Genomic DNA, 114,245 nt, shown 5'->3' on the forward strand with positions numbered 1-114,245 from the left:
TTATTCTCTAGCTGAGCTATGTTCTGAATAGTACAATTGTTACATTTAGTTTCTTGTTTGAACAACTTGCAAAGCCGGTAGTCATAGGATTTTGTTACTGGAATTACATTGTATTTTTTAAATAATTCATGTGTGTGGTAGTGCATTGGTACGTTTTCGACAGCTCTTAAAAACTTTTTTTGGAGAATGAGCACTCTGTCTATATTAGATTTAGTAGTCGATGCCCATACCAAGTGACAATAATTAAGTCTAGGGGAGAAAAGACCATTATAAATCAGCATCAGAATGTGGCGAGGGAATGCATGGCGATTTCGCGAAACAATGCCTACTATTTGTGATAGTTTTTTTGTAATATAATCTATGTGGGCATCCCATGACATTGTGTTTTGAAAAATGACACCCAGAGTTTTAAAACTAGACACAATCTCTACAGGAGTTGACCGTAGTGTAATTGTGTTTTGTGTGTCTATGTATTTGTTCCTAGTATGATACAAAACTGCTTTAGTTTTATCAGCATTAATCTTCAAGCTATTTTTTGGGGTCCATTCATCAAGCTTAGCAAGCGCTACATTTGCTGCAGCTATTAGGTGATCACTTGATTCTCCTGTGAAAAACACGCTTGTATCATCCGCATAATTCACAAAAGTAGCGGATGGAGCGATACCGTAAACATCGTTCACGTACAAATTGAACAAAAAGGGGCCCAGGATGCTGCCTTGCGGCACACCCTGGGAAACATGAAGTGCATCTGATAAAGAATCACCAATGGCTACAATTTGGGTACGATGTTTAAGGTAGGATTCCATAAGAACACCGGCCTTTCCGCGAATGCCATAATGTTCTAACTTCCTAATAAGTATTGCGTGGCTGATAGTGTCGAATGCTTTCGAGAAGTCAACGTAAAGGCCCAAGACTAGCTTACCTTTCTCCAAACCACTTAAAATGTGTTCTTTCTGCGTCAAGAGGGCAAGTTCAGTGCTAAATCCTTTGCGGAAACCGAACTGGCTACTAGCTAGCAATTCGTGCTTTTCTTGAAATGCTGTCAATCGGTTTAAAATAGCTTTTTCAAAGACTTTGGAAAAGACCGGGAGAATCGATATGGGCCGATAATTTCCCATATCATTTTTGTCACCTTTCTTATATAGCACGCTTACTCGAGCGACCTGCATTTTGGGCGGAAATATGGCCTGCTGAAAGCATAAATTAAGTACATGCATTAAGCGTGGAGCAAGATAATGTGCAACGTGTTTGATTGGTTTTACCTGAATTCCATCTACGTCTTTGGCACTGCTATTTCTTAAATTTAGAATTATGCTTGCAGTTTACGTTTCACTTACTGGAGTCAGAAACACCGAGTTATCATTACGCGGAAAGTTTGCTAGTTCATTGGAGCAAATGGCGGTGTTACCTTGAACAAAATGTTGGTTGAATGCGTTCGCGAGGGTTTCTCCTGTTAACTCAGCATCATGTCTTTTTATCTTACACACTTTTTCAGTTCCTATCTTGTAATTTAGCATCGAGTTCAGTCTACGCCAAACTGCATCCATTTGTCCTGCTGCAGGCATAAATACATTGTCTAAATATTCACGTCTGGCTTTTTTTATATCTTTATCTAGACGATTACGGAAAGCTTTAAATTCTAGTAGTATTTTTTTGTCTTTGCTTTTGACAAATTGGTGGTAAAAGTTATTCTTTTTTCTAATCCTCGCGGAAAGTTCTGCGTTAACCCATGGTTTTCGGATTTTTCTACCGTTCTTCCTTGCTACTAAAGGGAAACTCTCCTCATAGATTGGTTTCAGTATTTTCATGAATGTGTCATAAGCAACGTTCGCATCTTCGCTACCAAAAACTTCATCCCACGAAGTGCGTGAAACTTTGCTATAAAACTTGGAAAGGTTGCAGTGTGTCATATGTTGAACGAAATATGTATGTCGTGCTTTATTTTTGCTGAACTTACTTTTGGCGCACAAAAATATAGGCAAGTGATCACTGAGATCTGACGTAAGTACACCCGCTTTGATTCTACATGCATCAATATTTGTAAGGAACACATCAATTAATGAGGATGAACTTTCTGTCACTCTCGTCGGCATATCAATAGTGTTCCTAATACCATGCGTGTTCAACAAAACAGAAAAGTTAGTTTGCAAAGAAGCATTCATAATATTTATGTTAATATCACCACCAAATATAATACTATAACGATTAATATCAACAAAGGAGAACAGCGTTTCTAAGTAGTCAAAGAAAGGCGCCATCTTTCCATGTGGAGGACGGTAACAAACTACCAACAAATTGTTGTGAACAAGAATAGATACAATTTCATAATCATCTGTAACGATGGAAAAATTTTCAAGCAGTTCATAGTCGTACATTTTGTTTATCAAAATGCAAATTCCGCCACCCCTTCCAGAGGAGCGATTTAAGTAACAAGATTCATACCCAGCAAGTCTAAAAACGTCGGTGCTGTCCGTTGACCATGTCTCAGTTAGCAATACACAATCTAGTGACTCATTTAGCTCATCAAGAAGTAAATCCAGACCTAATTTTTTATATTTGATTGATCTTATGTTCAGATGAAAGCATTTGAATGACTGCAAAAACGGTTTCCCTATGTGTTTCTGGAAGTCGTGCGGCAAAACGTAGGACGCCATATCCATGGGTCATCCGCCTTTAGGCAAGCTTCTCCAGGCCGCCAACGCTCGATACCAATTCGGCATTCAGTCCATCAGCCTTTCGTACCAGAATTCGGCCATTGCTATGCCACACGTATTTGTATTTCTTAACTTTTGCCCAGTTCTTAGCTTCGAACAACAGTGCACGGGTTCTTTTCGTTAGGTTTTCTAGCACGAAGATATTTCCGTCTGCTTCTTGCAGTTTCTTTCTGTTTTGCCACCACGCGTCCCTGTCAGCTTGCCTTGCGAAACGACAAATTATGCCTGGGATCTTATCTTTTTTTGCTGGCAGACGGTGAACTGCCACTACATCATTCTCTGAGAGTGCAGGAAGTTTAATTTGGGCAGTCAGTGCATTTATCTTATCCAACAGGTTTTCTTTATCAGTTTCTTGGATGCCATGAAATTCTAGGTTGAGGCGGCGGCTCCTCCATTCAAGGTCATCAATGTCATCTTTCAGTTGAGCGACATCATCATTCTGTGTTTCGACCTTTTCCACCCTCTTCCTTAGTTCTTTCACCTCGCGCTCGTTCCGCTCTGTGCGTGAAAGCAAATCATCGTACTGGTCGCTTAACAGCTGCAATGAGTCTTCGATACCGTCAATCGTTTCTTTAAGAGGCAGCAGCTGGTCAAGCTTATCACTAATTGCCATCATCCAGATCCTCAGATCCACGCTATCATCACTGGCGAGTTTTGCATCCTGCGTAGCCGGCGTGCGTGCTTTCGAGCGCCTACAGAAGATGCAGCGCCAGGCTTTACGGTATTCATCTCCCTTTGTTTTGAGCGTAGCATCGGTAATTCCGGCGCATTTCCCAGTGTGGTATCTGTGACCACACTCACTGCAGTCAATAGTGCCATCTGACGAAGTGCAATCTACAGAACACACAGAGCACTGCAAATGTGGGGGCATTGTCACAAAACGTCACACCTTGGCAGCAGCAGCAGCGATTGAAATGATACCTAAAACATTGATATGTGGACCTGACTTCCACTAACCTGCAAGATCACAATGAAGATGTGGCTTGAGATGCTGCTCGCTCGTCGGTGCCGCTGCTGCCAATGCGATCGGCCAGTCCAGTCTCGCTGTATTTGTAGCCTTCCGTCGATGTCAGCGCTCGGTGTCGGTCTTAGCGGCGTAGGAAGGCAGCTTCCAGGGTGATAGGCGTCGTTCTTGATCACCAGCGATGCGCATGTGCCCGAACAGTCAATGCAGCTCTGTATCTGCAAGATCACAATGAAGATGTGGCTTGAGATGCTGCTCGCTCGTCGGTGCCGCTGCTGCCAATGCATGAGGGTGCATATGCTGGGCGCGGCTGTAACAGGGCAGGGTTAACTGGAGAGAAACGGGAGAGGCGTTTGTCGGCATGTTGGCGCAATCAGGCTGGTAATGATGATGTTCACTAGTTTGCAGAATGCACCACATGCCCTTCTGTTTGTCGTCCGCTGTGCAGGACGACGCCTACGTAACGGGTGACCTGGCGACCGTCCACGGCATCGGCCACGTGGACATACATGAGCGATACGAGTGGGACACTGCGAAGACTGACTGCATCTTTAATGGCAGCTGTTTGTTCACGCACGAGTACTTCGCTTACGGGCTGAGCGTCGGCCGTCGCAGTCAGTGGGGCCTGGTACTCTGGCGCCAGAGACTGGACGCTGGTGAGACGCTGGACCTGTCCGCGAGGCTTCATTGGGCGGACTACGCGGAACTGTTCAACCGAACAAGAGCTGCCCTTGTCGAAGAAGTGTCGACGAATGAACACGCCGCCACAGATGCCAGTTCACCGAGGAGCACCCTGTTTGAGCTAGAGCAAAGCTCCCGCCAATTTCAAAATACGTCCTAGCGGGAAAGCATGCGGTTTAGAGCGTTTGTCCCGAGCGGGACTACTGAGATTATATTTTTATTATGTTATTTTTTACCTTAGGGCATAAACGGAGTTTGGGTGTAGAAAGAAAAAAAAAGGGTGCTTGTTATATGAAGGAGAAAAGGTGGGCCGATGTAATGAAGGCCAGAAGGGAGCGGTGATGTGGGCCCTGCTACTGCGTTGTTTGTTATTTGTTGTTTTATTAAGTAACAATACGAAAAGAAAGGTAAAGATGTTGCTGCCGTCATAGTTGCTGTCTAATAATTAAGCATGGGAGATTCAGATGCCGCAAAAAAAGGGACAAGGATTGAGTGGGTGGGTAAAAAACTTGGTTGGCTCTCGACGGTGTTCGAAGTCGAGTGCAGTGGGCGGATCCCTTAATCAGTACAGTGACCAGGAAGCTGATAACGACAAGTACAGAGAGGAGCGATACCGAGAAAGGACAGGTGAGTTTTATGCACAGCGTTTACAATGCGCAAAAAAATTGTTTACGATTCTCCGAAATTTGACCTCAGCCCTGCTGGTGTCTCAGGATATGTTGCCTCATTGTTTTGTTTTCCTGCGTCGTCCGCACTCATGGCGACGTTGTTTGTTCCATAGCAGCATTAGTTGAAGAACGCGATGATGTGCAATGCACAGCGCGAGAGTGTGTGCACTAGAGCTTAGTGCTCTAGTGCAGTGGCCAGGGAAGCTGACTTGTTCGAGGCGCCTCGAATTCGATGTCCAGTCGCGCCAGTGTTTATTTTTATTTATTTATGGTTTGGCTCGGTTACACCGACGGCGGCAACGCGGCTCCATCCACGGAACGGGCGTTTAGGAGCTGTGCTGTAAATGTAAAGTTTGCGCTGCTCGCACGTGAGTGTACAGGCACTGTGCGATATATAACAGCGCGCGAGCGAACACTGCTGATATTTATAAAAAAAGAATCCTATTTTCATCACGCCGGCAGTACTCTGCTAAAGCGGCTGAAGTAGCGCACACGTATCGTTCATTTCACTGCGGGCCCTACCTGGAGATTTGCAAGTGGAATTTGATGCCAGCTTGCTTGATGATTGCAGAAAGGCGCAGTATAGTTCTGTCACGGTATACGCGGATTCGTGCCCATTCCGACTTTTGTCGTTTTCTGAACCATCGTTTTTAGCCACACCCGATTGGCCTTGACGACGGTCAGTTCGGCTGCAACTGTGAGCGGCAGGATGGCGTCACTGTGTTTTAGTTGTCGCAGCGCAACGCCCAGCAGTACTATTTTTCATTGCAGACGAAGCACGATAAAAGAAAAAATCAGCCAAATTTATAGTTGCGCATAAGATGCTACCGTAATGAGGCAGTGAAATGCAGCGTCGTTCACCCACTGGTGACGAACAAATAAAAGCAATATTTCAGATAGTCTTCTATGCACCGTAATTCCCGTCGTCTACCTAAAATGAAAATAATGTACGCAGCTGAGTAACTGGAAAAAGAAGTCAACGAAAGGAAGTCAATGATCTTGAACGGCTACCCTAAAAGGGCGATAAAATCCAAGGAATAATCTTTAGACACGCCAGGCAAGCTGTCAGAGAGGAGTGGCTCGAGAAAAGTCAAATTGAGGAACGAAAACATTGGTTTACTGCTTCATTGGGGTTTAACGTCCCAAAGCAACTCGGGCTATGAGGGACGCCGTAGTGAAGGGCTCCGGAAATTTCGACCACCTGGGGTTCCTTAACGTGCACTGCCATCGCACAGTACACGGGCCTCTAGAATTTCACCTTCATCGAAATTCGGCCGCCGCGGCCGGGATCGAACCCGCGTCTTTCGGGTCAGCAGCCGAGCGCCGTAACCACTGAGCCACCGCGGCGGGCGGAACGAGAAGAGCAGCATTGTTATTCCGAAAAATATGAACGAAAAGTGTAACATTGCTATTCTGAAAAATATGAACGAAAAGAGCAACATTGGCGTTCTGGAAAATATGACTGGTCATAACCGACAGCTGTTGCGACTGGCAAAGGACTGGGCAAAACGAAATGCATATCGGTATGTCTGGCACAGGAATGGAAAGGTCTTAATGCGCAAAGCAGATTAGAGCATTGCACGGGCCTCAATCTGAGGCCCAAGCCCGGCCCGGGCCCGAGACCTGAAGCCCGAGCCCGGCCCAGGCCCGCGGCTTCAAGCCCGGGCCCGGCCCAGGCCCGCTAAATTATTGCTCTAGCGAGCTCGGCCCGGCCCGTGAATCCCGGAGTGGAGCCCAGCCCGGGCCCGGCCCGGCCCGTTTCACAGTAACGCTTGAGGTATACTGCTCACTCTGAGCAAGCAGACTGCTACTAGACCGATATGAAACTGGCCGACAAAGGTTCTGAAACCACAGTTTAGCTTGCAGAAAGTTGGTTCTTTTTAACCCAGAAGGAAGTGATTATGAGTAGTGCTCGCCAGGCCCGTCTTTTGGACAGTGATCTCGTGTAGGTGCGCAAGGATAAACTCGGAAGTTCCGACAGCCAAATAAAAAGGGCTGCATACGCGCTTAATAGACTACTTTGCATTCCTCCATGATTTTAATCAGTTATATTCTGCCGCCCGCGAAGTACAAAAATTAAAGCAAGCTGCCTAGCAAGCAGTGGGATGACAATTTTGTAGTGAACGCGATCTCACAGGTTGAACTCATAGCCGAACTGGTCGCCTGTCAGCAGAAACAAAAAGCTAAAAGGTTTGAGTATTTCACGGTGTGTGTGTTGAAGTCTATAAGCGTCCTAAACTAATATGTTCTTCCCGAATGCGTTTCTAATAGTGTATAGGTATGTTTTGGGATGACGATAGATCAATGGCCAATGAGGATCGGTTTAATTGTACTCTTACTGGTGGAGCAGAAGATAACGCGCGAACCGCGTGATAACTTACAAGGCAAAACACTTGTCATGACAACCAGGCTGAAAAAGCGAGGAGGCATAGAGGTGGTTATGAGATGAGATTTACAAACTCTCGCGAGCTTTTGTGGCTATTTCATTTACGAGACGTTCCGGTGCTGATGAAAAAGAAAACGAAACGCTCTTTAGTTTGTGAATTTTCTCACACGAGAAAAATAAAGCTATAAAATAAAAGCCATGTTTTTGGGGCTCAAGGGCCCAAGGGAAGTCAGGCTGTGAGAGACACCGAAGCAGAGGGCTCCAGATCATTTCGACCACCTGGGTTTCTTCAACAAGCAAAGATACTACAAAGCATATGGCTTGCCTCCTGAATGGAAATGCGGCCGCCGAGGCTAGGAGCAAACCCTGGTTCACCGATTCAGTAATCAAGCGCCTTGACCACTAAGCCACCACGGCGTGGAAATAAGGATATAAATAAGTCAATGAATAAAGCTTAGTTTTTTTCTCAGCGCGTACTACAACCCATAGCTCATCCGTGTCGCTGCTCCAATGCCGCAGTGGTGTACTTCACTCTGCAATAGTGAATGAATAGTCGGGCACCAGCCGTTTCTGTACGGACCCAGGCCCGGCTCGGGTCCGCAGCTTTAAGCCCGAGCCCGGCCCAGGCCCGCAACTTCAGGCCCGGGCCCGGCCCAGGCCCGGTAAAACCAATCATGTCCCGGCCCGGCCCGCGGGCCGGGCCGGGCTCGGGCTTTTGGGTTGGCCCGAGCCCGTGCAGTCCACTAAAGCAGATGGCCAGTCTAATCGTAGTGAGCAGTATGTGTGACCTTCCGTCATAGCTTGTGCCGGTGCGCCCAACAAATGGGTTTAATGTGTATTTTCGGAGTCTCAGATGTCTGGTGATAGTATTCTTCTTTCAAAGGATGTAAACGGAGTTGCAATGAACTACCACCAAAATTTGCTTAAGTGCCTTCATTTAAACATTCGTCTACATTGCAACAAAGAGGCAGAATTGGATTTTTTGATCTCTAACTTTTCTTTCTTGTTTGACGATATGTTAGCAGAAACAGTGTAAACACGATCAGGATAACTTTCGGTTTTAATCTTATCAATCATTCTGTTTAAATCGAATAAATCGCTGTGGTGGTGGTGTCATGCTATTGAGGAACTGTGAACTGCTTCCTTCTTTTTGTTTGTAATGTGATGATTTTGCAATATTATCAGCTCGTGTGAATAAAAAAATGTGTTTTCTGTCTGTTGTCGGTTCCCCGATGTAAATGCTGCAAGCTTTTTCTCATTTTTACTGGCAATTTCTCGATTTTGCTTCTGCAAATAATTACTCTGTCACGTGAGCTGGAGACTTTATAGTTATATTGGCTAACACTAACGAACAAAGAAACATAAAAATGCATATTATATCACTCGGCTGTGATATCGTGATCGACCTGACTGACCAGTGCGTCGCTTTGGGACGTTAAATCTTAATAAACCAAACATTTACCGACCCGAAGTAGGAAAGACAATCAAACACTGCTCGACTTTTTTGCGACAAATTTTTATGACGCAGACATCAGAGCCGGAGTTATATCATGCGGTTTTAGCGATCATCTTCCTGTATTTGTTATGATAAAGAAAGAGAATTCAGAAGGATGCAAAAGCCGACCACCCATTTTTTTCCTGCCTATTGCTGCGTTAAATTTAGACAGCTTCAGGACTGAACTACTGAAGTCCGATTTTACATTGATTACGGAAATAAAAACGCCATTGAAGGGTACGAAATGTTTCAGGCAGTTGCTGCAGTTTTACAAACGACATTCCCCAATGCAAACTTTTACGCTAGGTAAAAAAATCCGCAAGCCTTGGATAACTCCCGAACTGCGCCAAAAAATCAACTTTAAAAATACGTTTTGCCATCACTTTATTAAGAGAAAAGATCCTGATATGTTAAAGCAATATAATGCATATCGAAATAAATTAAACAAGGAGGCTAAATAAGCAGATCTAGTTACTTTCACTCTGTATCCCAGAGTTGCCTAAATAAAAGTGATTTTAAAAGGAAATTTTTAATACTGTTTTTAAACGCACAAAAATTTCACCTAGAATCAAGAAACAGGCGATAAATAACTGTCAAGGGTCTGGTTGTGCCATTGCCGATTCTTTTACCGAGAATTTACTTCACTATTTTCATCGTGGTGTACTTGAATATTTTTACAATTTTACGCGCAATAGAAACCATTCATCTGCTTTTCTTCACCCAGTAATATAGGATGAAGTTGCATCAGTTCTTTCTTGTTTGAATAACAGTTTAAGCTTCGATGCTGAAGGAATTCAGCTTCATCTAGTGAGACTTGTGTTGGAAGTCTAATGCCCTATTTAGCTCATATTTTTACCCTTGCCTCACCAGCGCATGTTTGCCAAAAAAAATGCAAATTGCTAAAATAACTATACTTTTCAAAAAGGGTGGTGATAATAATATGATTAATTACTGATCTATCTCAATCTTACCCATATTTTCAAAGGGCTGGCAGAAGCTTATTCATTATGAGCTTTGCTGGTTCTTTGATTTATAGAAGTAAATTTGAGGTTCCCAATATGGATTTAGAAATAAAAAAACGACCGTCTTAGCCCTGTTGGAACAGAAAAAGTATATTTTTTCCGAATTGGAAAAAGAAGTTTGTACTTGGTATTTATGTCGACTTTTCTAAAGCGTTTAGGTTTGGTTTCGTTTGGTTTATGGGGTTTAACGTCCCAAAGCGACTAAGGCTATGAGAGACGCCGTAGTGGAGGGCTCCGGAAATTTCGACCACCTGGGGTTCTTTAACGTGCACTGACATGCACAGTACACGGGCCTCTAGAATTTCTCCTCCAAAGAAATTCTAGTCGCCGCGGCCGGGATCGAACCCGCGTCTTCTGGGTCAGCAGCCGAGCACCATAACCGCTGAGCCACCGCGGCGGCGGTTCTAAAGCGTTTAGTTGTATTCATCACTTGACTTTGCTGAAGAAACTGGAAATATACGGAATCCGAGGACATATTCTTGAACTTATAAAATCACATCTCCGTTTTCTATAGCAGTTCGTCTAAATCGAATAATACCGTTCCGATTTAAGCCCATAGTTAAAATGTTCGTTAGTTTAGCATTCTTGGTGCGCTTCTTTTTAACATCTACATCAATGGCCTCCCTATCCTCAGTGCCTACCCTAAATATGTTTTGTGTGCCGACGATGCCAGTATGTTTTTTATCTGCACCGGATTGCCGTATATTACACAATGACTCGACCTCTCGCCTTATCAAGTTTAAAAAGTGGTCAATAGTAAAACATTTAAATATAAATGTTAACAAGACCACACCTTTAATATTCAGACCAAAAGAAAGGTATTTAAATGGTCGTCTACGTTTAGATTACGGTGGAGCGCCATTAGAAATGACGAATCATCTTAAAATTTTGGGTTTTACTTTCTCCCAGGACATGCTGTGGGATAGTCACATTGATTCTGTTTCAACCAAGTTACCCCGAGCAGTTGACGTTATATCGCGTTACAGATCATATCTCCCGTGTAAAATAAAATTATTTCCTCCTTTACCCTGATCTTAATTGCTGTTTTCTGGTCTGGGGCACTACCACACTTGCAAACTTGCAAAATATTTTCATACTTCAAAAAACGCTTATCAGAATACTTTCCAATGTATCCTACAACGACCATTAGCAAAGTGTTTTCCCCAGAGCAAACATAATATCAGTATTAAATCTTTACAATTATAAAGTAACACTTGCATTCCAGCGCGAACTAAAAGATCATCTTCAGTCTCTGCATAAGGTGTCATTACTGTCATTACCCGTCATAAAGTGGAATGGATTGTACCAACCCCTAGAACAAACTATGCAATGGAAAAATTATCCTTTACACTTCGAACATTATTAAACAGCTGCTATAAATCCGAGACTGACCTGCTTAAAATATCGAACCAAGAAATACGACAGTTTCACCAGCTACGTTCTTATAAACGCCACCTGTGTTCTGCAATTATTGCACTGCTTAACGCCCACTGTATTTATTGTAGTGATTTTTTTAGGGTTTTCTTTTTATTTACTTTACTGTATTTACAGAAAGATTTTATTTGTGCCTTAAGTAATTGCGAAGATATTATATATACATGTTTGCATGTGTATTTCCAGTTTGCTCTTGTCGCCCTGTAGAAGGAGCTGTGGGCTGTTGTCAAGCTCCCGTTTCCGAGCAGCTTTTACCCACAGCTTCCTTTATCATCTCGTTAGAATTAAAGAATATTGTTATTAGTATATAGCTTTGCAGCGAGAGATGATGGCCACTTCACCGGCCTGTCGCCGATGGTAAATGGGTGACAGCTAACTTGTAGCTTTAGGTGCAAAGGAGCACAAAGGATTTGTGGCGTGTGCTCACTCACTGGTCGCCACACTATGCACGCTAGCTGGCGTGGTCAACCAGTAATCCATACTATATGGTCAGCTGCGTACGGTATTTTCATTTTAGGTACACGACCGGCCATTACGGGGCATAGAAGGGTATCTTAAATTTTTTTATTTTACTTATTCAAGTCAACTGGGTGGACGAAGCAGCATTTCAATACCTCTTTACAGTGGCATCTGGTGCGCAAGTAAAAATTTCGCTGAATTTTTTTTGATGTTTTGCGTTTCTCGGGAAGTAGGAAAAGTACTGCTTGGAGTTTCGCTGCGGCAACTTTACTCACTGATCTCTAACAGCCAACAGTAGTTCCGATCTCACAACCGCCAAGAACACTACCAACGAATGAACACACAGATCTCGCCAAGCAGCGACCACTATATCTGCACCACCCACTTTTCTTTCTCCTCGGTCACCCTCTCCCCAAAAATGAAGCTCAAAATCACAGACTGTGATAAGTACCGCCGTCCCCAAAACTCAGCCCCCGAACACATAGAAGATCTTGAAGACTGGGCGGCTACGCTCACACAAGTTGTCTCCTCGGCGACGACCTGCGTCCAGGACAATCCGGATACAGACATTGCCGACAGCCGACTCGTACACATGTGTGAAGCCCATGCCAGCCTCCTGAAACGGTGGTTGGCCAATAACCCCAATCATCCCCTCAAGCTCAGAACTGCAGCCCTCGTAACAGAGATCGAAGCTCATGCGGGACAGCTAGCTCGCCAACAGTGGGGGCAGCTCTGCGACCGTATGAGCAGAAATCTCGGTATAAAAGACACCTGCAGATTCCTTCGATGCCTCCTGGACCACGAATACACTAAGAGTAACCAGTGGCACACACGCCTCCTTCACAAGCTGGACAACGACAACGATTGCCTACTTCAAACCTCTCAGTACCGGTACCTTGCCACCACCGCCAAGACCACACTCCTCGCCTTCAAAGGGAACCCGAATCCCGACCTGGACGCCTAGGTCTCCGTGTGGAAAGTACAAGCAGTAATGCTCAAACTTCATACTACCTCTGAGCCAGGGGCGGACAACATAACCAACAAGATGCTGCGGAACCTAGATGAGCATTATATCCATGTTGTTGTAGACCTGTTCAACCAACACTGACAGGCAGGCACACTCCCTGCACAGTGGACTCATGCAAAAGTCACATTTATTCCCGAACAAGGCAAACCTCTCCAATTTCAGAATCTCAGACCCATCCCTCTAACCTCCTGCCTCGGATAACTCTTTGAACATGCAGTACTCAACAGATTACAAATCCATATGCAAACACATGACCTCTCCCCCCCCCCCCCCCAAGGTAAGCTTCCGAAGCCACCTCTCAAACGAGGACGTTATGCTCCAACTTTTCGAAGACCTCTTTCGCCCTAGTCAACACAAATGCACCAGACCCTTGCTAGCTCTGGATCTCACTAAAGCGCTCATGGCGTGATACTTTTAATGCAACTGCCTCAACACGGACATCATCTCTAAAAAACACCAGCGCCACCCACCAAATTATACGCCTGATCTGAAGAATAGCCAGCAGGCATTGAGGTATGAGCGAACATCATCTCCGGTGCCTAGTGCGGGCCTTCGTGATCACCCGAATGGTTTACTCCCTCCCCTACTTCGACCTCCGCGAACGGAAGAACAAAAAGTACATTCCCTCATCCGCTAGGCTTATCAGACCACTCTGAATCTTCCCCGAAATACCTTCAACGCCCGGCCCCTTCTCATCGGGGTACACAACAGGCTGTGCAGCGTGGTGTGTCCACAAGAACTTGTCGCAGCACATCGCATGGCTCAACTCGAACGGCTCACTGCCACAGCCAACACATTCTAGCTTCGCTGGTCTTCCGGCCCACAAGCTGTTTGGTTTCAACGGGGTTTAACGTCCCAAAGCTACTGAGGCTATGAGGGACGCCGTAGTGAAGGGCTCCGGAAATTTCGACCACCTGGGGTTCTTTAACGTGCACTGACATCGCACAGTACACGGGCCTCTAGAATTTCGCCTGCATCAAAATTCAGTCGCCGCAGCCGAGATCGAACCCGCATCTTTCGGGCCAGCAGCCGAGTGCCGTAACCACGGTGCCACCGCGGAGGGGCTAAGATATTTCCTCCTTTCCAGGAGTGACACAAGCTGCCTCTCTGACACCGGCCCCCTACCATCATCATCATCATCAGCCTGCCTACACTGCTGGGCGAAGGCCTCTCCCATGTATCTGCACTTAACCCTGTCCTTTGCCAGTTGCGGCCACTCTATCCCCGCAAACATCTTAATCTCATCCGCCCACCTAACTTTCTGCCGTCCCCTGCTACGCTTGCCTTCTCTTGAAATCCACTGCGTTACCCTTGAAGACCAGCGGTAATCTTGCCTTCGCATTACATGCCCTGCCCAAGCCCACTCCTTCCTCTTGATTTCAGCTAGGATGTCATTAACCAGCGTTTGTTCCCTCACCCACTCTATCCTCTTCCGATCTCTTAACGTTACACCTATCATTTTTCTTTCCATAGCTAGCTGCGTTGTCCTTAACTTAAGCTGGACGCTCTTAACCTCAACGTTTCTGACCCATAGGTGTGTACCGGTAAGATACAGCTCTTGTATACTTTTCTCTTGAGGGACATTGGTAAACTGCCATTCATGATCTGAGAGAACCTGCCGTATGCGCTCCACCCCATTTTTATTCTCCTAGTTATTTCCCTCTCATGATCCGGATCAGCGGTCACTACCTGCCCTAAGTAGAGGTATTCTCCTACTACTTCCAGCACCTCGCCACCAATTGCGAACTGCTGTTCTCTTGCTAGACTGTTGAATATGACTTTGGTTTTCTGCATGTTAATTTTTAGCCCCACCGTTCTGTTTGGCCTAACTCATTGATCATGCTTTGCAGTTCACGTCCTGAGTGACTTAGCAAGGCACTGTGACCAGCGAATTACAAATTACTCAGGTATTCTCCACTAACTCGTATACACAGCTCTTCCCATTTCAGGCCCCGGAATACCTCCTGTAAGCAGGCGGTGATTAGCATTGGCGAGATTGTGTCTCCCTGCCTGACATCATTCGGTATTGGAATTTTATTCCTGAGTTTATGGAGAACTATAGTAGCTGTGCAATCGCTATAAATATCTTCCAATATTTTCACATAACACCCTGATTCCGCAATGCACGCATGATAGCTGAGGTTTCCACTGAGTCAAATGCTTTCTCGTAATCAATGAAGGCTATATATAGAGGTTTGTTATATTCTGCGCATTTCTCTATAACCTGATTGACAGTGTGAATGTGGTCTATTGTCGAGTACCTTCTACGAAAGCCAGCTTGATCATTTGGTTGACTGAAGTATGAGGTTGTCCTGACTCTATTAGGGATTACCTTAGTAAATACCTTGTAGGCAACGGACAGTAAGCTGGTCGGTCTGTAATTCATCAAGTCCTTGACGTCTCCTTTCTTATGAATTAAGATAATGGTAGCGTTCTTCCAAGCTTCTGGTACTCTTGAGGTCACAAGGCCCTCTACCATCCATCCTTAAAGACAGGCTCATTATGCACCAGCTCCCTAAAACATGCACCCTGTCCACCACCACCAAAGCACTGCACAAGCACCTCCAAGACAGCGATGCGGCATACGCATACGCCGCAGAGTACACTGGCCGCGATGCGTATGAGTGCATACACTCAGCATTGTCTTTAACTGCGCCACGTAGCCTCAAGCACCGTTAGGGCCGCAACATTCCTAGAGGCAGTGGAGACGTCCTTGGCACTAGCCATCTCCTTCCACTGCCACACTAATCCTCAGTGGCTGCAAAACGGCTATTGGAAACTACGCCCCGCGGACTGCTCCGCACAGTCACATGCAGAATTCTCATTCTTCCTTAGGCTAGCCCCTATCAAACCAACCAGTTTGAGTAGGGGCCAACGCAGGTATTCCCCGCAATGAAGCTGCCTACTCCTTCGCTTAAGCGTCAGTCAACCGAGCAGGCCACACCACCGATCCGAGCTGCTCCCGAAACTATCTGCTCACATAAAAGGAAATCAGCCTCTCCTATAGGGAACAAAGGCTCTAGTATCCCCCTCCCCCAACACTCAATTCCCTCACCGGACTAGAACAGGCTGCCTGGAGGCAGCTCCATGCCGGCACATTCATTTCCCAGCCTTCCTTGCGCTCGTCCAACCGGGCCTGCACTCTCCGGAGTGCACCCTATGCGGCTCCCCCATAGCCAATTTCTATCACATCCTTGGAGTTAACTCCGACCCCCCTCCCTATCTTTAGTAACTCAAGGACCTAGAAAATTGGGTCGTCGCGATGTGCAGCTCCAAGCCGGCCGTACAGAAGCGCCTAGTGGATAGGGCCATGCAAGTCGCCGAAAGCCACAGGCTACCGGCCGCTCTTCGCGACCTCGAGCCAAGCCAAATATAGGATGTAGTCTAGCGCAATTTGAACGTTACAAAGTTCGCTCCGGCTAAAACGGGCAAAGAAATTTTTTCCGCCGTGATGGCCACCCTGTCCGCAATAAACATGACGGTGCAAGATAGAGAAAGCCATCGGCTGCTCAAGCTCATGTATTTGTTGTAGCTTTTTTGCTAAAATAAACCATGCTAGAGCAGTTTGATCGGGCTAGGTTCAACCTGATGTTATCACCTTTAAATTGCGTTAGAATGTATTACCAATAAGTGTTTTTACCACCACCGCACCATCACCACCACCAGCAAGCCAGCGAGCGTGCAGTGGGTAGCGAGTGATAGCACGTCATAAATTCTTTCCGTGCGTTTTGCACCTCAACCTGAATGTAAAACACCACCTCATGCACGCTCGCTGCCGTGCTGAACCGTCAAGTGCCCGCCGCGGTCAATCGATGGTTAGCGCGCTCGGCTGCTGTGTTGGAGTACGCTCGGTCGGATCCGACTGCAGCGGCCGCGTTTCGATGGAGGCTAAACGTAAAAGCTGCCCGTGTGCTGTGCGATGTGAATGCACGGTAAATATCCCCAAGTGGTCGAAATTATTCCGGGGACCTCCACTACGGCACCTCTTTCTCTCTTTCTTCTTTCACTCCCACCTTCCTCCCTTTCCTTACGCCGCGGTTCAGGTGTCCACCGAGGTGTGAGACATATACTGCGCCATTTCCTTTCCACAAAAAAAAAAAAACAATTTCCAATTTTCCGCGCCTTACGCATGAGCAGCGGCGTAGCTCCTCCCACTTTTCTCTCCTTCCTGGCGCCAGGTGCGCTTGTTCCAAGGTCGCTTCCAGGAACCAGCTCCTCGGCAGATATGGGCTACGCTCCTGGTGCCAGCAGCATGGAAAGCACCTTGTTACTCTCATGGCCATCAGGTGTTTTGGCTATTACAGCTCTAGCTGCAAAAATGTTCAGCGTCTCTTCAATGTGTGTGAGAGACTTTAATGAATACAGTAGAGATGAAGTCATTCTTGCCCGGCTCTACGCATAGTTCCGTGTTGCATTCTGCGCACATAAGAAAGACTGTCTGCTATGACAACAAATGCCCGCTATGCAGTGAACACCCAACGCTTTACCACGTTACATGGGCCTGTCAGAAAATGCAGGCAGCGCCGATAAACAACACACCAACACCGGAGCAGTGGGAGGCTGCGCTGTCCAGCTCGAAGCCTGTCGAGCAGCTCAAGCTGATCGACAGGGCTCACAAGACTGCAAAGGTCACTGGGGCCCTGGACTGAGGGCTGCACCTACGCTGCGAGAAAGAACCCTTATACAATAATGTTTTTCATTCATTCATTCTCAGCTTGACGCGCCGAGCCGTGTTAAGCCCCCTTGGCACCTTCACTGGGTGGGACATCATTGGACGTCGTCGCGTCCGCTTCCTGGATGTTGTGGCTACGTCAGGCTCGGAGTCTGAGCTGGTGGAATGTCGTTCCCCGTTCGAAGGCGAGCTATTTTCCAGCGATTCAGACTGGGTAATCGTACACCTTAACCGCACCGTGAATTAAGGAAAGAAAGAGGGAGTGTTTGAGGTGTCCACCGAGTAGCGAGGCAATTAATGCTCCATTTCCTTTCCACAAGACCACTTACTATTATTTTTACCATTACGTAATTCGAGTGGGTACAGCCAAGACTGTCACCACCAGAAGAGAAGACCGTGCGTGCGGCCATCACGCAACTTTACCAGGCACCTGAGGAACTAGGAGGAGACCAAAAAAACAAAGCGGAGAGCGATAACAGATCTTGAGCGCGGGCAACAACAAATCGTGGAGAGCGTCAATCAAGATAAAACAGCTTTCCATCGTCTTTATGCGATCAGACAACGCATGCGTAAAAACTGTAACCACTGAAGCGCGTGATCATCAACAACGCAAAGTACTGAAGGAGAAAATCAGTTCTCTTTCTCTGAGACAGAAGGCAGCAGGCACTTTGATAGCACTTTAAGTCCCAGGATATGGCAGCACGAGCCAGTGAGCATGTATTTTAAGTACAGCGCGTTTTTCGAACACGAGGCCGCTACCGTGCATGTACGGCAAAAACACTGCAGGAGTTAAATTCGCCGCAGGTGGTGGTGGTGGTGACAACTTATAATTGATGAAATAGAGTTTGGGAGCCAGAGTGGCCCCGCTACATGGTCGGCGTCCCTAGTCCGGGACACCTCATGACGAGGCCCCGTCTCTCGCCCGTTTCACAGAGCCCTTTGGGACTCAAGCGAGGAGCAGTTGAGGTGGGTAGTCTCCCATGCCTCTCTGGAAGGGGTAGGGGAAGGGGGGAGGTGGTGATTTTGAGTACACGCCCACACCATGTGGAAGATATCACAGGTCTCCCCACAGTGCGGGCATCGCCCATCCGTGTTAGGATCGTAATGTGTTGTGATTGCAGGACAGAGTAGAGTACATGTCTGCAGGCGCCCTAAAGTTCGCTCCTCCGTCTTACTCAGCCCCTTTGCAGGGGGCCGGGAAAAGGTGGTGGTTGTCGCTATAATGCGCTATTATATCTTTGAATCGCAGCAGCGGCCGGTTAGTCTCCGAGCCAGAAGAGCTGGGGTGAGGAGCCCGGTGAATAAGCGCTTGGGCAGCCGCGTCAGCGGCCTCATTACCTCGTAAGCCCTAGTGGCCAGGAGCCCAAATGATTCTTTTCGGTGTTTCATCAGTGGCAGTTCGTCTTAGAATGCGAGCAGCTAAGGGGGAGATCTGCCCTGCCAAGTAATGATCACATGCTTTTCGGGAGTCCGTAATGATGATTCTCGAATTGGCGTGGGCGGCAGCACGCGCTATCGCTACTTCCTCGGATCGCATTGAATTCGGGGATCGAAAGGAGAGTCCATCAACGTGCATTTTCTGGTGAACGACAGTGGTCGTGTAAAATCCCGTAGGCGATGGGTCTGCTACGTCTACATAATATACACCGGGTCGGGAGCCGTGTTGTCTCTCAAGAGCCCGAGCCCGCGCTAGTCGTCTGTTTTCGTGCATGTCGGTGTCCATGTTACGGGGGAGCGGGGAGACCCAGAGCATATGGCGCCACAGTACTGGGATACGCTCCGCCTCCTCTGGAGTGCAGTCGTGTTAGATGTGTAAGCGGTTTAGCAGGCGGCGCCCAGGGGCCGTCTGCACGAGCCGCGTGTATTGGTTCACGAGGTGGGCCTCCCGCAGCTCCTGGTAGGAGTTTAGCACCCCCTATCCCTTGAGTTTGGCATTAGAGGTAGCCACCGGGACATCCAGGGGTCGCTTAGTTGCCTTGCTGATGATGGCGTCTATTCGCGCCTCGTCTTGCTTAGTAGTGCGGAGATATGGCACGGCGTAGAGGATCCGGCTAGTCACGAAGGCATAGACGTGCCGAAACGCGTCACTGCCCCGCAGACCGCCCCGCTTGTTGGAAACACGGCGGATCATGTCCCCAACCTTTTCGCCTATTCTCTTGAGTTTCACAATATTGGAGTCCGGTCTGAGTCTGTAATGAATGAAAAGACCCAGAATACGGAGCTCCTCCACCTCTCTAACAGGACCTCCTGATAGAGAGATGTGAATTGCTGTCCTATCCTTTGGGTTCGCTCTGACATGCAGAACCTCTGGCTTCGCCGCTGGAGATGTCTGGAAAAAACCTTTAAATGGTTACGCCTTAGCCCTCAGCAATGCTGAGTTGCGTGATGCTGTAGGCTCAGAAATAACACTAGCGCTAGTTTACGGTGGTGACACATCACTCTGGCAATAGCATAGCTCGAGCCACGAACATACTTTCTGTGTGGAAGTAATGCCGTGCGCTTTTATTTAGGGATTAGTTGCAGTCAGAGAAGGCGTTGCAGGAATCCTACAGGAGGCGGACATTTAGACGATACCGTAAAAAAAGAGAAGAGGGAACATGGCTAAAGGGGCCAATATTTACGCAATGTTTACGCTATCTCTCAGAGAATTTCCAAGTGTCAACAAAAAGCGTACATGTATTGGCTTTTATGAGCGTGACTCAAGAAGTGCTGAAAAGAAACGGCGGCGCAACAAGGACACTAACAAGAGAGGGGACACCACATGCGCACACTACCAACTGTTTATTGCATGGAAAGGTTGCATATTTAAACATACCGCTCAATCATGACACTCATCGCATTATCGCTCCTAACCCAACACGTGGAAAAAAAAGCAGCAACATCAGGATAACAGACAAGAAACTTTTCACGTTTGCATAACAAACTAAAAGATTGTGATAACAGAACTTAGAGGAGGCCATCTCGTAGCAAAAGCAGTGTCAAAAAATCGTAGCAAAAGCAGAGTCAGACATGAGAAGGAAAAGCAGTCAAAAAGAAATTACAATCGTAGCAAAGGCAGAGTCGAACGCATTAAGCAAAAGCAGTCAGAACCCTAAAAAATAACAAAACGGAAAAGACAAAAACAGTAACAAAATTAACAACCCGCCTAAACAAACAACAGACGGCCGCTAGAAATGCAGGGCTGAAAAGATGCATAGTACATGACATCACAAAAAACTGTCAAGAAAGGAGACTTCATTTGTAGGGAGGGACACAGAAGTCGCTGACACAAGTGTTTCCCTTCTTATGGATCATAAAGGTCTCAAGAATTTAACGTGCCACCTGATCGCGACACCTACCCAGAATCCTTATTCCGTTAAGCACTGGCTCACACTTGCAATCTTTACACTGTAGAGGCAAATTCGACCCGCCTCCGTTTTCTAACGATTTTCATGCTCCCGTGTCCTGTCGTTAATGCAGCGACCCGTCTGGCCTATCTAGACCCTCCCGCACGTCAGTAGGATTTCATACACCACTACGACGGCACAGTAAACTAAATGCTTGCCGTGCCTCTTTTCGCACATGGCTTTCTTCTTTTCGCTGATCCGCGAGCATAACCCGCTCAGCTTTCTTGGCGCAGAGAAAACGACAGGAGCGTCGTACCGGCCAGCAACCTTCCTCAAGCTGTGCGCCACACGGTGTATATAAGGGACCACTTGTGGTCGCCTTGATCCCGGCTTAGCATGGGATTTTTTCTTCTTGCCTTTCATTTTTTGAAGGAGGGTCTCCGCTACGCTGCAAACAACAGAACAAGGGAAGCCAGCCATTCGAAGCCTTTCGATCCGATTGTTGAAGCTAGCTTCAGCCATGTGAGCACAGGACTTAACCAATGCGGACTCCTTTTAACTGTCTTAGAGTGCGCCGATCTGTACGGAAGCAGTTCCTTTTTTTGCTCGTGGGGAATACATCCAACACACTCGTCCTTCTAAAAACTTGATATTTAAAAACTGCAAGCTGTTGTTGTCTGGAAGTTCGTGAGTAAAAGCAAACCCTTTTCCCTATTGTCTGAAAACGGATAAGATTCTTTCCACTGTGCTGGGGAGCGTCAATGCAGAGTTAGTACTTTTTAGTATTACCAAGAAGTCGTCCACGTATCTAAAAATTCGCAGGACTGGGCCACTGTCAAGGGAAGAAGCTAAAGCATGGTCAATAGTTGATAAAAAGGCATTACACAATGCAGGGGCGACACAGGAACCGATGCAGATGCCTCTTCTCTGCAAGTACATTTCTGTTTCAAAGCACACAAAGGTAGACCTTAGGTAAAATTCAAGTAGTGATAAAAAATTCTCAACACTTGGTCCAGCTGAGTTCTGAAATGCGATGGCTCCATTAGATTCAATGCACTCCCGTACGGATTTGAAAAGGTCACTATGAGGAAGTGAATAGAATAAATCTTCCACATCAACAGAAAACAGGTATCCAATAGAAGACTGGTCTTTTAAAATAGCTGTCACCTCTGCAGAATTCTTGGTATCAAAGGGATCGTCTACTTCCAGTCCTTTCAAATGCTGCCAAGAATCCCGCTCACTAACAATTGATCTGAAAGGCATGCTTGGCTTATGGGTTTTCACCGTAAAAAACACATCAAGTGACCCTTTCTTGCGGTCGCTGATACCCTTGGCCAGCCCGGTGAGCTGTAACTGGTTGCACAACGAGATAGTTTTCGTTTTCACTCTACAGACACTCTTCTTCACCCGAAGAAAATTCTTCAGTATGGCCTGTGTCGCCTTTTCTTTGAATACGCCCGCCGGAACCACCGCAAAACCGCCTTCTTTATCTGCTTGAAGAAGTCTTAGGTCGTTATCCTTGAAGAACGAAACGACGTGTCGCGTGCCCTCCTTTGGGTACAGGTCCTTTTTCCGGGCTGTCCTCAGTATTCCGTCAACACCATCCAAAAGGCACCTTTCCCGGTCCTCACAGGCTTTATCAGCCAACTTCCTGTTCAGGGACAGTAGCTCGAAGGCTGGTATTCTTGGAGGACAACTGTACTTCGGCCCTTTCGTTAGGGTAGCGGCAACTTCTTCTGGAACGGAGGCATTCCCAAGGACGACCAGGCTCCTAGGCTTCACCGTCTTCTTCTCAGGCTTCCGCGGGAGAACAGTGAGATAACGTTGCCACAAAAACTCTGTGGATTGCGCTGCGAGAAGTCTTAGAGCAGCCAGTTCCTTTTCAGCGAGCCAGTCAGGGTTAAGGTTGAAGCACAAAACGCGAAACCAGTCATAAAACAATCGAACTTGTCTCCACAGTTCAGATTTTTGAATGCGGCAAAGCCGTTTGACGTGTCCAATGGAAGGCTTAATCACACCAAAAAAGGAATTCACTTCTGGGGGAACAAGTCCCTTGCGGAGACAAAAAGAGATGAATCTTGCACGGCAGGTTGAAGCAGCGATGTGAGCCTCGAGCGCATATACTTGAGCATAGGAAGGACTTGAACACATAAAAGGACCCACTGTAAAAGAAAGGTACTTCAGAAGAACCGAAAGGCTTCGAATGGCTGGCTTCCCGTGTTCTGTTGTTTGCAGCGTAGCGGAGACCCTCCTTCAAAAAATGGAAGGCAAGAAGAAAAAATCCCATGCTAAGCCGTGATCAAGGCGACCACAAGGGTCCCTTATATACACCGTGTGGCGCACAGCTTGAAGAAGGTTGCTAGGCGGTACGACGTTGCTGTCGTTTTCTCTGCGCCAAGATCTGCGCCAAGTCTAGATCTCCACTTAAATCTAGACTCTGCCTTCCAAACCGATATAATTTATTTAGATTTCGTCAAGGCATTCGATCGCGTCCCTCACCAGCGTCTCTTTTCCAAACTCTCAGCTCTGTCACTTGACACGCTTGTCTTATCCTGGATCCACTGTTTCTTAACCGGCCGTTTGCAATTCACCGTCATCGCCAGTCATGCATCTCAAACTACTAGAGTAATCTCCGGGGTTCCCCAGGGATCGGTTCTTGCTCCATTACTCTTTTTAATCTTCATCAACGATTTGCCATCTGGTATTTTATCATCTGTCCGTCTCTTTGCGGACGACTGCGTCATTTATCGCCGCATCAACAATAGCAGTGATCTGGAATTATTACAGGATGACCTAAGCCGAATTCAGAAGCGGTGTTCCGACTGGCTAATGCAGCTCAACGTTTCTAAATGCAAGTTCATGCACATCTCACGTCAACGTTCGATTCTTCATTTTTCGTACTCCCTGAACTCCATAGCGCTGTCTCAAACTAATTCATACCGGTACCTCGGCATCGAGATAACAACCAACCTAACCTGGGCTAATCACATCACGAAACTATGTGCTAGTGCCTCCAGATCACTCGGATTCATCAGGCGATCACTTTCCATGTCCACCGCAGCCACCAGACAGCTAGCATATGAAACGTACATCCGAACTAAACTAGAATACGCCTCAACAATATGGAATCCTCACCAAGCCTACTTAATAGATTCACTCGAAGCCATCCAGAATCGGGCAGCACGCTTCATCACCTCACAGTATAAATCTCAGCTCAGCATCACAGCGTTGAAATCATCGGCGTGGAACCGGCGCGACGATGGAAGTGCCACTCACGCATTTTTTGCTGCTTGTGCAGGTTATCACCGATGTGGCTACGAAACAGCATGCTACCCAGCTTTGCATGAACGGAATGTGCACGGCATCGACAGTCTACAGTAAAGCGTCCCAAGGCAATGACACTGAGCGCGCGACGTGCGCGGCAGCTGATTTTGACCAGTGCAGCCTTCCGACCTACGAACATTGGGACCAAGACGAAGAAAACCGCCTACAGAAGGAGGACATCCCCAGTGCTTTACCGGGGCGTGGAACCGGCGCGACGATGGAAGTGCCACTCACGCATTTTTTGCTGCTTGTGCAGGTTATCACCGATGTGGCTACGAAACAGCATGCTACCCAGCTTTGCATGAACGGAATGTGCACGGCATCGACAGTCTACAGTAAAGCGTCCCAAGGCAATGACACTGAGCGCGCGACGTGCGCGGCAGCTGATTTTGACCAGTGCAGCCTTCCGACCTACGAACATTGGGACCAAGACGAAGAAAACCGCCTACAAAAGGAGGACATCCCCAGTGCTTTACCGGGGCGTGAAACCGGCGTGACGATGGAAGTGCCACTCACGCATTTTTTGCTGCTTGTGCAGGTTATCACCGATGTGGCTACGAAACAGCATGCTACCCAGCTTTGCATGAACGGAATGTGCACGGCATCGACAGTCTACAGTAAAGCGTCCCAAAGCAATGACACTGAGCGCGCGACGTGCGCGGCAGCTGATTTTGACCAGTGCAGCCTTCCGACCTACGAAAATTGGGACCAAGACGAAGAAAACCGCCTACAGAAGGAGGACATCCCCAGTGCTTTACCGGGGCGTGGAACCGGCGCGACGATGGAAGTGCCACTCACGCATTTTTTGCTGCTTGTGCAGGTTATCACCGATGTGGCTACGAAACAGCATGCTACCCAGCTTTGCATGAACGGAATGTGCACGGCATCGACAGTCTACAGTAAAGCGTCCCAAGGCAATGACACTGAGCGCGCGACGTGCGCGGCAGCTGATTTTGACCAGTGCAGCCTTCCGACCTACGAACATTGGGACCAAGACGAAGAAAACCGCTTACAAAAGGAGGACATCCCCAGTGCTTTACCGGGGCGTGGAACCGGCGCGACGATGGAAGTGCCACTCACGCATTTTTTGTTGCTTGTGCAGGTTATCACCGATGTGGCTACGAAACAGCATGCTACCCAGCTTTGCATGAACGGAATGTGCACGGCATCGACAGTCTACAGTAAAGCGTCCCAAGGCAATGACACTGAGCGCGCGACGTGCGCGGCAGCTGATTTTGACCAGTGCAGCCTTCCGACCTACGAACATTGGGACCAAGACGAAGAAAACCGCCTACAGAAGGAGGACATCCCCAGTGCTTTACCGGGGCGTGGAACCGGCGCGACGATGGAAGTGCCACTCACGCATTTTTTGCTGCTTGTGCAGGTTAGTGAACTACCGTACTGCTCGCAGTTCACAGTGTTTTTGCTGCCGGTTCCACCCCAAGCCCTCTACAAGTGTATTAGATCTCACCCAAATCCTACGCGCCGTGCTCGATTTAGATTCTTATTGTTGCGGCGTTTCTCTTTTTATTTTTTCTTGCTCATTGTATGTGGAGATGTTGAGCTAAATCCAGGGCCAAACTCAGATGTTACGTTGCAGATGATTCTGGATGGCCAAAATGAAATTAAAACAAAACTTGAAATTATCGAGACCAATCAGATAGAACAAAGCTCAGTGTTACAAGCTCTAACCGACAGGATTAATTCTTTGGAATCACGGGTTGCTTCGATTGCCAAAGTTGAGACGGAAATGCAAGCATGTAAAACGACCAGTGAAGCCAACCAAAAAACCTTGAAATTCTTGTTATCGGAAGTTGACGAGCTTGAAAACCGCGGCAGGCGTAACAACCTAGTTTTTTACGGCATAGAAGATAAGAACCCGCACGAAACTTGGTCCGATTCAGAAGACGCTATAAAGAAAGTGTGCGAAACAAATCTCGGTTTTTCGCTCTCAACAGTGGGAAGGGTTCACAGGATTGGAAAATTCAAGCAGGGGAAAAATCGGCCGATTATAGCTCATTTTTCTTCGTTTAAGGAAAAAGAGAGGGTTATGCAAAACGCAAAAAGCTTCAAAGGCACAGGAATGAGCGTGTCCGAGGATTATTCGGAGACATTAAGACGCAAAAGACGGCATCTTTGGGAATTCGCAAAAGGCAGAGCAGACAGCACTGATAAGGTCAAACTCAAGCTAGACATGCTGCTTATCAATGACACCAAATACATCTACGATGACGCCACTAACGAAGTTGTACCCTTTGAATGACCACATGACAGTACACACGCGAGGCTTTCGTGTCTGGTGGTGAATTGTCGTAGCGTCAAAAATAAGATTGATGAATTCAGTAGCCTTCTCCATACTGTCAAGCCATCGGTAGTTATTGGAACTGAATCATGGTTGGCGAGCGATATCGGCGATGGTGAGGTATTTCCAGAATCATATGCATGCTACCGGAAAGATCGCAATAGCCATGGAGGGGGTGTGTTCATCCTGGTCAACAAAAAAATTCAGTCATCCCAGATCAACATCGATTGCGGATCATGTGAAGCAGTATGGTGTCAGTTGAGGCTCCATAATGGTAAAACCTTATCTATCTGTTCATTTTACCGGCCACCCGGAAGTGCATTTCATCCCCTTATAACACTGACTTCTTTGACTGAATTAATTACAACTGATTTTTTAGTTATTGGCGGTGACTTCAACTTGCCTAACGTCAACTGGCACCAGCAAGCTAGCATTCCAGCAACCGGGGGGGCTCAATGAGGCTCTGGTAAATTTAATGAACCTATTTTCCTTAAACCAAAATGTTCTCAAACCAACTCGAGGGGAGCATATCTTAGATCTATTATTCACAAACGAACCTGAACTAGTTGAGTCAACAATAGTAGTGCCGGGAATTAGCGATCATGAGGCTGTCATATGTGAATTAAATTTAGAAATCGTGAAGGAATATTCTAAAAGTCGTCGTGTCTACAATTATGAAAGGGCCAACATAACGGAAATTAATTTAGCACAAGATAGTTATTATGTTGTGTTTGAAACTATCGCTGAAACTAACGACGTTGCAGAGCTCTGGTCATGCTTTAAAAGAAAAGTTTTCGAGCTCCGTGACCGCTTTGTTCCTTCCTGGATATTAACTCCAAAAAGAAAGAGAAGCAAACCATGGTTCAATGTGTCATTAAAAAGGTTGTTAAAACGAAAGCAGAGAGCTTATAGAGCAGTGAGACAGAATCAATCTACTAATGGATTCCATAAGCTTAAATTACTAACAAATGAGGTAAAATCTGCACTGAAACAGGCGAAGAAAACGTTCTTTGATTCATTTCATATTAAGATCAGCCAAAATCCTAAAGAACTTTGGAAATATATAAAAAGAAACAAAAAGGATAACTTATCTATTCCACCTCTTCTGGAAGCTGGAACAGAAGTCAGTGATGCTGCAGATAAAGCTGAGTGTTTCAATGCATATTTTGCCTCAGTGTTTTCCAAGAAAGCGATAACCACCAGCGGTTCAGCCTCGCCCGTCACGATTACAGCCTCATCCTCAGAAAATCCTTTTTTTAGCTTGAATGGCATCAAGATGCTACTGGACAGGTTGAGCACTGCTAAGGCTCCCGGCCCGGATGGTTTGCCAAATGCGCTTCTTCGGGGGTGCTCAAGTTCAATAGCTCCATTCTTGAAAATAATATTTGAAAAATCACTGGCAGATAGTTCCCTTCCGGACGATTGGAAAGTCGGTTCAGTAGTTCCGATATACAAATCTGGCCCTCGAAATAAAGTGTCAAACTACCGTCCTATCTCACTTACCTCAGTTCCCTGCAAACTTATCGAACATATTCTGTATTCAAGTATTATAAAACATCTTGAAACCCATGGCTTGTTAAACCCCTACCAGCACGGTTTTAGGAAAGGATTGTCGTGCGTCACACAGCTGACCGAATTCGCCCATGACATTGCCAAAGCCTTAGATGCCAGCACCACTGTCGACTGTATCTTTTTAGACTTTCGTAAAGCTTTTGACACCGTTCCACATGATTTGCTTATACAGAAATTGTACTCTTATAATATTGATTGTCGCATAATTGCCTGGGTAAGTGAATATCTGCACGCGAGACGTCAATTTGTAATGGTTCATGGAGCTGAATCTGATGTTGCTACTGTAACATCAGGCGTCCCTCAGGGTTCCGTCTTGGGACCTCTTCTTTTCTTACTGTACATCAATGATATCACTGAAAATATAGCGTCACACATGAGGATGTTTGCAGACGATTGTGTTCTGTATAAAATTATAACATGTAATGCTGACCGTGATGTCCTTCAAAACGACCTTGACACTGTTCATAAGTGGTGCGAAAAATGGAAAATGAATCTAAACTTGGACAAAACAGTGTGCATGGCGTTTTCGAGGAAACGCACAAAGCCAGTACCCACATATACCATAAATAATGCAAATCTGAAAATAGTTGAAGAATTTAAGTATTTAGGTGTATATTTCACGTCATCGCTCTGCTGGCATCGGCACGTTGGTTATATAGTTGGAAAGGCCTGCAAATCCTTAGGATTTCTCCGCCGAAACACTCGTTCCTTCCCGCAAGCTACCAAAGAACTCCTTTACAAAACTTATGTGCGGTCAGTGTTGGAGTATGCTAGCACAGTGTGGGATCCTCCTACCACAGGTGACAAAGAAAAACTTGAGAAAGTTCAGTCCTTGGCGGCTCGATACGTACTTGGTAAGTCATGTGAACGCAACTTCAGTGCAACAATAGCAAAAAAAGTCCTTGTTTGGGAATCGCTAGAACAGCGGAGAACTAAGCAGAGGCTCAAACTCTTCCATAACATATACTACTCCCACATTGGCATTCCACGCGAAACATACATCTTCATACCACATTACGTATCCGCACGCCTTGACCATGATCAAAAAGTACGTGAATACAAGTGCAGGACGGCAGCATACAGCGACTCTTTTTTTCCGAAAACCATTCGTCAATGGAACCGTTTGCCGGCCGTTGTTACTTCCATCTCATCAAATGCATCCTTTTATACCGCTTTGAACAGCGTCACGTCATTTCATAGCTAGACGGTGCGTCGTTATTTGTGCGCTGCTTCTTCGTTTCGTGCGTTCCACTGTGTATACCTGTGTCTTCCTGTCAATGCGCAGTATACCTGCGTGAAATATACGTTTGAAGTTTTTGTTTTTTTTATGTCTACTGCGTTGGTGCTTTCTCCTAAAATGCACGTTTATTGGGTGAACAACACAGTTGACTTTCTTGTACCCAAATTCTGTACATAGATGCGCATTGCGTCAATTTTGTTCTTTGCTTACTTTGCGAATGCTTGGGCTGCTGTTTCTCTTTTTTTGTATTTACCTGCATTTATGTGCTGTGTTGCTGTATCAACCCCCCCGCTGTAATGCCAAATGGCGCTGTGGGTAAAAGATAAATAAAAAATAAAAAAAAATCTCTCGGCATCAAGTCCTTAGCCTTTCGCAGGAAAACTTCAATTCTTTGTCTTTTTCACAAACTGTACTTTAACTTTCCAGCACTTCGAGAAAACCTTCTACGAGCTCCGCTACGATCATCTCGTAGTTTATTTAACTCCTTAAGCATACAGCGTTTGCACGGCTCCACCAATTATTTCAATAAATCTTTCCTTCCCAGTGCGATAGAAAGCTGGAATAACCTCCCCGAACACATTGTCATTGAGACTAACCCTTCCAGATTCAGACAGCTCCTAATCGACCATCTCAACGACAAATAATTTTTTCCTGCACCCTATGCCAGCTTCCAAGCCATGCAAACTGACCAGCCTGTTCTACTTCCAAAGTTGTAATTTGTTCCTGTGTATATTTCTGCTACACTCTGTCATGACGTGATTATTTGAATTTGTTACTTCTCTCTTTTTTTCGTCTTGTTCTACTTTTTTTTTTCGATTGTATATTTTATATTTTCTATATTTTTCTGTATTTCCATATTCCTTCTATATTTATATATTCATGTATGACTGTTGAACACCCCTGTACCACCTCCCCCCCCTTATGTAATGTCCCTAACGGGACCCTTAAGGGTTAATAAATGATGATGATGATGATGAAGAAAGCTGAGCGTGTTATGCTCGCGGATCAGCGAAAAGAAGAAAGCCATGTGCGAAAAGAGGCACGGCAAGCATTTCGTTTCCTGTGCCGTCGGAGTGGTACATGAAATCCCACTGACGTGCGGGAGGGTCTACATAGGCCAGACGGGTCGCTGCATTAACGACAGGACACGGGAACATGAAAAATCGTTAGAAAACGGAGGCGGGTCGAATTTGCCTCTACATTGTAAAGATTGCAAGTGTGAGCCAGTGCTTAACGGAGTAAGGATTCTGGGCAGGAGTCGCGATCAGGTGGCACGTGAAATTCTTGAGGACTTTAAGATCAATAAGAAGGGAAGCACTTGTGTCAGCGACTCCTCTGTGTCCCTCCGTAGAAATGAAGTGTCCTTTCTTGACAGTTTTTTGTGACGTCATGTACTATGCATCTTTTCAGCCCTGCATTTCTAGCGGCCGTCTGTTGTTTGTTTAGGCGGGTTGTTAATTTTGTTACTGTTTTTGCCTTTTCCGTTTTGTTGTTTTTTCGGGTTCTGACTGCTTTTGCTTAATGCGTTTGACTATGCCTTTGCTACGATTGTAATTTCTCTTTGACTGCTTTTCCTTCTCATGTTTGACTCTGCTTTTGCTACGATTTTTTGACACTGCTTTTGCTACGAGATGGCCTCCTCTAAGTTCTGTTATCACAATCTTTTAGTTTTTTCTGCAAAGGTTAAAAGTTTCTTGTCTGTTATCCTGATGTTGCTGCTTTTTTTTCCACGTGTTGGGTTTGGAGCGATAATGCGATGAGTGTCATGATTGAGCTGTATGTTTATATATGCAACCTTTCCATGCAATAAACAGCAGTTGGTAGTGTGCGCATGTGGTGTCCCCTTTCTTGTTAGTGTCCTTGTCCTTGTTGCGCCGCCGTTTCTTTTCATCATGCACCAACTCGCCCCTCAGGCCATTCTTCAAGAAGTGCTGTTTACAACGACCCATAACCCAGGGTGGCGTGGTGTTCTCTAAAATTACCACTTCGAGCCCGCCAGCGAGCTACTCCCCATCCGAACAAGCGCAACATTCCGGCAACGGGAAACTCCATCGCGTGACATCAATACAGAAAATATCCATAGTCTACAATAGTCTCAATTGCGCATATTTAAAACATCACAGACGCTTCGCAGCTGAGGACTGTAATTCATTGTCGCTAGCTGCACGCACTTCGCAATACCTTTGCAAAACTCGCAAAAGCGCAGTGGTGCATCTGAAATGTGTGCCGAGATTTGTCCGCACGATAAGGAAAGCATTCGGGTTTTGCAGAGGGTTTTTATAGACTCTGCTCACAAAGCAATTCGTTTGCTACCTATTCTGAGTCTGAATGGCATACCACATACTAAATGCACATATTTCTGCGTTCTCTGTTTTGTGGCCTGTGTTCCGTGTAGTCTGTATTTCTGAAATTTACAAGTAACTCCTGCAGCACTAGACTTACAACACATTCTTTGTTAAAAAAAGATTCTGTAAGTGTCGACTTTGGAATATTTCCTGGGTTCCGGTGCCGCGCAATTCTTCACCGGGTTAAAAAAAAAGCACCGCGTGCCTATGGATTTGCATAACCAGGTCTGGAGTGCATCCTGATCTCGGTGACCAGAACAGACAACGCACTCCCTCCCCAGAACAGGATTTGGCTACCCTGGTGTAGTACTTGGCCAGAACATCCTGCATTTGGCAGGTTCTCCCAGATAATCAATGGCGGCTTACTTATATCCCCTGGAGAAAAGTATACAACAGCTATATCTTACTGGTACTCACCTATGGGACAGAAACGTGGAAGCTAACGAAAAAGGTTCAGCTTAAGTTAAGGACAACGCAACGAGCTATGGAAAGAAAAATGACATGTGTAACGTTAAAAGACCGGAAGCCGGTAGCGTGGGTGAGAGAACAAACGCGGGTCAATAACATCCTAGTCGAAATCAAGAGGAAGAAGTGGGCTTGGGCAGGGCATGTAATGCGCAGGCAAGACTGGTCCTGTATGGTAACGGAACAGATTCCAAGAGAAGGCAAGCGTAGTAGAGGGCGGCACAAAATTAGATGGGCGGATGAGGACTAAGGAAGTTTTCAGTGATAGGGCGGGCGTAGCTGGGACAAGACAGAATTACTTAAAGATATGGGAGAGGCCTTTGTCCTGCAGAGGGCTTCATGATGATGAATAAATATTGGAAAATGAAGGTTAATTAATCACGCTTCTTGTGTTGTCTTTGTTGCGCCTCGTTCAAATTGTGTGCCCTGAGCTGTACACACGTTTGAGTGGTGAGTGAAGTTTCGGTAAATTTGTCAGCCGCCGGATAGCACGATTGCCAATATCACTTGATTACTTGCGCGAGTCAGTTCTTGCGTTAAAAACGTTTTGTGAACTGCGCTAGTCGTACCTCCAGCAATAGAAACTTCCACCTCGGTTTCAATGCAACGAAACAGTGAGAGAAAGGCAGGGAATGTAGGAAACTAAAAACGAAGTAGCCTGAATTGCCTTGGCCGCCTCGTCGAGTGTGCTGCCTGCAATCGTGCTTCGACTGCATGCTGACTTGAGGAACAGTGCGCGCGACAAAAGCAGTAGGATCAATCAAGATAGCAGTTATGGTACATATCGCGCACGCAGGACTTGGTTCTTTTGTTTGTCTCGAAGGAAGACCACAACACCAAGTAGGGAGGAGCGCACTTGTAGAATGATGATAAGATTGGGATTATCTCTCAACAACTTCACTGGAACTCGCGGGAGAGATAGAAATAATGACAGGGGGCGTAAGCGCTTGGTGCATTGGATCAACAAACAGGCGCTACGGTGCGGGTGCGTCGACAACCGAGGGGGCGCACGTGTGCGGAGAGGTGCGCTGGAGAATAGATACCAGAGGGCAAAAAGAGGCTTCGGAGCAGACACTTAGGGGACGAGTGCAATCTTTCGTCTGGCTACGTCACACCTAAAGGGGGCACAAGCCTGATGCAGCTCTGGATGCGATAATAGAACTATCGGGCGATGCTCTAGAGATAGGAGTGTGGATTCCAGGCCGGACTCGGGTGTCGCCAAATACATTTGAACGCTTTTGTCATCGCCTCGCCTAAAGGACGCAGAGCACGGCAAGTACGTCGTCGAATCGACAACCCTCATTCCTCGGCCGGACTCCTGAGTTAACTTTGCAGCAAAGGTCCCGTGAGCCACATCTCCTTGCCTTTCTGGATTGCACGCTAGTTACGTACATGGCCTCTCGAAAAGCTATAAGCGCGCATTCGGCGCCATTTTGACACCCCCTACAACCTCGCAAATTACGGCGGTGGATGGCAAACTGGTTCATCCGCCCAGTTTGTTTAAGGCTGCGTCAGTTGAGGGTTAACTGAAGTTTTAGCTGGCAGAGTTGAAGACTGAGCGTTTTCCCAGGGTTAGGTTAAGATTTAAATATTTGAATAGGTTTTGTTTGGTTTATGGGGGTTTAACGTCGCGAAGCCACTGAAGAGATTTGTGCAGATTATAATCATGGCAAGTTTTATGGATTGGCTAGGTTTTCAATGAATTTTACAAAAAAATTAAGTGTTATGTGGGCGTAATTATGATAGTTTTTAGTAGGTATGGTTTGGTTTGAGACTGGAATAGGTTTGAAACAGTCATTTTGAACGGACTTCAGAAACTAATGACTGTTTGCTCAGTATCTAAATGTGCCTATGTTTGAGTAAAAAAGGAGCGACCTGCGCGCTTAGTGCGCTCCCTTTTACAAGATGAAGTGTCTAGAGAGTGCTTACCCCCTTTTTACTCCCTTCTTTTTAGAACGTCACATTAGGCTTAGGACAGCAGCGGATCCAAGAGGGGCGTGGTTGGGAGATTGGCCCCGCCTCTAAACCAATTCAAACTCCTTCCCCGCACCCGGCCCCTTGCTATTTGGTGCGTTGCTAGCACGATGAGGAAACAAGCCCCATCGTCTAACCGAAGAGGCCGCCGGACAGCTGGGAAAAAGGTCTCCGCCAGCCCCCTGTCGCGACGTCACACACCTTGACATTAGTGAAGTTTTCCCGCGCGTGTTTCTGAGCCGACGGGGTGCATTCAGAGACCTCTGTTTCCCTCGCATTTCTTGCTCGCAACAGCACAGGCGACTGCCGCGAGCCAACCCTCGAAGGGCAAGCAAGCGTGTGAATTTTAATCGTGCAGCGGGAGCCATCCAAACTTACTCGTACACGCACTGCTGTTTCTCATGAGGTAACTGAATAATCTGACAGCAAAAATTAATCTATCTTGACTGCAGACAATACCATCAGGCCACTGGGCCTGATGGTATTGTTCTGAGGAATATTTCAGCAACGTCAAAATTAATTTTACAGTACGTTTTACGGAAACTTATCTATTAAAGGATATAACGTTTATCGATATATAACTTACAGATAAAAATAATGCTGCGCGAACTATAAGAATAAACTGAATAAGTAGTGAAGATGGCGAGTAAACATAGTTTCACATTTTGATATTCTCTTTAGGTATCGTACATAGTTTCATATGAATATTCAGATGCATTAAATATGTTGCACAATACTGGCGGGATGCATATTTGTCTATATGACTTTCTTGACGAAAGTCAACCGACTAAATACTAGCTGGAATATTAACAAATGCTAACTAATTAATAAAAGAACCGCGCTTCAGAACAAAGCATAAAGGTTGGGTTGTTGACATGTAAACTCTGGCCCCAGTGTGGGTCCCTGGATACGCCCCTTGTTTTGGGTAAGGTTACGTTTCAAGTACTGGCGTTCAGGTAGAGAATGGCATGGCTTCGATGGGGTGCGCTTTTGTCCATCTGTGTTGTGAGATATTTTGCGCTGGGCTTTTATCCACAATTCCACGCAGACATTCCACGTTGTGAACGTCGCAAAAGATACCACGGTCGATAGGAAACTGGCCCAATGCGATGTTCCGGTGGGTGCCGAAATGTCGCAGTGCCGAAATATTATACTTGTTTCTTATTTTGCTTCAGTTTCCTACAAAACAACGGGAAGGCGAAATTTGTTCAAGCAGGAAGGAAACACCTTGCTTTCGTCAATAATCGCGATACCATGTGGCAGCAACAGTCACAATTATTTAGTTGTTTATTTATTTATTTACCAATGCTGCTAATCCCAATAGAGATTGCGGCAGGAGGGCTTACTAAGGTTAACAGAACGCGGTCAAGCATAATCGGAACATTCAACTGATCTGCATGTCAAGAAAAACAACAAACGGTAAAACGAAAATACAACAGAGCTCTGACAGAAACAATCAAATAGCACATAAAATAAGGCTCATGGCGGTAGTATTGTACAAATAATAACAAAATGTGAAACAATGCTAGCTGTTATAATATGCAGACAATAAGTAAACAGTAAATATTATAAGCATACACTGCAAAGGTTTAACCATAGTGTAGGTTTTTAGTTTATGTAACGCTGCATAGTTTGACTAAAAAGCTTAAACATAAAAAAACACAAATAACCGTGGGTATAGTAATAGCAGAACATAAGCAACCAGGAATGACTAGCTAATAACACGACATACTCTCAACTGCAATATTAAATTAAAGAAATATGAAGGGTTGCAAGTAGAGCACATGGTACGTAAGTATGCACAGCATGTAGATTAAGGCGCTGCAAGAAAAGGATTTCCATTTTCAATCCAAATGCTGTTGTATAAGGACTCCTAACAATGGAGAAGTGAGTATCTCGGCTGTAGATTCCAATCAGATATTAATGGGAAACATTATATGGTTCATCATCATCATCATCAGCCTGACTACGCCCATTTCAGGGCAAAGGCCTCTCCCATGTCTCTCCAATATGCTCATCAGTCAGAAAATCTGGCGTTCCGTCTTCGAGAAACGGACCCAAAACTGACGTGACCTCATGACGTGATCGGCAGCGCATACATCATCCGTAAAGAAATAAAAACAATTTCTGAAATAAAGCTTCATCCGAAGTGGGTTTTGAACCCAAGCCGTCGCGAACACATCAGCTTTGCTGACCAGGTCATTAGAGCACTACGCCGTCACCGCAGCACACCCTGCGCGCTAAACTGCCAATTTCTCGAGCTGGGTTTGGGTATGATCGTCTTCATAAACTTCCATTCCGGTGCCGCGAGCAGACCAGCTTCGCTGGCCACTTCATTAGAGTTGAACACCATCGCCGGCGCCGAGCACCCCGTGTGCATGCCTTCTCATTCGCAGCATTGTAAGCATGTCTTAAGTGCCCTCCATGATTTTTGATTTCGTAAAAAATGAATATTTCTACAATTTCATGCTCAGCAAAACTGATATGATGATCATATCTAAATAGGTTTTAGGCGCAAAAAAACAGACGAGACACATAGGAAGGTAACAGGATGAAGCGCCAACTTACAACTGATTTTATTGCATGCATGAAACGTACAGCCTTTGTCAAAAGTTTGGAGCCCAGGGGGTTTGCTTCTGAGCCACACTGTGTGGTTCGTAATGCATCTCCAGCGCTCCAAATTTCCTGAAGGTAAGATGATTTCTGGTCCTGCCTCCTCCAATGGGTAGGGCTGCCACGAATGCTTCTGGAGTCCCAATACAAGGCTTAGAAGCAAACCCCCTGGGCTCTAAACTTTTGACAAAGACTGTACTTATAAAGCTTGTCGTCACATGGGCAGGAGGGTCACCTAAAGCTCAAGAACGACATGATAAGGCGCGCTCCAGGAATTTCTTTTCACAGTTAAACAATACAACTGATGTGTCGCTTGCGCACACGTCGCCTTTCTTTTTGATAAAAAACGCTTCTATCAATTCCCTAGCAGTAGTGTCATTGTTTTTGCCCAGAATGCGCACATCAGTGAAGCATGGCTCACAATTGCGAGACCTTCCAATTGCGGGACCTGTCACCTTCCTATGTGTCTCGCTGTTTTTGCGCCTAAAACCTATTAAGGCGGAAGCCTTTAATGCCTCATCGTTGTAAGCAGGGGTTGTCGACAGAAATGTCACGCTTTTCAATTGGTCGAAATGGTCGTGACGTCACAGTGCGCGAATTTCAAAGGGGGCCAATTGTACTTCGGCTAGTAACCACGCAACAAATTCAAGGGACCGTATAGTGATGCTGCAACGAGTTCATTGCTTAATTTACCAATTAGCCTAATTAAGCTTTCTAGTCAGACCACATACACAAATAAAACCGAGAAGGAATTCGGTCGAGTTCGGGAATGGAACCCCGGTCTCTGGAGTGCGAGATGAACACGGTAACCACTCCGCCATGCCAGCGCGATGCTTTCGAATGAACAAAGGCGCGTCTAGTGAATACGGTGTCTTCGTTCACTCCCATCTTCCTCCCTTGCCGTTACGGCGAAGTTCAGGTGTCCACCGAGATATGCGAGACAGATACATTTCCTTTCCTCAAAAACTAATTTACCGACCAGCAAGACGTAGAGCACAACGGGCGATGGCGTTCTGAGGACTCCCTGGCAGCGTTGCAAGAGGCTACCGCGTTCCACACTCAGAGCCGAAGCTTAACATGGTAACCACATATCAGTGACACTAGCAGTTATAGTATACTAGCAGCAATACCGCGCTTAAGGCTTTCGCTTCTACGCGCTTTAGGTCAACAAAGCGACCCCTGAATTTTTTAAATATGAACCAAAACCAACTAGCCCAGCAGCAAGTGCTCTTGATATGATGATACGGCTGTGCTTATGTCGAGAAGGTCCGATTGCGGCCCTTTTGAAAACATTATTAAAGTTGTACATGTTTTTTCTCAAAATATAAAGAAAGATATGGTATTTTTTGGTATGTTAGGGTTTAACGTTCCGAAGCAACTCAGGCTATGAGGGACGCCTTAGTGAAGGGCTCCGGAAATTTGAACCACCCGGGGTTCTTTAACGTGCACTGACATCGCACAACACACGGGCCTCTAGAATTTCGCCTTCCTCGATATTCGGCCGCCGCGGCCGGGATCGAACCCGCGTCTTTCGGGTCAGCAGCCGAGCGCTGTAACCACTGAGCCACCGTGGCGGGGCTATAAGGAAAGAAGAAAATTGTTAGCGGTTTTTGAAAAAAGGAAATGGAGCAGTAACTATCTCTCGCCTTGGTAGAAGCCTCAACCACTCCGTAAGGGAAGGTATAAAAGTGGAACTGAAAGAAGAAAGAGGTGCCGTAGCCAGAAGGAAGAAGAACAACGTTCCAGGGTGCGCTTTCCAGCCTGAGGACATCATCATCATCATCCAGCTTGCGAGACCGCCGATCTACCTCGTCTTTGGTTCTCGCCGCCTGCCTGCCCGCCTGCCTTCCCCATTTTCTGGTGGTGCCAGGCGTTTCTTTTTGGTGAGGCCGATCCACGTTCGGGGGTTTTTGGTCAGGCTTTTGGGTAGCTCTGCAGATTTGGGCAACGTGCGCTTGCCGCCGCGCTGTTTGTAGGCATGTCTTTCATCGGCCCGGATGGGAGCTCGGCAGCTTGGTTCTCCAGCATCTTCAATATGTTCCTGCTTTCATTGATTTGTTTTACCCAGCCAGCTTATGTGGTACCAGAATTTTCTTGACCCCCCTTAGTTGCATCGCGAACTTCAGCAACCCAGTGATCAGAGCATTGCTTTATTTTAGCCTGGAACGAAGACCTGAACTTGCTGTTTCTTGTGTTTATAAGATTCTCATTTTTGGCCTATTTCCTCTTCAGATAACTGCGCCCTCTTTTTGCTTCTCTGTGTTTCCTTGAAGCCACCAGTCGTTGTTCGATGGCCTCCTTAATTTTCGTATTCGGCCACCAGCTTCGTGACTTCCTCTTTCCCCTCAGGTGGTTGACTCTTTCTAATTATTTCATTTTTGCACTCATGAATGGTTCCAACTGAATATAATCCACTTTTCCATGAGGCGTTTCTCTATTGCTTCCTCTATGTTGGCTGCTATTAGCAGTATTTGTTCGTCGCTTAATTTCACGTTCTCTTTTCACTACATTTCTCTTTCGATCAGGGCTTCTAACCGTAGACTAATACATTTATGATCACTTTCCAGGCTGTACAACCCCTCGTCGTTTATTTCCATTATTTCCAGCTTGCTATAGATCCCCTGCGACATTAGGCAGCAGTCAGTGGTCGCCTGCCTGTTACGGAATTTCCGCGTGATTTGTCCCTCTGACATAGTTTCTCTGAATAGTTGAGTGGCGCCACTCACAGAAGTCCAGCACAAACTTCCTGTTACAATCTGTGTATCCATCCGGATCCTCGATGTGACCATTCATGTCAGCTAGCAAAATAATATCCGCACCGTCTCCGAACGGTTTTATATAGTCATTAAGACACTAAATTAAAGTAAACTAGTTTTCTTGCCTGCATTTATCCCTTGTACCTAACTAAACTTCCCCCTAGCCATGTTCTTTTACCGGCAGTTGTTCCTAATACCCGGACATGTTCCTTGCCAGTTGATTTCATTCTTTGCCAATTTGTTCCTTGATGTATCAGCATACCTACCCCTCCTCCCTTCTACTCCGTTGTTGTTGTCTTGGCCTTCCCAGACGTAGTCATCAATAAACAGTGGACCCCGGGTCCCCCAAAATTCGCAGGTGCATAATTATTCCGAACCACTATTAAGCTATAAGAATTAACTCGAACATTTGAGGCCAACGAGGAAAGCATACGCCGAACCGCACAAAATCTGAACAGGGAGCAAGGGGCCATCTTAACGAAATTGCAATCGAATACTTATGTAAATCCGTTTAAATTCAGTTATATGTTTCCAGATTCGTACAATTGGCATGGCGCCTTCTGCGGTGAAGTAGCTGACTTATACCATATGATACTGGCATGCCAGAAAAACTGAGCTATACCAAGAATCAAAAACCCAACAGCTCAGGACTAGAAGGCGGAGGTGTCTAGATCACATTGGGAAGACAAGCTTTCGCTGGTGAACCCTGCAAGAACAGTGGCAACAGCCAATGGGCTCCTGGAATGAGGACCCACCCAACCATTCTATGCTTTAAACGTTTCTCTCTATCTTTCTCTCTCTGAGATGTGTCTCGCGCGTGCACACCTACTTCTTCGTTCTTTACTGATGTTTTTTTCTAGCCATTTTGCTCTCTTTCTACACCCTTGAATGATTATGTAGCTGTTCTTTGTGTTAAATTTCAGTAGTTTTCTTCGTGGACCTCTTATAACTATTTTGTTAGGTTCAGCTGCCATTCAATAAGGCATGTTGACGGGCTAGTTGGTTTTGCATCTTGAAACTTCCGAAAAAAACCCACCTAGGCGCAAATAACTTCACAAGGACACAAAAATAGATGAGGAGACAACGGACAGGGGCCCCTGTCCGTTGTCTCCTCGTCTATTTTTGTGCCCTTGTGAAATTATTTGCGCCTAGGTGTGCTTTTTCCCAAGTTTCAGCTGCCATTGTTACACTTCCTACTTCGCTTCTACTTACCACTACGCTCTGAGCCGCCGTGGACCCGCTAAGAAAGCTACCTCCCGGCCTTCCAGGCACAAGCCGATCTCTGCTCCTACCCTTCCACTAAAGAGGATGCCATGCCGTGTAAAGCCTCTGCCAAAGCCTGCTTTGGGCAACTGCCTGTTTAAGTCTGAAACTTCAAAGCCATTCTCCAGGCTTAACTTCCTTATCTCCCGATTAAGAGTCACCACGTCCTTGGCAACCTCTCCACTCCGTCCTTTAGGTTTCTAAGGAGAATTTAGGTCAGTGACCTAAATTCTGCTCTTTAGCATGCAGTTCACATAACTGGTCTGAATCTAAGCAAACATTACTTTCAAAATAATAAACGAGAGAACTAATCTATTTGGCGCAGTCACGTAGCTCTCGCAGTCGTCAGTGCGACTTGTACCGGTCATCACGCGTAATCCGAAGAGCACCAAACATGCGTCCGCATCGCAGGGCTGTCAACTAGCGTAAGCAGCGACTTGAGCGCCACTTCGAAGACTACGCGGAACTGCGCGGAACCAGTGAGAGCATTTTCGGGATCTGGGCGATCCGGCAATCGCCGCGAGCGGTTGCAGCCGCACGCTGTTGTTACCTTTCGCGGCAGGTGCACGGAAGATCCGTCGTGCCTAACCGCAGGCCATCTGGCACTAGGCTACGAAGCGAGTGCTCAAAATGCTCAAGGATAGCTTTGACCTTAGCATGCGGCGCAGACGGGTAAACCTGGCTGCCATTGTCGGCACATACGAACGTTGGCCGCCTATATTTCCGAAGCCCTTCTTCCGTAGCCTTCTACTTCGGAAGAATACCTCGTTGATGCTATGCAGCTAGCTGGCCTGCTCTGCGGATTCATTGCAGGAATAGCATATGAGATGTCTCGCTTTGTCGTCTCTCGCTTTGTTCCCTCGAGCACGAACCTCTCCACGGTTAGGGAGCGGAGTCGCTGCCTCCGCGCAGTGGGAGTGCGTGGCGGAAGACCCCCCCCCCCCCTCCCCCCATAATTCCACAATGGCAGCACGACAATTGGCCAGCTCTTGTTACGAGGGACGACAGTCAGTTTGGGTTCTTGAAATGCCCGCCCGAACGTGGAAGAATAGCAGCATGAATGAAATAATTGCCGTGAGTGCTACGCTTTTGTTGAGCATTTCTTCGAGATACCTTTGGAAGGTGCCGCCACGAGGTCCGCACGTGCAGCGCGAGACCGAGCAGGCCACGGAGAACAGCTAGCGAGAAGCGAGTGAGTGCGGAAGCCTGAAGGGTTGCCCGATTTTTCTTGTATACCGGGTGTTTTTTTTTTTAGACGGTCCAAAATTAAAAAAAAAGGTAAATTGCTTTATCACTGAGGCTATACTAGAGGCTATATCACTGAGGCTATCACTTATTTTATCACTGAGGCTATACTAGAGGCTACGGCGGGCGCCAGGCAAGAGGAAAACTGCTTTAACTAGTTGCACTGATCAACTGAATGTGGTAAGAAACTTTATGATATTTATTTTTGAGGGGGTATGTTGTATTCGCGGAATTGGAGATCGTCCTCCAAACAGTCCAACTGAGAAAAAACAATGTTAATAAAAAAATTTTCACGCACGTTACGAGACGCGAAAAAGTCACCCTGGTAGGCATCCTCACACCGCAACTCAGTGGCGGTGAGCGCCTCTGACGTAGTTCGCTCCGCCCTCCGCTTTGCGTCACGCGTCCGGGACGGGCGGCCTGCGCTATCGCTGCTTATCTCGCTTCGCTCCGCGGCCTCCAGGAATGCCGCGTTGGAACAAAAACGCACTTGCACAAAGCGCAGGGCGGAGCGAACTACGTCACAGGCGCTCTCATACGCTGTGTTACAGTGTGAAGCTGCCTACCAGGGTGACTTTTGCTCGCTTCGTAACACGCGCAAAAATTTTTTTCATGAAAAATTTTTTTCTTGGCTAGACTGTTTGGAAGACGATCTCCAATTCTGCTAATACAACATATCCCCTAAAATAAAAATTATAAAAGTTAATTAACGTATTCAGTTAATCAGCGAACTAATTAAAGTAGTTTTCCTCTTACCTGGTGACCGCCGTAGCTCTCAGTATAGCCCCAGGGTTAAAATAAATCTAAAGGAATTTACCTTTAAAAATTTAGGACTTTCTAAAAAAAGAAAAAATGGCTGAGGCTTAGCTAAGGTTAAGCCTAGTCGGATGCGAAGCATATTGGTGGTTAGGCTTGGTAATACATGGCTTTCCTTGGTTGAATACTTGGTCATTTTAATACAACCACTAGAAGCCTTCGTCGTGGGGGAAGACAACGGCATGGCTACAGCGGAACGCCGACTAACCCCGAGACGCGCGTTGGGTGGGCGCCTGGATTGCCACGGGAGCCGCGTCCGCCTGCCCGGTGGAGCGAGCGTTTCACCTACACCGAGTGTGAACGCGCGTTCGAAATGCGCGGGAATGCCGCTCGAGGACATTCCGGCGTCTGTGCGACGGCATCGTTCTCCCTCTCCCAGCGCGTGACGGCGATCTGTCGTGACGTCACTGTGCCACGTGGTCTGCACGGCGTGCAACCACAGCGACGGCGCGAGGTGGACCCCCGTCTTCCTCTGTCATGACGTCATGTGTCACGTGGTGTGACGTCACTGTACCACGTGGTCTGCACGGCGTGCAACCACACTGGCCGGGGGACACATCCCTCTGGCCGGGGGGACACATGCCATAAAACTAAGACGCCGACCAGAAAATGAAATTTTATGTTAAATACAAGGGGGGTACTGCGCATATAAAGACATGGACAAGAAGATAACACAACAAGCGCAGACTCGCGACTAACTTTATTTGAAAACACGACACTCCTTTTATAGTTTCAAACTGTCACAACACACACATGTGGAAACCAAAGACCTGTCTTCATTCTGAAACTGTATCAGAATTATAAATACTATAGTTTGAAACTATAAAAGGAGTGCCGTGTTTTCAAATAAAGTGGTGACTCCGGCCTAAGACATGACCGACCCCAGCAACCTACCGCCCTCAGGCGACCTTCCGCCTGACGCTACCTTGCGCCCACGGGACGTCGCAGCTCTCCAGCTCCGCCTACCAATATTCTGGCCCAAGTGTCCGCAGATCTGGTTCGCCCAAGTGGAAGCCGTCTTCCATCTGCACCACGTCACCTCGGAGGCATCTCGGTTTCGTCATTTACTTACCAACCTGCCTTCTGTCGTGGCTCAAGAGGTAGCGGACATCATCGCTGCACCCTTGGGCGATACCTCGTACTAGCGACTAAAGCAGGGCATCCTGGACCGCACCACGGCGTCAGAGAGTGCGCGCCTCCAGCAGCTGCTCACCTACGAAGAGCTTGGAGACCGCCGCCCCTCCCAGTTACTCAATAGCATGCGGCAGCTCCTGGGCGAAACTAATGCAGACCGGAACGGCGCACTGTTGCGGCAGCTCTTCCTACAACGCTTGCCGCAGTCCACCCGCCTCGTCTTGGCTGCTGCGGGCGACTTGACCCTTGACCGCCTCGCCCAGCTCGCTGATCGAGTCCACGACGCGGCTTCTCCTTCCGTCGCCGCCCTCTCTTCTCCACCGGAGACCGCCGTCATTTCACGGTTAGAGGCCCGGATCGATCAGCTGGCCGCTTCTATCGATGCCCTTCGGACGTCCTCTCATGCCCCGCACGGTTTATCCTCAACACCTCGCAGCCGTTCGTCTTCCCCGAGTGGTCCGCACTCGTCCAGCCCTCGCCGTCCGCATCTCTGCTGGTATCGCCGAACTTTCCAGCACAACGCTCGCCGCTGCACTCCACCATGCAACTGGTCGGGAAACGCGCAGCGAGATCACTGACGGCGGCGTGTGACCTCGCTCTTCAACCTGGCCGCCTTTTCATCGTCATGGATCGCATTTCTGGCCTGCGCTTCCTCATCGACACTGGTGCCGAAGTCAGCGTACTGCCGGCCTCCACAGCAGACCGTGCTTCCAAGTCACATGGACCAACTCTTCGTGCGGCCAACTCAACCTCCATCGCAACGTATGGTCTCCGATCCCTCACTCTGGACATTGGCCTACGGCGCACGTTTCGATGGGTCTTCATCGTCGCCGATGTACATCAACCCATCCTCGGTTCCGACTTCCTGACGCATTTTGATCTGGACGTCAGCATGCGTCACCATCGTCTCATCGACAGCAAGACGCGCCTTTCCATCACTGGCGTTATATCAGCTGTCGCTTCCACTGGAATCCGAACTCTGCTCCCGTCATGCCCGTATGCTCAAGTCCTCGCTGACTTTCCCGAGGTCACGAAGCCTTGTAATTTACATCAGCCACCCAAGCACGGTATCACCCACCACATTGTCACGCGTGGTCCACCTGTCGCAGCTCGCCCGCGCCGCCTCTTCGGTGAGCGTCTGGCTATTGCAAAACGGGAATTCGACCACATGCTCCAGTTGGCTATTATTCGCCCTTCATCCAGTAGTTGGGCCTCACCACTCCATCTGGTGCCCAAGAAAGATCCGGGTGACTGGCGTCCGTGCGGCGACTACCGGGCTCTCAACGCTCACACGGTCCACGACAGCTATCCCCTTCCACACATCCAAGACTTCACTGGACATCTGGATGGCTGCAAGATCTTTAGTAAAGTGGACCTTGTCAAGGCGTACCACCAAATCCCTGTTGAGCCGGCCGATATTCCGAAGACGGCCATCACTACACCCTTCGGACTGTTTGAGTACGTGCGCATGCCTTTTGGGCTACGCAACGCCGCCCAAACTTTCCAAAGATTCATCGCTGAAGTGACGCGTGGTCTCCCGGCGGTATTCGCCTACATCGATGACATCCTCGTCGCGAGTCGTACTCCACAGGACCACGAGCGTCACCTCCGGGAACTCTTTCAACGCCTCCAAGAGTTTGGCTTGGTCGTCAATGCCCAGAAATGTGTCTTCGGCTCTTCTGAGCTCGAGTTCTTGGGCCACCACATCTCGGCGCTGGTAATTCGTCCATTGCCTTCTCACGTCCAGGCCGTTAAGGACTTCCCAGCACCAAGTACCCTATGCAAGCTCCATGAGTTCCTGGGCCTAGTGAATTTTTCACGGCGCTTTATCCCACACTGCGCCGACCTTCTTCGCCCCTTGACTGACCTTCTCCGCACCACGAAGTCCTCATCCTCTGCGATTTCCAGGTCTCCCGAAGCTCAGGCCGCTTTCACGGCTGCCAAACAAGCCCTCGCCGATTCAGTCATCCTCATCCACCCTAGGACTTCCGCGCCCACTCGCATCATGGTGGATGCTTCCAGCGTGGCCATTGGCGCGGTTCTCCAGCAGAAGATTGACTCCGAGTGGCACCCACTGGGTTTCTTCTCTCGGAATCTCCAGCCTGCTGAGACTCGCTACAGCGTATTTGGCCGTGAGCTGCTTGCTATCTACTCCACCATCCAGCACTATCGCCACTTCTTGGAGGGCCAGCCGTTTTACGTTCTCACGGACCATAAGCCTCTGGTGTATGTGTTCCGTACGAACTCTTCGAAGTACGTCGCCCGTGAACTTCGTCAGCTGGCCTACATATCGGAGTTCACAACCGATATTCGACATATCAAAGGCACCGACAACGAGGCAGCTGATGCACTTTCACGCATTTCCACCATCGGCGTGTCTCCACCTGCTGTGGACTGGCCGTCCCTGGCCCGGGCACAGCTTGAAGACCCTGAGCTGCAGGCCCTGCGTGACCACCCCCGAGCACTCCGTCTGCAGCTCGTGCCTCATCCGTTTGTGTCCGGATAACTCTGGTGCGACATATCATCGGCATCTACCGCGACCGTTCATCCCGGAGGCCTTTCGTCGTGCCATTTTCCATTCCCTTCACGACATCTGCCATCCTAGCATTCGGGGCACGCAGCGCCTCGTTACCCAGCGGTACGTCTGGCCGAACATTAACACCGACGTTCGCCAGTGGGCCCGCTCGTGCCTTGCTTGCCAGTCCACCAAAGTGACACGCCATACCAAGACTCCCCCTCAGTCTTTCCTGCCGCCTGGATCACGCTTTGACCATATTCATCTCCACCTAGTTGGACCGCTTCCCCCTTCTCAGGGCTACAAGTATATTCTGATGATGGTCGACCGCTTCACCCGTTGGCCCGAAGCCGTGCCCAATCCGGACATTACTGCGGAAACAGTTGCCAGAGCCTTCGTTTCGACGTGGGTTTCCCGCTTCGGCTGCCCCGGCATTGTTACCACGGATCGCGGCCGCCAGTTCGAATGCGCTCTCTTCACTGCGCTCACCCGGCTACTCGGCACTAAACACTGCCGCACCACATCATACCATCCCTGTGCCAACGGCATGGTCGAGCGGTTCCATCGCCAGCTCAAGGCTGCCCTTACTGCGCGCCTGGATCGCGAGCACTGGGTAGATCACCTCCCTATGGTGCTCCTAGGCCTACGCGCCGTCCTGCGTCGTGACCTTGGCTGTTCAGCGGCCGAACTCGTCTTCGGTACCTCCCTGCGGCTTCCCGAAGACTTGTTCGTACCTTCGGCTCCCTCGTCCCAACCCCTGCAATACCTTCACCGCCTACAGGACTGTCTCCAGCACCTGCGCCCAGTGCCGCCTCGCTCAACTGCCCATCAAGTCTTTGTGCACCCGGACCTTGCTTCCTCGACGCACGTTTTCCTCAGGCGAGACGCTGTAAAGGCGCCTCTTACCCCCTCATACGACGGCCCGTACCGCGTCCTCACCAGGACGACAAAGTCAGCGACAATTCTGCTCGATGGTCGTCAAGAGGTCGTCTCCCTTGACCGACTCAAACCAGCGTACCTCGAGACACCTCCCCAGGAGCTCCCCTCAGATGTTGCCGGCCCACCTGCAGACCTGCTTGCCGCTGTGGCTCCTACATCTCTGCCCCGTCGGCGCGTACATTTCGCCGTTCCGTCTAGGCGGGGGGCCCTATAGCGCCAGGCGACGCTATAAGGCGCCGGCGCTAAGATCGGCGTTACAGCGCGCGCTAGAAAAAAATAAAGATGGACAGCGCGTGCTCGGGGCGCACGCCCGGCACGGGCAGTTCGGAACTAGAAGCCTGCCACGCTGGTCGTCTCTCTCTGGTGCTCCGCTGCGACCCCGAAAATCCTCAACACCTTCTTTGTTAAAAGGAGGGTGATGTCGTACAGAGTGAGGACACGAGACGGAGACTGCGGAGGCAAGGCTGGGGTCACAAGGCGGGTAGCAGGATCTGCACGCCTTTGCGAGCTCAGCAGGTCTCGTGGGACCCACTCAATTCGGATTGGCTGCGGGATGCGTGCCGCGAGACGATGGATATCCTGGCAAAAGCCTGGGTTGCGGCTGACGCCTCGTAGTAGGCGTATGACGAGAGGGGCGTCGGTGCGGATGACCATGCCAGCCGTAGGTAGCAGGGGAACGGCGGCCACAGAGCAAAGTGCCTCTTGAACGGCAAGCATCTCCACACAAAATGTGGTTGGAGATTCTGGGCAGCGAAACCTGGACGTTTTATTCAGGGCAGGCTTGGAAGGGCAGTAAATTGCAGTAGCGGTTTTGCGGGCCTGGATGCTTGCGTCAACATATAAAACGATGGAGCCCAGCGGCAGATGGGCGTCTTGTTGTGTAAGACTTTCTTTACTTCCTCTTTCGTTGCTGGCGGGATGTCCCATTTCTGCTCGCTACCGTCTCGCATGTGCATCTGCCGTCTGTGTGCTGCCTGCACACGTCGGCAGCGCGGTAGGCGGAGCTTGAATTGCACAGGCGACGCAAACCACGTGACCGGGTGGGCCATGAGTGCGTTCCTCGACTGATATTCAAAACGTCTCAAATGACTGTGTTTACTTAATCACTGGCTGTGCGCAGTAGTTTCGCTTTCAACGCTGCCCCTGTATCGCGCTTGCCAGGGTTCTGGTTCCAGTTTGAACGCTTCACCCAACCGGCACACACGCACGCACCAATGGACCTTTTAGCCTCTCGGGGCGCGCATGGCCAGCGGTCAGTCGCAATGTCTATGCCACCTTGTTTGTTGTTTTTTGTGGTCCTCACTACATTTGAGTTTCATGGGAGCTGAGAGACACTCTTCGGTCTCCGCGCTGGCGGGAAAGGCATGTTTTGTTCGTTTTATCTGCGACAGTCCCATAGCCCCAAGCACATATTGTGACCGTAGCTCGACTCTTGTTCATAATAAGCGGGCGTTCGTGATAACTATGGCTGTTGTATGAGGGCTCGACTGCTCTGCTGAAGCAAAAATTGAAATGTTTTCAATGTTTCAACACAAAACACAGTTCAACGAAACACTGCACATGTCATTTGCACTTCAGGGTAAGCAATTTTCTTTTTGTACAGCGATAGCTACATTACCAGCTGTCTCGCCGTTTCGCTGTGGACCTTCAGCGCCACTTGTGCTCATGCGCGTGGACCCGAGTGACGTCACAGCCGCGCAGCTGGTGCGCCGCGCGTCGCGCTGTTCGCCTTCCACCGATGTAGGAGGCCCCCTACACCCCACCGCTGCCGCGCAGGTTCAAGGGGCGGGGGCCGGGGCCTCCGCGACTAAAGACAGGCGAAGTTGCAGTGTTTCTTCGCGGCTTCCGTCGCCAGGCGGATGACTTGTTGCTGTTTGGCGAGGGATCCCTGTCCTGACGCCTGGGGAGTCAGGACATTGCCAGGTTATATGATCAAGAGTGCCGCTATTTCAGCAGATATTACATTTATCATCAGGTCTATCTTCTATTCGCGTGAGGAACAGCCAGAGTGGATTTGAGAAATTCCCAGCTTGAAGGCGTCGCCAAGCGACAGCCTCTCTGTTGCTTAAAGTTCGGTCCGGTGGTGGCAGAGACCATCTTCCAACTCTATAGTGCTCGAAGATTTCAGTGTAGGTTTGCGTGCACTCGTCCAGTCCCCGACAGTCGGGCAGCTTTATGGTTACCCGGAAGTAGAGAGCTGGGGCTAGCTCGTGTGCCGCCTCATTGCCTGGGACTAATTCGTGTGCGGCGGTCCAGGTTATTGTAATTTTAGGGTTGCATTCACAACTTGCTAAAATTTTGTTTGCCTCTTTGGAGGCCTTTCCTTTGCCAAAACTCCAGACAGCCTTTTTGCTCCCTCTAATTATGATGTTTGCTTTCGTTCCAACGCGAGCGAGCGCTGTTGCAACTTCCTCAGCCCTATCTATGTTTCGGCTCGTAATGGATGCGGCGGCGACTTGTTCGTCATGGCCGTGGACCACCGTGGAGACTGCCGCCCCAGACTTTACACTGGCCGCGTCTACATAGGCGTCTTCCTCAGGTTTCTTATTTTTCATGCGCTTCGTAAGCGCTTCGTCCCTTTTCTGTCTCCATTCCTTGCTATAGGTCGAATGCATGTTTTTGGGAAGAGCGGGTACGAGTATGTTTTCGCGACATTTTAGGGGAACATCTGTTTTGTCCCTCGCGCCCCTGTCTGACCGCAGCCCCACCCAACCCAGGATAGTTCTGCTCATATAACTTTGGCTCAATCTGTCTAGCTGCGCCATATGCACTGCTTCCGCCAATTCAGTCAAATTATTATGCACCCCCATTTCGAGGAGGCGGTCCGTTGAGGTCGTAATGGGAATCCCCAACGCCCTCTTTACTCATCGCCTGAAAAGTGCGTGTATTCTGTGTTCTTAATCTGTCCTAATGTTCAGATATGGAGTGGCATAGCATATGCGTCTGATAATGTATGCCTGCATCAGTTTCACGAGGCTGCGCTCTTTCAGGCCCCGACCCTTGAGCGCGACTATTCTCAATATCCCAGCGACCTGTGCGGGGAAGCTGTCCACTTTGTCATGAGTTTCGTGTCTGTCCCTTCGAACGGATGTCTGGCCTTCGCTTGTCTTATTCCTGCTCGGGTTTTCGAATTATCTGAATTTAGCAGATGTCTTAGTAGCTTCCAGGTTTGTGAGACACTCATGCTACCCTCCATGCTAGAAAAATTGAACTTGCCGCAACTTTCCCAACGACGACAAATAGCCAGACTAAAGTTCATGTATCTAATAAGTAAAGGCCAATTCAATTTCAACACAGAACGGTACCTTCAAACACGATCATCACGTCCAGTACGCGGTAGCCATCCTAGGCAGTTCCTTCCTCTACAGGTAAGAACAGATACGTTTAAGTTTTCGTTTTTTCCAAGAACAATTGAACTTTGGAATTCCATACCATACGACATAATAGAAATCAATTCCCTTGAGCAATTTGAACACTCTATCCTCCACCACTTCGCTGCTGATACATTAACAGTATAGCAGTCAGACAGATACCCCTTCCTCCCCTTTATTGTTATTTTTATTTACGAAGTGCGCTGTAACCTGAAATGTAGCACCTTTGATAGCCCTGTAACCCCAATTTTTGATGTTACCTTTCTACCATTGTGTTCTTGTACGGCGAGCTGACTGGAAGTGTATCCATGAAGAAAATTGTGTATATAGAAAACTGGCGCTGGCTTGAATTGTGCACTTATGTCGTATTTACTGCACTGTGTTTGTGTTGTATATATAAAAAAAAGTCATTGAATTCCCACCCTGTATCGGCCCAAAAAGGGCTAACAGTATCAATAAATAAATAAATAAATAAATAAATTTCATCACATCTCCTCCACCAGTTCTGTTCACAAAGCTTGATTGCGTAGTCCTCAATCTCTTTGTTATGTCTAGCTATCCTACGTTGACGATTTCCATTCCATCTTTGCGAGCGCAGTCATTTTTCCATGCCACGCTTTGCTTCCCACATATGGAGGATTTGTGGTCGGCTATCGCTCTCCGTACATTAGTTGCTGTAATGACTTTTTAATCCAGTCGCCTTTCTTGAAAAAGGAAGTGGCCTCGGTGTCGAGATTTCTTTCCTCGGCCTGGGTGTCCGATATGTAAACGCGAGGACATTGAAGCCAACATTCACCACTTACTGTGGAACTGCCTTGCTCTGAAGCCTACAAGGATTCGGCACTTGAAGGTAGCGCGTTGTTCATCGCGCAACCCTGCAACGTATATTGCCTGGACGCAGGGACCATACCATCGCTAACTACAGGACTTCATAAAACCAGCTAACATATTCCCATTACTTTAGTCATCACTGTCACCTTCATCACACTTTCGCCCATTCATGCCCTGAGGCAACAAATCCCCTTTAAAAAAGAGGTTGAAACCTAGTCCGGTTCTCTCTAATTGTCTCTAACCCTTGCAGGTACAACATGAACAATTATGGTGTCAGAGGAATCCTTGCCTAAGCCCCCGTGTTTCTCTGTGCTCTCTGATAGATTTTTTTCCATTTTATAACCACTTTGTTACATTTGTAGGTACTTTTTAAAAAATTAATTGCTCCATTTTCAACATCCATTGTGCCCAGTACGTCCCACAGATACCCTAGAACAACGCTGATGTAGACTCTTTTGATATCCAGAAATGCTAGCCATAGGTGCCTGTGTTGCCGGTTGGTTGGTTGGTCAGTTTATGGGGCTTAGCGGCCCAAAGTAACTCAGGCCTGTGGTCCTTTTCAGCACTCTCTATACACTGCGTCAATGAAAACAGATTGTCCTCCACCCTCCTTTGTTTCCAGAACCCATTTTGTAGCTCCCCTAGCACCCCCTCGTCCTCCACCTATGCCTGCTGTCTGTCCTTTATAACCTGCACCATCATCATCATCATCAGCCTAACTACACCCACTGCAGGGCAAAGGCCTCTCCCATGTCTCTCCAACCAACCCTGTCCTAGTCAGCGATGGCGTAGAGGTAGAGCATCCGCCTCGTGTGCCAGAGGATCGGGGTTCGAATCCCGGTGCCACGCTATTTTCCACCGGATTAAAAAAAAACTCCGCGTGTCGATGGAATTGCATAACCAGGCTTGGAGTGCGGCCTGATTTCGATGACCAGAACCGACAACGCACTTCCTCACCAGAACAAGATTTGGCCACCCTGGTGTAGTACTTGGCCCCAACCTTCTATAAACAACCCAATTAACGTCCACCACCACCCTGTAAACCACGGACATCCCTATTAAGGGATGGTTGTTGTTTATGTCAGCTCTGTTCCCCTTTCTCATATAGATCTCCATTCTGTTTATTCGCCATACATCGGGGGCTTCCCCATCCATCATCCCTTTCCTCGCTACCGCTGTTATTGTTTGCTTGGATTTTGGTCCTAGCATCTTTACTAACATAATCGGAATACGATCTGGCCCTGTCGACGTACTACTGGCAACCTTCTTCTCTGCCCTTTCCCACTCTCTTTGTCCAATTGAAACAATTGCGGTTACCGGTCTACCGTCTTTCGCTAAATTATGTGGAATATTTCTTTGCTTTTAAAATTTGTCTGTCATCCTTGTTCCTATATGTTCCATTGCTTCATCCCCTTCTAGCCGAATACCCGGACCTGTAGCTATAAACCTTTGCTCCAACCTTTGTTACTCACAGAGTTGAGATGTTTCCAAAATTTCTGAGCTGCTTTTCTATCCATTTTATTTACATTTGACATCCATTGGGCTCCTTTCTTCTAAATTTCTTAGTGATCAAATAGGATGCTTCCCCTCTACAATTTATCAAGGCATCCAAGTTTCTGTCTACTTCAGCTTCCAGACCCCCCCCCCCCCCCCTTTTTCTTCGAATATCCGTATTCTCTGGACGCTTCCTGACGTTTCTCTATGGCACTCTTTTTCTCCTCATCCCACCAAATACTAGGTTTCCATCTTATTTTGAATTTTGGCCTAATTCACACCATAGCTACCTCTAGCTCACGTAATCGAGTTAATTCGGTACAAGTCCATTCTGTTCCGTTATCCTCAATTTTTTTATCACTTTGTTTGGCTGTTGCTTCCAATTACTTTTCTGAGTAAAATATCCCATCTGATCGTTCATCTTGCCTCGGCCCTGCATTAGTTTCTTTTCTGAAACGTCCATTACGCCGTATCCAAGTCGTCGACTCATTACCCTAATGACACGGTTAGCCTCAGCGACCATCTTTCCATTCCGATAGACTGCCTCTGGACTTCTGTCATTGTGCATATGGTAACGTGCATCCTCTCAGATGCCTCTATTAGCCTACGCGTCCCCATTTCTAACTGCCTCTCGAGGTTGTGGCTCCTCCCCTCCAGCACATATAGTTGAGACCAGCATGGATAACGAGAAGGTGATCGTTATCTATGTTGTCCCCTACCAACTCCTGGTCTTTGGCCACTGCATCTACCATGCACTTCTTCCCTGACTCGGCCTCCACCAGCAACCTGCCTGGCGTGTTCACTCTGGTTAAAACGCCTTCTTCATCCCTCTATACGTTCCATTCACCCACTACCAGAACCCTTCTGCACTCTAATCGTTCGGTTCCTGCCTGCGACTGTTTCCCTTCGGATCGCGTTAGCTGGCTCTCCTACCGCCGTACTCTACTGCCTGTTCTTTCCTTTCCGTCTTTTCCACTCAAAGCCTACTGGGCTGCCGTGCTGTAGGGTCGACGAGCCTGCGGGGTACTGTTACCTCGTACCTGAGGGAGAGCGGGCTTTAGGTGTACCAACCTGTCCTCGTCCCCCACCTGACGCTTCCCCGAAACTGGGTGCCCTACCAACCGCGACTTGAGTGCTTCCACCTGCTCTTCTAGCTGGGCCCGCTTTTCACGCACTTCTTTCAGCTTGCCCACAATTCACTCTAACAGGTCGGCTTTAGCCCCCTCGCTCTTAAGGGACTCGGCGACCTTAGTTTCTAGCTTAATACTTTCCTGTCGCTCCTCCTTCAGGTGCCCTGCAAGTTCCTTAATGGTAGCTCTCATTTCCCTTCCACCGCCCGAACGACCTCCTCAAATCGTTTACATAGCCTGCACATAGCATATTGCCACAATCCTGGGCACTCTCGTGGCGCCGTCTTCCGGCCGAACTGCCTTGACCGCTATTCTGGCTAGCCTTAGCCATGGTGGCGGGCAGTGTCTTCTTCTTCGTCGTCTCTTCTGTATGGTGCCCTCGGGAGTCCGCTGCTGCCTGGTGCTTCACAGCAAAGCGTGTCCTGGCCGTCCCGACTGTCTAGCCGTGACATATTTGGGGGAGGTGCTGGGTAACGTCCCATGTACACTGACTCCGAAGACGCCTTTAAAGCCGGTTCTCAGGGCGTAGATACAACCCCCGTCCACAAAGCGAGCCACCGCCTGCTAGGCCTACAGCCAGAGTTCAGCGGCCTGACAAAACCAAGGAAGATGACATCAACCAGTGGTAGCCAGACCACTCAACGTTTTGGAGCTGACGCTCCGTTCGTGCTCCACGCGCCCCGGTCACCGCCGACGTTCCACGGAGAGAGGTTTGAAGACGTTGAAGATTGGTTGGCCAGTTTCGACCGTGTGGCAGCCTTCAACCAGTGGGACGGTGAGCGGAAGTTGAGGAACGTCTACTTCGCGCTAGAGGACTCTGCAAAGATCTGGTTCGAGAACCACGAGACCTCTTTTGCCACCTGGGAGGTTTTTCGGCGTGAATTGCTAGCGACATTCGGCAACAGTGAAAGAAAAGAGAAGGCTGAAGTCGCTCTGCACTCCCGGTCGCAGCAGCCAAATGAAAGCGTCACCATGTTCGTTGAGGACATGATGCGTCTGTTCAATCGACCCTGCTATGGCCGAGGCCAAGAAAGTGCGGCACCTAATGCGGGGTGTCAAGGAACAGCTCTTTGCTGGACTTGTCCGCGACTCTCCAAGGACAGTGGCCGATTTAACAAGGGAGGCAATGAGCATGGAGCGCTCCTTGCAGGAACGCGGCGCGCAGTACGGCCGGCAGGCTAGTATGGCAACCGCCCAAATCTGCACACCTACAACGCTGCCCGCAGAGGACCTTCGAGAGCTCGTCAGAAGCATTGTTCGCGAAGAACTAGCGAAACTCCGCGTCGAAGCCTCACAGCCTAGCGTTGCTGCACTGTCTGACGTGGTGCGGGATGAAATACGGCGAGTGGTGCAGCCAGCACCAGTGGTTCCGGAGCCGCAGCCCTACATCATGACCTACAGCGAAGCACTTCGACGGCCTGCGGCAGTGGCGCAAGCTTTTTCACCTGTGCCGGCTGTGCAGTACCCACGTCCAGCTGTGCCCACCACCGTGCCGCAGGAATTCCGGCCCGCCATGCGTAAAGCGGACGTATGGCGTACGCCGAGGAACCGGCCACTCTGCTACCACTGCAGTGAGCCCGGTCATATCCTGCGCCACTGTCCCTACCGTCGAATGGGTTTAAGGGGTTTTGCTTCGGACGCTCCTCGCCCACGCTATGGCGAACGACCTCAGGAGATTGAACCGTACCTGACTTCCAACCTGCAGGCTCCGACCGTGCCGCAACGTCAGTCTCGATCCCCATCGCCACGGAGATTCTCTTCTCCCAGCCGTCCATCAACCTCTGGCGTATTCAGAGGCACGTCCCCACGGCGGGAAAACTGAAGACGGCGTTCTCCGGGGGTAGGGCCGCCGCAGCTGGGAAGAGACAAGAGCCTCCACTCGACGATTTGCAGCGACGACGAGACCAACGACCACCTGACCCGACGAGCCCACCGACGAAGAGCCAGCGATTGGCTTCAACGGAAATACCAGTAACCGCCGATAATTTAGAAATAACCGCACTAGTGGATACCGGCGCTGATTTCTCTGTGATAAGCAGCCGGCTAGCCACGACCCTCAGGAAGGTTTTGACACCTTGGACTGGGCCGCAGATCCGCACAGCCGGCGGCCATGTTGTGACGCCGACCGGCGTCTGCACCGTGCGAATTCAGATCCGCGGCGTCACTTTCCCCGGCTGCTTTGCTGTACTTCCTGAGTGCTCTAAAGACCTCATACTCGGTTTGGATTTCCTCCGGGAATACGGGGCTGTCATCGACTTTAAGGAGCTCATCGTCTCATTTGCCGCACACCGCACTGTTGCCAACAAACCCCAGCAACGCAGGACTAAGTTGCGGGTCTGCGATGATGGCGTGGTGATTCCGTCGAGAACCAGCATGTTAGTAACTGTGGAGTGCGATGACAGCGCCGGCACCCATGATATCGCTGAAGCCAACATGTCGCTGCTCCTGGGTCGGCAAGTGTGTGTAGCTCGCTGGCTTATAGAATTGAACAAAAAGCGAGCCGAGCTTTTGATCACAAATTTCGGTTGTGAACCCCAACGTTTAGCGGCCAACACAACGATTGCTTATTTTGAAGAACTCGGGGAATGCGCCGGAGAGTACTCGCTGACGGGGGCTACGAAATCAGTAGAGTCCACGAATGCTCCTGTTAAACTCGACGTGAACCCGAATCTCCGGCCTAGTGAAAAACGCAACCTGCAGACTGCCCTTGACTTTTTCCAGGACTGTTTTGCGTCAACCTCCAGAGTTAGGCAAACTCCGATAACAAAACACCGAATTATAGTCGACGAAAGCCAGAGACCATTACGCCAGTCGCCGTACCGTGTATCTTCAAAGGAACGAGACGCAATTCGAAAGCAAGTTCAAGAAATGCTACAGGACGACCTGATCCAGCCATCGAAGAGCCCGTGGGCGGCGCCTGTGGTCCTAGTTGCAAAGAAAGATGGGACCTTACGGTTTTGTGTTGATTATCGACGCCTGAACAAATTAACTAAGAACGACGTTTATCCTTTGCCGCGCATTGATGACTCGCTCGACCGCCTGCGCCATGCCAAATACTTTTCATCACTCGATTTACGCAGCGGCTACTGGCAAATAGAGGTGGACGAACGTGACCGGGAGAAGACCGCATTTATTACTCCAGACGGTTTATACGAATTCAGGGTGCTCCCTTTCGGTCTCTGCTCGGCTCCGGCAACTTTCCAACGGATGATGGACACTGTGCTTTCAGACCTCAAATGGCAGTCCTGCCTCGTGTACCTGGATGATGTTGTCATCTTCTCCGACACTTTTGAAGAACACCTCAGCCGCTTACGCGCTGTTACGCGCTAGCCTCCTCTACCTCGGTTAAACTCCCGAAGTCCGTGTCGTCCAAATAACACTAACGCTTGCACTCCTCGCACTGCACTATCTCCTCATCCACCCGGGGTTTCCTAGCTTGCCGACCCTTCGTCCGGCCGACTACGCAACTAAAACCCCGCTAAAATTCCGAAACAAAGCCCTACGGCACACACTATTGAGCTACCGCCACTAGCCTTCCTACCCCTTATACGGTATAAAACTGGCGCCCTACAGCATGTACATAAAACAAATGCCAACAGCATTTAGCTTCGGACGAAATCGCTGGAGCTCCGCAAAGTGTCCTACTCCGGCGGGGTCACGACAAAAAAGCCTTAGAACACTTAGCGCCACCTGTCGCTGATCGGCGAAACCACGCGCTGTGCAATCGCTAGATGTTGCAGGCGATTGCGGGGTCCTTTTCGTACTCTAGGTGGTTCGGTTCATCCCCATGCCTCCCAACAAAGGCGCGTCAGGCCGAACAACACCTTCCTGGCACGCTGGCTTTGGGTGCCGGCCGCATGGCAATGACTGCTGCCCGGTGACCTTGCTACTCACCGATGACCCTGGCATCCCGCCTTTACGAGCTGTACTGCAGTCGTCCCCGCAACGCTCGTGGACACTTCGATGGCATCCGTGGATGTGTTCAACCATAAGCCAAAATTTAAGGATGGGGGGTATGCGGAAAACCTGTTTCCCCCTTCATTTCAAACCGGCCGATCATCTCCATCATCGTCACCATCATCGTGCGTCCCGACAGCACCGGCTGGGCGAGGAGGAAATCTCCCTTCTGGGCATGCTTCTGGGGGAAGCGGCAGCAGCAACAGGAGCGCCGCCTCGAAGGCTACGCGGAATTCCGCGGAACTAGTGAGAGTCTCTTCGGGATCCAGCCAGCGTCATGAGCGGTAGCAGCCGTTCGCTCTCGTCACCTTGCGCGGCAGGCGCACGGAGATCTGTTGTGTCTTGCCGCTGGACTTCTAGTTCCAGGCAGCGAAGCGAGCGCAGCAAACGCGCGCTCTCGTCACCTTTTCCAGCAAATGCACAGGGATGGCTTTGCTCCAAGAAAGCGGCGCGTACGGGAAAACCCGGCCGCCGTTGTCGGCGCATACAAACGTTCGCCGCCGATCACCCCGAAGTTGCGCCCCTGCCTTATCCGGCAAGTTGAAAGCCCTTTTACATAGCCTTCTACTTCCGAGGAATGCCTGGGTGATGTGCAGCTAACTGGCCCGCTCTGTGTATTAAATGCAAGTAAGTGATCACTCATATGCAAGCATATGAGTGATCACGCTCTTTCGTCCCTCCCTTGGCTCCGTTGAGCACGAACCCCTCCGCGGTTAGCGAGCGGAAACGCTGGATCCGCGGAGTGGGAGTTCGTAGTAACCAGGCAGTGAATGCGCCAGTTTTCCGCACTACAACGAGAGCTCCTGCAAACATCCGACATACTCGTTAGCAAGTGTCCGCTTTCGATAGCGGTAAAAAGACCTTTTTATTAGACGGGAATTGATTCTATTGAAGAACATTAATCCTAAAGGCAAAAGTCTGCAGAATTACAAGGGCGGGAGTTTCTTCATCGCTGTTCGTGATCATCGACAATAGAGTGTAAAGGCGGCCAAGAGCTCGCCTTGAATTCAACTCCTCGATTGGCCAGGTATGCTGGGGACCGCTTACTCTCTGGCCTCTGCTTCTGGACATAATAACGCCGTTAGACAGCTCTCGAGTCAGTTTGCCTTGGGACCGAATGAAGGTTTTAGCCTCGTCAAACAAATGCTTAGACTCCGCAGCCTAGCCTTAAACGACAGAGCGAAGAGAGATACCAGAGCAAGGTCGGGCTCAGTTCGAGGATCGGTTCAAAGACAGATAATTACTGATGGCGCCGTGTAAACCTCGTCAGCATGAAGCCGCACTGAGATAAACATTGGCAGCGTCCTTTTTCGAGTGGAGCAACACCAACGTCAGTTGACACAGATCGCGAAGGCGGGGCCCGATAATGGTTTAGAGCCAAGGGCCAAGGACGTCCACTGGGAAAAGGAACTGCCCAGCTAAAATTGTTGGAAAAAACGACACATATACATGAAAAATAATTAATTATATCTTTGCGCTTTTTTATCGTTTAAAACCTCTCGATTGTTACCCGTTTTCAAATGTTTTAGTCGTTTATATTTGCTTGAAAAGCGGAAAGATTAAAAAAAATTATGTTCGCGTTCTCTCACAGCAGCGAGCACCGTTTCTTATGGTATCCACCGTGAATATTCGGCTCCTAGCTTGCCGCTAGCTGCCGGTGTATCTTGTCATTGCGTGACTTCGTTGCGCGCCGCTGCTCGCATTTTATCAGCGCTAACTTCAAGCGTTGGGGTACTTTCTATCCTCGTACTACGTTCTCTGCCGGCTACGTGTGCCCGCTTGCTCTTTGCCTCACCAGCCACAATTCAGACATACTGTTTTGAGGCTGCTTCCTTCGGAAAGACAACGTGGGGTTCGAGAAGATGAGCACACAGCGCGCTAAGAGCTGGTTCTCCGTAGGAAAGTGTCAAAGTGAGAACTTCTCCGCTGAAAACACGTTACAACGGTAGGGCGTTACAGTCGGTTTGCTTCTGTGGTATACCGTTAGGTAGGTTGTATGAAAGAGCATGTTCCGTAATGAATTCTGTTAAATTCCTTGCACCAGCACTCGCGCTGAATGATTGTTCCTTGTGTTAATTGTATTGAGTGAAATGCTGCATCAGAATTATTGTGTTGGCGCTAAAGAAACGCTACGATCAAAGTGCACTTGATAGTGATGTGAAGAATACACATGGTGAATGTCACTCTAAATCCTCAAGAACGCTTTGATAATACAGAAATGTATCTGCCTTGAAGGTTTACGGTGCACATATGATGCCGTGCTCTAAAAGAAATTGTACACATTCAGTTTGGTACAAGTGAGCGCTTGATTGCATGTTTCATCTGGCCTGCGTAGGTTTCGACTGTCCTCCATATGTTTTAAAAGCCAGCCGTGGTTTGAATGGGAATGTGAAGCACTATTTAAAGCACTTTTATGCGATTTATTCACTGCAGGTAACTAGCTTAATCTCTGCGCAAGCAACTTGTCACGTGGGTTAGTCCAGCCACTTCTTATTGCGTCAAAATTTAAAGTCAGAAATTGTGTTATACTTTTAAACAATTAAACAGACATTGATAGATATATTTGCACTTCACTATTGTCTCCATGTGTGAGCAAATCTTCATCAACACAATTCTGTCGCAGTGTCTTGCTCTCGAACATGGGTGCAGAAAAACAGCTCCCAAAGAAGAAGCCATAAACAGATATAAAAAAGTACCAATTGGGGATTGAGACATATAGCTTGGTTGGTGCGTGAGCACCACGGTGTAACAGTGGTTAGCACCTTGCAATTCAGCCTGACACACGGGGCAAGGGAAAAGGAAATAGACACAATGAAAACTGACTACCAAAGATGGCGTCGTATCCTCTTTCTTCGCCCTTTATCTCGAGTGTCGCAAGGTACTCCGAGGCGTTCGATGATTTATTTTTACCACCAAAAAGCCCGAAGTAATGATGTGACGCGATTTTGTTTCTGTTTTTTTTTCATTATTACGTCATTTTTTAGTTCGCCTCACTCTTTTTAAGGCTGCGCATGCTCGGCAGCCATAAGCCGCTATGGTTTGAACGTATAAGCTTCTATGCAAGCAGCACTACCACTCTATAGTGTCGCAAGCGCTACTTAGCGCCACTGCGTTGATACCGATTGGAGCGAAGCAAAATATACTCACAGCCTCGAGTACAGCACAATCTGCCCAGGGGTGGATCCTGTAGAATGACCCAGAGCGTCGTCTCTAGATTTCGGTTCCAGCTCAGGGGTTTACAGCAATTCACTGCAATTGATTACAGTGGATCGGCATCCTTATCTTGAACGTCATCATCAGCTGGACTACGCCCTCTGTAGGGCAAAGGCCTCTACATTGTCTCTCAAATTAATCCGGTCCATTGCCATTTGCGGCCACCGTATCACCGCGAACTTCTTAATCTCATACGCCCACCTAACTTTCTGCCGCCCCCTGCTACGACCGCTTTCTCTTGGAATCCACTCCTTTCCCCTTAGGGGCCAGCGGTTACCTTGTCTTCACATTAAATGCCTGCCCAAGCCCACTTCTTCCTCTTGATTTCGGCTGGGATATCATTAATCAGAGTTTGTTCCCTCACCCACTCCGCCCTCTTCCGATCTCTTAACGTTACACCCATCATTTAATTTCTATACCTCGCAGTGTTGTCTAACTTAAGCTGAACCCTTTTCCTTAGCATTCACGTTTCTGCCCGTAGGTGATTACCGCTAAGATAAAAGTTTTTTATACTTTTCTGTTCAGGGATATTGGTAAATTGCCATTCATGATCTGAGAGAATCTGCCATATGCGCTCCACCCCATTCTTATTCTTCTAGTTATTTCCCTCTCATGATCGGGAGCAGCAGCCACTGCCTGCCATAAGTACACGTATTCCTTTAGCACATCCGGCACCTTAATACCAATGGCGAACTCCTGTTCTTTTGCGATACTGCTTAACATTACTTGGTTTCCTGCATGTTAATTGTAAGGCCTACCGTTCTGCTCTGCCTATCTAACTCATTCATCATGCCTTGCAGCTCATCTCCTGACTGACTCTGCAATGCAATGTCATCAGCGAATCAATAATTATTTAGGTGTGCTCCCTTAACTCTTATCCCCGATTGTTCCCAATTCAGGCCTCTGAATACATCCTGTAAACAGGCGGTGAATAGCACAGGTGAGATCGTGTCTCCTTGCCTGACGCCCTTCCTCACTGTAATTGTATACCTGACTTCAGGCAGGACTATGGTAGCAGTGTAGTTGCGGGAGATATCTTCCAGTATTTTCGTATAAGACTCTTATACACTCAGATTTCGCAGTGCTTGCATGACTGCTGACGCTTCCACTGAGTGAAGCGTTTTCTTGTAACCAATGAAGGCTATACACGGTGTTTCACCTCACAATTTACGCAGTTTTTAAAAATAGGCTTTCTGAATGAGAAGAGCGCTTTTTTCTGCATAGTATTGTCAGCTGTGTAGTACATCAGAATAAAGCGAAGACATGGTAACTAGCACGTTGTTTGATTAATATTAAATAGTTAGCTTTTTAACTATTACTGTTAGGCTCCTGAATTATTGCGGGGCGTCTAGACGGCCATAAATGAAATCCATATCAGTATTTAGAATTTCGAAAACGCGGTTTCCGTTGGCGTTGTGACCCAACACATTTTGGCTATTTCAGCGAGTTACGTGCACTGGAGGAGTGACTTTGCCTGCAGGCGTCTCGAAAGCGCATGTATTTCGGTGCGATGTAGCCAAAATTTGATGGGCCACAGCGCCGAGGGTAACCACCTTTTCGAAAATCGAAAAATTGATATAGATATTACTTACGGTAGGCTACAGGCCTATCAGTAATTGAAGAGCCTAGGCAGTAATAGTTGCAAAGTTAACTATTCAATATTAGTTAACCAACCAACTAGTTAGAGCTTTTTAGTGTACTCTAATGTACTTCATAGCTGACAATGCTGTGCCGAAAACAGTGCTTCTTTAACTCAAAAAGCCTCTTTTTAAAAACTGTGTCAGGTGTTAGGTGAAACACCGTGTATATAGGTGTTGGTTATATTCTGCGGATGTCTCTATCACCTGATTAATAGTGTGAAGATGGTCTATTGTGAAATATCCTTTACGAAAGCCTGCCTGATCATTTGGTTGACTGAAGTCTAATGTTGCTCTGACTCTATTAGTGATTACCTTAGTAAATACCTAGCAGGCAACGTACAGTAAACTGATCAGCGTGTAACAATCACGAGCTCTTTTCCCCACTTTATTTCTCCTAAGGCTTTCTTCCTCTTTCGTTACTGACGGGATGACGCCTTGCTGTGCGCTACTGTCTCTCTCATTAACGCTCTGATTGCATTGGCTAGAGTATAGATTTGTGTGGAAGTCTTCGGCTGCTTTAATTATCTTATCCATATTGCTAATGATTTTGCCCTCCTTGGCTCTTAACGCATACATCTGGTTTTTACCTACGCCTAACGTTTCCTATTCACCTGCTTTATGCTACCTCCGTTCTTTAGTGCTTTCTCGATTCTCTCCATATTGAAGTGCCTTATGTCGGCTACCTTGCGCTTATATCTGAACTTCGATAGCTCTGCTAGTTCTATTCTGTCTGTAGGGTTAGACGCCCTCATGCTTTGGCTTTTCATAATCAAACCTTTAGTCTCCTGAGATAGTTTCCCGGTATCCTGTCGAACCATCCTAGCGCCTTCTTCTACGGTGCACTCCGTAATTACAGCCATGAGAATATTGTTCATTTTTTAAGATCGTCTTCCTCAGTTAGAGCCCAATATCTGTTCGCCAAGAAATCCTGAATTCTTCTACTTCCCTCCTACTGCTAGTTCCTTAATTTGTTTCGGCATCGTTGCTTCCTCCCATTCCCTCTTCATGTCTAGGCTGATTCGAGAACTTAACATACTGTGGTCGCTACAACGCATCTTTCCGAGTACCTCCACATCCTGCACAATGCCGGGGTGAGAGCAGAGTATGAAGTCTATTTCATTTTTATTCTCACCATTGGGACTCTTCGACGTCCACTTCCTGTTCTCTCATTTGCGGAAGAAGGTATTCATGATCCGTAAATTTTTTCTATTTGTGAGCGCTACAATAACTCCCCCCTGCTATTCCTAAAACCTATCGCGTACTCGCCTACCGTCTGGTCGCCAGCCTGCTCCTTGCATATATCCTTCGCATTGAAGTCGCACATGAGTACAGTGCATTTTCATTTTATCTTCTTCTTTGCCGATTCCACGTCTTCGTAGAAGCTTTCAACGATCTAGTCAACTTGGCTGGATGGGTGTAGACGCGTAGCCCTGCCCTAGGTGAGCTTGCACCTATTGTTGTGCTTAATTCCGATAGCTGCCAACCTCTCGGTAATACTATAGAACTCCTCTGTGTTGCCAGCTATATCCTGATTAATAAGGAATCCGACACCTTGTTCTCGTCTGCCCGCTAATCCACGAAAACACACTACATGCTAGCCCCTTAGTACTCTATACACCTCATGTTACCTCCTAACCTCAGTAATCTATCTGACAGCCCATTTATGCCCGATAGTTACTCGAACAGGGCTGCGAAGATAGCTTCACTGCATGAGATTTTAGTGTTAAATTTGCCATCTTCAGTTCTCAATGGCGGCCCTTCTGGAGCAAGATATTCTTATCACCCTCCGCTTCGTTGGCCACCGCCTTGGTCAGTTCCTTCACAGCTGCGGGGGACTGAGGGTTAATTGGTTTGTTCACAGAAGCTTGTGGCCACGCACTACACTAGGGTTGCCCAATACTGCTCTGGTGAGGGAGTGCATTGTCGGTTCCAGTCCCCCAGATCAGGTCACACTCCAGGCCATTGCATCGACACACGCAGTTTCTTCTTCAACCCCGTGGAGAAAAGCTCGGCGTCAAGTTTCGAACCCCCGGTCCTCTTACACGCAAAGCGGATGCTTTGCCTCTATGCACTGTTGTGCCCCACATTGCCACGCATGTTTAGATGTGAATGGATTCATGCACATGGATGTGTATAGAAGTAAATGGATGACGCACTTATCTATGAGTGTCTGCGTGTATGTACGTATGTATGCATGCATGCATGCATGCATACATGTATGTATGTATGTATGTATGTATGTATGTATGTATGTATGTATGCATGTATGTATGTATGTATGTATGTATGTATGTATGTATGTATGTATGTATGTATGTATGTATGTATGTATGTATGTATGTATGTATGTATGTATGTATGTATGTATGCATGCATGCATGCATGTATGTATGTATGTATGTATGTATGTATGTATGTATGTATGTATGTATGTATGTATGTATGACCGTGCGTTAGCAGTAGCCAGAGTTTGGTCAAATGTCTTATGGGAATCCCCCAAGGTGGAGTAGATTTGTAATAACGGAGTAATTACTCGTGACGTCCACCCTAGCGCAGCCTCCCTATTACTCCGTTATTACAAATCTACTTCACCTTGGGGGATTCCCCTAAACATTTGACCAACACTGTTCCCACTTCGAGTTATTGATGAATTCACTCTCGCCCTACCATAAGCTTGCCGCCCCGTTAGTTCAATTGGTAGAGCGACTGCTCCGGTGAAGCGGTGGTCTCGGGTTCAAACCCCCGACCAGGGCGAATTTTTCTTTAACTGCGAAGTTTCTGAGAAAGCTGTATAGCTTTCCTTTGTAGCCGTGTGGCTGCGCTCGGGTGGATGTCAATGAGTAATTACTCCCTTATCAGCCAGAGTTTCTGAACGTTCCGAGTGGCATCGGCATTTCGCGCCGTCACAGTTTCCGCTGAAATTAGCACTACCACTAAGCTAAACGACAGCTCCTTTTTTCCCCTTTTACAGGATGATCGCATCTGAGGCTGGGAATCATGTTGGCGGCGCCGGAGCTGGTGTGCACACCGACACCTACGGCGTTGAGAATTGCGTGGAGCTGTACGACGCTGCCATCGCCCCCGTCGCACCCGCCGTCGCAGCCCTGCTGGACTTCTTCCAGTCTTCCTTCCTCGACCTACCCGTCGACAAGGCGGTGGGAGGGAGTGGCGTGAGTCACCAGCGCCAGTTCATCGACGTTGGATGTGGTCCGGGCAGGTGCTGTGACGCGTTTCTCCGTTTTTTAAGGCGAAAGCCTTTAAATGCCTCCTACTGTCGTTAGCAGCCTTGTCGGCAGATCTGTCCGCGTTTCGGCGTCACTACTTAAAAGGAAACTGCGTTGAGGCTGGGAATCGAACCTGGGCATTTGGCATTTGAAGCGGAGACGCTACCACTCCGCCACGAAGGCTCGAGGTTCGAGCATGGATAAAGGCCCATTTAGTGAATGCATGGGTTTCATAAATAAAATAAAAAGAATAAAAAGGTAAAAATAAAAAAAAAACAGTAAAAACAGTAAAAAACAGACACAGCGCACCAGCGCTGAGTTTGTGTCTTCTTCTTCGTCTGCATCCTTCGCGCTGTTTTTCTAATGAGCAACCAACTAGCCCGCACTTCAACGCTAGTAAAAATAAGAAAATAAAAATAAAATAAGAAATAAAATAAAAGATAAAAAATTAATAAAAAACAAACAGTGCGCCAGGAAGGACTTTCGCCTTGCAGCACTTTAGAGATCCAAAGTGCCCCCTGAATTTTTTTAAGTGGTTCGCTTTGTTCTTTAAGGATACGGTTTAGGAGCTTGTGTTGCAGAAAGTCCAGCGTCGCCGTTGCGTCATCGGTGTCGTTGACTGTGAGAGAAAAATCTCCATAGAAGCAACCTAGGAGGCAGGTGGGCCACCTAGGGCACGTAACCCGGTGGCGTCATCACAACCTGTCCACCAGACTGTGAGAAAACTGCCCACCGTTGCAGTTAAGTTAACGATTAGTCGCGAGAGGTTTCTCGGGTAAGAGCAACCTGTGCCGCACAAGCCCTCGCCGGTCGCAGCACCTGCCATCGCTGTGCAGCGACACCACTGCGCCCGGAGTGGTATGAGTACTGTCAGCGATGTATGAACGGCAAGGATAAAGTGACCAATTGTCCATGTGCCAGCATTCACCCATGAAAGCTATCTCGTCATACCCTTAAGGCGGAGCTTACTCATACCCATACTCTGCCCCCTCTGTTAAACTATTTTCGCCGAAATAAAGTTTATATTGAAAATGGTGATAAGAAATTAATACATTCATTCTTTCTCTCGCAAATGTAATTTTTTTCTGATTTCCTGCAGTGTGCTCCTCCTATGTCTTTTTTTTATTTTTGTGGATTGTTGCTATGCACAACTGCTGTTATTCGCTCATCATGTTTATCATTCACATTGTGCCTTTACCCATAACAAACACACACAAAAAAACTGAACTATGTGTAGTAAGAGCTGCATGTCTGCTAAATGTACTGGTATAACTGTTATTACCGACTCCTCGCTGTTTTGCCATGTAATGGGGCCCGAGCGCCGTCAAGTGAATTACATTCACTTTTTGTCTCGGGTCCCTCATTTCTTACTGAAATGGAAATAACTTTCAACTTAAACTTCAACCCTCCATTTGAGAGCGCAGCACTTATGCGCCCGTTCGTGTGTTGAGCCGCGTCACCGTCGCCGTTGCCGTCGGTGTAACCGAGCGTGATGGGAGCGAGGGGAGCGCGAGCGCGCTCCCCTCGCGACCAGTTGTGCCAGTTGTGCCGACCAATTGACCCACAGAGCGGTGCACGCCGGTGTCAACGGTGCCCCAATGTTGTCCACGCCAACACACGCTGCGCACATATCTTGTGCTACCGCGACATAGCTCAAAGCGCGGATATTAGTTTGGTAGCAATATTAGTTGATAAGGAAGACCATGTGCAACGTACAGCGCGATAGTGTGTTCGAGTTTAACACTTGTTCGGCGTGTTCGGTTGCTGGGATAGCGTTTTGCGGTCGTGCAATGCCCAGAGACGCTGATCTGTTCGCGCCGTCACAGGTGCGAATCCTACACGTAGATATTTATTTTATATATTTTTATAGATAAATTTATTTTTGTAGATTTATTTTTACAGGTGCAGTTGCGGAGATGCCTCAGTTTTGCTTTCATCTGCCCGAAAAAACGAAGACAAAGGACTGAACATGCTCCACACGCACTGCCTGATCATCTCGAACCAAATTAACAATTTCTTTCCTAGCTCCTCACTGCCGTTACACCTAAGTGCGTCTACACCAAGCACGGACAAATACACCCCCGTGGGTGTGCGCTATTTTTATCATCATCATCAGCCTGACTACGTCCATGCAGGGCAAGTGCCTCTCCCATGTCTCTCCAATTAACCCTGTCCTTTGTCAGTGGCGGCCACCGTATCACCGCAGGCTTCTTAATCTCATTCGCCCACATAACTTTATACCACTCCCTGCTACGCTTGCGTTCTCTTGGAATCCACTCGTTACCCTTAAGGACAAGGGGTTATCCTGCCTTTGCATTACATGCCCTGCCCAAGCCCACTTCTTCCTCTTGATTTCAACTAGGATGTCACTAACCCGCGTTTGTTCTCTCACCCACTCCGCCCGCTTCCAGTCTCTTTACTCCTATTAATTTTCTTTCCATACCTGGCGGCGTTTTCCATACTTTATGCTCATCCCTTTTCGTCAGCCTCCTCTTTTATGCGCGGTAGGTGAGTACCGGTAAAATACAGCTGTTGTATACTTTTCTTTTGAAGGATATTAGTAAGCTGTCATTCATGATCTGAGAGGACCTGCCATATGAGCTCCAATCTATTCTTATTCTTCTTATTTCCCTTCCTGCTCCCGGTCAGCGGTCACTACGTGCCCTAAGTAGGCCTATTCCCTTACTACTTCCAGCATCTCACTATAGGGAATTAAGCATTCATGTCGGACTCACCATCATTCGGCTGGGAAGAATGTATATTCGAATTTCTTCTCTTGTGCCACTTAGCTTTCGTTCTTATCAACAGAACGATGGCTGTGACGGGCTAAAAGTTTTTATGTCATGTGAGGAATGAAAGTATAACAGCTGATGATTGTTTTTCTTGTTGGGTCATGACGCGCGAAACACACCAGAATAAGTGATCGACGCCCTCTGGTCTCTTGCACAAAACTTGTTGCTTTTTACTAAGCTGCCAAAAATAATTTCCCTTAATATCAATCGGGAGAAGAAATTTTCCTGTCATGCGACAGCCCTTTGAATTTCGCAAAATATTTCAAAATATTGTCTCGTAAAAAATATGAGTGTTTTTTTCATCTTTAGGGGTCCAATTTTTTTATAAGCAATGTATATGAGATTTGCTTTGGTATCTTTCATGAAGAAATTGTAAATGCAGAGCTTTTGGGTTTTTTAGTTCGTTTTTAAGCCCAAGACTCATCACTTTTTTAACTTTTTTAAAAACCTCTGCGAAGCAATCATGAGCAACATAAAAGCTTTAACCGGGTCTCCCTAAGATGCACACTATATATATCTATAATTCGTACGCACAGGCATCTCGCCTTTAGTCATTACTCACGAGTTGCCAATAAGGGGACAGTATCCGGTTCCTTGATATCAAACTTTTATTCCAGGACGATCAGATTTTCTGGAAATCTCAGCCACATGCCCACAAACCACTGCTCCCATATGATTCTGCGCACTACAAACTTGTCAGGAGGGGAATTGCAAAGTTATGCCTCTCTAGCCAAATCCTGTCCACAGCTAATGACAGCAAGTTTCGCTGAACAAGTACAGAGGCTAACTAAAGCTGGGTTTCCTATGCATGTCCTTGCAAGTATTGCTGAAATCCGGCTGAAACAGATCTGTTCCCCTCTAGATGTCCCTGCTCTTTCAGCAATACGCAAAAAGCTATTATTCCATACATTCACGGTTTGTCTCACCGCTTGTAAAAGATTGGACAACGGGACAATGTCAAAGTCATTTTTTCAGCTCCTGAGAAGCTGCAGAAACTCTGCAAGTTGACAAGACCTGGCCCTGCGAAAAAAAGTGGGTTACCACGAAGCATGTAACAAAGTTCGTTGAATGTATGGAATCATTGTGTACAGCATACCATTGACATGCGGAAAGAATATATAGGTCAGAGTGGAAGGTGCCTGAACGAACGTCTTCGAGAGCATCGTTACAATGTAAAAGAAAAAAGAGATGGTTTTCTTGATGTCCACGGCAGAAACTGTGAAGATTGTGTACCTATCTACGAATCATGCAATGTCATCACCAAGAACCCTAGCAAACTTACCCGTGAAATTATTGAAGCTGGAGCCATAGAAAGCCTAGGGGACATGTGCATCGCGAAACCGTCTGTTGGATTATCTCGAAAGGAACTTGCTTGTCTCTGTTCTCTTCCTGCGCTATTTTTGTTGTCCACATAAGTAGAGGAGAAAAAAGGGCATTCAGTGGGTTGGGGCAACCAAACGGGCTGAAAAGTAGTCGCCCCTACCTGCACCACGTACAAAAAATAGGCTTAAACCAATTATAAAATACAAGAGAAAGCCCGAGGGCAATTTTCAGTTTTTTTCTCTTTTTCTTCGCCCGCCGCGGTGGCTGAGTGGTTACGGCGCTCGGCCGCTGACCCGAAAGACGCGGGTTCGATCCCGGCCGCGGTGTCTGAATTTCTTGAGGGCGAAATTCTAGAGGTCCGTGTGCTGTGCGATGTCAGTGCACGTTAAAGAACCCCTGGTGGTCGAAATTTCCGGAGCCCTTCACTACGGCGTCTCTCAAAGCCTCAGTCGTTTTGGGACGTTAAACCCCAATAAACCAAACCAATTTTCAGTTTTGCCACCAGAAAGTGGAAAAATAAAATATATGCTGTTTCGTCTCATGCATCGCAGTAGCGCATCTAGTACACAGTGTATTTCGGTTTCTTTCTTTTTATTCTGTTCACTCAGTCTGGTTGACGTCGGATGATTTGCGTGTACTTTTTTTTGCTTCCCGTTGGTGTTATTGAATTTACCTCCTCGTAGTGTAATCGCCCTTTGTTGCTGTTATTTTTTTGTTAATACTTTGTAATTTTTTTAACTTTGTTCACTCCTGCCTTGACCGCCAAAGGGCAGTGGCGGTATTTATGAAATAAATAAATAACTAAATAAAGGGGGTAAAGCTACTATAGCGACGCACAGGCAGGAAAGTGGGCCCGGGGAGATTCTCCTGATCTCCCCTAGAAGTAGTTGTAAGGATGGGCTCTAAGGATAGCATGAATCATGCAATGTCAGGGCTGTCAGGGAACGGATTATGGGAATTCGTGCGGGAATAGGGACAGCGAGTTTTTTGCTCTGATCCTCCAATCTGTCTTGACTCCATTACTGGCCTGCGAGGACAGGACAGGGAGGGCGTCAAGATTGTCCACTGGTGCGCCCCCACTCACGAGATGCCCGACCACCCATATACGTGAAGGGCTCCATCCGCCGGAGAAAGTATAGAACCTAACACGGGGTCAGCAACCTGGGGCCCCTACATGACACAAGGCGTGTTTCCAACCTACTAACTACTAGCCATTGAGAGCTTTTCGCGGTCTTTCAGACACCGTAACCATGTATGGTGTGATCCGGCCAGAAGAGGCATAAATAGCCAGCCTATCGGCACTCTGGCCCTCGGCAGTTTGAATTGTGTCATCTGAATCGAGAGCAACATCACCTAAAACAGCTGATAAATGAATTAAATAAAATTCCTTTCGACGTTGTCCTTGGCCCCATAATCATCGCCATTTTACGTCATCTGATAATTGGTGCGAACACTCCTCCGCATCCCTCATCCAAATTCGTCTTCCCCAAACGTGACACCAGGCAGGCACAACAAAATAATCTTCGCTTACCTATAGCTCGTAAGGTATAAGGACGCCTCTTATCATCTTTCATTGGGGCTAAAATACGGAACATATCGTATAACCTAAAACACACGTCACTCTTTGTGTTTTCATTAAAACGCGACTATTTAAGCATTGCTCCTGGAAAGGGTTGTTTCGTAACTTGATAATAGTTGTAATGAATCCATCAGTAGCCATAGCGGCTAAATACCCATAGATTATTCAACGCCTTCTGTATTTTCTTCAGTGATTAAATTTTCGTGTCCTTGTGCGCACTGACTATAGGCAGCGCACGGAGCGCGCATGTGCCATGAACGGTTGAAAGTCGCGCGTAGCCTGGATAGCCGCCGCTGTTTCTTCCGAGCCATCAACCCGTAAGCGCGGGATAATAAACGCATGTCTACCGGGAACTTGCCTGCCCCTTGTCTCGGCCGGCTGACGCGCAACGTAAACATTCTTGTTCCAGTGGGTTACGCGCATCGGCATACAAGAGCCAGTCATACTGTAATTTCACATCAGTATCGTTCTAACCTGATAACGCCATATTATGAGCAGCTTCCTGAATGCGCTGCAGAAACAGGACGCTTTTTAAATGTGCTTGGTGCTTCCACTGAGACACACGTACAGCCTTTGTCAAAAGTTTATAGCCCAGGGGGTTTGCTTCTTGGCCACATTGTTTTGCTCGTAATGCGCACTCAGCGTCCCAAATCTTCTGAAGGTAAGAAGATTTTTGGTCCTGCTCCCTCCGATGCGTAGGACTTCCATTAGTGCTACAGGAGCGCCACAATAGTGCTTAGAAGCAAACCCCCTGGGCTCTAAACTTTTGACAAAGGCTGTACCTCATTGGTAGCGCGCTATTCGAACTTCAGGTAGAGCCAACCAGCCGCTTTTGCCTCTTTCCCTCGCTTACAAATGTGCATCAGGCCTAATGGTACTCTTCCTGCAAGCCCTTGCTCACCACATCATACCTGGGACGCATACGAGTTTTAGAATCCGGTACTTGCAGCAGAATGACGGTTCGTTGCGGACATGCCTTATTGCAAACACACCGCAAGAACGACCACTCAGGTAGGGCGGCACATGTGAAGTAGCAACGACAGACGCAAAGTCCAGTTTGTTCCCAGTGTCTGATACTAGAACTACAGCTTGAACGAACTTTATGCTATGCTTTTTTGTTTTATGTATGATGGGCAAGGGGCCCAGATTCCTTCTGAGTTGCTCTGTCGCCTCTAGGTTCGTTCCCTGTTAGACTGTTTTCAAGGAAATAGTAAAGAACAGGACAAAAAAGAAGTAAAGAAAAGGGAAAGGAAGGACGAAAAAAGGCCGCTTTTCCATTATTACAAAACTTTATTACAAACAATTATTACAAACAACTTTACAAAAAGACGCAATGTCTCTGTAGCAGCTTGCGATGAACAGCTTACTCCCCAAAAGGATGGTTTTGGTGAGTCCTGGATAATTGTGGCAAGAAAATGGACGGAACGATTCTACATCAACCGTTCGAACACGGCATTCAGAAAAATCGATAGAGGGAACCTTCAACGATCTTCACACCAAGCACACTCCGGCATACCGTCTTCGGCGTTCAAATTTGAAGCGTTGATTTATGTACGATTTATTTTGAAGCGAAAAGCTTCACTAGGCTAGTCAACACCGGGTTTGGCAGTGCGCCGTGATCAATTTTAGCCACAGCTGCGCATGCGCGAGTTCGCCCCGTGACGTAACTGGAGAGGTGCAGGTGATCGGCGGAGCCGCCGCCGAGCGCGGCTCCGCCGGTCGACCTTCGCCGTCGTTCGCGCGCTCTGGGCGTGTTTACCGAGTGTGCATCGGCGCGCGCTCGGCTTCCTCGTATGACGCTACTTGCAGCCGCGTGTTTACCACAGTTACTACGCATGCGGAAGGAGGGCTATACAACGCGCTTGCCTACACCGTTATCGTGGTGCTTCCAGTGCATTGTGGGCGAACTGCGATAGCTATGACGCTTAACAAAGCACAACTGCAGCTTTTCGCTTGTATATCCGGGCTTAACCAGAGCTAAGCCACTGCCAAATTTTTACTTACTCCAACCACACGGTGAAATTGCAGGAATGGGTGTGCGAATTCGTAAATGCAACATGACTGCAGCGACGTCAAAGAACGTAATAAAAAGATGAAGGGGGGGAGGGGGTTTGGGGTGCGGGACATTTAACCTCTGCCTTAAGACTAAAACGCGCTAACATAATCGGTTAATTGCCATATATGCGGACGGAAAATTGGTTGTCTGAGGAAAGGAATAGGCGCAGTAAATGTCACACATCTCGATAGACACCTGAACCGCGCCGTAGGGGAAGGCGTGGTGGCGTCTAGAAGAGGGCCACAAGTGGGCTTTTACCGAATGACGCGGATTTATAGTTGCCTAACAGGGCGGAACAAATTACTGGCGCGTCAACGCAACGGCTCGTTCCAAGACCCTCTTCCCAAGCGTCTCACGTCACAAGAGCCGAGCACCTGGCCAGGAGAAATCTTGTACCCATTAGGAAACCGATGGGCAACCGGCGGCACTGGGAATCGAACCCAGGACCTCCCGAGTGCGAGGCGAATGCTCTACCACAAGGCCACAAGGAAGGTGGGAGTGGAGAAGTTAGATAGAAACAGGTGCTGTAGCTGAGGGCTCCGGAATAAATTCGACCACCTGGGGATCTTTAACGTGGAGCTTTCATCGCCTTTTGCGTTTCGCCTCCATCGATACGAAGCCGCCGCGCTCAGGTTCGAACCCGGGCACTCCGGCTCAGTACCCGAGCGCCCTAAGGACTGACCGCCGCGGTGGGACATATTTATTTATTTACAGAATACTGCAAACCCTCAGATGGGTCCAAGCAGGAGGGGCAAAAGCACAAAAAAAGAGGCGCGGCAGATTACATAGCACAAAACTAACATAACAGTAATAGAACGTAGTAAAGAACAATGCGTACCCTACTTTACATTCACAGATCCCTGGGAGTCCTCACACCTCTCCTGGTGTAGCGGTGCAGCCGTTAAGCGATGCGCCATTGCCCTGCGATGGCAGATGCTCCGAGCGGTGGACCTTGATCGTGGAGCCCAGGTTGCTCTTCCCGATCGACCAATGTATAATTTAATAGGCACCTCGCACTGTGGGCAACTTGCTCACAATCCGGCGGGCAGATTGTGGAGACGCCGCAAGGCCACGTGACCAGCCTCCTAAGTTGCTCACTGGGCACCGACCGCCCGAATCATGCGCACGATATTTCGGTCGCAGCGCCGACTCCGGATTTTCGGGGTTAGGTGGCCTTTAACGTTTTTTAATCACGTAAAAAAAATACGATGCGATACGGAAGCAAAATACAAGCTCTAACCTTGTGCGAAAGGGGTCAGAAATGACTTTAGAGGGGGAGAACGAGCAGGACCTAGCGAATAAAGTGCTCTATTACGCGTGGAAATAAACAGTACTTTAAAGGAGCAATCCGGTCTTAATGATCTCTGTGCGAAGCTGGCCGGTTTGCGCTACTTGGGAGCTGAGACTTGTTCTGATTGGAAAACTGCCTTCCACGCAGCTTCACATTGAAGCATCTGCTTCCTCGACTGCCTCCTTGGTGTGAGAAGCTAGTGGCCGCCGACAACTCGGAGTCCATGCTCCAGTTCGCCCGACAGAAACGCTCGGACCCGAAAATCGAGTACCAGTACCTCGATTTGCTCGTGGACGAAGACGTGGCGAGGTTCGTGCGGGCCGAGGGTCGCTTCCAGAGGGTCTACTCATTCCTGGCCCTGCACTGGATCGCCGACCACCGCCACGCCATGAGAAACATCGAGGCGCTGACGGCCCCGGGGGGAGAGTGCTTCCTGGTCTTCACCAACAACCTGGCTGTATTCGACGTCTTCACCGCCATGCTCAAATCGGCCCGGTGGAGCAAGTACTCTGACGTGAGTTTCTGGGGGTACACTAAAACCTTCCAGATGAGTGGTTTCCCATCCCAGCCTAGGAGGAGAAGAAGGAGGAGGTAGAAGAGAAAAGGCAGGGAGGTGAACCGAAGAATAATCGGTTTGCTACCCTACACGGGGGGAAAGGAGTGAGGGGATAAAAAAAGAAAGAGAAAGGAGAGTAGCAGAAAACTGAACTCACTATAAAAACGTCAGTGTTCGTTGAAGTCACAGCCTATCATGCAGGCCAGAAGTTCGCAAGAATCGGAGCAGTCTCTTGGAGGCCTTCACCGCCGGCGACCGCCGCGGCCAGTGGCCAAGAATCTTCATTTCCGTCAGTGGGCGGGGATCCAGACGCTCCAGCGCACGGCTGAGAGATTGCCTTTCGGCGCTGTAGGCAGGGCAGTCACAAAGAATGTGGGTTGTAGTCTCGTCATGCCCGCAGATGGAACATGCAGGGCTATCAGACATACCGATTAAGAAAGAGTAATGGTTGGTGAAAGCTACACCAAGCCAGAGGCGACACAGCAAAGTTTCGTCTCGTCGTGGTAGCCCTGATGGAAGCCGGAGCTTCAGATCTGGGTCCAATGATCTTAAACGTGAATTGCAAAATTGCCCGGAATTCCACGCGGCAAGCGGGATGTCCCGCGCAAGTGCGCGAAGCCTGCCCGCTGCGTATGATCTCGAAATGGGGATGTACACAAAATCGTCGTCGACCTAGCCTAAAAATACGATTGAGTCGTGCTCCGAGAAGTTTTGGTGTATACACGTAACCAAAATTTTTTAACGCAATACCGTTGAGAAGATCGTGTCGCAGAAATTCCGCCATCGCCATCGCGATCATTGACGTCGTTGACCGCGAGCCAGAAAGGCACGAAAAATGCCCAGAAAAATGCCCATGTGGGCCACCTAGGTCACGTGACTTTCTGGTGTAGTCAAAACCTGATTGTAAGCAAACTGCCCACCGTGGCAGATGGCCGTTAAATTAATGATTGGTCGCTCGGAAAGAGCATGAGTTCTATGAGGACTCCCAGGGATTTATGAATGTGAAGTAAAGAATCACCAATTGTGCATATATTGTGCATATATTGTGCATATGTGCATATATTGTGCATACTAACCAATCATGCTATCGCGTCATACCGTTAAGGCGGAGATCATGTTACCCATCCAATTTTTTCGTCGTATTTCGAAGTCATCTGGGAAGGAGACAGACTGGCTCTGTTCTTATTATAAGCGACTCCGCAATACGGCATAAAATGTCGTTCTTACGGCATTGCAAGGTATCTAAACAATACAAAAATACCTGTTGCGACGACAGAAAACTGTGTTGTCTTTTTTGTTACGGACAGAATTATGGAAATAGGTAGTCCTTATGATTTAGAAATGCATTTTTAAATCGGAGCACTTTACATGCTTTTGTATTCTGTATAAATTCCGTATAATTTCCACGATTTTCACAAGGATCTGCTTATCGTCATGATATATGCGAGTTTTTCGTATGTGTTGTCCGAACAAGCACCGTATTTTCTACCTTGTGCCTATATGAGCCTTTCGGAATGCATGAAATTATAAGGCAAGGAGGGGGGGGGAGGGATTAGCATACAAGAGTCTGCCTTATTATTCATTATTCTGGATTATTCTGGCTGGATTATTCCTCTCTCACATGCCTGCAATTACTCTTGCCCTCCGCCAGCCGCGGTCACCTTCTCCTCGCACACTTCCTAATCTCACTTCACCGGCTGACTTCCTGCCATACCCTGCTACGCTTGCCCTCTCTTGGAATCTACTCCATTGCCATTAACCATAATCGGTTATCTTGCCTTCACATTACAGGCCATAGCTTCTTGATTTCGACTAGGATGTCATTAACCTGCATTCGTTCCCTGACCCACTCTGCCCTTTTCCTGTCTCAACCTTACAGCTGTGAGTTTCTCCTTCACAGCTCCATTTCTCCATTTTACATTTATTTCCCAGGAGAATCCTGGCGGGCTTTCAGGCAAAATGCTGTTCTAGACAGCTTGCGCAAAACACTTGGACAAGAGACAAACGCTGACTTACAACTGATTTTTATTTCGAAGAAAGACTGCTTCTTATACCTCCTTCACACCCTCAAAACACATGCGTCACAACCATATCGTTCAAGCGTCCTAAAATGACAACCTAAGACAAATAATCAGAGAGATTTATGATCACATTTTAATCACATTATAACCACATCAGTTTTTGTTCACACCACATTAGGCTGCAATGGTCTTCCACCTGGTCTTTCACCCATATTTGTTTTTTCTTCAAACTGGTCACTGCAGAACCACATGAAGCGAATGATGGATTAACTAAATTTGAATTCGAAGAATCCTCAAAGTATACCACCTTTAGAGCGAGAACTATATCGCGATTACTCCAGTAGTGCTCCCTTTATTTGTCAGCGTTGTGGAAATGCACACCTTATACTGAGCATCAATATAACGAAGAAAGAAATGTGATCATTTCTGCTCCAGCGCAGCGGCTTTCCTTGCGGAAAACGGGCAAAGTGATCGCAATGCTCAGGCCAAATCTTGGCATGTAGCTACAGCTGTTCTTTACCCACGGCTCCACGTGACTCATAGTGAGCGAAGCGCAACACCCGTATGTAAATCCGAAGTTGGTGTATTGCTTTCTTGAGACGCACCTGCATTGCTTAAACACACTGTTCTTTATTTAACAGGTGCTGCTGCGGGTGCTTCCGGAGACTAGAGACATGGAAGACGCCATTTCGCTACGCTCTCATCTGGCAAGCATCGTGCGAGCTACAAACCTACTGCCTCTGGCTTGCGAAGTCTTCCACCTCACTGGAGATATGGGACTGAACAAGGAGACAGCTCTTGGCGAGTAGCTTCTTTTACTGCGAGCCTTTTTGTAAGGCACCCTCCCTGACACATTAACGGCAAAGAGTGTAACAATCCGGTGACATGGTAGGTGGTGTGACCAGTCAAGTGTCATGTGACAAGAGTTGTCCACGCATAAAGGAAGAAAAAAATTAGGGCTTGAACATGATTAAACCGATTATAGTGCGAAAGCAGTGGTTTTTGGGTACAATTAGGCTAAGATGAAATTTTGGGGATGGTCCGGGACAAATTTTGAAACTCGCGACGGCGATATTTTAATGTCGCCATCGTGTTGACCATGGTACAATTCGGAGTAGTCTAGGGCAAAGTTGGACGTCTCTATGTGTCATACTTTTATTTTAACTTGACATGGCGTCGCTGCTTATAGGTGTCGGCAAAGATCGGACGTACAAGATTCTAGGTCAGTGTTGGTGAGCGGATGAGTGCTTTTGCACTGAAAATTTAGGAGAGACCCTTACGTCTCGTTGTTTATATCACGTGATGGCTCCCCTTCGCCATTTGGCCGACGTGTCAGCGCGCTTGCGCAGCATGTTACGTCGCCGCGCTGATGACACCAACGACGCCGCTGTGCCGTGGTCCAGAGACTCCGAGTAGCCTGTGGGGTTCTAATAGTTAGGGGGGATAACTGCGCCCTCTCCGCTTAACCGCGGCTGACCGAGTTCCATACCGCCGGACCCCACCCGTGATCACGTACGCTACCAAGCGCACACCAACCACGGCGGGCATGGCTCTCAGGGAAACAAAGGAACGACACTATGGCTGACAAAAGCATGGCATTCATTGCTACAACCACAATACAACAAAATACAACAAAATACACTAAGAAATCGAGGTCGTGTGACTCACCAGCAAAGTTACGAGCGAACGTTCGCCCACGCTATAGGGCAAGGGAGAAACTACGAGGCCGGACGGGACGAGATGGTGGCAGAATGTTGCAGCACGAGACCTCGCCCCGCTGGCGGAGAGTGGAGCGTCGCGCCGGAACGTCAGCGCTAGCCGAGTTTCACATCCAAAGAGAGAGTGCTATCCCCGCGACGCAGCAATCACGACGTCCGTGGCGCCCTCCCTTGTTAGTTAAAGTAGCTACGGGGTTCATCGTAGCTAAGGGTTCAAAGTAGCTAAGGGTTCATCGGGTTCATCGCCACGGCGCGGCGCATCTGTATTACGTTCCTTTAATGCAGGAGATTTTTGTCCGTCCGTCTGCACCACGAGAAAATGAGCATCTCCAACCGTACCTATCACTTCCATATGGAAACAGGTGGGAGATAGAAATGATAGAAATAGATGCAAAAAATTTAGAAAAAGTTTAATGTAACTCCAGATAAGCTATCAGTGATTTCGCAGCGCCAGTACAGAAGTCCCTGTAACTATTTTTTTGCACCTTTCTTTTTTTTGTACCCAGAGTAGCGCACAGAGCAGGGCGCTACCTTGTCGCACTACTAAGGAGCTCAAACATAAGAAATAACTGAGCTCGTAACTTTGCGTTCGATTTATGCTTTGGTCTCATGGATAAATTAAATCAATAAAATTAACATGTAGCGCCTTTAGTACAAAGCCTATACCATCATAAAAAACATAACACCGGGTTGAGAATATTTTGTTCTTCCCTAGCCTTTCGAAAGAAGTTACCAAAAAGCTTCCCATACCTCAGAAGCTTGCAAACCATTTTTTAAAGCGAGCTACGTATCTTTCCGCGTAAACTATACGTAAAATAATTAGTACTTCGAATACTCTAAAAAAAGGAAAAGTGACTCCACCTGTCGGCATCCCGAATAACCATGATCTTCCCTGTTCTCATTTCCAGACTTCTTCTGCTTCTTGAATCCAGTCTACTCCTTGCTGAACGACGAAGAAAGGGCGGAGCTCCGGTCGTTCACCGAGGACGTCATGCAAGATTTCACGAAACGGGGCAGTGGCGCAGCAATCAGAGAACATAAAATGCTCGTAATCCATGCATGCAAGGCGCGAGAGTAAGCGGCGTCCAGCGAAGAAAATGAATCGTGCTAAAACTGTTCCTTCAATTTAACTGTCAGCTGTGCAGCATGGTGCACACGTTAAGCGCATGTCTCTGTAAAGGCCTTTTCCTCGTAAACCGCAACGGTGGCCGAGTCGCTGTGGCGTTTGCCTCCTAATCTCAATTAATGTGGCAGTATCGAATCCCGGTTACACCGACCTCAATTAAAGGAATGTGAAATGGTCGTGCTTTGGTGTAGCATTCGTCATTTTTCCCACGTACAATAGTTTATTGGTGTATTGGGGTTTAACATCTCAAAGCGATTCAGGCTATGAGGGACGTCGCAGTGAAGGGCTCCGGAAGTTTCGGCCACGTGGGGTTCTTTAACGTACGCTGGCATCGCACAGCACACGGGCCTCTAGAATTTCGCCATCAAAATTCGGCCGGGATCGAACCGGCGTATTTCGGGTCAGCAGCTGAGCGCCGTAACCACAGAGCCACCGCGGCGGCGTTCGCACGTACAATAAGCGAACGGAACCGGCTACCAGAACTTGCATCCTGTTGATGCAGCAGCTACGGGCTCCAATGTGACCCATGTGGTTGAAGTGGCTATTGTGGTGATTAACGAGGTCATAGTGTTTATTAATAGGTTATTAATGTGACTAAAGGCGCGAAACAGACACAGATACAAGGAAGATAGACGGGACGGAGCGCCACTCACAACTGCTCACTAACAATCTAATTACCTTTACGATGCGGAAAGCTGTCAGATTGGATAACTATGCTTAGCGGAGCTTTTGCTTGTCTTACTAAGATCAGCCGGGTTGAACCACAACAATGTTCGACATGGGGGACGAACCCTGTCGCGTTGAAACGACAGTGTGCTGTGCGATGTCAGTGCACGTTAAAGAACCGTAGGTTGTCTCAATTTATCCGCAGCCCTTCACTGCGACGTTTCTCAGAATCTATGCGCACTGCTCTGTTAAACCACACACAACAAAATGCTTCACTTTTCCGTTACAAGACGCTACTGTTTTTCCGATTGCCATGCAGGAAAGAGAACAAAAGCTTATTTCTCTTTTGTACTCCGTCGTTACTTGAAGTTCTTTATCTCCTCATAAATTACCTAGTATACATTTTGTGTACATCCTCCTCTCTGCCCTGGTTTTCGGCTTCAACTGAAATGAGGAAATGAAAGGCAGCGCGATAAGGACGCAAACAAGAAAGAGACACCACGTGTCTTGTTTGTGTCCTTGTTCCGCCGCCTTTCATTTCATCATGCACCAGCTTGCCTCTCAGGCCGTTATTTTAACTGAAGTGACTTTGCACGTGTCACTGCATCCGATGAGTCACAAACACTGTCTCGCTGTCGGTGCTCCCTATGGTTTGCTTTACAATAAAATGCCGTTCTTGTATTTAGAAACTTTCGGCGTTTGCCTAAACATAACCGTGATTGCAGTCGCGTTTCAACCAACCCATACAAATCCACCTTTCTTTGGTATCACTTTTAATTTTGAGGCAATTGTGGAATATCGTAAAATACTGTCAATTTCATATTGATGGGAATGGTCTAACCTTCAGATGTGTCGCAAAATCTTCTCTTAAAGTTAGGTTGGTTGGTTTATGAGGTTTAACGCCCCAAAGCGACTGAGGCTAATTCTATGCCCACACCGAATAGCTAAAAGAGCCATGAAAAACCAACCGGGTGCTTTTGACAACAGACAACAGAAAGCTACAAGTGTCCGCTGGGGGTACCGGCTGACTGACTGTTATGGTGCAGTCTTACAAGCGAAAGGTTGCTTTAAACAGCTTCCTGTTGAAAAATGCGCCTGTCCAGAATTCATGGGTGTGACCGTTCAGCTGGAACTATGCGTGGCGTCATCGCTGCATTGCTCAAAACAGTGCCCCAGCCTACCAAGCCTGGCTTCGTAACTGGATGTCATTCCTTTCTGGAGCTTTGAAACTATTTTCGTGAATTAGTAAATGTTTTATTATGACAAAGAACTCGACCTGTAATTAACAAAGTGTAACCACAATCTGTGGAGACGCCCTGTAAGGTACCCGCGGCCGCCCGTCTTCTCTTGACTGTTATCGTACTGAAACATTCCATATGAGCCACTCTTATGGAACTGCGGGTATGTGGAGCCCATATGATATAGAGAAATATGCGAAGATCCATGTGTACTCCATATCTTCTTTATAGAGTGTTCATATTGTTGCAGTCTGCAAGATGTTCTGCGAGGCAAGGGCCGAAGGCCTGCGACCGCCGAACCGCTCACAGAATATCACAAGCGTCATCGTTCGCAAAACAAGCGTTCGTAGCACTACACCCCCGCCCTCTGCGGCAAAATCACCGTCCCGGTTCGTACTAGACGGCAAGGCAGAGTTCGAGTAGTAAGGCTTCATGTGGGAGACATGACGATGTTGATGCGGGGTGGAGCGGACGGGGACTGTGAGGGAATGAATGAATAAATAAAACTTTTATTGATCCACCGAGAAGGAGCCCCAAGATCCCCGGTCCCGGCAAGCAGGCCTGGGACGCGGATAGGGATGCTTCGCAGACTAAACACGATGTGAAGTTACATTGTTGCTTCACGTCCTCAGCCGTCAGGCGAGTGACTTGCTGCTGGATTGCGGGGTCCTCACTCCGTAGCAAAACTTCTTAGGCTTCTTTACTGTTAATATTTATGCAGGCGCCCGGGGAATTAGTGCGTTCCCAAATTATGTGACGAAGAGTGCCCCTTTTTTCGCAGTTCTTTCATTTTGTGTCGTTTGCATCCCCGGTCTGCGTCAAGCAGACCCTGACTCGGCAGATGTAATTTCAGAGCTTGTAACCTCCTCCAGATACGCGCCTCACGGTTGGGGAGAGTCCGATCCGGGGTGGAAATGTCCTTCTTTGTGATTAATAGCGTTCAGTAAATTCGTTGCATGTGGCTATGTTATCTTTTAATCCTCTGCATTCGGGTTGCTCTACTGCCACTCGGTAGCAAAAAATCTCGAGCGAGCTCGTGCGCAACCTCGTTGCCAGGGACAGATTCGTGCGCAGGTGTTCATATCATGGATATTGTTCTATTAATTGTGTTCGTTTTCAGAATGCGCTTGGCTTTCTCGGAAATTCTACCTTTTGCAAAACGTACGGCTGTTTTGCTGTCGCTAATAATTATATGCGCTCGGGTACCGACGAAACCGAGCGCTATTGACACTTCTTCGGCCGGCGTTACGTCTCGGGTGCGCGACGAGACCGTGATTTTGGGAGTGCATTCTCCATCTACCACTGTCTAAGTGCCGCTCCATGCTTCCGCCTTGTTGCGTCCAGCTAAGCTACATCCTGGGCTTTCTTGATTTTCATATTTTTAGCTATGGCCTTGGCCCTGTGGTCTCCGCGTTCTTTGCTGTGTATTGAGTGCATATTTCTCGGTAGAGGTGCGATCAGTAGATTCTTCTCACGTCTTGGGGGAAGTCTGTTTTCTCTGTCTAGTCGGAGGCCTATCCATCCCAGACTTCGTCTTCCCGTCCTCCTTTCCCTTAATCTATCTACTTGCGCGGTTCGCACCGCTTCGTGTAGCTCCTGCCTTCAATTGAGGGCCCCCGTTGCTTCCACTTTTCTCCGTTAAAGTGGATATGGGGAGTCCTAGTGCTCGCTTTACGCATTTTCTAATTCAGGTGTCGATTCTGCCACGTTCCGCTTTTTTGATGTTTAAAAAGGTGTGGCGTGACATATTCGGCACATATTGTAGGCTTGAGTCATTTTCAAGAGGCCACGCTCTTTGAGACCGTCGTCTTTTTGAGCGATTCTCCTGTATACTATTCTAATAGCGACTCTCCACGTAGTATCTAATTTTCTAATGGTGTTTGTGTATTGGCCGTTCTCTTGAATGAGCATTCCCTAAATTCCAATTTCTTCCCCCGTCGGGTCGATCTTGCTTTCTACCTCGATTTTTATGTTTACGTATTTCCTTTCCCCTCAGCTATAGACGAATATTTCCTTTTTTTCCAGGGAGCATGATAGGCCTCTGTCTGTGGCGTACCTGACTACTGTGTCTGCGGCAGCTGGCAGCTTTTGTTCTATCTCCGCGTCACTTCCTTTGTTCATGCAGAGCTTTATATCGTCAGCGTACATGCTGTACTTTAAGTCTTGAATTCTATTTAGTAATGGGGAAGTGATCGCATTGCTAAGTTAACCAGAAACTGAAATTGTACCGGGCCCTGAGGGGTGCCCTTGCTCCTTAGTTTGGTCGTGGGGGATTCAATGTCTTGGAATTTCATTACTATTTCTGTTTGAGAAGACGCATTTGATGTAGTTATATGTTTTCTCGCCTAGTCCGATGTATTGGAGTCTGGCGAGTACTGCGTCGTGTCTTACATTATCAATGGCTTTGGTTAGGTCTAAGCCTTGTATGGCCTCTTTGTCTCTGGTTTTACAGTTTATAATGTCATGCTTGAATCTAAGCATGAAAACTTGCGTGCTGAAGCCCGGTCTGAAACCGACCATTTCGTGCGGCCAGGGGTCCTCTTTCGCCATCTATTTAGTTAGTCTTTTCTGCAATACGTGCTCCATATGTTTACCCAAGCATGAAGTTAGTGAGATGGGTCTTAAGCTTTCTAGCGTGGGGGGTTTGCCTGGTTTGGGAATGAGAACCACGTTCGCCTTTTTCCTCGTTTGCGGGAGGCAACCGGTGTTCCCATACTTTGTACAAGTGTTCTGTTAACGCCGAGATTGATGCGTCGTCGAGGTTTTTGAGTATCGTGTTTGTAATCCCATCTGGTCCCGGAGCCGATTTCTTTTTTAGGCCGGTAATCTCTGCTCGCACCTCGGCTTCCGTGATGGGGGCGTCTAGGTCTGTATTGGGTTTGCCTGTGCATTTTGGTTTCGGCGTGGTGTCCGCCTGGACTGCGTACGTTTTAACCAATTTCTCTATTGTTGCCTGTCTGTCCTTTCAAAGTTGTGTCTTGCTTTAATTTCGTTTCTGTGCCTGCATTTTTTACTTCTCCGGATCCAACAGGTGTGTGAGGATATTAAAGGCTTCAGAAAGGCTGATGCCGTTCTTCATATGGTCACATCTGCTGCACTAGTTTTGTTCATTTATTTTCATTGTGTATGTTTTGTAGCGGCCTTTATTGGCAAGAGATGACTGGTTGTTAAGGCCGGTTAGAGCGGGCAAGGGCAGGTCCGGTCCCGGAACAGTTGATGCTTTTGCCGCGCGTCGGTTCTGCTGCTTCAGCTGCCGATCCTCTTCTTCTCGCCTCGCGCCGCGCATCGGTTCTGTTGCTCCGTCTGCTAAGCGTCTTCCTCTTTACAGTTTCTATTTCCTTGTTGTGCCTGGCTAGTTCCCTTCTAATACTGCGGTTCCATCGCTGGGCTTTGAGCCCCTTTTCTCGGTCCCCTTTTTTGTTTCATATGTTTGAAAGTTTGCTGTCTGTTCTTCTGCTTCTCCTCAGTAAGCATGGCACATACCCACGCGAGGGGATTGGCCATGGTACGTGGTGTCCGGTGGCGCATCTTCGTCTTTTAGGGTGGGGGATGCGTAGCTCATGTGTATCTTTAATTTCTCATACCACTCGTGTGATGTTGTCGGCAGATTCGGTTTCCCTGATCTGTCTGAATTTGTGCCATGCTCTAATTTTTGGTTGTTTATTTCGTTTCGATTTGATGCCTTTCGCTAGTGTAAGTGCTATGATGTAGTGGTCGCTTCCTAAGTCTTTTTCGGTGTTTTTCCAATGAGTTGTCCCAGTGTTTCTGCTTAAGGTTAGATCGGGGGACGTGTCTTTGTGCGTACTGTTACCCTTCCTTCTAGGTGCGTTTGGGTCAGTATGTAGTGTTAGTCCTAGTTCTTATATGTCTTCCCACGCTGGCTGCCTTTCGTATTTTGTCTCGTATAGCCCCATTCCTGACGGGTGGTGTTAAAGACCCCGACAATTATTAGCGGGTTTTGGCCGACCGCCTTGGCATCTTTGTTGAATGTGTTATGGACTTTGTGTTGTTTCGGTGTGCAGCATAGGTTCAGGAGGAATATGCCGTTTTGGCCCTTCTTTTCGGTGATAATTTCTACCAATACCGCTTCAATGACGAGAGAGGGGATGTCGTGATTTATGGCGGCGATGTTTGTTTAATGAGGGTTGCGACTCCAGATTTTTCTCCTCGATCGCTGCTAAAGCTTTAAGTTGCCCGATAATTTGGCCGGGTTTACATCTGTCTCTTGCAGCGCGATGGCTATGGGTTTGTCCTTGGATTGATCTACGTACAGGCGTAGTAGTGTTGGATTTCTTTGGTATCCCTGGCAGTTCCACTGCCAGATTGTGGAATTTCCTTTGTGTTTATGGTCCCTGTCTATGATTGTTAAAGGCCTTTTCCTCTAATTTTACGAGTCTGTTGTTTATTTCTGTGAAAGCAGCAGTTATCACCGGCATCTGCGGCTGCATCTGTCCCTGGGCTCCTAGGATTTGTTGGATTTGCGTGCTTCGACTTTCTGTTTGCTTTTCCATGATTGCGAAGCATCCTTTTTTCTAGGGCGGCTAATGGATCGTTCTCTCCTCCTCTGTGCTTTTGAGGGGGTGGTCTAGTGATCTCCGAGTACATTTCCTCCGGCTCGTCTCTTTTTGGAGGGGTTTTGTTTTGGACTGTTTTTGGAGGGGACGGGTTTGAAAATTTTCGGAGGGTTCTGTAGTGTAATTTTAGCCTCAATTTTTGTTTTCTTGCGTTTGGATTTTGGCCGTTAGTTTCTTGATGATTTCTCTTAGTACTTTATTTCCCCTCTAATTTCATCGCTTTCCTTTTTAACTCTGTTGATTTCTTTCCTATCAGCCTGGGAGGTTTCGCTAGCAAAGTTCACTGTTTGGTTGGTTTCTGCGTTCTTCTTCTGTAGTCCCCAGGGGTCTTTCAGGTGCCTAGGGGGTAGGCCGGGTCCTCGTCCCTTGGAGCTCGCCCTGGATACCGATCACGATCTCGAGCTGTCTCGGTCTCTGGGTAGTCCTCGGCTTCGTCCCCTGGATTCCCGCTCTGGGTTGCTACGTTGTCATTGTTGCTGTTATCTTTCTAATTTCTGCTCGCACATTTCCTTCTTGAAGAGGTATGACATCCTGTAGATAGTACGACACTTGTCTCCTAGGATATGGTCCTTGCCGCAGAGTTGACACTTGGGCTCGCAGGCGTGGTCTGTTCCTGGGTTTTCCATGCCGCATTCATGGCACTTTACGTTGGTTGGGTCCGGACAGGCGTCGGCCCTGTGTCCTAGTTTTCCACATGTCGTGCAGACTTCGTATTTCTTCTTAAACAGGTAGCACCTCATGGGGAAGCCTTGAAAGAAGACCCATTTTTGTACGTACCAGTTTTCAAAGAGAATGAGGGTGGTCTTCGGTTCCGCCCCCATACTTCTAATTCCTGGGATGTTCGGATTGGTTCCCTTCCATTTCACCATCTTCGTAAGTTTCTCGATCGTCATGTACATCGGTACGTCGTGTACTATTCCCTTGCCTTCGTCCTCGGCGAAGGTGACGTAGGATGTGGTGTGGATCAGGTTCTCTCCGATTTTTATTGCTCACATAGCTGCGTACTTGTTTGTCCTTTCTTCGTCGAACGTAGCGACCAAGAGTGATTGCTGGGTAAAGTTGGGGGAGATAATGTCCTCTTGCACCGCGCTCGGGTCGATGCCTGCAGCCAGCACGACGACTTTGCTGCTGTTGATTTTTCCTACCAAGTTCAAAATATTGTTGAGTCCGCCTTTCGGTCGGATAATTATCTTATCACGCGAATCATCACCCGAATTATCAGGCAAATTTCATCGCGTTGCCTCTGGGCAAGTATGGTGCCAATGCAATGGCTACTCGCGTCGGCCCAAAGTTCCACGGGTGCTGAAGGATCGTAATAAGCCAAGACAGGAGGAGAGGTGAGGGCACAGATCAGTGCTCTGAAGGCGGCAGTCTCGTCTGGCCCCCAAGAAAACGGGACGTTTTTCTTCAGGAACGTGGCATGACGGCGAGCAATTTCCGGAAAGTTCTCGATGAACCGGCGGAAATATGAGCAGAGCCCGAGGAAGCTGTGCCCATCGCTGGAAAAACGCAAAATAGGGAAAGACCTCACGATGCGAACTTTATCGGGGTCGGATGGGACCCCGGTAGAACCGACCAAGTGACCAAGGCCCTTGAGCTGACGGCGGCTGACGGCACATTTCTTCGGGTTCAGCTAAAGACCGGAGCGGCAGAAGAAGGCAAGGATCACAGAAGTGCGGTGGAAGTGAAATGTAGACGAAGAAATCATCACATCATCCAAGTCATAGAGTTTCTTACTACTACCTAGAGGGAAAGCTGGCGGCGCTGCACTTCAGCCAACATGGACGCTCAAAGCATCATGGGGCGGTGAGCTACTTGTTGCGGCACAGTCGTAGTTTTTCGGGAACACAGAGTGGCAGTACTAAGGCGTTTCATTCCGAAAACGTAGTTCGTGTGTGCGCAGACGACTTTCGGGCGAACGCAGTGTGCAAAAGCCATAGTAGTGAAGACGCGACGACACACGACGCCAATAAAAGGTTTTACTCTTCCGAAATGCCATTAAAAAACCTCTTAAAGTATCTAAACAACAACATTTTTTTTTTGAAAACATATTTACTTTTAAAAGTGCGCCTGTTAATTACGAAATATTAGTTTTTTTTGTGTTCATCACTTGGCCAATAGGAAAGCTAGTCATGTCTTATTTTAGGCAAACTTTGCACTTAAATGCTTTTCTGCTCGTTTGTTGCAATCATTAGACAAGATATTGAATGTTAGGACGTTTGTAGCTATCAAACAACTTTATTTTTTTATTATTTTTTGGCCAAAAGTTGCAGTTCCGCAACAAGTAGCTCACCGCCCCATGATGCTTTGAGCGCCCATGGTGGCTGAGGTGGTCACGTGGGGTCTCCATGCAAACTCCCATAGACGGCTTGCCAGCTTTCCCTCTAGGTAATAGTAAGAAACTCTATGATCCAAGTAGCAGATGCATATCGTTCACTTTTAGTCGCACATGAGCGAGTCTTTCTTTATGCGCTCGAAGGTCGCAAGGGCATTGCAGAGTCCGAACGGCGTGATTTTAAATTAATACAGGCCGTCTGGGGTGACAAAGGCGGTTTTCTCACGGTCCCGTTTGTCAACAGCTATCTGCCAGTATCCGGAACGGAGATCGATGGAGGAAAAGTAGCTGGCGCTGTGCAAGCAGCCTAGAGCATCGTCCATTCGGAGAAGGCGGTACACGTCTATGTGATGGCATTCATATGGCGATAATGAACACAGAACCTCCAGGTTCGATCTTTCTTTTTTACAAGGCCGACAGGTGACGCCCATCAGCTACTCGAAGGCTCGATAATTTTCCGCGCCAAAATCTTTTCCTCCTCCGTTTGGGTGGCACGGCGCTCAGAGAGAGAGAGAGACTCGGTAGGGCTATCTGTGAATAGTGTGGGCATCTCCACTGTTAATCCGGTGGGCGACAACAGATGGTTGACCCAAGGGACGGTCACCAAACTCAAAAATTGTTTTATGGTTTATGGGTGTTTAACGTCTCAAAACGACTCGGGCTATGGGGGACGCCGTAGTGAAAGGCTCCGGTAAATTTGACCTCATGGGGTTATTCAATGTGCACTGACATCGCACAGTACACAGGCGTCTAGAATTTTTCCTCCATCGAAATTCGGCTGTCGCGGTCGGGATCGAACTGGCGTCTTTAGAGTAAGCCGCCGAGTGCCATAACCGCTCAGCCACCGCGGCGGCACTCCCAAAGTCGAAAATGTCACTGTGTAAAGTGAAGAGGTACTGAAGGGCCGTGGAGTCACCAATGCATTTATCGTCCGCAGTCACCCTGGAAACAGGATCCTCACGGGAGGGCGGTGGTGCAGAAGCGTTGGAAACGTCAGGCTGTAGGCAGGAGTGAGGGCAGAAACTGCAATTGGTCAGTGGGGACAGGTCAGTGAGTGAAATTCCAGCGGAGAGAAATTGAGGTGACAGGCTGAAGTAGAGGACAGGGAGGAAGGTGCAGTTCTGGGTGATATGGACAATGGTGTTGGGAGAAATGACGTTACGCTGCAGAATCACAGCGGTGTTAGGGCAAGCGACGTAGTGCCCATCACGGACGGGTCGAGAAGGCGACATAGGAATGTAGACGGCAGCTTGAAGCGGCAGACGAGCAAACACCGAGGAGCGAAGGCGAAGGCAGCAAGTGGGGTAGTCCGAGCAGAAAAGCAGATCCAAGCGGACAACTCCACAGGAATAGTCAAGAAGGACTGAATGGGTACTTAAAATTCCAGGGGCAAGGATCATGTCCTGACGGCAGCTTGTCAGGATGATGAAAACAACTGGAACACGACGACGGTACTGGTACACTGTTAGCAAAAAAACACCGAAAGGGGAGTAAATGGCTGGTCCTCTAACGCACACCCAAAAGGATGTTTTTTTTACTCCATCTGTATGGTGTTTTTATTTACTCCCTTATATAAAGGAGTTATTTTGGAGTATAAGGGAGTAATTTTTTTACTACCTACAAAAATGGAGCCCAAAAATGGCGTCATGTTTATTTATTTCATTCAGGCTCATTCTTACACCAGTGACAGCGGCGGAAACGGGCACTAGCTCTGCGGGCCGCCGGCAACCCAACTTGGGAAACTGCGCTGCCCTAATGCAACTCCGCGTCACGCATTCTATTCCCCATCTGCGCGGCGGCGTATACGCGGCAGGAGTCGTCTGCTTGTCGTCTTCTTTTGCTGTACGAACTAGTTTGGTTGGACGTGTTTGTAGATAAAGGGATGTAACATTATAATCTTCAGTTCAAAACTGAGAAGGAGTGGCTGGGTAGTTTTCACGGTCATGCACCACGCTATGTTTGACTAAAAACCTGAGCAGAAAAGTTGAAAACACCCCTCATGGTAGTTTGGAATGGTAGTGTTTGCTTTCATATTCACTTCATTAAGGCTTGACTTTTCAATATGACTAAGGAAAAATGTAGCCTCATGAGCTCTATCGAGAGCTCAGCGTTGACACTGTGTTCTATCAAAGTTTCATGTACATGCAACACATAATCTGCTGCAACACATTGCGAGAACCACACTGAAAAGAACTAGGCCTAAGCGGGAGCTGTAACGGGGTGGCGACCCTAACAAAGGAAAGTCAGGTATGGTTAGAGCGCTGGAGGCTTCCCAGAAGCAGCTCAATTAAGTCGCTTACTGTAGCGGAAAACGGTCACAAGCCGATATCTTGCACCGCGGCCGGCGCCCGTGAAGGAGCAGAAGTGTGCAGAGATCCAGCGGCGATGGTAAACAAGCGGTCGTCACTCACCGCCATTAACAGACGACTGACCAGAAGTAGACGAGACGCTAGGTGGCGGGGCGAATTGCACAAAATAGTGTTTTTTTACTCAATTTCGGCACTGGTGGAGTATTTGACATAATTAGCTACTTTTCTAGTCTGTAGTAAATTCAGGTAAATCCTCATTTTCACTCCATTATTCCCTCATTGGAGTAAAATGGAGTACAGTCCACCTTTTTACTCCACACTCAAGGAGTAAATGTTTTCACAAATGGAGTAAAAAGGATGGCATCCACCATCTGTACTCCCTTCTATGTTTATTTTTGTTTACAGTGTACCCTGCTATTCCTAGAACTTATGCCATAGTCACCTACCTCCTTGTTGCTTACCTTCGCACTGAAGTCACCCATCAGCAGTGTACCGTGATTTTGCATTGTTCATTGCCGATTCCACGTCTTCATAGAAGTTTTCAACGATCTGGTAATTATGGCTTGATGTAGGTGCGTAGGCCTGCACCACCTTCATCTTGTACCTCTTATTAAGCCTATGTGAGGATGTGTGAGATTGCAGGTTGTATTTTACACAAACACTAAAAGTATAAGCAATAAACGAGGCGGCTTTTATAGGAAAGGACACTAATTTCGGTATGGGCGTGAAAAGAGGAAAGAAACAAGAGAGCAACGCAACAACACACGGAAAAAACACACGGGAGAACAGAACAAAATCCTCGCGAAAAATACAGGAAAAAGAAAGTCAAAAAGGAAAGGCACACTACTTGTCTCTCGTACGAGCATCGAGCGGGGAGGACTGGCTGGGTGTCGAGCAGTCTTTAGGCACTCCTTGGGCGACCCAGTGCCGACGCACAGTTCCCGGCGTTTCCCACGTTGGCGTTCTACGCTGCCGCAGCGTCCGCGTCTGTGGGCTCCCAGCACGGTTCCCAGGTCTGGTAGCCCGGGTGCGCCACGTAGGCGCCAGAAGCGGCCTCTGTGGAGCAGCTGACGGATGGACGGAGAAGAGTGGCGCCTGGGCCTGGTGGTTGAGGCTGTCGACGACGGATGTCCAGGTCTGGTGGCACGGACGTCTGCGGCTGAGGCCCAAGCCCGGAACTCGGGGAGCCAGCAGAACTCGTCCACGTCCGTCGCGCACCACGCTCTTCTCTTCTCTGCCAAGTAATCCTTTTCCACCTGTCCCGGCGTACCCCTCCGCACGCGCTCCTCGTGCTTTTTGGTCTTGTACCTCACAATCGACGCTGGGTGGCGCTATCTCCTTAGAGAAGGCCCCCTCTTCGGAAGTTTTTTCCAAGAGAAAGAACTCAACCCCAGGAAAGCGACCCCAGACGTGTTCGACGATCGCACCACAGAACACCACACCACAGCGCGCACACTACACGCCACACGCAATACGATGGTCGTCAATGTTCGAAGCGTACACAAACATTCGCACACACAGCACAGAGAGTATATGAAAAGTCAACGTAAAGCGTCCATAGACGGCGAAGAAACACGGAAGGCATAAAAAGTAGGTAGCCGACGCTCAAAAACAAACATGAACCAACACAGACAATGCCAACAAGAACAGGTGTGGGCTACATTCTTCCGTATTCCATTCTTCACATCAAACCACTTCACCGTCGCGAGAACTCTTTTAGCTAGTACTTCCGTTTTACTTTGTGAAACCGGTTTCTCCAAACCGACCTCGGTCTCCACCATGATTTTAAATGTTCCTGTCCTACGATGTTATTTACTCTATTCTCCCTTGCCTTCGACAAAGTCCGTTGGCACGTATCACACGATCTGACATAACTCTTAATGTTAGCCTGTACACCGGGCCAATAAAACTCACTGAGCACCTTAGCGATCGTTTTGCGTATCCCTCAATGACCGGATAATGCGCTCTCATGCGCCGACATGAGAACTTGCGTGCGTAAGCACTTTGGTACCACCGCTTGCTCAACGACTCGGCCGGGATATACTTGGTATGTTCGGAAAAGAACACCGTCATCTGTATCAAAAGAGTGGGCGGTCTGTCCCTTGCCACGAAATATTTGCCCCAACTTCCTGCGACACACCTCTAAGGTCGGGTCTTCTTCCTGTTTGAGGCGAAACTCCGGCCGTGACAAGTGGAGTGTGCTCAGAGTGGGGCTTTCACTACTCTCTGAAACTTTCGCTGTCACCGTAAGGGTACGAACATCGACCGAACTCGTCATGGCAGGGGAAACTGCCTGATCAGTTAGAACTGGCGGGTCGACCGAGAATGGAGCTTTAGCGCCAGGGACATTGCCTATTATGATGTCGTACAGGGGTGTAGACAAGCACCGCGCGATGGCCTTACCCGAAAAGTATGGTGAAGAAATCACCACCTGCGCTTTCGGAACTTCTACACGGGTCCCATTGGCCAAGAATATAGTAGCCTTTTTCCCTGTAAGTGCCGCTGCCGGTACAAGGGACTCACGCACAACAATGCCGGTGCTGCCCGTATCCCGTAATACCGAACCAGGCTGGCCGAACACCTCACCGTGCCCCACGGGCATAGCAGTTTCCACCGGGTTGGAAGGACAGACCATCTCCCGCAACTGGCCCTCTACGCGCGTTACCTCTGCAGGGTTATCAGGATGTAAATATCGAGGTGTCATGCAACAGGCGGACTCCCATGGTCTCCTGGTCTCTTAGCTCTGCATGACTGGGCATCATGTCCTACCTCGCGGCACCAGGTGCAATACAATTGCTTCGGCTTCGTCCGACAATCCGACGCCTTGTGCCCAGTCTTCTCGCAAAGAAAACACCGAAGGCGTGATTGTGAACCTGAAACCTCGTCCTTGGCCTTATTTAACGTATGCTCCTCCTGCTCTTTAAAGAACAACAAGTTATTTTGCCGCTGTGCTTCGAGAAAATGATCAGCAGCCTCCACCAGCTTGCAAACTCTCTTGCCCTCCCGTTCACGTAAGAAAAGGGCTAAACGGGAATGACAGTTGTTCAGGAATTGCTCGCTCACGACCATCTCGCGAACCACGTCAAAAGTGCGGCCTTCTCCCCGCATCTCGACCCAACGGTCAAAGAAACTAAACAACCTCGCAGCATACTGCGAGGCCGTTTCGTCATCCTGGGGCTTGCTCTGGCGAAACTTCTCTCGGTACCCTTCCGCGGGGAACCTAAACCTCTGAAGCAAGGCAAGCTTCGCTTTGTCATATTCCACGGAATCCTCAGGCGAGAGCCGACCGAAGACCCTAAGTGCTTCGCCGCCAAGGCACAAGCTCAACGCCGTTGGCCACTTTTTTTTTGGCCAACCCTGCCCCGTGGCCACATGCTCAAACCTCTTTAAGTAGGCATCGAGGTCATCTCGCGCTTCATTGAACTGTGGTATGAGGCTGTGCGGGTTAATGGAGCTAGCCGGTGCGACGCTACGCTCTCCACGGTCACTCGGAGGATTTGCGCCACCCTCCATAAGCCTTATTTGTAGCTGCAAGTTCCGCGCCTCTAACTCCAAACGTGCCTTCGCAGCCGCACGCCCCGTCTCTAAATTCCGTGCCTCTAACTCCAATCTCTGCTTCGTAGCTTCACGCTCAGCGTTTCTCTCTTCCCGTGCCTTGCGAAGCTCGTCCTCCACCCACGCTCGCAACTCCGCGCCGCGCAAGCCCATGCGCTCGCCTAAAGCAACCAACTCTGAAGCGCTCATACTGTGCCTAAATTAACACAACAGGCAAAGAAATAAAAACCGACCTCGTCCTGTCGTGGATGCCAAATTTGTGAGGATGTAGAAGATTGCAGGTTAAATTCACACATGCACTAAAGTTATAAGCAATACACGAGGCGGCTTTTATAGGAAAGGACACTAATTTCGGTATGGGCGTGAAAAGAGGAAAGAAACAAGAGAGCAACGCAACAACACACGGAAAAACACACGGGAGAACAGAACAAAATCCTCGCGAAAAATACAGGAAAACAAAGTCAAAAAGGAAAGGCACACTACTTGTCTCTCATACGAGCATCGAGCGGGGAGGACTGGCTGGGTGTCGAGCAGTCTTCAGGCACTCCTTGGGCGACCCAGTGCCGACGCACAGTTGCCGGCATTTCCCACGTTGGCCTTCTACGCTGCCACAGCGTCAGCGTCTGTGGGCTCCCAGCATGGTTCCCAGGTCTGGTAGCCCGGGTGCGCCACGTAGGCGCCAGAAGCGGCCTCTGTGGAGCAGCTGACGGATGGACGGAGAAGAGTGGCGCCTGGGCCTGGTGGTTGAGGCTGTCGACGACGGATGTCCAGGTCTGGTGGCCCGGACGTCTGCGGCTGAGGCCCAAGCCCGGAACTCGGGGAGCCAGCAGAACTCGCCTACGTCCGTCGCCCACCGCGCTCTTCTCTTCTCTGCCACGTAATCCTCTTCCACCTGTCCCGGCGTACCCCTCCACACGCGTTCCTCGTGCATTTTGGTCTTCTCCCTCACAATCGACGCTGGGTAGCGCTATCTCCTTACAGCCTAATTAACATGGCTGTCACCCTCTCGTTAATACTAAGAACCCCTCTATGTTTCCAGCTATATCCTGATTGATGAGGAATCCCACACCTAGTTCTCGTCAGTATGCTAATCCACGATAGCATAGTACATACGCCTCATCTGTCCTCCTAACCTCACTAAGCCCTATGGCATTTTCCTTTAACACCTGCTAATTCCGCTGTGTGTGTGTGTCTCTATCTTTCAGTCCGTGTCTTTTAAGCGCAGGTATATTTCAATCCTCGAACAGCCCCGCTAAGCTAGCCTCACTGGGTAAGGTTCTTGCGTTAAATTTGCGAAGTTCAGTTTCCAATGGCGGCCTGTCCGGAGCCAGTGATTCTCAGCACCCTCCGCTGCGTCACAGATCTGACTGCCGCCTTGGTCAGTTGCTCCGCAGCCGCTGGGGACTGAGGGCCGAGGGTTAATTCGTTTGTTCATAGAAGGTTGCGGCCAAGTACTGCACCATGGTGGCCAAATCCTGTTCTAGTGAGGGAGTGCGTTGTCGGTTCTAGTCACCGAGGTCAGGCCGCACCCTAGGCCTGGTTATGCGAGTCCATCGACAGGCGGAGCTTTTTTTTTTTACCCGGTCGAGAATTGCGGGCAACCGGTATTCGAACCCCTGTCCTCTTGCACGCGAGGCGGATGCTCTATCTCTACGCCATCGCTGCAGCCCGTGGATTTAGCTACCACTGAATTTCGCAGTTTATGCAACAAGCGTACATGTTCACAATCGTTGGTTTGAGACAAATAACGAGGCCGACGCCAGAAAACTTCCTGTGCAGTTGCATTTGTAGGAAAGGTTTGCGTGTGCGTGTGTTCACAGGAAGACAGTATGTGTGCCGACAGGCGACATGAGCGCTCGTTGCCGACCCGATGCCGCAGTAATGTATCTGGGATCCGACCCTGCTGGTCGGGGAACCCATCCGAGAAGAGGGCGCACTGTGCATAAACAGGCGAGATGGACACGAAAGCTTTCGTTCCAAGAGCACAGAAAAGGGATTCCAGAAGATGACTTATTCGGGCTGCTTCGCGCATGTTGATGGGAACCGAATCAACAGCGCTAACAGACAGGACGCAAAAGAAGAACACGGACACAGCGCCTGTGTTCGTGTCCTTCTCTTGCATCCTGTATGTTAGCCCTGTTCAGTCGGTTCCCATCAACAGAAAAAGGCGGCTCAATGACGCTGGTAGAAGCACGAAGCATAAACAGGAAGCGGTTTCCGACCAGGGAAGCAAGGCATGAAATGGCGGTAAATTACTGTGACTATGTCTGATTAACGTCTTCTTTCTACGTCCCGTCTGTTTGCGTGCTTCAAACGTTTGGAATGTCTCACCAACACGCCCAAACAATCATTTTTCTCAGATATATCGTAGCTGACTACGACATAATTGAGCAAAGTAATTGTTTGGGCGTGTTGGTGTGACATTCCAAAAGCTTGAAATCGAAACATCGGGTTGTAGGTAAGAACCTCCGCTGTCATATACCGGGTGTTTCAGCGAACACTTTCAAAAATAGGCTTTTTGGGATAAAAATATGCCTTTTGCGGCATAGTACTACTGCTTCCCGCCGCGGTGTCTCAGTGGTTACGGCGCTCGGCTGCTGGCCCGAAAGACACGGGTTCGATCCCGGTCGGGGCGGCTAAATTTCGATGGAGGCTACATTCTAGAGGCCCGTGTGCTGTGCGATGTCAGTGCACGTTAAAGAACCCCAGGTGGTTGAAACTTCCGGAGCCCTTCACTACGACGTCCCTCATAGCCTGAGTCGCTGTGGGACATTAAACCCCAATAAATCAAATCAATAAATCAAAGTATTGCCACTGCAGGCGGACACCAGAAAACCGGTGAACCGTATTGAGTGAACCGTATTTTAACTGTTGGAGTTAGGCGCCTAGTTGCAATTAGATATTTGTAGCCGCTCGTTAGCAATAGCCACATCAGTTTTCAGAATTCCGAAAACGCGATTATCCTTGGTGCTGTGGCTCGACAAAATTTAGCTGCATCGTGCGAAAAATACATGCGCTATCGAGAGCATGCAGGCAGAGAAACCCTCCAGTAGACGTAACTAATCGAAAAAGCCAAATTTTTTCGAGCCACAGCGCCAAGGATAATCGCGTTTTCGAAATTCTAAAAATAGGTATGGCTATCACCAACGACCGGCTACAAATATCTAATAGCAACTAGGCGCCTAACTCGAATAGCTAAAAAGTTAATTATTAAATATTAGTTAACCAGCTTACAAGTTAATACGATTCACCGGTTTTCTATGCCGCAAAAGCCATCTTTTTACCCCAAAAAGCCTATTTGTGAAAATTTTTGATAGTGTTCGCTGAAACACCTGGCATATACGAGCTATTGAGGGTTTTTCTGCGCATGTGTTTAGACTCTTTCAGGCGGCACCACTTTGTAGAAGAGAAAACTTTGCGGCTTGTGTGCTAGCTGTAACCAGACCTGGTCTAAAAAATGAAATTCCCGGCATCAGGTGGTTATAGCGCAAAAATTAGAAATGCGAAAGCATTAACGCTTCCTCGGCACTCCGGGCCTCTCTTTGCGTCTCTTTATCAGTTTCTTTTTGTTTGTTAATTAATATAACCACTGAATTAGCGTAATTATCTTATACTTTAAATAAAGATTGATTTATTTACTCCCCGTCGTTGCTTTCCCGTCCACTTACTGTATCCTCGTCTAGCCTATTCAACCGTCCAATGGTTTTTGCTGACAATTAAGTAATTTATGTCATTGAAGTTTTTTGTTCGATTAACTATCACACATCAAACAGATTTCAGTTAATTACAAAACTTTATTTTGACTATTTCGCCTTCCACAGCTGTTTTTCCCTTTCATTCACTTTACTTGTTGAGGGGCTAGTTGGTGCATGTTTCCAAAAAAGGGTTGTAGCGCCGAAGCAGACAACACACAGGAAGCTAGACGGGTCAGGCCTGTCCCGTCTACCTTTCTGTGTGTTGTCTTTTTCGGCGCTACAACCCTTTTCTGGGTTCATTCATTGTATGGATGTCTGCGCTATTTAACGGCATATTTTTTCCGCATAATCTTCACATAATTCTCTTTCGATTACAACCACTCGTTTGATGTTACCTCTTCTGAGAACTTCACAACTGCTGCAGACACGTTTTGCGGACATGTTTTGGCGGCACGACGCCGCCGACATAATCTTGAAATGCTTTCGCACTACTAATGCTTTTGTGCTCAGCTAAAACTAAAACACTAGTAGAATATAGTGACACTCGAGAAATCAGGTTTCTAATCATGTCCTTGCTATCAACTGCCTTACATGTTTCGGCATTTCTTCTACAAAAATTGCTGATGGTTTAGCTTGGTTAAACATAGTGTGTGCGCGAAAGCTTCCAACACAGGGCCCAACCGGTTTGCCCGTGAATTGCTAGCGAAACTGCCTCGCTGCAGTCCCAAATTCACGGAGGGATATGAGGAGAAGTAGAGATCACGAAGCTCCTCGAGGAGTTCCTGCGAGGAGGCCTCGGATGTGTGTATGAGCTTTATCACGTTGGGCTGCTGGCGTGTCTTGGACTGAGCCGAATCAATGAGATGGCGGAATAGGTTCCAGGTCTGGGGCAGGCTCATGTTGCCGTCCAACCAGTTACAGAGAGATTCCCAATTTGGCGAGATAGGGTCGCGGCATGTGTCTCAATCTCCTGTGATGGAGGCTACGCCTGCCCAGCTCACCTGATTGGCGCAGCGCCCGGGTTCTTGGGCAGGTGGTCTCGGGGGGACTGGAGGTGGTGGTGGCCTGGTTCCGGTCCAGGAGCGGGACCGGGCCTTGGGCTTGTTAGCGTTAGGCGGCTGTTTCAGTGCGGCAGGCTGCAGCACCGGGAAGGACACCGGGGTGAGCCGCGGGGCCTGGGGCTAGCGGGTCGTATGCGGCTGCGGTGTTGGGGTGGAGCCTTACTGGTGGAAGCCTGGCTGGCGTTTGCCTATGGGGTACGGAAGCGCGCCTTGCACGTTCTGTTCGCCATCAAGCGTGCTTTGCCGCAGATCTTGCTTTGCTGCGGGCAGGAGTGGTCCTCGGGGGGTTCTACTTGGTCGCGGCCAGGGCAGCGGCGTCGCTTGGGAGCCGGGCACACAACCGCGCGGTGGCCTAGTGCGCCGCAGTTAAGGCAGTGCTCCATCTTTTTTTTTTTTGAAGACTTAGCTCCTATAGAGAATAGAGGAGTAGCAGATGTGCTTTGGCACCCAGTCTTGATCGAAGAGGATGGTGATGTACTCTGTCGAGCCCATCCGTCTAAAATCGAGGATGGGAGGGTTCCGGTCGTGACTGAGACGGTCCCTGATGTCTTCGTATGAGTGTTCAAGAGAGACCCCGTGGACCACGCCGCGAGCGCAGTCCAGGAGTTTATGTCGTAGCCTTTGATGATTATGGGCTTGATGGCGAGGTAGCGGAGTGAGCGCTGCGGGTCGGGAGTGTTGATGAGGATGACAAGTGGGAGGGTATTGATGCTGACTGCGTCGGGCGCTAACCTCTTGAGGTCCGAGGCGGGCTGCTTGCAGAATGGCATCGCGAAGCACAGCGCCATTCAGGGTCGGAAGGTTGAGGCCACCACGGGGACGGAGGAATTATCTTATGATCGTCGATGGGTAGATTGAAGTGGCGTAGGGAAGACAGTTGGGGCGTCCGGGTCAGGCGACCGGCCGTGGCTTGACGCAAATTCGGAGTAATGGCGGGAGGGGAGTTGCGAGTTGAGCTTCGCTTGTCGTGCGCTGATTGCCAGCCGTTGAAAGCAGTAAGTTCCGAGGGTCATATTTCTCCCTCTACTACAATGGTTTCCATGCTGCTGTCGAGGCGCCGCGTCGGTGGTCCGAGCGCGAAGCATCGTCTCTAGCGGCGTTCGGTATCAGTGGCTGCTGCGCCGCGAGGCTTAGCCTCTTGGTGCATCGCTGTGAGGAAAAGATATGGACTTGCCTCTTGATGTGTTAGTCCAAACAGGGAAAGGTTCGTATCCGCAGGTTCCTGACGAAGAGCGTAGGCTGATAATACTAGTTTCAGTCGGCTGGGATGCATTAATCCGGTCGTAAAGGATAAAGTTTACTGAGCGCACGTGAAGCGCATCTGCTCACACGGCCTCCGAATGCTCTTCTAGTGTGGCAGGGTGGGCGCGCTGCCTATCCAGTGTACGGAACGCACGCAACGTTACCGACGCCAAGCCGCGTATTGTTGCCCGATACGCCATAGTTTTCGCTCTCTAACCAGGTTCAGCAGTATTTAAACAGGAGCTAATTCCTTTTTAGCCAATCCCGGAGTTCGAGGTTGTGCCTAACCTTCAGGGGCCTTTGCTACATTGTGTTAAAACTTCATTGCATGGGGAGCGAAGTCTAGTGCGGGCCTCGTAACATGGCCACCCTAACTTCTTTATTTGTGGAACATTTTATATGGCGCGCAAAAGCATCAGACATCAGTCTCTGTACAGGCTCCGGGCTTAGCACGCAACTTTCACAGCACCTAGGATTTAACTAGTGTGTTTAGTCGATAACTAAGATACTCGAGATTCTTCCTGTGTGTGAGACTGTTTTCTTTAACTTACAGTTTGTATTTTCTGTGTGACTTTACTTGTGTAAGTTAATTTTGCCTTTTGTATATTTCTCTAAATAGATTTGTCCGTTTCATCACCTGCATCATCGATCATCTCCTCCTTTATCATCACCGAATCATCACCTTTGGAGAGGTCTTAACCCTCCGAATAAAGGAAATTAACCATCTTTAAATTTACTGTGTCCCAAACGTTATGACTTTCTTCATCTTGGAAGCAAAAAGTCGGCTCATGACAGAGTAGTCTGCTCCCATGCCAAACAAGGTGGTAACCTCGTGGCCGCGGAATGCCACTTGATGTCGGCGGTTTTGGAAATATAATTGCACGCGGCCTCAGATTTGGGCGACGGATTCTGCAGGAATAAGAATCGTGACTCGAGCCTGCCATCGAGGCTCTTCTGGCTGGTGTCGTCATCTGAGTGCTGTTGCGCTGCTGATGCGTTGCGTCGCTGTTGTGCTGATCTTCATCTGCGATATCGTCGTCGGTCGGCCTTCAACTTTTCGCTATGAAGTAATTTTACCTCCAGAAGTTCTTCAGTTTCTATAACAGGGGCTAAGGAGCCTTCCTCGCACTGATCCTGTGAAGCTGCGGCCCAACGACGCAAAGCTTGTTTTAGAGAGCGGTGAGGAGTGGTACAGACGGTCGACGGCAGGGACTCCTCTCGGGGCATGTAGTAGCCGGTCTCTGTGGGTCGCTGTACAGGGCGTGGCCGCGGTGTCTCGGGAGAGTAGCCACGTTGTCCCATTCCCCTGTATGGGCTCTGTATAAGTTTATGGCTGGGCTCACTGCAATGTAATCAGAGTGGGCGGTGCTGGCCGGGGGTCCTCCAGACGTCTGCTTTTCTCAGATCAGCCAGTTGACGCGTAGATAGGCTGCTGGTCGGCTGTGGTTGTTGGGGCGTTGCAAAAAGCTCCTGGCACGGCCTTACGGGGTGTCTTGGGCTGCGTATCGCGGCGGCGTATATCATGACGTCTTGCGCGGACGTTGGTAGTACTTGCTCTGTGGCCTCAAGTGCCTGCTGAGCTTCCTTTCGCATGACATTCCAGAGGGACGCTACCTCCAGCTGCTGCGGTGAGAATGGCAGAAGACGTTGCAGTTCTTCTCGGGCGATCTCTCGGATGACTGTCCGTCGTCTGTCATTCCTCGGAACCAAATTTTCCAAGATTGGAGGAGAAGACTTGCGGCTGCCGGTCGTACTGGTGAGCTCGGGCGTCCAGGGTCTTTTCGACTGTCGACGATTCAGTGGTAAACTCAGTGAGGGTTTTGGGGGGTGTTTCCTACCATCTTTTCGAAAAGTCGTTCTTGGACACCACACATTAGGAACTTGACAGCTTTTCTTCGTTCATGGCGGCGTCGGCGCGTCGGAACAGGCAGGTAATCTTATTAACATAGGCATGGCCGTCTCATTTGAACGTTGGACGCGCGTCTAGGGCCGTAGCTGAACTATTTTTTCGCACAAGGCTTCCGAACAACTGGAGAAGCTCTTGCTCGAATTTTCTCATGTTGACAAAAAGTTTTTGAGGTTTTCGAACTATCTCCGGGAGAGGCACCTAACGCGAAAAAGGCATGAGGGTTTGAGTCATTGTCTCAAGAGTTCAGCGAAGCTACAAGGGCGAACACTTCCAGCCATTCTTTCGTATCTTCATGCAGTTGCTTTTGAAGGTCGGCAGCTCACGTGGCTGGCGAAACACAAGGGTGATTGCTTGTGCACCGGAGTCCTTCTGAGGGGGCATAGCATCACCAGATATCACCATCTCCACCAGATTTCACGTAATGGTGACGATAGTCCAGCAGACAAAAAAACAGTGAAAAGTCTTCCAAACGAAACATAGCGCTAAACAGACACGGACACAGGGAGAACACAGGACATAGCGCCCTTCCTGTGTGTCTCCCTGTGTCCGTGTCTGTTTAGAGCTATGTGGCATATGAACCGTCACCAACTCGCCCAAACTTCCACTCTGGCGAAACTATTTATTGGGGCTGACTTGCGCCCGCAATGAATTGAGCAACACAGCGGTGGCGATAGCACCAAACGTAAGTGTAAAACAAGCGGAAAGGCGCGTTCACAAGGAGGAGAAGTAGACAGGACAACCCTGGAAACCAAACAAACCAATGCATCCTGCGGCGGAGGATCATTTACCATGCACCGACTGGCCCAACAAGCTACGCTTCTTCAGTACCGAACGTGCTCGGTGGTCCACGAAGAAACCGCCGCTCTCGGCCGCGCTCAATTTAAAGCTAACGAAGATTTGAAGCTGACGAACATTGGCCGAAATATACAAAGCGTGGTTGAGCTAATTGTTAAGTCTCTCATTTTTCAATTATCTCACACCATGCAGTATCTCAACAGGCCCATGTGAAAATAAAATATACCGCTCATGTATATAATCTTTGTTTGTTGTTGTTTTTTTTTTCAAAGTTCCTCATTTTAGCTACATGAGAAATCAATGTGAATTTCCCGGTTGTAATTCCTGACGACTGCTATCAATATGTGCCGCTACCTAGCTTGTCCTAGTCAGTGGCCTTGGCCCCGCGAAAAGAATTGCATCGTGGTTCTGAAATCGTGATCGTAAATACTGGTAAAGCCTAACTTTCGATGGGGCCACTCTTCAGTTGTTATGGAGCCAAAGTTCTAGACCGTTGTGAGAACGATTGAGTTCTAAACTATCGCAGTGTGATGCCTTTTTTCGCTTTCGGGAGTACAAATAGTTCAAATATTTATCGTTTCCCACGACTGTTTAAGATCCTAAAGCTTGCCTGCGGCGTTGCAAAGTTTGTTGTGAATTCGTAGACGTCAAGAGTAAGCTTTGCCGATATACATGGCCACCACTGCCAGTCGCGGTTTTACCTTGGACGAAAAATCTCACAGCTAAACATGACTCTATGTGTCCAGTGAGTCGTAGTCAATGCGGCCATTTTTACCGCAAGATATCTGCGTGTTTTGCTACGACGCCTGCCTCTGGAGCCGCACGCTGTCAGACGGGCGGCAGTGTCGGGCGCGCCAGTCAGAAGGTTGGAATCGACCAGCTCGCCCGCAAGCATCAAAACATCTCTTCCGCCCCATGCCCGCATCCGCATGCCAACATCATTGTCAGCAGCCTGACTACACCCACTGCATGGCAAAGGCCTCTCCCATATCTCTCCAATTAACCCTGCCCTGTTCCAGTTGCGGACATCCTATCCCCACAAACTTCTTTATCTCATCCGTCCGCCTAACTTTCTCCCACACCTTGCTACGCTTGCCTTCTCTTGGAATCCACTCCGTTACCCTTAGGGACCAGCGGTTATCTTGCCTTCGCATTACATGCTCTGTCCAAGCCCATTTCTTGATTTCGACTTCGATGTAGTTAACCAGTGTACGTTCCCTAACCCTCTCTGCCCTCTTCCTGTCTCTTAACGTTGCGTCAATTATTTTCCTTTCCATAACTAGCTGCGTGGTCCTCAGTTTAAGTTGAACCCTTTTCGTTATCCTACACGTTTCTGCCGCACAGGTGAGCACCGATATACTTTTATCTAGAGGGATATTGGTAGACTGTCATTCATGATGAGAGACAACCTGCCAAATGCTCTCCTCCCATACTTTTCTAGTTCTTTCGCTCTCGTGATTGGGATCCGCGGTCACTATCTGTCCTAAGAGTACGTATTCCTCTTCCACTTCCAGAACCCCGATACCAATCGTAAACTGCTGTTCCTTTCCGAGACTGTTTAAGATTGCTTGGGTTTTCTGCATACTGATTTTTAGACCTACCGTTCCGCTCGGCCTGAAAGTGCGCAGGTTCATAGGATGCATTCACATACGCCTGAAAAAAGCTTATAGGTCTGCTTTACGTCCTTCACACTAAAAAAAATTCCCCATGAATCATGGCTGCCCTAGCAGCGTATCCTGTGCAGCGACCTTGGAGCCAACGGCCTGCGGCTGTGCGGAAGCGCATTTCTTTTCATTTAGTTTCGCCTCATGTCGCCTCACTTTCTGTCCCGTCTCTTCTGCGAGGCATTCAGGTCAGCACGTGGGCTACTCCCGCCACCCATGACGACCCCCTGCCTTCTCCTCCTCCCCTTCTCCAGTGCAGAGTACCAGGCCAGATTCCCTCTTCCCAGCCGACCTCTTTGCCCTTCTATTCATTAAATTTATCTCTCTCTCCGGCTATTCACGTCATCATTTTCCAGCGCTTGCCCTCTTGTCCCATATTCGCTATCTTTTCCCGGAACGTCTCCTAACCCGATCTTGGTATTTCCCTTAAGGTTTCTTACCGTTAATGCCACCTCTTGGTTTACAGGCATTTGTTGCCAACGCCTTAGGAGGGTAGATGCAACGAATGGAAAACAAAACTAGGTACGCAACTGAAGTTCATGCACGATGATACCACTGGTGACTGAGAGACAGATTTCACTGAAATGTGGACAATGAATTTCGCGTTGGAATGAAATTAGCAAGATTATTTCATTCAACGGCACTTCTAGCAAAAAAAGGATACTGGACGCAATCCTTTCCAGAATTTAGTGCCGCAGTTGTCAGCGAGTGTCGCCATACGGCCCTATCCGTAGAAAAGCTATAATTCGCGACGTATCAGTGCAGGACTTTCCGTTTATAAGCTTCATTAGAACAGATTTTTGAGGGTGTTGGTGAATATCGAACATCTAAAGAGTTCTAGCGTAAACGAGCACAGACGAGTATGTGTAGTCTTTCTTTCGCGTCTGTGCTAAAACATTTTAAGGCGAAAGGCTTTAATGGCTCATCGTTGTCCGCCCGTACACGAAAACTGCCAAACTGTAGCTGTCCATCATCCTGATGACGCTATCAGTGGTTTAATACGCCGTAATAGAAAATCATTGAAGTAATCGTAAAATAAAAAATGGCTGAGGCTTAGCTAAGGTTAAGCCTAGTCAAATGCGAAGCATATTGATGGCTAGGCTTGGCAATACATGGCTTTCCTTGGTTGAATACTTGGTCATTTTAATACAACCACTAGAAGTGTAGCAAGGATTGCCGTGGCAGCTATATACGGGATCATCGGTGAATTCAATGCAGAGTGTACAACCGCTGCCCCAGTTCCTCGCTTTGTTCTTCAGTTGTTGTAGAACGTTGTCGCCGAGCCGCATATTGAGCACGCCGCTTAGCCAGACGTTCATCCCGCTCTTCATCGGTCTCTGTGGCACGCTGAAGCTTTCGCTTCTCGTTCTAATCAGCCCTGCTTCTAGGCGGCATCCCAACACCTGGCCGCCTCGTAAGTGCCCGGAGAGCGAGGCAAGCTCAGCTTTATACCGCTGCTGTAGCGTCACGTGGTCAGCTGCAGCGCCTCTGATGTGGAGCCTCCACCGCCGCGGCCGACCGCGCGAGCCGGCAGCCCATCTCTCCTCTGCTGTGACGTCATGTTGTCACGTGGTCAGCCGCCGCGCCTCTGATGTGGAGCCTCCACCGCCGCGGCCGACCGCGCGAGCCGGCAGCCCATCTCTTCTCTGCTGTGACGTCATGTTGTCACGTGGTGTCACGTGGTCACGCTAAAGATCAATGGTAGCTCCACCGCCGCGCTCGACGGGCTGTAGTGTAGCTCTAGTAATATGCTTCGCATAAAATAATGCTGGGAAAAAAACACCGTTGCGACGAGGGCCAGAGAAAGAAGACGACAACAGGACCAGCGCTGACTGTCAAATAAAAGTTTTTTTAGAAACAACACGCAATATATACTCCATCGACAACCAAGAGCGCATGGCAACCCCAAAAGCCATACTGATACATCAATCACCTGAACCAAGATACCTTAGTTCACAGTCACGAGCTGTTACAGAGGGGGTGCTCACGCACGAGTCAATGTTTTCGTGGATATGAAACGCTTCACTTATTTCCCTTGTTAGTTTATCTTTGTGCTCTTACAGGATCCTAGTTTCATTAAAAATAGGGGTGCATGATTTTTCAGAAGAATCAGGTTGGTTATTCCGGGGACAGTTCCTCTAATGCAAGGCTAAATTTGACGACGGAGCCCCTTTCAAAGAAGTGTTGTGGTCTCTTAGGCGGGTGTTCAAGCTCCTTCCTGTTTGACCTATATAGGTCTTCCCGCACTTGAATGGCACTTGATACACAACCCCTTCAGCACAAGGGACAAACCGCCGGTCATGCTTAATCTGGCAACCTTTTTTTGTTTTTCTTCGTTTCTTTTCCTCTTCCCTGGCACTTCTATCTCCAATGGCGCACGATTTGCCGCGCTTGTTTGGTGCAGAAAAAAGAACATCGGTGCTATATTTTTTTAATTTTTGAATTGAATTCAATCCAAACTTTATTTCACAAATGTGCATACAGTATTTAGAAAGAGCCACAGGCCAAAAGCTGCTGCGTACTTGCTTCAAACGGTGTGACATTTGGTGAATGCACGGTAGAACAACGAATTTTTTTTTTCCTTTTTTGAAGGTTCCTGTGGTTCTTGCCTTCTGACCTTTTTAACTATCTTACTGCAAGCAAGTACTAAGACATCATCTGGAAATTCCGCAGTTCCCTCGTTTATTTAGGCTTATTTAAGTCGCCTTTTGTTCCTCTCCGCACTCGCGCAGCCTCAAATGGCCGAGTACAGGTTGGACGCGGCTGCGGCAACGAGCGCCCCATTCCTCCGCCGGTCGCTGAGCCGCAGGCATGTGAAACACATCCGGCACACACCGAAGTGCTGCATCAAAATAACCGCCGCGGGGCCGTCGTAGCCACATGTCGAGGCTCCGAGCAGCGACCCGAAACCCTCTGTGGCACACGACGGCGCCGTTCAAAAACCGACAGCTGTCGCATCCGCCGGAACACCGATCATTTGTAAGCAAAAAAAATTGGTGTAAGCTACGCTCTAGCTTCTCGATTCTCAAAGTAGGCTGAAGCGCTGTGCGTAGAGCTGAACGAACCGCCGCACCCAGTAAGAATAGGCTCGGGGGCTTTTCGGACAGACGTCTCTCTCCAAGGTGAGCGCCTTTCATGAGTTGTGCGGAGGTTGAGAGGGCTCACACTGCGTGTAGTCTGAAATTTGAACGTTGTTTGATAGCTCTGCGAACGTCATAATTGATGGTTGTCACGCTTTTCTTTGTTTTTTCTTTGTGTGCCAAAATTTACACTTTAATTCTGTCCCCACTCTGCCGAGGGGCTTTTACATCTGATCCGAAGGGGAGTACTAAAAACCAGAACTGCAGTAAGCGCGCGCCCGGTGTTATTTATCGATATCTGTGATTCGCCTATCTGTCTGTAATACGCTGTGATTCGCCGTGCCGAGAAGCTCCTTATTAATGGAATCGCTATCATGACCGGAACACGTTTCGACTTCCAAGAAAAATATCCGACAGTGAATGCTGTAAAAGTCAGGGTAAAAAATGTGCACAGTATGGCCAGCCATTGTGTGCAGCATCACGCATTAAGGGAAAGCGTTCCATACAAATGAAACATCGGCATCCATGCAAGCATTTCGTAAAAACTGCGTGAAGAGGGTTAAATGTGAGGACGAGCCAAAAAACTTCACATCGGCCATTAGGCTTGTGTCACCGGTGACCCATAAGTATCACGCGCTATTTCCAAGTCGCCAATGCACTTTCAAACTTGTCACGGCTTCGTTTTATATTCTAAGCAGGAAAATTTCAGTTTTGAAGCAGTTTTTAACTTTTGCTGCGGAGCAGTGAATTTTGGCGCGGGGCTCAAGAGCGCTGTGCATTGCTTTTTTTTTTAGGGAGCACGGTAAACTTGCTTAATACTCCTCCGTCTTGAAAACTACCTGGCCTTTTTCGATTTAGCCGTAAGCCTTAGCATGATGTCAACGAGTCTGATATCAGTTTTTACAATGAAGACCTCGAAGAACCAGCCCGAAACATCAACTGCTGTCTGCTGGAGAGCATTCTTTTCTACCTGCTGCCGGTTTACTGAGTTTTTCTCACCAATGACGAAACTGAGATGTCCGCAGTAGTATGGCCTTTATTTGTCGTGTGTCTACATAATGGGGCCACCATCTGGTCCCGCCATCTCCGCACACCAGAAAGCCGGTCTGACCGAAAAAATAAGCTTCCGCTAGCCCTTTTCTGCCGCATTTCACATGTCTCGATGTCTCCAGTGAGTCGCAGTCAACGCGGTTATTTTTTCCGCAAGATATCTGCGTGTTTTGCTACGACGTCTGCCTCTGCAGCCGCATGCTATTAGACGGGCGGCAGTGTCAGGCGCGCCAGTCAGAAGGTTGGAATCGTCCGGCTCACCCGCAAGGAGCAAAACATCTGTTCCACCCTATGCCCGCATCCGCATGCCAACATCATCATCATCGGCCTGACTACGCCCACTGCAGGGCAAAGGCCTCTCTCATGCCTCTCCAATGGACCCTGTGCTTCGCCAGCTGTGGCCACCGTATCCCCGCAAAACTTCTTAACCTCATCCGCCCACCTAACTTTCTGCCTGCCCCTGCTACGCTTGCATTCTCCTGCAATCCACTCCGTTACCCTTAAGAACCAGCGGTTATCTTGCCTTCGCATTACATGCCCTGCCCATGCCCACTTCTCGATTTCGACTTCGAATTAGTGCAGTGAAGCCAAACAGGTGGAGAGGTGAAGCGATGTTATGGGGCCCTTTTAATCCGACAGAATTAGGAACATAAAAAAAATGACATTTAGGATAGCATTAGAAAAAAAGCACCTTTTTCCAACGCCAAAGAAACAGATGAAGTTCTGATTAAAAATCACAGTAAAGAAAAGGGCTTGGTCGGCCTTTTTCTTCATAACTTTATTCACCCGTCGATGGCCGACGCAAAATAGGATCGTCCCGTCCTTCTTGGTGACCAGCACACCTGGGGAAGCCCATGGACTTGTGGACGGCTGTATGACGTTATCTCGGAGGATTTTGGCAACATCCATTCTCACGTTCTTTCGCCCGCACTCGATATGGGTGTGATCACTTAGTATGCGATGTTTTGTCACAGAGTCTGCCTGACCTTAGAGGTGGTGCAAGGAAATCATAGAAAGATTCAAGGGTGGTTTTCAGGTCTCGCTTCAGATTAACGTTCAAGTAAAGATTCAAGAGAGCCTTAACGCCTCTACTAGTGCTTCCTGGCGGGATGTCCGTGAGCGCTGACAACGCACAGTGGGCGACGGGCTCGCTAACTTCATCTAAGTAGGCGATGGCAGTATCTTTCGGCAAATGGCGCTATTCTGCGTTAAAGCTCATGATTAGAAGCTCAGTTCGCTTGGTTTGCAGGCCAATGATTCTCCGAACGACACAGGCATGGTGGCTCACCAGTAACGACATGTTTGCTTCAGTGATGCCGTTGGGCGCGCGTGCGTTGTCAGGCCCCAGGGTAAGAAACACGCCGGCATGTGGTGGTAGAATGACGTGGCCGTGGGTCACGCGAAAAACAAGCCTGTCCGGCTCGGTTTCATCGGCAGTGACGCACGGGATCGAGAATTTCACCGTGAGTTCGCGGAGGCCTATAACCGCACCATTATGCCGGAGAAAATCGAAGCTGAGCATAAGGTCCCTGCAGCACTAAGCCTACACAGCGAAGCAGCCAGTGAAAATTTAGCCGCGGATCTCTATTCTTGCTGTGCAGACTCCCAGCGCCATCATCACATGGCCGCCAGCTGTCCGTATTTGCGTTCCGTGCCAGGGTGTGAGGATTTTCTCCAGACAGTGGCAAGGCCACGAGTTAAGGCCATGGTTAAGACAAATATGGGTGGGACTGACTGCGGATTACATCAGAAATTACTTCCGAAAAGCATGCTTTACGGACCACGGAACGACTGAGAACACTGCTGAACATCCGCGTGATTACACGATGTGGATCTGTAGCAACACGTTGTTGATGCACAGACGGCTGGAGATGATTTCGCCCGAGATGAGTGCGTTGGCGCGGACTATGATACGGGCATCGCAGTTTCATGCACTGACAAAGCCATGGTACGCGAAGTACGAGAGTTGCCCGACTGCCAAGACTGAGATGATGACGAGGAGACCCGACCTTCCACTAGTTGCCGTGAACGTATCAAGCACGATTATATACTTCTTTAAAGCAGTACAACATGAACTGGTGGGCGAGTTGGTCTGACATATTTTCTAGTGAAGCAGCGCAACGGCACAAGGCCAACGGAAGAAGAGGACAAACACAGCGCTGAACTGACAACAAATGTTTATTCCGGATGCAATCAGCATATATATACATCAGCACCTTTGAAAAAACAACAAAAGAAAGAGATAGGAGCGTAAGGTATCATCCCAGTCATTATGCGCATGCAGCTGTATCGCGTGTACATCGGTCATATGACATCAGATAGTTGTGCTCTTTCAACGAAATGGCTATGGAAGGTGTGCTGATACATTTCTCACCCAGCTTCATGATTTCAGATGCCTCGATTATCTCTCTAGTAAGTTTATCTTTGTGTTTGGTAACTACATGGCTGTTTTTGAATTTCGGAAAACAGGAACAATCCCGACAGTGAATACCTATGTGGCGGGCCGCATTCTTAACGTTGTTTCCATGCTCTCTAAATCTTTCATTTAGACAACGGCCCGTTTGGCCGATGTATGAAGCACCACACGTCAGCGGGACTGAATACACCACGTTATCTTGGCATGGCACGTACTTCGTCCTGTGGTTTTTCTTGCAGTCACGACCAGATTCTGATCTTTTATCCTGGCCGTTCACCCTCGCACACAAGCCACTGAGTCTCACAGGCGCTGAAAAAACAACATCAACTCCAGCCTTTTTACCTATTCTCTTCAGATTGTGGGACACGACATGGACATAGGGTATAATTGCCAGATTTCTTTGTTTAGAAAGAGGAGCAGCGTTGCCCCCCTTTAGCTTTTTCAAAATCCCTTCTGCTACTGAGGCCAGAATATGAAGGGGGTATTTTGCATCGGTTAGCTGGGTGAGAAATGTTAGCTGGGTTAGCATCGGTTAGCATCGGTTAGCTGGGTGAGAAATGCATCGGTTAGCTGGTTCGGTTAGAGTTAGCATCGGTTAGCTGGATCGGTTAGAGTTAGCATCGGTTAGCTGGGTGAGAAATGTATCAGCACACCTTCCATAGCCATTTCGTTGAAAGAGCACAACTATCTGATGTCATATGACCGATGTACACGCGATACAGCTGCATGCGCATAGTGACTGGGATGATACCTTACGCTCCTATCTCTTTCTTTTGTTGTTTTTTCAAAGGTGCTGATGTATATATATGCTGATTGCATCCGGAATAAACATTTGTTGTCAGTTCAGCGCTGTGTTTGTCCTCTTCTTCCGTTGGCCTTGTGCCGTTGCGCTGCTTCACTAGAAAAAAAATTCTTTAAAGCAGCTTGATTGTTGGTACTTATTGCTAAGTGCTAAGTATGGCCGCTCTTGAAGGCCCGGAAAGCGCCATGATATGGTTTCCTTTGAAACGCCAAAGCGCATAACGAACTTCAGTTAGAAATAGCCGCCAGTTTTGCTGTATTTCTGGCTGCAAAATGGGAAGTCCACCTACTACAAAACCTCGGACAAAACGAACGCAAACTACGCGATCATCAGGTTCCTTACAAGTGGGCGGGGCTGTAACTCTAACATGTCAACATGTCACTGGCGGTCGTTGAAGTGTTCCCATGGCTCGTGCACATGGCTTGTAGCGTCCGATCGTATTGCCGAGCCCTGGTGTCGAGGGTATTCTCGATAGCAGACGCTTCTGTTGTGAACTCAGGAGCGGTCTTAGGCAGGTTTCGGATCAACCTGACGAAAAAAGTTATCTGATACCCCGCATAAAGAAGCCCAACTTCTCGTATGTTATGTAGGGGTCAGCATATCAGGATAGACCGAGCAGCAATTCGGCTATTAGGCTTTTTCTTTGTAGACGATGCTAGTGAAAGTTTCCACGAGTACTATCTTAAATACGTGCCACGGTCAGAGAAAAAGCCTCGTGATCTTGGTACCAAATCCTAGCGGAACGTTCATGTGCAAAATGAGAAACTTGCCTCACTTTTGTCCGGCCATTCGAACTGTTAAATACAGCAACACCTTGATACACTTCCAGCTATTCTTCGCCAAGCTAGCAAAGAGCCATCAAGATAAAGCGTCAAAGCGCTACAACAGCCTGGAACAAATTGATGACGATGAATTTTGTGGCGCAAAGGCAACTGTGGCCAAAGTGCGCCATGGTACAAGGTTTTATCTTCTGCTCAAAACGAGGCCGAAGACCCATTTCGCAAGCATTTGACCCGAAAGAAGCCGAGAACCACGCAGGGCAGAGCTTGTACCCATTGTATCACCGGTGGGTGCCCGGCGGCACTGGGAATCGAACCCCGCACCTGCCGCATGCGAGGCGGAGGCTCAAACGACTCGGCCACCGCTGCGGTCAATCTGGAGCAAATTGAAAGCAGCTGTGC

General features: G+C 48.3%; 3 protein-coding genes and 1 pseudogene across 3 annotated transcripts in view; 2 read left to right on the forward strand and 2 right to left on the reverse strand.

Annotated features, from left to right (window-relative positions):
• The window catches only part of LOC149345669 (UDP-GlcNAc:betaGal beta-1,3-N-acetylglucosaminyltransferase 7-like), a 47,508-nt gene extending 42,989 nt beyond the window's left edge, over nucleotides 1–4,519 (forward strand). Inside the window, exon 3 of the mRNA XM_089541178.1 lies at nucleotides 4,127–4,519. Within this exon, the coding sequence (XP_089397304.1) occupies nucleotides 4,127–4,519 (393 nt within the window). The remainder of the gene's footprint in view (nucleotides 1–4,126) is intronic.
• LOC149345670 (uncharacterized) lies at nucleotides 2,674–3,585 on the reverse strand. The gene has a single exon (XM_089586170.1). It carries the CDS (start codon nucleotides 3,583–3,585, stop codon nucleotides 2,674–2,676), a length of 912 nt encoding a protein of 303 aa, XP_089442296.1.
• A 7,770-nt stretch (nucleotides 4,520–12,289) lies between the features above and the next one.
• LOC149345671 (uncharacterized) lies at nucleotides 12,290–55,919 on the reverse strand (annotated as a pseudogene).
• Nucleotides 33,125–81,408, forward strand: LOC149345672 (4-vinylphenol methyltransferase 2-like). The gene is made up of 5 exons (XM_089585269.1): nucleotides 33,125–33,436; nucleotides 65,959–66,204; nucleotides 75,400–75,766; nucleotides 78,471–78,630; nucleotides 80,456–81,408. Exons 2-5 carry the CDS (start codon nucleotides 65,960–65,962, stop codon nucleotides 80,623–80,625), a joined length of 942 nt encoding a protein of 313 aa, XP_089441395.1. The 5' UTR covers nucleotides 33,125–33,436; nucleotide 65,959; the 3' UTR covers nucleotides 80,626–81,408.
• Nucleotides 81,409–114,245: the final 32,837 nt, after the last annotated feature.

Source organism: Amblyomma mixtum, chromosome 4 (assembly GCF_055824585.1).
Source record: "Amblyomma mixtum isolate Tamu chromosome 4, ASM5582458v1, whole genome shotgun sequence".
NCBI lineage: Eukaryota > Metazoa > Arthropoda > Arachnida > Ixodida > Ixodidae > Amblyomma > Amblyomma mixtum.

What these genes read in the sequence shown, in the direction of transcription:
- LOC149345670 (XM_089586170.1), bottom strand. Translation starts at nt 3,585, where the DNA reads ATGCCCCCACATTTGCAGTGCTCTGTGTGTTCTGTAGATTGCACTTCG.
- LOC149345672 (XM_089585269.1), top strand. Translation starts at nt 65,960, where the DNA reads ATGATCGCATCTGAGGCTGGGAATCATGTTGGCGGCGCCGGAGCTGGT. An exon ending in GTTGGATGTGGTCCGGGCAG is followed by an intron (nt 66,205 to 75,399) that starts GTGCTGTGACGC and finishes CCTTCCACGCAG; the next exon opens with CTTCACATTGAAGCATCTGC. An exon ending in GAACAAGGAGACAGCTCTTG is followed by an intron (nt 78,631 to 80,455) that starts GCGAGTAGCTTC and finishes TCTCATTTCCAG; the next exon opens with ACTTCTTCTGCTTCTTGAAT.